The sequence below is a fragment of the Copadichromis virginalis genome, linkage group LG7, assembly GCF_057382275.1.
Source record: "Copadichromis virginalis isolate Kocher_CV1m ecotype Utaka linkage group LG7, C_Virginalis_male_GT1.1, whole genome shotgun sequence".
In the NCBI taxonomy this organism is placed as follows: Eukaryota; Metazoa; Chordata; class Actinopteri; order Cichliformes; family Cichlidae; genus Copadichromis; species Copadichromis virginalis.
The window spans coordinates 67,426,941-67,569,262 of NC_140624.1; the positions used below are offsets into that span (position 1 = coordinate 67,426,941).

General features: G+C 43.1%; 3 protein-coding genes across 8 annotated transcripts; 1 reads left to right on the top strand and 2 right to left on the bottom strand.

Annotated features, from left to right (window-relative positions):
- The first annotated feature begins 6,613 nt into the window (after positions 1–6,613).
- cmip (c-Maf inducing protein) lies at positions 6,614–52,199 on the top strand. Of its 3 annotated transcripts, XM_085464898.1 has the most exons (22): positions 6,614–7,100; positions 7,252–7,598; positions 29,129–29,254; positions 32,459–32,509; positions 33,680–33,841; positions 33,981–34,022; positions 34,392–34,454; positions 34,560–34,640; positions 35,196–35,299; positions 37,976–38,080; positions 39,088–39,543; positions 39,639–39,704; positions 43,069–43,095; positions 43,189–43,237; positions 43,421–43,528; positions 43,625–43,741; positions 44,770–44,910; positions 46,247–46,294; positions 46,386–46,532; positions 46,636–46,741; positions 46,833–46,903; positions 48,166–52,199. In XM_085464898.1, exons 2-22 carry the CDS (start codon positions 7,275–7,277, stop codon positions 48,217–48,219), a joined length of 2,448 nt encoding a protein of 815 aa, XP_085321024.1. In that variant the 5' UTR covers positions 6,614–7,100; positions 7,252–7,274; the 3' UTR covers positions 48,220–52,199. The 3 variants fall into 3 exon arrangements, with proteins under 3 accessions (XP_085321024.1, XP_085321023.1, XP_085321025.1); XM_085464897.1 differs by having other exon boundaries at positions 6,615–7,598; XM_085464899.1 differs by lacking the exons at positions 6,614–7,100; positions 7,252–7,598 and adding an exon at positions 15,223–15,267.
- An 884-nt stretch (positions 52,200–53,083) lies between these two features.
- plcg2 (phospholipase C, gamma 2) lies at positions 53,084–98,690 on the bottom strand. The gene is made up of 33 exons (XM_085464900.1): positions 98,517–98,690; positions 83,890–84,081; positions 82,566–82,715; positions 82,147–82,240; positions 81,210–81,257; positions 80,337–80,421; positions 80,137–80,217; positions 80,000–80,043; positions 79,827–79,899; positions 74,272–74,373; positions 73,881–73,999; positions 73,682–73,767; positions 72,584–72,701; positions 72,155–72,323; positions 71,971–72,066; positions 71,478–71,564; positions 70,871–71,040; positions 68,403–68,603; positions 67,533–67,655; positions 67,063–67,243; positions 66,360–66,428; positions 66,151–66,260; positions 63,711–63,807; positions 63,544–63,616; positions 63,132–63,304; positions 62,125–62,227; positions 59,456–59,659; positions 56,143–56,282; positions 55,895–56,003; positions 55,245–55,409; positions 54,409–54,497; positions 54,160–54,323; positions 53,084–53,752 (listed from the first exon to the last, which is right to left on the bottom strand). Exons 2-33 carry the CDS (start codon positions 84,071–84,073, stop codon positions 53,710–53,712), a joined length of 3,750 nt encoding a protein of 1,249 aa, XP_085321026.1. The 5' UTR covers positions 84,074–84,081; positions 98,517–98,690; the 3' UTR covers positions 53,084–53,709.
- Positions 98,691–108,828: 10,138 nt separating this feature from the next.
- Positions 108,829–122,880, bottom strand: meak7 (MTOR associated protein, eak-7 homolog). Of its 4 annotated transcripts, none has more exons than XM_085464903.1 (10): positions 122,816–122,873; positions 120,579–120,682; positions 120,314–120,466; positions 119,775–120,038; positions 119,553–119,697; positions 119,241–119,452; positions 115,312–115,498; positions 113,031–113,149; positions 112,007–112,186; positions 108,829–110,131 (listed from the first exon to the last, which is right to left on the bottom strand). In XM_085464903.1, the coding sequence occupies exons 3-10, from the start codon at positions 120,458–120,460 to the stop codon at positions 110,006–110,008; spliced, it is 1,380 nt and encodes a 459-aa protein (XP_085321029.1). In that variant the 5' UTR covers positions 120,461–120,466; positions 120,579–120,682; positions 122,816–122,873; the 3' UTR covers positions 108,829–110,005. The 4 variants fall into 4 exon arrangements, with proteins under 4 accessions (XP_085321029.1, XP_085321028.1, XP_085321027.1 ...); XM_085464902.1 differs by lacking the exon at positions 122,816–122,873 and adding an exon at positions 120,880–121,431; XM_085464901.1 differs by lacking the exon at positions 120,579–120,682 and having other exon boundaries at positions 122,816–122,880.
- Between the last annotated feature and the right edge of the window lie 19,442 nt (positions 122,881–142,322).

Here is a 142,322-nt window from a genome sequence, read left to right on the forward strand (position 1 = left end):
TTCGTGAGAGTTCTCAGTACAAACAAGCACCAAGGAGGACGGGAGGGTGAATCATGCCTGTAAATGTGCTGATTCAGCTGAGAAATGCTGGGAAATATTATTTGAAAGCAGCACAGAGAATCTGCAGAGCCTCGCTGCTTTGCTTACCAGCATTCTGTTCAGTTGCTACTCGGGGAAGCTCTCTGTCGGCAGCTTCGCTCAGAATCGCAGCCAAAGAGCGGAAGGTCTCATAATGTGGATGCTGCACCAAGAGCTGAGCATGAAAGCGAAGCTGTTGATTTACTGCTTGACCGATGGCCACGAGCTGTGATTAATGACCGAAGAAGATCGTGGGTAAAAGTGTTGGAAATGAGCTCAAAGTAGGCCCGCTACATCTGACCGCGATGCCTTCACGGGCACCTACAAGGTGAGCTGTTTCAGGCATGTCCACCTGGGAGGAGACCCCTGGGTAGACCAGGACACACTGGGGGGCTCGTGCCTCTTGGGGATGGCCTGGTGTCCCCCAAGAAGAGCTGGAGGAAGTGGCTGAGGAGAGGCAGGTTTGGTATCTCTGCTTAGACTGCTGCCTCCACAACTTACACCTGGATGCTAATGAAGGTAGAAGTTGATGCACAAAAATATGCAGGAAATGACATGTATGAGCTCAGAGCCTCTGTTTAATGTGCTTCAGCAAAACCTACACGCAACTGCATTTTATAGTAAACTCCCCAACTTTACATTGTTATTTATCTTCAGGCCACTGAATCTCAACTATTGGTACCTGCAGGGCTAGTTTAATTTAGGAGGGTAAAAATTACGTTTTCATTGTTTGGTTTTGTTTTTACTTTTTCACAATCTGTAATGACTGTGAATTTCCAGAGAAATGGGATAGTCTTACACGGCCAAGCGAGTAACCTGATCTCAGCCCAGTAAGAACATCTTTGTCAGGCATTGGGGAAAAAACGATCCTGAATGCAGTGAGAGCACAGAATGGCTGTAATTCCTGAAACAGTTCATGCGATTTCAGTGGAAACGGTCGTCAGATATTATTTCAAGATTATTTTCATTATTGCCGAGACAAACTCCATCCTTGATGGAACTTGCATCATTTCCTTTGTATTTTGTTTGAATTGATTTGATATACCTTTATTAGTCCCACAAGGGGAAATTATTTCCAATAAGACTACAGTAGACTCTGCCTGTTATAACTCGTCTCCTGAACAACACTCACCGGAGGGCCCGAGGTGTTGCAACAGGATGAGCTTTCCTTTTGAGGCACTGTTGGCAGTATGGTAGGGGTGGGGTCTCTACAAGAAAGGTGAGATGACCCAGGGGAAGCATGTGTAAACCTCAGAGGTGATACTGAGGTAGGCGTTGTGGTTTGGGACCTTTGGGAAGAGATTTTAAGCTCCTGCTCTCTCTTTTAACAGCCTTTCTCCTTCATAAGGACTCACTCGCTGCTTTGTTAGGTACACCATGCAATTATCTAATCAGCCAATCACATGGCAACAACTCGTATTTCAAGATTAAACCTCCTATCAGAATAGAGAAGTAATCTCAGTGACTCTTAACCTGACATGATTGTTGGTGCTAGATGGGCTGAGTGGTTCAGAAACTGCTGATCTAATTAATCATGTGTACCTGAGAATAATCTGAGAAATATACAGTAAGCGATAATTCTGGGTGAAAACCCTGCAAAATGCCCACTCGGGGTATGAACAGACCCCACTATGGCCCAGTACAGGTGTGAAATCTGTTTAGTGTGGACAGCCCACACTAAACAGAGAGAGGCTCACAGTGAGGGCCCGTGGCGTACCCACAGTATGCCCACATTATAGATGTGAGCTGCCCTACATTTTACACAGGTACGGAGGCCCAGACAAGATAACCCACACACAGCACAACTGTGGTTCAGATTAGTGGGGATATTTTTTTGGCATGCTTTGGGCACCTCAGAAATAAATGAGCATAATTTAAATGCAGCAGCATGCCTGAGTATTATTGCTCACCGTGTCAGTCCCTTTATGACCACACTGTACCCATCTTCTGATGGGTGCGTCCAGCACACAGCGTCTCAAAGCATCTCAAAACTGGTTTCTTGAACCAGTTCTCTGCACTCCAATGGCCTCCACAGTCACCAGATCTCAAACTAGCGCAGCGCCTTTGGGATGTGGTGGAACGTGAGATTCCTGTCGTGGATGTGCAGCCGACAAATCTACAGCAACTGTGTGATGTCAACACGGACCAGAATCTCTGAGGATTCACCACCTTGAATCTGTGCTGTGAAGAAGGGCGTCCAGCCCGGCACTAGCAATGTGTTCATAATAAAGTATCTGTGGAGTGCATGTTCCAATCCTAATAAGGTTTTCTCATGCCCAAACCTTTTTTTTGTTCCCTGTGTATATATGAAGATGTGATCCCCCTTTGAAGTGTTTGAGGGATGAAAAAATGGTTATTTCCCACATTTTTAGGACATCTAACATCTTTTTTTTCCAGGTACAGGCTTGCACAGCCTATAGCTTGTTCAGTAAAATCAAACTTATGTCGGCAGAGTTTAAACGCTCTCTGAACCTTTGCTCTCACTGACACTTACATGTTTGTAAAAACACAGAAGCGACTGGTGTCGCTTTGTCTGTAATAACTTTCTGTCTCTTTGTGGTTTTTTGTAGCTCCTTTTAGTATCTTTGTGTCTCTTTGTGGTCACATTGCATCTCTGTGGGGTCGTTTTCTCTTCTGTCTTTGTTGTTATTTTAACTTTATGTTTTTTACGTGTCTGTTTGCATCATATTGCATCTCGATAGGCTGATGTTTTCTCTTTAAATTCCATCTATTTGTATTTCTCAATGCTGAAACTGAGTTCTGTCACTGTCCAGTAACAAATGCGTAGTTACTCTTACTTTGGAGCCTCATGATGTCATTAAGTACACAGAACACAATCGGGCTTGGCACTCTCTATTTTTTATGCCTTTTTTCTCATCATTTTCATCAGTGATATGTTCAGGATGTTGAATGTAATACTTAAGAAAAACCACAGAGATCACACTTAATCAAAGGGAGATTACCCATGATGGATAAATATCGCCACCCCCTCATCACCTGTGCATTTGTCATTCAAATACATGTTTGTATTTCTGCTGATTTGTATGATGCACAGATAAACGGCCTCTGTGGGTAGAAGTTCTGCCATGAATGTGACTAAACAGGTAACAGAGCTGAAATGCACAGAGGGTTAGGAAAATCAGCCATTGCCTTAATGTAAAGCATCTACCTGGGAAGCATTTTTTATGACCCACCTGTGTATGTGAGTAAGTGGAAACATGAGTCACGTTGACTGTCAGCAGTGGCTGGGGAGGCATGACTCCGGGGCTCGTATTGTTCAACATCCGCTTGGATGAGACATCTATGACGGACATTAGCAAGTTGTGGCAAGTTGATCTTTGCGATCCAAAATAAACCTGTCGGGGTCCAAAGCTGCTCTGGTGGCTTTTTTGATGGACGAGAGTAAAACCAAAGATATACAATATCCTCTGACGGCTGCAGCATTCATTACATTCCTTCGGATGTGGACATAATCCTGTTGGTTAGTCATTCTGCTGGGGCAAAAATATATTTAGTATTTTCATGACTAAATACATTTTTGAATGATAAAAATCATTATTTACTAATTTTCAAATATTAATATATTAATGTAAACACAGTAAAATAGCAATAAAATGTTTGGGTTTTGTTCTTAAAAAATTATGTGGAAATTCCGAACACAAAGCTTCCGGGAAAGAAAATGCAGCTTTGGGAAGCTGAAATAGGCACAATGCTACTTAAACCCTATTGGCTGGCATTTGCAAAGTGTTTTTAGGATGATACCTTAAGGTATATCTTCTGTTTGACCTGTTAAAACAGGCAGTTTCTAGCATTTTTAGACAGGTCTCACGTGTTCACGGTTTTAGTCCCTAACCCCTGCGAATACCAGGGGTCAACTTTAATTTGAGAAAGTCTATTTATTCTAGGCTTCTCAAAAAAACTAAGGGAAAACTTGATAAACAACAATAACTGGAAGCTGTCTTTTTGCAAACAATCAAGATGGATGATTGGATGACTGAGAACCGACACAGACACATATGTGCACTGAAGAAGCAACAATAAAACAACATCCAACGAGTGATAGTTTTGCAAGTGCTCTCCACGTACCATTGCTCTCATCTTGTCCCACCTCACTCATGTTTCTCTAGTTTTACCTTTTTGTCTGTGTCTTTGTCATATCGTAGCCAGTAGACTTTTATAAGATCATGCAAAGTTTGCTATGTCTTGCAGAACAGCCTCATATGGAAATTTCAAGTTATTTTCCGCCATGTGATTCAGCTAATAACAGAAGGATTTCATCATTTGTGAAGCCATGCTGAAAATACTCAGCAATTTGTGCATTCATGACCTGGTAGGTTAGTTGTAACATTTGTAGCTGAGGGCTTTAGCTTCCAGGTAACAAGGAAATGACATAATTCACGTAGATTACTGATTGGCAGCGCTAAGTCAAAATTTCGAGTTATGGATACTTTTTTTTTAGTGGAGGCAACAGGCTTCCAAAGCCTCAAGAGTCTGGGAGAGATAATGGGAGATGGGCCGTAGAAGGCCATCAACCCAGCAGCAGGACTGGTATCTGCTCCTTTGGGAGAGGAGGAGCAGCGAGACCGCTGCCACAGCCCTATAAAATGACCTTGAGTGGGCTACTTGGATGCAGGTTTCTGACCAAATTGTCAGAATAAGACTCCACGAGCACAGGATGACGTCCAAACGTCCAAATGCCAGTCACACAGCACATGTGACAGATGTTATGGCACCTATGTAAATGTACATGCTTTTTGTAGCAGTTGGGTTTTTCAGTTCTCCTTTGTGGTGGCTTGTCACATTCTTGCTGATGAGACTCTTCGTCTGTCTTCGTCTGTCTTGCATGCTTTTGAGGCTATGCACAGATTTTAGATGAGGTTTCGGTTCAGGGACTCTTAGGGCCACAGGAAAGCCTTCAGCTTGCACCTGCTGACATATATAAATTCCCCTCTTGCCCCTGCAGGCAGTCTTTTATCCGTCAAGCTCGGGTCCTACCGGAGGCCTGGGAGCTTGAGGGTCCTGCGCAGTATCTTAGCTGTTCCTAGAACAGAGATCTCGGATGTTGTTCCCGCGCTCCGATTACCACTGGGACCACTGTTACTTTCACCCTCCACATCTTCTCCAGCTTCTCGTTTCCCTTCTTTCTGATGTTGCTGTCATCTGGTATCGCTACATCTATCACTACGGCCATCTTTCTCTGCTTGTCTACCACCACTATGTACGGTTGGTTAGCCATCACCAGTTTCTCCGCTCGATCACTCGAGAATGACTTCCATGTCATGGTGTTCCATGTATGCCCTGCCTGCTAGCATCTTGCACCCTGCTGTTATGTATACTTATTTTATGTTATGGAGCTTGTGCTCAGAGCTTGTTCCTGTGCTGCCATGATTAGTCCCTCTGTGCTGTCTTTCAGTTCAACTTTGTTCAGCCACTGGTAGGATTTCTCAATTATTAGCCACTTTAGTCACTTCTTCTATCAGATATGCTGTGCTCCCCTTTCTCAGGTTGCTGCTGCCTGAGGTATTCACTAAGCACACTATCAGTTGTGGCCATCTTCCAGATGTAGGCTACTCATGGATCTGTTGTTTCCTCCTGGACAGCGGCTCTGACACTCACTAGTCCTCAGCCACCTTTCTTCCACGTAGCACAGTTTCAGGGTGCTGGATCTGGGGAGAAAGCCCCCATGTCAGTCAGAGTCAGTGGCTCCTATCTCCTCCTTTGGTCAGCTTATTATCCCAGCAGGGTACCTGATCACCGGCAGGGCTTAGGTGTTCATTGCCCAGATCTTGTTCTTCCCATGCAGCTGACTCTTCAGGACTTATCTGACCCTCTGCAGGTGTTTGGTGGTTGCAGCTTTCATAGCAGCCTCTTCATGATACTGATTCATTTTTGCAAAAGATTCAGGTTCAACACATACTGGAATATAATGCAGTGAAGCTCTCAGGCTTTATGTTCTGCTTTCAAATAATCATTCCCAGCTGCTGTCATATTATCATAACTGCTGAGTCTATACACTTAAAGGGATCATTTACTTTTCTGTCCGATCTGGTTTCAGAATTTATAACAAATGATATCCAACATATAGGCCTGTAAATACAAATTTCTTCATTTTATGTACATAATGTATATTACTTAAAAAAAAATCAATCCCTTTCCTTTCTGTTCCCCATTTCTGTTCACAAAGTTGTCTCTGAGAGCCACAGAAAACGAACCTCTGCCTTTGCAAATGGCAGATGCATCTAATCTGGCTGTGGGGGCAGATTTCGATCAGCAGCTCGGAGCTGTGTAAACTGCCCGTCGCCTGCACGCATCAGCCCGCCAGCGATCGTCTTTTCCTTCCCTGGAAAGTGACGACGCTGCATCATTTCCTCAGAACTGGGAAAAGAAAATGAGGATTCGCCTGAAGTCGCTGCGCCCTCCTCCATTTTTCTGCGCGCACGGGGGAGGAGGGTGAGCGAAGCTCGAGCGTGCGCCCTCGGCAGACACTCAAGCGCAAAAGACACACGGCTCATCCGCTCACCTCCCCATTGACGTCAGTCCGGTGTCACATGAACGAGCGAGGACCAATCGGCTCGGCGCTGCCGGAGAGTGCTGGCTGCTTTACACCAAGATAGGGGGAAAAGACTGAATAAAAGGAAACCGTGCCAGTTAGCTTGTAATGACCACAAAATCCCACGGAGGAGCCCACGGTCGCCGCCATTGGATACTCGTCCCGTTTCCTCGTGAATCCCGCACGTTTCTCGCTGTGGATTATTGCGTTTGGAGCCAGGGCGGACGGAATGGATAAGGCCATGGCCCTAACATATTGAGTAGCTCGTTGGTGGCGGTGGTGGAGGGGGAGGCGAGACGCGCACCGTGGAGACAATTTATGGGGCATTGTGCGGGGAGGAAAATGGTGGATTATTTGCAGTGTGTCACGAAAATCTCCCCACATCTGGATCTCCTGCCTTGAGACACTGATCGGTGGCGTTTCTGCGCCTGTCTACAGTAACCGAGGTCGTGTTGTAGCAGTTGGTTGGTAGGTAGGTACCCCCCTCACCCCCCACCCCCAAGCTCGATCTGAACGACCTCATTTTTAAAAAAAAATTATTATTATTAATATTGGTTTTTTACATATTCATGTCGGATTGTCGTGTCGTGGCGACGCGCTCACTCTCCCCTCCTTGAGAGCAGAAACTGTTGGATTACAGACAACTATGGATTTCACCAGCGGCGGCGGCGTTGAAGGCAGCGAGCCGCACAACAATCAGTTCTACCAGTGCGAGGAGAACAAGCCTCTGCTGGCGGACATGTCGGAGAGCAATAACAACACGAAGCTGGGCGCGGGGCCGTGCAAGAGGTCCCTGCATCACTGCAGCAGCAGCGGGATGCGATACAAGCTGCTCCATGAGGGGGACATCCAGGTGTGCGTGGTCAAACACCCCCGCACCTTCCTCAGCAAGATCCTCACCTCCAAGTTCCTGCGGAGATGGGAGCCGCATCACCTCACGCTCGCGGACAGCAGCCTGACTTCGGCCACGGTAAGGAACCTTCCGGCTCTCACACACACACACACACACACACACACACACACACACACACACACACACACACACACACACACACACACACACACACACACACACTTTCCTCATAATATGCTGCGTTTCACATTCCAGTTTTGCTGTTTGCCTTTTCGTGTCTGAACGCGCACCCAGATTACGCACAGTCTGCTGTTGACGCAGTTGGAAGAAGGCAGCCTGTCACTGCTTTCCCTCCTGCTCCTAATCTGGAACCCCTCCCCGCCACGCCTCCATCACTTCTCCTCACCTTCCCGGGACCCTGCCGGCTTCCCAGGTGCCTCTCTCTCGCTTTGAGCTCGTCCTTTGACTCCGGGAGGGGTTGTTGCGTTTGGGTTTTAAATATTAACAGCTAAGATCTTCTTCCTTTAATGTGTTGGAATAAAAGCCATCTGTGGGGGAGGGGGGTTTAGGCTTTAGGTGTGTAACATGAAACCAGCTGAAGGTCTACTCCAGCAACCTGACCAAACAAAGCGCTGCTGCTTCCTGCCTGTCAGAGGGAGGCCAAGAGAAAGAGGATGCTCTGACGGGGTGACGTCTCTTTGGTCATGTGATCACATGGAGGCTCTTTCCTCTGCGGATGTGCAGGCCTATAGGTCCTGGTAATCAGCTGATTGAGCCAATGAAAACAGACCTGGATGGGATCTAATGGGATTGTTTAACCAGTAGACATAAAGGAGGAAATCCAGCAGCTTCCCCCTTTCAAAAGAAACAACATGGCCATTATTTTAGGAGCTGAAGAGCCTGGAGGAATCACACACTCTGTAATTACAGCATTAACTGCAACAGGACCCGCGTCAGTAGGGATCAGTTGTAATTGTTAGCAGAACAATTAAACCCTGTGATTTCCCCCTTCTGTTGTTATCATCTCGTGACATTTTCCTCAAAGCGTGTTTTATCAGCACACCTTGTTAAAGGCCCTTTGGACGTCTGCCTATCACACCCACGCTGGAGGAGTTTGCAGAACTGCTTGCTGCAGTGTGCAACACCTTGGCAGCTGTTATTATTTCAGAAAAGACTTTCCGATATAGTTGATGACTTTCTGAATTCATGCAAAATATCACATTCGAGAAATCGTAGAGCTTTCAGGGAAAATGGATATATATATATACGTCACGGCTCAACTTTTGCCTTACACTGATTGTTGGTCGCCTTTTTGCATTATCTCATGGGCGTAACACAGCAAGTCCGTGACACCCTGAGATATGTGCGAGGAATCAGGGGTTATATGCAAGTGTTTTCATTTACAGGATGAGGTATCATGAAACTAGCTGATTAATAGAAAAATAACGTGCAGCTCTTTTGATAACGACTCCGTAGTTATTTGTGTAACCAGCCTCTGCAGAAGCAATTATTGCGGTTAATTCAAAGTTACCACGTTACTGTTAACATCAGAGTTGCCCCTTTCCAGGGCACCAATATGAATATGTCCTTAACGGTGTGCCAGGTTAAATACCCAGTGCCATCTTGTGGTTCAAAGTGGGATTACACAAAAATACATCCCATATTTTTTTTGTAATTATCATTATTTATTCATTGTAGCCTCAAATACAAGATTTGTAAGAACGGTACTGATGTATGATGATGAAATGATATGTTGTCCTTTTCTTTTCTTTGCAAGACACAAATCGCGAACACATTTTCCCAACATTTGTTATGTGCAGATATTTACCAGTAATTAAGATATTTTGATCAATGCAGTTAAAAAAATAATTTTACTGTCACATAAACTTCCCTCTGTTCCTGACAGGGAAGTTGCAGAGTGCCCCCTGGTGGGCAAAAGATGTAACATCAACACTTACAACATGGCTGAAGGGTGTTTCTTTCATCTCTTCTTTACTTTTTACATTTTCATTTATCAGCTGTTATAAATGCAGATACTGATAGAGCGCTGCTATATTGGCCCCACTTGAATTATTTTAATTTAAATTGATATTTTGTTGGTATTTTGGATGTAAAGCCATAGCAGATGTTTCTTTAAAATCTGCTGATAACTTCAGAAAATGTTTGCAGTTTGAAGTAATTGTATAAACTATAATTTAGTAGCTGGGAGGTGTGTGGGGGGGATTTCTTCGGTTTTTGACTTTGCAAATTGTAAAGTTCCAACAACCCTGGGGTGCCTCTGTCAGTGCGCCCCAGGCTGGCTGTGGCTACAACGTGGCTGCCATCACCAGTGTGTGAATGTGTGTGTGGATGGGTGGATGACTGGATGTGTAAAGCGCTTTGGGGTGCTTAGGGACCAGTAAAGCGCTATATAAATACAGGCCATTTACCATATTATCCAATATCTTGTATATATTAATTTAAAGATAACAAAGACATTTAAACAACACTTGAAATCAAAAAATATTTGAAAATGAAAAACTAACGGTTTTTATAAATGTGTAGTACACTCTGTACTGGGCTCAGCCTTAGAGATGGGGTGAGGAGCTCGGCCTTTCAGGTGCTCCATAATGGGCTGGCTGTGGCTCAGCAGGTAGAGCAGGCCATCTACTAATCGCAGGATTGGTGAGCCAATTCCTTGGTTGCTCTAGTGTACGTGGCAAAGTATCCCTGGGCAAGAAACTGAACCCCGAGTTGCCCTTGATGCATTGATTGGAGTCTGAATGTTAGACAGTAAGCAGCTAGATGGAGAAAAGAAGTGCCTATATGAATGTGCGTAAATGGGTTCAGTCCATGTATCGTTATCATATCGAAGGGATCAAGCAGAGGCATCAGACTAAGATGCCTCCTGGAGGCCTCGTAGGTGAGGTGTTGTGGGCACCTGTAGCTGGGAGGAGACCCGGGACACGCTGGACAGGTGTCCCTCAACTGGCTTGGGAACACCTCAGTGTCCACCCCAGAGGAGCTGGAGGAGGTCTGGGCATCTCTGCTTGGGTGGGTCTGGATATGCGTCAGAATACTGATTAAAAATAACCACACTGAGGGGTCATTGTCATTGTCTGTGACCCTCGTGCTTTGTGAACACTAGTCGTGAAACTATTGCAGCTGAGAATGCAAAAACAACCTGCAGGTATCAGTTAAGCCTCCACCTTTTCATGCAATCTTTTTAGTTTTATTTTCAAAAGCATTAAAAAACAATAATTTTCTGATTGAATCTTTTAAAACTGCAAACTAGAAGTCAGTTCAGTTTGGACATTTCTGTCCTGCTCTGACAAACCTCCTGACTGCATGCTGTGTCGTCTGTTTTAATATGACATATTAGAAGCTTATTGGCTGATGTCTCATATGTTATCCTGTAAATCGCTCAGCAACAAACAGCCCTTCACTCAGCACCGCATATTTTCTTACCATACTGCAAATACCAAGTGGTGTCATTTATCACAAAATGTCTGTTAGCCTGCTTCGTTTCAGGAAATCTACCGTGTGACGTTAATGCTGCTTTGAATTATGTCACATGTGGCGTTTATTCAGAAATCCTCATGCAGCAGCGGTGCGCCTGCGAGCCGTCTCCTATTCTTTGCCCCCGTAGAGGCTGAAATCTGAGCAAACAGGGTTTTATTCAGGCCGGGAGCGTGAATGTGCACGTCCTCAGTGGAGTTTTTGTGCCCAGCGTCAAGCGGAGCCGGTATGTGGGCCGACGAACAATGCTGACCCATTTGCTCTGCGCTCTTCCAGCAGGGCTGCTTCCACAGAGCGTCGACTCTGCGTCTCCAACAACATCCCCACGCTCTGCAAATAACCGAGATGATTGTGAGGACAAAAAGCTCTGTGAAACTGAGCGCCGCTGCCAAGAGGGTTTCACCTGAATTAAATTAAAGTGGTTGCCATTTTTCTAAAATCCTTCTCATGCGTACACAAGTGTAGACAGTTGCAGTCGCTTAGGCTTTCACTCATCTGTTAAATGCTTTTTCTGTCTCTCGCTGAGTAGCAGGAGGGAGGGTTGTGACTCACTTTTCATTCCTTGCTTCGACAGACCTTCCTGCCACGGCTGTGCTCAGAAGCATAACCTACATCACATTTATGTAAGAAGGCTGCAAAGTGCAGGAAAGCACTTCCTATATCACGTCTCGCTCACAAAAGGCGAGAGATGAAAGGAACCTGATTATTTTGGGTTCATTTTAGATGGTGAGGTTGAACTTGGCATTTAAGAATCGCTATCTCGCATGTCCTTATAGGTGAAATATTTAGCAAGAAGCAACATCGCTGATCTATCTTGGTGTGCGTTGGTGTGACCCATGATGTCACTTTTAGAACAGATAAACTGGTTACATGGAACTTTATTTTTTCACAGCATTGTGCTGGACTGATTGAGTCGGAGCGTTGGAGACCATGTTTCCTTGATGGAACGAGAAAAAACAACAACAAAAGATGGAAAATGAACACAAATGCGCTCAAAATGACTGCACGAACACGCGACAAAAGAGCAAAAAGGACCGTAAAAGATGAAAAATGACCACAGCCTCAAAAAGACTGCAAAAGATGACCAAAAATGTTGTAAATGACATTTTTAGTCATTTTTAAGTGTCTGAAGAACAAACAAAAGGACAGAGGCAGACCTGAGGGACGTCCTGTTTCTCTAAGAGAAAACTAGTCTTGTAGGTGGTTTCAGGTGATTTGCTGTGTGGCGAATCCTAAAGTGTGAGCGGCTGAAGTCGCACAAACAGGTTTCACATTAATGAAAACACGTGCCTGTTATTCTCAGTCACTGTGTGGATGAGCCCGTGTGTTATTGTCACCTTGCTGAACGTGTTACACTTCGGATTAACTTTGAGTTGTAACACCTAACTCCTTCACGCCGAGGTGTCCAGCAGTGTCACGTGTGGGACGAGTGGGAGGCGTGGAAGTTTCACACTTGAGGGAGCACAGAAGAAACGGCGCAGAGCTGCATCTTTAAAGAAGACGTAGATCAAACTGATCCTCGACGACACAACTGCACTGCACGGAGCTGTGGGTGTGCAGCTCAGCAGCTGTTAGTGAGATGCTAACAGAGCTCTTAACACAGAGTCAGGCTCACAGTAAAGAAGTATTAGGACCTGCTGTAGCTTTACACTGACAATATAAATGATTCACCTCCATGAGTGAAGCAAGCCCAATTCCAAAACTCCTAAAGAGGACCTATTCTGCTGCACTCAGATCCATTTTACAGTGTAAAAGTTTAAAGGTAAACATGATTACATTTCACTAATTAGAAAACAGCAATTAGCTGCTGATTATACATTGAGAAAATATGCGTTCATAGTATTCTAGTTTTCATTTTCAGGACAGAAATTGTTTTTAAAAGTGTCACATCACTGATGCTTTTAGTTTCAGCCCAGCTGTTAGAACTCCCCTAGTTTCTTTAAAAAAAGGAAAGAAAAGTCAGCTAGACTTCCTGATGTGGTTGCTTAATGCGTCATTCAACTTCATAGAGCAGGCCTCAACGCCAAGCCACCTATCTCCACCATCTCTAAAGTAGGTCTAAGCAGCAGCTGATTGGTTATGATTTGTACAAAGACAGGAAACTCTGCTCTAGCCTCAAAAGTGATATCTTGAACCATTTTAAATGTGCCCCTGTTTTCAGAGATGCTTCTGCAGCGATAGATTTGATTACATCCAGACGCAGTCTTGAACTGCAGGACTGAAAATCCTGAACTTTTAATTGGATTTTTCCTTAAAAGTTTAAAAGTTTTGCACTCCTTTTCACGCAGCAACATATCGTACCATCTTTAAGCTCTACACCTGGCTTGCATCCACAGCTGTGTCCAATTTAGAATCGGCGATTAACCTAAGAAGTCCGTGTTTGGTCTGTGGCAGGAAGCTGGAGTACTTTTAGAGAAGCCACCGAGGCACTGGGACATGCTAACTCCACACAGCAAGGCCTCCAGCTGGCCGGCAGTTTTGGGCCCAGATCCTTTTTGCTGTGCGGTGACGCTGCTAACCACGTGACCGCTGCCAATCCTGAAGCTTTTACTCTGAAGGTGGTGAAGAAAGCTTGTGCAGGAGAGTAGAGGATAAAAGTATACATCCAGATCAGCTGGTCACATGTTTTGCTCCCAAAAGCAGAAGGATCTTGTTTTTGCAGTTCTGATAATACAAAATGGCAAGAGAGTCCCAAACAGGTCTGAGCAGACCTCCCTGACAGGCCACCATACGTGTTCATACTTTAAAAAACGGATCCTCCCAGTCTGTGTTTGAACAATGCAGCCATTAGGCAAAGATCTGACTTGGAGTCAGGAATGATGGTGCTCCCTGCCATATTGATTTATGATATTTAGAATGGATTGGAATTGGACTCGTTCCCCTTATTCTGCCTTGTTATGTGTGTCAGCGAGTGATGGATAAAGTGAAGGAAAACAGAGAAAACCAAACGACAGAGTTTGTCAGGAGGGAGAAAAAAGAATGTAGACTGCAGCCAAGCAGCAGTTATTCTCTATTGTTTTTAGTCGTGTCTTTCAGGAAAACTGTGGGCTGTTTTAAGGCAGCTGGGGAAGAAAAAAAAGAAGCTGTAGTCAGTTCGGGCAGTGGGAAGTTGCACACAGTGCTTTTCTGTAGCCAAACGCTGTGAAACTTGTTTTCCACCTCAACTGAAATTTACATCCCCCCCCGCCCGTTTGCATTTTAAGCTTTCTCTGATGTCACACAGCAGCGCATTGTCTAATCGTTTGCATGATTTAGTGGCTGATGCACAAATGTGTCACAAGATAACAAGCAAGAGCTAATGGATTGTTCATGTTATACTTTCCGTACTAGCATAGCTTTGTGTAGCAGCTGTCTTTAAGTTAACTCACTGAGCTGTCAAGTTTTCCTCAGCCTAAGTTTTTCATTAACACGTTTCCATCACACTTTTCACCGTAGCGCTGTTTGAGTAGTTTACCCAAGTTTACAACCAGACCATGAGTGCTGCTGGTGGCCAAAACCATTGTGAGGAGGTTCTCAGTGCAGCATCAGTTGCTAGCAATAAGGAAAATCACTATTGGCTGTCCTAAAAGTCGCTAGAAGTTGCTAAATGACCTCATCGCCTAATTTGCATAATTGGTGACCCGAAATAGGCACTGGCGGAGTTTCTTTTTTGAGTGCCACCTCACTGGCGCTCCTTACCATTGCCACTGGATGTGCGGAAGCGACGCAGGAGACGAGGTAACCGTGGAGGTCGCCTTTGTAATGTTCTTATTCCTCTGTGAATAAAACATCAAGAATTGCTCCTGGTGCTAGCTTCAGCTAGCTGTTTATTATTCCCTCTACCACGATCACTTCTTCTTCTATTCTGTATATCTTATTGATTCCAGAGCGCCCCCTGTGGGTAGCTTCAACAATAGCAACTATCATTACAGCCTTGTCAAACTGAGACTCAGGATCTCTTGTTTTCCTCATGAGCTTCGCTCAATTTGTCGATCCTGCCCGCTACTCTTGGTGCCGTTGCGTGCTTTGGACCCGGTGGACTCCTGCTTGGTTCCTGTTGTGGGATCTCTCGAGAAGGGTTCTGCAAAACCCTCTCCTCTCCGACATCTGCGTTGGCGTGGAGTGGACCAAACAAACCTCCGACCTGTGGATCTGGTTGTTGCTGCCTCGGAAGCTCCCGAGCCAATTCCTCTCAGGTTGGGATTAATTAACGCCAGATCGGTGGCAAATAAGCCATTCATTTTGAAGGAATTTTTTGCTTCCCATGCACTGGATTTTCTTTGCTTGACTGAAACTTGGATTCCACCCGGTGAGTTAAGTGCCTTTTTTTAGTGTTCCGAGAGTTTCTGGTCGCGGAGGAGGGCTAGCTGTTGTTTTTAAGGCACATCTTGACTTTAAGCAGCTATCCCCATCAACACGCCACACCAGTTTTGAACTCTGTTTGTGTGAACTGGGCCACTCGTCTTCGCTGTTGTGTGCGATTGTTTATCGGCCCCCAAAATATAACAAGAAGTTTTTATCCGAGTTCTCAGAGTTTCTTGCTGACTGTGCATCACGGTATGACCAGATCCTTTTACTTGGTGATTTTAATATACACGTCTGCTGCCCGGGGAAGCCCCTGGCTAAGGACTTTCTGGACTTAGTGAACTCTTTTAACTTTATTCAGTCTGTTAAAGGTACCACTCAAGAACGTGGTCACACACTGGACTTGGTTTTATCACATGGTTTATCTGTCCAAAACGTACTTGTCGAGGATGCGGTGTTCTCTGACCATATGCCTATTTTATGTGATATTGTTCTTTTTAATCCTGTTCTTAAGCGTGCTGTACCTGCTCGATGTTATCGTGCTTTTGGCTCAGATACTGCCGAGCGGTTTTCCATATTGTTTGACCAATTTATTTCTTATCCTCCTGAGTTGTCCATCTCAGATGGATTAGTTTCTTGTTTGGATTCTGCTTGTAAATCTGTCCTCGACGCTGTCGCTCCTTTTATATTCAGACAATGCAAGCCAAAGGCTAGTCCTTGGCTAACTGATTTTACCAGAGCCGCTAGAAAAGAATGTAGAAGATGTGAAAGATGGTGGAAAAAAGATAGGCTGTGCGTCTCTATGGAAGCTCTTAAGACTAGCTGGAAAGTCTATCAGAGAGCAGTAAAGGCTGCCAAGCACTCCTATTTTTCTCAACTTATTGCTGCCAGCTCGCAATACCTTCGTGTTCTATATAACACTATAAATTCTGTACTTAATCCGGAAGGCTATATTCTTTTGCACTCTTCTGCGGTTATGTGCAATAAGTTTCTTAATTATTTTGTGGAAAAGGTTGCTAGTTTGAGACCTCCGACTCTACCTATTGCTGACCCAGCCATGCATGGTTCTTGCTCAAGTCTGTTCTCTGCTTTTCTACCAATTGTTTTATCTGATTTAGAGAAACTTGTGTTGAATGCTAAACCGTGTGGCTCTCCAAATGACGTTGTTCCTCCCCGTTTTCTTAAAAAGGTATTTCCTATCATCGGACCACATATTCTGAACATTATTAATACTAGTCTTTTGTCTGGTCAAGTACCTAGGGAATTTAAGCATGCAGTCATACATCCTTTACTTAAGAAACCAGGCTTAGATAGTTCAGTCATATCAAATTTTAGACCGATCTCTAAGCTTCCCTTTCTTAGTAAGATTCTGGAAAGGATTGTTTATACTCAGTTGATGGACTACTTGAATGACTCTAAATTGTCAGAAATCTTTCAGTCCGGCTTTAAGCCATTCCACAGCACGGAGACAGCCCTCGTAAAAGTTATGAATGACATCCTGATAACGACAGACCGTGGTAAATATGCAGTGCTGGTCTTGTTGGACATGACAGCTGCATTTGACACTGTGGATCATGATTTGCTGATCTCCCGCTTACAGCACGGTGTGGGAATTACTGGTTCGGCACTTTTGTGGTTAAAGTCCTATCTTTTAAATAGGACATTTTGTGTTAAGTTGGGGTCGGCTTCATCCTCTGTGGCCCCTCTGCTTTGGGGTGTTCCACAGGGATCTATTCTTGGGCCGTTATTGTTTTCATTGTACCTCTTGCCCCTTGGCGCGATTTTCCGAAGGCATAAAGTGCCATTCCATCTATACGCAGATGACTGCCAGCTCTACTTACCTCTTAGTCATTCTGATAGTCTCCCAACTGGACCTCTGCTTGACTGCCTTACTGATGTCAAAGCATGGATGGCAAACAACTTTTTAAATTTTAATGATCGGAAGACAGAAGCAATTTTATTTGGCCCAAATCGTTCTTCTCATACTCTGGATGTTGATCTTGCAGCTTTGACTTCCCAACTAAAGAGTTCGATCACAAATCTCGGAGTTAAAATTGATTCTGCACTCACCTTTGATGACCATGTAAACGGGGTGGTAAAATCAGCATTTTATCACCTCAGACGTTTATCGAAGGTTAAGCCCTTTCTTTCCAAGCGTGACTTGGAAAGCGTTATTCATGCCTTTATTACCTCACGTTTAGATTATTGTAATTCTCTTTTAACAGGGGTTGGGCAGGGCACTTTGTCACGCTTGCAATTAGTGCAAAATGCTGCGGCACGATTTTTAACTGGTAGAAGAAAATTTGATCACATCACTCTGATTTTGGCCTCTTTACACTGGCTTCCAATTGAATTCAGGATCCGTTTTAAAGTCCTTTTATTGGCGTTTAAATCTCTAAATGGTCTGGCACCTGTTTATTTGTCTGACTTGTTGAAGCCCCACGTCCCCACTCGTTCCCTTCGGTCAGCTGAGCAGTTGCTGCTTTCGGTCCCAAAGACACGGCTGAAACTTAGAGGAGACCGAGCGTTCTCTGTTGCAGCGCCGATGCTTTGGAATAACCTTCCTCTCCATATTAGACAGGCTGCATCAGTGCCAGTTAAGTCTTTATTAAAAACCTATTTTTATTCCCTGGCTTTTAACTCTGTGGGTAACTGACATTTTTATTTTATTTTATTTATTTTTTTATTTTTTTATTTTTATTTTTATTTTTTTATTGTTTTTTAACTTTATTACTATGTCTATTACTATGTGCATATTAGTATTGTACAGCACTTTGGTCTACCAGGTGTGTTTTTAAAGTGCTATATAAATAAATAAATGATGATGATGATGATGAAGTAGTTTTAAAACTTTTGATCCACAAAAAGTAACAGTGAAAGAAGACTATTTTTAACCATAGCGTTGTTAACAAACTACATTAACAATCAAAATGGTCATAGCAAACCTCACCAGAACAGCGTTAGTTGAAATCGGATGTACAAGATGGAGTTGATTTATTTTAGACAAAGAAAACTGTACATTTACTGCTGCTCCCACCCTGCATTACAATCAGCGCGGGAGCAGCGGCTTCGCTAATGCACCGTTCATTAGCGGTTTGAACGTGTAGGGGTGAACTCTGATGGCAGCTGGGGGGGGACTGCTGCCTGAGGACTATCTGCTGCCTTTGGTAAGGGCGAGGTGCCCACGGCAGCACCCGTGCTTGTTGAGTGTGAGAGCGATACTTGCTTTCACGTCAGAAAGTCGTTATAAGTCTCCAGTAACACCAGCAAAAGTCGCCAGATTTGTCGCTAGTCGCTTTTTAGAAAATTTTTGCTAAGGGGGTCTGAAAACTCACTAAATGTAGTCGCTAAGTTGGCAACACTGGTTGCTAGCGACCTCTAGCAACCACTCCCCAACCGGATAGGGAATGTGCATTTTTCCAACAGGGGGCAGATCCCTGCGTGACTGAGGACTAATGTAACACTGAAGAGGCTAACACCAAAGAGTCAGCAGGTTGGAGCTGTTTCTGCTACCCCGGCAGTGTTTTTTCTTTTCATTTGCGGCAGTTTTTGACTGAACTGCCCAAAGTTTGAAAAAGAAAAGTTCAGATGACATTTTCATCGACTTCATCCTCTCTTAAACGGTCGTGTGATTTAATGCACGTGTTGTTTTTTAACTTTATTCATCCGTCTCCAGCTTCACGTGTGTGTGGAACATAGTAACAGCAGGCAAAAGTGGATTCAATGTGACGGTAAATGACAGGAGCATGCAGTAAAGACTCCCACACTGAGATGAAAGGAAGCGAGTGCAAATAAATCAGCCAACGTATCCGTGCATCGTGTGAAGGTGCTGATGCAGAGTTTGTGCTTTGTAGCCTGGATTCCTTGTGCTGTATCTAATAAAACAAGACAGTAAAACGGCTAAATGTATTGATACGGACCAATAGGCAGATTGATAGACTAACCAGAGACAAGCCAGTCATTTCTTTGATTAATAAACTGCCTCTGAGTTTACTCTCTGCATCTCTTTACCTCGCTCGTACAGTGTTCTCTGGCTAAATAAAAAAAAAAAAGAATAATGTAAAAATAAGCATGTGTTTTTAATGAGGGGGAAAAAAAACTCTGGAGTGCATTAAGATTGCAGTATTTTACCGTCAGCAGTGACCCTAGCTATTTGGAGCCAACATCAGATGAAATGACTGGTGAGAAGTCTGGTTAAAAGCCCAGGAAAAGGAAAAAAATCAGTTTTTCCATTCTAAACAGCTGTTGCTTCTTTGTGTTGTTTTTGGCTGCAGAAACCAGAACAGTAAGAAAAGCACGCATGCATACAGAATGACGACCAAACAAGCATTTGTTCGTCGAGTTGTAGGTCACGTGACCTCATGAACAAGTTTGTGTCAAACTCATAGAAGCGATGAGTGTCGTCTGCAGATGTGGAGGACGAGCTGGCAAAGAGGAGGCTGACGAAAACAATACTGGGGCTACGGTGCCGTGTGGGAAGCAGGAGTCACACGTGACGCCTTTAAAATGAACACACTGCCCTCCTCTCATTGGTGCCTTTTGACCTCATCTGCCATTACTTTACATTATGCTCCGCTGTGGACGTGAACAGCTGGAGTGACAAAAAGCTGCCCATCCAGAGCCTCACGCTCGCCGTCTAATGACAAAATTTGCAGACCTCGGTTCAAAGTTTCAACCGAGACGTGGAAACGTGACGCACATTTAGAAAACATTTAAAGTAGCGTTCAAGATTTATTTAACCTCCTTTTTATTTGTGAATGGCAGGAGGCAAGAAATCCCATTATTGTGCTGTCAACGCCAAATGCTTAGAATACGCAGGATCAAGTAGTTCACGTGGTGGTCTTGGAGCATCTTCAGCAGAAATAAATGAGTGACTAAGCAAAAGAAAACCTCGGTAGTGTTTGTTGCATTGATGGTGCTGTGTACTGTACGTATTTCTGAATTAATAATACATTAATTACAAAGCTTCAACCAAGCATGTTCCTGTTGTTGAATCATCTGCACTGATATGAAAGATTTTTATTCATATAAGAAAAAAATCAGCCCTGAAACCTGATGAGTCAGAAAAACAAATCACAGGCTACACTTTCACAATATATGGCAACTTGATTTGAAAAAGCATATATTTAAACAAAAAAGTGGAGGGACGAATGCGTTTCAACACTGCTTTTATTCAGGAAGTGACTGCAGCAGTTTGGTTTAGTGTTTGGGGGGGTCAGAACCGGTGCCCGATGCCCCTGATGTATTGTCTGGCCTTCTTGCTGGTGACGTCTTGAGCTCATTCATCACCAGACCACAATGAGCAGTGAAGCCATGGCCTCAACGTCAGGGGCAGTATCGCAATCTAATCTTAAAACACAAAAACACCACCAAGGGAACAAAACCTTGAAGGCTAAAGTGAATTTGAGTGTTGGTTCAGAACAGACTGTCAGGCAGTTAAATCGCTGCGTATTTATATACGAAATGACGTTACTCCTCAGTTTGTCTGCATGTCTTCAGATGCCATTAAAAGGTCATAAAAGAAGCTTCGAATCCTGTGTGTTAGGATATTTACAGATAAGTGTTAGGCTGGAATTCTAATGTGTTTGATCAGTGTTTAAGTTGTTGTCGTCATTAATGATATTACCTTACTTGCCATGTTAGATTAGAGCCATAAAAAGGGATTCGGTTACACTGCTGCTTTACCTGCAGAGACGGAGAAGTCATCAGAGGACTTCTGCGCTGCCAAAGATAAACAGCCCTCTGAGTTCGGCATCCACATGCTGGTTTTGTTCATAGGGTGTGTAGCCTGCTGCACATTTACCTCAGTGTATTGACTTTACAGAGATCACTGTAGCATCTCCTCCACAACGTAACCAGCAACAAACTCATTAGTCTCTCTGGGTGACGGTTGAAGCTGCTGCAGTTTCGGAGCTTTAGCACTGACATTCAGCCAGAAATCAAAGTCGCTACAGGACAGTTTCAGTGCCACGTGAAGCCCTGTGCATTCATACAGATGGCATTATGTGAAAAGCGGCCCTGTACAAGAGTGCACCCTGCCTCCTGCGCCACAGCGGCTGGGATAGGCTCCAGCTGACCATGACTTGAGTAGGCGGAAGAAAGTGGATGAAAAGTATTTAGACTCTTTAGTGTGAGGAATAGCTGCTACATCCAGCAGGTAACGAGGTGCAATGATAGAAAGTTTGCAGTTTGTCGCAGGGATGCTGTGTGTGCAGTTAAGCAGGTCTTACATGTTACCTGCTAAACAACTTGTCAGTGAACCGTGCTGCGATCATATCTGCATTCTGACGTATCGCTCGCTCTGCTGCTCCAGTATTTCCATTAAATACCTGAACAGGAGAAGGATATTCAGCCACGCTTTTCACACTGTCTGATGTAACTGCGTGTCTGCGCTCAGGTCTGTTGTGTGTCACAACACCGAGCGTCGACCTGCTGCGGCGGGGAATAACGACAGCTCACGGCAGGCCTGTTTTCCACAGCAACCTTCCTCCACAGTCACAGCAACGTGTGCGTGTGCATGTGAGCTTCTCGAGTGTGATTTACAGTTTTGTTTGGGTTAACGTTCCGTTTGGAGCCGGAGTCGAGCCGCTCACGGAACCGCTGCCAGGAACCGCTACACCCATTATTACTGTGCTGTTTGTTTAGTTGTTGCTGCTTTTTGGTCAGTATATCCTGATGTCTCGCTGGTGTTAAACACACTCCCTAATACCGCTTTAGTTTTCAAATTAAAGGCTAATCATATCATTTGTGTGCTGAGCACATTCCACATACTGTTAGCGCAGGAATGAGGGTGAGGAATAAATCAGAAACAGCTTTCCAGGATCTATTTTTATCTGCTTGTATTTGAAAATGTGGCAACAGATGATGTTCTGGTCGCTGTCCCGTCCTAAAATGAACGGCTTGTAAAACTTCTAAACATATGCTCCAAACTTAAAGTGACACTAACCCGTTCCTGTTCTTGTAAACTTAAATATTACTGAAGAAAAAGAAGAGAATGTGCTCGTTTTTCTCTCTTTTTCTAAGAAAACTTGTGGTTTGTGGAGAATGTTTACACCCATTTTGTGCTTTTAGCCGAGCCTCAGGGGCACAAATGTGGCAGTAAAAACCGGTGTAGTTGTTTTGGAAAACTGACATTCCTCCTTTGACTTTTTGGTCTTCGAAATTATTTAAACTAGCAATTTATTATTTTTGTATATTGTATACTGAGAGGATATCAAAGACCTGTAAGACTGCAAATATATATCTAATGTAATACCAGGATTTGTTGCTATATAAATAAAACAATTAACATAAATGATGAAGATTTATGACGACTTGAATCAGTCATGTTTGTTAAATGCGATTCGTCTTGATGCTGGAAGCAGGAAGTGGACGTCCCTCTGTCTCCGTCCTCAGTCCTGCACATGCAAAGCTCTGCTCTTCTTTCTGCTGCAACACTGCGAGTTGCATTAATCAAGTGCAGCGTTAAGCTACACGTGTAAATATTAACACCTTCAGTGAGTTTGGTGCTGCTGTGTGCACACACTGTTCCCCCACATGCACCGTCCCGCGTTAAGTCTTTGCTGGAGGGGTTCCTCATTTCCTGCTGTAGCGAGGCCGAAGCGCTCCTTGACTCTAAACGTTTCTTGGAACCGTGTCAAGCCGCAGCGCACCAAACGCTGGGGCGGCCCGGCCGGCCGGCTTGTTGACAGTGCGCCGCGGGTGTGTTTACGAGCTGCGGTTTGCTCGTTCCTTCGCAAATGGAGAAGTGCAGCGGCTTATCGTTGAGGGAAGTGACTCTAATGCTTTGAGTCGAGCAGCTTTGCACGAGTTCTGCTGTGTGACTAAGCCCTTAAACAGAACACGTGACATGTTTATGTTAGCGTGTGATCAACCTGCTGGTCACGCTGAGCGGGGGTCTCTCCGTTACCGTAGCCGCCCCTCAAATCTGGGTCGCCGCTGAACGTCCATCTGCTCGGGAAAGGCTGTTATTGGTAAATAAGAGCACGCAGGAACACAGGATGTGAAAGGGTAATGTTTGCACGATGACAGGAACAGGAAGAAATGTGCAGCCCTCCAAAGCCTGCTTTTCCTCTTGCTATCTGTCTCCAGCAGGAGGGCTGCGGTTGTCAGTGTGTGTAGTGCACCAAATGGTGTTGACTGCAAGACGCCAATAAAGTTTCTCCAACCAGACTTCTCTCAGTTTCCTCAGTGTTTCTAGATACGGTGACATATCTGACATCCTGCGTCATTATATCCTCTGTTTGTCCTCATCTGTTGTCAGTACGCTCAGTGATATGACTTACGTGGAACAGCAGAAACATGAAGTGAAAAGAGGAAGGTGTGAGGGAGAGGGAGGAGAAGGTAAAGGAGTCAAAAGGAGGTGGTGAAAGTAGGTGAAATGGTTCCAATCCAGTGAAGAGAAAAAGTAAGAGGAAGCAGAGGAAGGAAAAGGAAGAAGGATTAGAAAGTAAATGAATAACCGATGAGAATGAAATCTGGAAAAAATGTATTGTGTCGTAAATGAAGGCAGAGAGAAAGGAGCAGTGGAGGATGTTGAAGGAGAGTTGTAAAAGAAAAAGGTGGTCGAGGTAAAAGGAAGTGGACAAAAGTATTCAGTCAGGGAGGAGAAATTAAAGATGGATGAAGTTGGAAAGAAAAGAAAGCAAAGAGAAAGTAAAGAATGAGATGTTAAGTGAAGGAAGTGTAGGAAGAGGGCTTTGTGAAGGAACTAAGAGATGGGGAAGGCTTTAGGAAATGAAAACAAGGAAAGGGGAAACAAGTTGGGAAACAAGACACAAGAGAAGGAAGTAAATTGGGGAAATAGTGAGAGGATGGGGGCATGAATAGGAAATATGTCAAATGAAAAACATGAGGATTTGTGGACTAAAAGGGGAGGAAAATACCAAAAGGTGAGGAGAACTGAAAAAAGAGTTGAAGGACGGAAGCGAGAAATAAGCTTAAGGAAGTAGGAGAAGCATGAGAAGGAAGGGGGGAAAGGAAGGAAGGAAGTATCGCTGGATGAGGAAGTAAAAGGAGTAAAACAGGAAGTAGATGTGTGGAAAAATAATGTTAGTCGACGTTAAATTTGCATCTGAGGTTTTTATCTAGAATTTTTCCTTTGAGAAGAGCAAATAATTTCCATTTTTAAAATAAATGGTTACATATAAAGTTACGTATTAATATCCTGTTGAGTTGTGGATTTAATTTGCTCAGGCTGACGACTCACATTAGCTTTCATAGTTCTTCCAGGGGTGAATGTGCTACAGTGCTCTGGCCTTTGTCATTGGCCTGTGAAACACCTGCCAGGTGACTCATCACACCCGTTCAGTCAGCTGTTTGAGTCGCCCGCAACTTCCTCTGTCACCCTCCTCCGGTTTCTCTTTCTTTGTCTTTCTCTCTGGCTGCTGATGCGCTTCCTGCTTTGACTCATCATTCACGCCGTTTAAAAAAAACAGAAAACTCCTCCTTCATGCGGCGCTTTGCAAACTCTACTCAGTGTATCGACGAGCTGTCAGGGCTGTAGAGGACTGAGTCAGGGTTTACAAATGCTGACACAAGGTCACACCACACCTGAAAGGTAAAGGAGGAGGCACGCCCCACACCCTGTGCTTATGTATACTGTTGCATGCACAGAAAAGCCAACGCTTCCATGCTAACTCGAGCCTTTACTTGAGCTGGCACGGATACTTGCAGAGGAGAAACTGAGATCATGTGTTATTTAATGACGTCGTCATATAAGAGAGCAAAGCACCTCCTTACCTGGTACTCGCATGCATGTACCCACGCCTCGCTACTGAAATGTGGGAAAGAGATGTGGTTCTTCACATGAGCGAGCATCATTTCATATCCACAGCGTTACATTTTTAGGGATGTAAAAATGTGGCCGATAGCCAGCTGTTACAGCAGAGCTTGTACCTGACGTTGCCGCACTCCTGAACAGTGCCACATGGCAAAAGTGACGCCACATCCGCCGTCACAAGCCACACTTTGGTCTCCTTTGAGCCACGCAGTCGTGCACCGCCTTGGTTTTGTAACCTCGAGCGGGTGTCGTGGATTGAAATGCAAAAGTATGATCGTTCTGGTTTTCGATGATACATTGGCACAGAAGACTTTCTGGAAAAATCTTTGGAGAGAAAAACGATCTTTGTTCCCGGTTTTAACTTCTCCTCCACCTCCTTTCCCAGTGCTGATGGGGAGGTTTCGACTGTTGTCTTTTTGTCTTGTTTGGAGCGACACTTCAAACATCCCTTTCTGCTCGTTCTCGGCCCCAAACACCCGTTTGCTCCAGTTCCCGTTCAAATTGTTTTTCGTGATCAGGAGTCTTTTTAAATGAGGACAGATTCAACATCGCCAACTCAAGGAACTGGATGCCAAAACCGATGGGAGACAACAGATCAACATCGACCGCTGCCACGGTGATGTCATCTTGTTTACTTATTTGTTGATGGCTGTAAACAAGACAAAAGCAGATACCAATGGTCAGCCAATAAACGGGCGCATCGCTACAAATGGTGTTTAAAGTCTACTGATTTACATTTTGGTGGTTTTGAATGGAAATCTGTCCATAATCCTGCCAGTGATGCAGAGGTGATCAGCACAGATGAGCCGAACGTTTTACTGTAAAATATAGTTCATGCGTCACGGTCTCTTTCTTTGTGTCTTATTTCCTCCGTTCTCCTTCCATCACTGCTCGCTGTCTGCTTCTCCCTGGAAACAAAAAAACATAACATACATCTCCATCCTCTTGTTTCTATAGCAACGCAGCAGAGCGGAGAGGAGATGAGGAGCCGTAGCCTCCTCCAGCCCTTCTCCGTGATGAGAAGCACAACAGAAAGAGACAGAATAAGCCAAAAAAAAGAAAAGGAGAGGTTTGGGAATAAGATGTAAAAAAGAAAGAGGAGGACTGAAAGAGGAGGAGAGGGAGAGGAAAGGGTAGAGAGAGGCAATCAGTGCTCGCTCTTGTGCAGGAAGGAGTATCTATGGTAACCTCGGCCGGTTATCAGAAAATTGAAGTCTCCTCTGTTTGTCTCCGTTCTGCTCTCCCTCTGCCTATTCAGAAATGCATTTATCGTCTCCTTTAGCTCCCGGCTTCATATTCTCCTCTTAATGTTGCAGTTCATCTTGTTAGTGTGTCATGTGCGTGCAAAAAACCACCGCAAACACTATTTGGCAGCTTTGAGACATGCAGACGGAGAGGCGGAGGGATGGACAGAGGCAGGGGCTGAGGTTTACTCTTCCGAGGAAATGAGACATCTTGCCCAGAATCAATATTTGCCGTGGACGTCGTCTGTAATGAAAATCCCGCACGGGTGCAGGCGCACAACAGGTATCCTGTGTGTGGGGAGGCGGGGTTACACCGAGAAGCCAGCTCACCCATCGGTCGTGGAGGGAGGTGTAAATAAAGGAATAGCATGTACGTTCTTCACCGAGGGTGGGGTTGGCGGAGCTGTTTGTTTGCTCTATAGAGAGAGATGGACGAGAACCACCTGTCTGCCCGAGCGGGCTGCAGAGGGACGCCAGGCGTCTGCTGCTGCTGCTCTCGTGTAGCTGCTCAGATGTGTTTGTGTTTACTGGAGCTGCAGACGTGCTGTTTATCTGTGTGGAAGCACACGCAGGGAAGAAGATGCAGTGGAGTCATGGAAGGATGGGCCTTGTATACTTTTAAAGTCACTGTTAACAAATGTCTCTGGAACACTAAAAAAAGAGAGCGAGAGGCCCCACGTACAGAAAGAGTGAAAACACAGCTGCAAAGGCAAACGCCACAAAGCTACACATGTTCAGCTCATTCAGTCCGTTTTATTTAGACTGTGCCTGTTCACTGCAGCGCTCGTCCTTAGGTGCTTTAAAGACTTCAACTGGAGACAGAACCCAAATGAACAGGCGGGAAGATCCTGTACTGGAACCAAAGCAGGAAAGAGAACAGAGGAGCCAGACGACGGCACGCAGTAGTGCTTTGTAAAAGAACGAGGGGCAGATTGAAAGCGCTCAGAGCATCATGGGAGGTCTCACAGTGGCCTGGGCGTATGGTTCAAATTCACCTGAAAATCAAAGGATGACAAAAAAAGGCCTAAAGATGACTACAGGGAGGTTGATGACATCCAGAAAAGGCTTCTTTGTCACAAGTTGTTACGAGCACACTGATACCAAAGCATGTGTTATTGTAATCAGATAAGAGCAGATTTTCCTGGGATTTCATCAGAAACATTATCTGAGGGGCAGATGTGGCGCTCGCAGAGGCCTGAACTGAAACGTGTAGATTTACTCTTCCAGTGAGCGCTGAAATGAAATGAATAATGCTTCTGCTGCCCACCAACGATGTCTGTTTATGTGGCGTTTCTCAGTTATGGTTGAATAGTTTAACTGCTGCATTATTTGTGCTTTAAAAGAAGAAAAGGTGGCTCGAGTTAAGCTTCCTGTATCTGCCCGCCTGCACTTTTATGTTATTAATACAATAAACAGGCAAAAAAGGAGGGGGTGTCCTTAACTTTAGCCCGTCTCAGTCAGGTGGGCAGCTACATGTGTGCTACTATATTTACATTGTTACTACTGATACATAGACCTGGTTACTGCATTATTAAACCTACGTCTGACGGAGCAGATCAGCTGTGGTTCTTTCCCAGTTTCATTCTCAGTCAGCAACACGCCAAATAAAGCAGGTCAGCTACCACACTTTAGTCACTTCTCTCTTTAGATGCCAAACTTCATGACGTTTTTGCAAACCCGGTGTTTTGCAATCAAGTCACCGCGAGAAAGCCAAAATGGAAGTTGTAATGTGTTATCTGTGTTTAACCACTGGCATAAAAACTCAATCTGTACAGTTTCACAGATTACAGAAATGGCTTTCAGAGCGGGACGTCCTGTGTGTGTGACGAAGTTGCTCCCAGTGAAACTTTTCACACTCGCTCTGCCGCCCTGAGAGAAAATGTTGCCTCTCCACTCTGTGTTTTCCAAAGTTTCTGAAGGGAAATGGCCTCAGAAAAATGAAAAGCAAAATAAGGACGATAATTCCAGCAGAGCTATGCAGAGAAAGCCACTACAGATGACGTCCACTCGGGCCATTTGTGTGGATATACAGTTAATCTTGCCATCGACAATAATTGGTCGAAAATCACGCAGTGACGCCGGCGTCTGGGAAATCAGCTGATGATTCATTTGCTGCTGTTTCTGCAGCGCTGGCCGACACTCGTCTTATTTTAGAGTGGCATTAAACATTTCTCTTCAAGCTCCTCCTGCGGGTTAGAAGATATACAGGCTCGGTTTCCTTGTGGCTTTCTCTCAGCCTCGTTATTTTTATCTGCTTGGCTTCCCCCGCCTCCCTTTCTCTGAAGACTCTTCTGTTCCTGAGTCCGGAAACTTGTGGTCATTTGTCAGCATTTCTGTAATCATTTTGAGACTAGCAAACGGGTTGTGGCGTGTTACTCGTGTGCACTGCGATGAGACTGCGATCAGAGCTCTGCCATCGCACCAAAGGGCCTTTTCCTGCATGCGCGTTGAGTTAAAGCTCCGCCGTCGTGTCTTTCTGGCTGATGTTTGTGTATTTGCGTGATTAATGGCTTTTGCTAAATTGATTTTCCACTTTGCTCTTGCATTCGGTGAATGTTTACTTGGAACTAAATCAAATGTCACCACAGCTGATAAAGATTACTCTGTGTACTGTTTTCACAGCATTTACCACTCGGCTGTATTTGGAGGTTTTGTTTGGCCTCGTGTTTACCCAGGGCAGGTTAGCCTGGGATATGTTTCTTTTTGTCTTTCCAGCTGACTGCCAGTAAAAAATAAATGCCTTTTTCTCCTCCTGCTTTGTTTAAATATACAATATGTACTGTAAATGTTAGACAGTGGCAGACTAATATCCTCTTGCTCTTTCCCTCTCTCCTCCCCAGCCCACCGGTTACATGGAGACATCATTGCCCTACAGCTCCATAGAGGACCTGCAGCTCCTCTCTTGGGACAATGCCCCAAAGTACTGCGTGCAGCTCAGCTTCCCTGGTGGCACCGTCCTGCTGCAGGTAATTCATTATCATTATTACGACTATTTTCGCCTCCGCCAGGGAGGTTATGTTTTTGGTAGCATGTGTGAGCTGTGAGCAGGGTCGTGTTAACGATCCGTCACACCGAGGGCTTCGAGGTCGGCCGAACGATTTGTTGGTCAAAGAGTGAGAAAAAGACTTAACATTTGGAAACAAGGTTGATGTTGTCAGCATGTAGATATACACTTCATATTTCTAACTAAACATTTAACCAGACTTAACAACAAGTTACCGACCTGACATGTCTTAAAAACGTACAGAGTGTATATTTAAATAGGTTTCAAACAGCAAAAGCGCTGCAAACTTTATAAATACTTTAAAAACAAAGACAACAGAATGAAAATGTAGAAAACTGTTCTCACAAATGTTAATGCTGTCCAGAGAGGTTAGTGGATGTTTTCAGTGTTGCACTGATTGTTGCTCTAATAATTTTAACCTCTTGTGTTCAGCACAATTAGTAAATTACTAAGAGCAAAGTCCTCCGTGCAGCTGAAGTCTCATGAAAACGTAACTCTTTGTCTCCTTCGGAGCGTATCTGTAACTAGACAGTTTCTGAAACTAGATCAAAACATTGTGGTTGATTTGCACATTCCAGGAACTCACGGTCAAAACACACTTTCCACATCTGGTTGCGTCAGCTTGTCAAATCTGATCTGCCCTATCCTACTACAGATCCTTATTTAAAGGTTAAGTTTAAACTTGATCACAGTTGTACATCAATACAACGCTTACTTCACTAAATGACTACAAAGCGACACCGGTGACTCCAGACCAGCTACAGTGGAACAAACCTGGGAGCCGACACCTCTGTGGGCAGCAGCCACATTTAGAGGTGGCTTATGTGGCGTCCAGTGGATAATTGGATCAAGACTCTCTGCTCTGTGCTCTGGTCACTGTTGTTGTTACACAACAGAACGGTAAAAATTATCATCAGGTCATTGATCCTTCTTCTTATTAGGCGGCCATGTTTAAAGCTGGAATAGCATCACTCTGTTTGCGCCCGTCACATTGATTTTCATTTATTTAGTTTCATTATTAGCAAGTATTTCTATGAACAGCTGGAATGTGACAAAAGGTTAAATAATTGCAGATAATTGTGTAAATGCTGTTTTGTTTGTAGCATTGTTAAATGAGTATTTTTACGGTTTTACGCAGTCTGAATTTACCTCGATCTTTAACTTATTAAAGCTTGTCTGTCTGCTTTGGCTTGGGACAACACAAGGTCCTGTCTTTGGCCTGTTGCTCCATGTACCTGCTGAACTCTGAGAAAATTTCATTTCAGCATTAACCAGAGCCGCTCAGGGGGCACATTTAGTACCGTTACCCATTAGCCCAATTACCTTGGATACACAGCTCGGCCTATGATTGGTGCTGGGGGTCAACAGTGAATGTCAGCCTCTTCAGCTGTGTTTGCTTGTGCCTGCTGGCCTTCTTTGGACCACCGCCCGATGCTCCCACTTTGAAGCTTTGCTGGTCGTGGAACGCTGGCAAACCTGGAATAAATCTTCAGCTATGTAAAGAACACTGACGTGCATTTAGTGTTTAGTGGATGGATGGTAGATTTGAAGGTCAAGTTGATGACTAGAAACCCCAACCTGACGCTATATTGTAGGTTAAGCTGAAGCAGGCAGGTACTCATGAGCACCAAAGGCTGTAATTGTACTGTACTTTACTATATTTAAGTACTCTAATACTTGACTTGCCCCAACATCTGCTTTTAATACAAAATCAACAAACTGAAAGCCTAGCTGTTTCACTGCACAGAAACTGTTGTTTAGCATCTCTTTGTGGTCATGTTGCACTGCATGCAGTGTTTCTGTGCGTGATCTTTTTGATTTCTGGTTGTGTGTGCGGTTGTATGTTTGTCTAAACATACAACCGCACACACGGTTGTATGTGGTTGTGGTTGTTCCTGGTACGTACTGTACCAGGAACAACCACAAAGGCAGTTTGTGTAGCACACAGCATGATAGCGCTGCGCAAATTAACAAAGTAGTTTGAAGTAATAATGTCGTAACAGTCGCTCATGGGTTGGGTCGGCACATTGTGTAAGTCGAATACCTAAAAAAGGTTTGAACTCTTTCTGAATCCAACGCCGGAGCTCATCCGCGTTCACGTTAAGCTGCTGCAAGCACGGCGGCGTTTCAACGTTTCGTGATATCCTGAGTATTTATCACCTTTTTTTCCTTTGACTTTTTTGTCAATATCTATTTTATCCAATAAGATAAAGTTATCTCACTGCAGTTATGTATTTCCTGTTAAATGAGATTGTCAGGCTGTCAACACTGTTGCTAAAACCTGCCATAAGTGTTGCCATAAGACAGAGTCAATATATCAATCTGTGATATCGGACTGCGATGGAATAGGGTTGGAAATAACATGCAATCAGTTTCTGATAATACAGCAATTAATGACCATCAGGGATGACAGCTTAGGCGACGATTCTTTGTGTCGTATTTGTTGGAGGTTTGTCAGTTGAGCTGGTTTAATGTGAGTTTGTGCGATGTGTCACGATGGGGGTGCAGGAGATGAGAGTATTTTAATTTATTTAATAAAACATCCATATTTGGTGTCCTTCCACTGAGACGATATCACCAAGCAAAATATTTGCGATTTGAAGCCACGGCTCTGTTTCTAAAGACACGAGTGGAACGGTCTCACTGTGGACGCCATCAACTTTATCAGGAAGTCCGACATGTCCAGTTATTACATTTTTATTCTAGTTAAAAGACTTTAAATTAGACTAGATTACTAAGATTACAATTACTTTGATTACTTAGAGATTTCTTGGCAGATGCACAGAGTGGTTGTTATTATTAACTGTGCATCTGACAGTTGCAGCACTGCAAGTTTTTGATATTGTTTAGCAGCTCTCTGACCATCAGGTTTGCTTTCATGGGTGCATTAAATCTGTTTCTCTTCTTCACAGCGCAGGAGTCTTTAATAAAACTGTAGATCTGGTCATTTAATGCTGGCTAAAAGGTGAACTTGTGACTTTTTGCACAGCAGCAAAAGTTTGTCTCAGGATATACTCGAAATCATTTGACATTTGTGTGTGTGTGTGTGTGTGTGTGTGTGTGTGTGTGTGTGTGTGTGTGTGTGTGTGTGTGTGTGTGTGTGTGTGTGTGTGTGTGTGTGTGTGTGTGTGTGTGTGTGTGTGTGTGTGTGTGTGTGTTGCTGCAGGCTGCAAACAGCTACTTGAGGGACCAGTGGTTTCACTCCCTGCAGTGGAAGGTAAGGTCACTGTTTTTTCTTTCTTTAACTATGAATTCAATCATTTCTTCAGCCTCATTAAAGCTGCAGCCTTCACCCTGTCCTCCACTTTGTAAAGATTACCACACACGGTGACATTTACTGCAGAATTATCATCTCAAAACATCAGAAATGGATGTTTATTATTGCACACCTTTCCCCAACCCCACACAGCATTTTATAGCACTTCATGGACCTTTATGAGGACCAGACCTCTAAACCTGTCAGGTCTGAATCCATGCTGTGCTCACAGAGCTAAATAAAGCTGTACAAGGAAGTATGCCTTAGTACTTGCAATGACTTCTGCACTGTACAAATGTTTCAGGTTAGTGTGTGACACACACGTTTCCTGGGACACCTTTAAAATAAAAGTCCAACACAAACACGGAGGAAACTGTGACAAAGGAGGACCAACGAGACAAAAACCACTTTTATATTATTTCCTAATGATTTGTGTCTGCTTTGCTTATCATTGTCATACGTTTATTTGGCTTTTTTTTAGGTGTTTTGTACATTTTTTCCTTTTTTTCTTGGCTCCATCCAACTATGAGGAACTTTTTGTCTCTTTGTAGCTGTTCTGTCTCTCTTTGCGGTCTGTGTCTTTCCACAGTTGTTTTCTTTCTGTGTATTTTTTGTGTGTGAGCTTAGTTTTTTTTCTTTCTTTGCATATCTTTGCGGTTCCTTTTGTCTAAAGGTGGATTTACGGTCTTGGATTTGTATCCATTTGCATAAGTATTTGCCTGCGGACAGCCTCGCGCACCTTCGCCAACATGTAGTAGCTGTTTGTTGTCACCAACAGTGGCACAAACAACCATCTGTGGGTTGGTGTCGCTTGTGCTTTAGTGGGTCAATAAGTTGCAGAAGAGCGAAGTTCAAATGTAGAAAAAGCTGAAGTTAAACTGAACATTAAAAACGATAAAAAGCATTCGCTGCTCTGTTGTCTGTGCTAAACTCAGCTGTCACTCAGCTACATCATCGAGCTATGTGGCTGTTTTTTCTTTGTTGGAGCATTGTACACAAGCAGTTTTCCTGGGCCCTCCAAAGGCAAATACCTGTGCAAACAGACACAAACGCAGCACCCTGATGTGTCATGTGCAGTCCTGCGGCCTTTGGGCCGGTGCTCAGCTGTTCATCGCATCGTTTCTCCTGCAGAAAAAGATCTACAAGTATCGCAAGGTCCTAAACAACCCGAGTCGCTGGGACGTGGCGCTAAAGGAGATCAGAGCGCTGGTGGACATGGCTCTGACCTCACCGCTGCAGGATGAATCCATCCACCAAGCTCCACTGCACATCATCTCCACCCTGCTGGCTGAGGTAGCACACTCACTCGTGTTGCGTGACATTGCTGTGATGATGTCGTTTCCTTTAAGGTGGAGAGCTTCCATCGTTAGACGTATTGTTAACTCCGTACTCATAATTAGTTCTTCCTTATTTTTGATTTTTTCCTTTGCAGAACTCAAACCTCAGTCCTCAGGATCATGAAAACATCATCGTGGTAAGTTTGCTGTCACTGTGCACTAAACTGATATTTAACAAGTTTATTAATCGTTAACAAGCTTCAGTTGCTTTGCTCGTTAGACTGAAGAATATAGATTGTCCCCGTGTCTCTCTTTATGCTAGATTTTTTTTATTTGTGTGTTTTCGACCGTGGCGGTCGATACCCACGCGGTGGTAACTGGGCAGAGCAGGGGGAGCTTGATGCTTAGGGAAATTGCAATGTTTGTGTAGCTCACCTGTGGCCTGTTTTCACACAGCTCCTTCACCTGACAGCATGCTGGCTCTGGGCCTGTGTAAATAAGAGATATGATATGGAAATAGTCACCTGTATGTGTGCGTTTGTGTGTGTACATGTGTGTTTGTGCAGGCCATCGCTCCTCTTCTGGAAAACAACCACCCTCCACCTGATTTGTGCGAGTTCTTCTGTAAGGTGAGCTCTTGTGCATCGGATGCTGAACACGTTTCTTCTGTCGTAAATATTGCAAATAATTAAAAGCGCTTCCTTGTTGACGCCCGTCGATCTCGTGTGTTGCAGCACTGTCGGGAGCGACCGCGGTCGAGCGTTGTGATCGAAGTGTTCACTCCTGTGGTTCAGAGAATCCTCAAACACAACATGGTGAGATCGGCTGAGTCCAGTACCGCTTTTCTGCACCGTTTTTATCTTCTTCTTATTTTAGAATTCTTAAAGTAATTTTTTAGGAAGCAGAAGATTTTGCAAGACCAGTGATTCCCAGCAACGATAGATCTGCTGTAAAAATCTTTACTGGTTCCACGTAGCCCATGACGACGCGCATTTTGCTCAATGAGAGAGTTTAAATCCGTCTGCTGTCTTCAGTTCTGTGAGAATTTAAAAAGCATGAATGAATGAATTGCCATGTAAAGTTCCCACAAGTGTCCATAAAGTCCTGTACAAGCCCTTGGTTCATGAGCAGCAACTTAATAGATAGAAATGGTGATTAAGTAGAAAGAGCACGAGAGATGTAATCAGTGTGAGTCTCATCTGTCAGTGGCTCTCATAGAGAAACCTAAATTCTAGTTGTCTTTAATAAACGTGTATGCAGTAGCTAATGAGAATAAGAAAAGTTTTTATTTCTGCATATCCTTTATTCATCATTCAATTTTGTATTTTGGATGATATATTCCTAACTCTGCTTTTGGCTGTTGCTGACAGGATTTCGGGAAGTGCCCTCGTCTGCGTCTCTTCACTCAGGAGTACATCCTGGCTCTTAATGAGCTCAACGGTGGAATGGAGGTGGTCAAGAAGTTTATTCACAGGTGAGCATGTGCTGCTATAAATCTGTAATCCGTGACTCAATAACTTCAGACTACAGCCTCTATTTAAAGATGCAGTGAGGTGGGATTTAATTGCTCTGGAGGCCACAGCTGTAGCTCGCGGTTAGGATGGCAGGATGTTTAAAAAGGGGGAAAAACGTTTTTGGGGCATTGCCTTCAATACTGGGTAAACATGCTGCGCAGACCAAAGCCAGACCAGTCTACTGGAAACCAGAAATAAGGCTACGGCGAGCCTGAGAGAGGCCGTGTGTTCAGCTGAGCTTTATTGAGATGAAAGTTTTAAGAAAAAGAGAAAAATGTTGCCAAACCATCAGATTGTAATTTGCCTGAACACTTGGACAGTTATTTATTTATTATTATTTATTTTATCAATAATATAACATCGAGTTTGATGACACTGAGTGTGTGTGAGGTGTGTGTTTCTTGTCCACTTGTCCTCGTGGTAGGAACTGGGCACCAACTCTACAAGCTCTTTGAAATCTCATAATAGACAATATAATAACACATAAGTAGCACATTAGTTTTTTATTTGAATGATTCACAATCCAAGAGGAAGTGAATATAATTTGAAGCCAAAGGCTGTTGGATAAAATGCAGCACACTGCAGATATTTCCCGTACGCAAGGAGGAACTGAATCTGTGTGAAAACCAAAGAGCGGTAGGCCAGCAGTTCAAAGTAACAGGCCAGCATGACCTTTCTCCTCACTGCGTGAGACAAGCCACTCACTTTTACCAACCTCTACACTTCCTGGAACTGCCGACTAGTATTTTGAGCCAAATCGGTAGCATTTCTGAGCTAACACCGTCATTGTCTTGTCCTTATCATCTCCAGCGTGACAGGTGTAGCCCGCTACACTCATAGTAGAATCACTAGCATTCCTAGCTATCCTTTACAGGTCACTAGTGACTGGCATTCCTAAAGAATTCAAGTATACAGTGTTTTGTTTAAGTGCAGGTGAGGCTGTACCCCCAGAAAGCTCGTACACAGTTACCATGTACAGGGAGTGCAGAATTATTAGGCAAATGAGTATTTTGTCCACATCATCCTCTTCATGCATGTTGTCTTACTCCAAGCTGTATAGGCTCGAAAGCCTACTACCAATTAAGCATATTAGGTGATGTGCATCTCTGTAATGAGAAGGGGTGTGGTCTAATGACATCAACACCCTATATCAGGTGTGCATAATTATTAGGCAACGTCCTTTCCTTTGGCAAAATGGGTCAAAAGAAGGACTTGACAGGCTCAGAAAAGTCAGAAATAGTGAGATATCTTGCAGAGGGATGCAGCAGTCTCAAAATTGCAAAGCTTCTGAAGCGTGATCATCGAACAATCAAGCGTTTCATTCAAAATAGTCAACAGGGTCGCAAGAAGTGTGTGGAAAAACCAAGGCGCAAAATAACTGCCCATGAACTGAGAAACGTCAAGCGTGCAGCTGCCAAGATGCCACTTGCCACCAGTTTGGCCATATTTCAGAGCTGCAACATCACTGGAGTGCCCAAAAGCACAAGGTGTGCAATACTCAGAGACATGGCCAAGGTAAGAAAGGCTGAAAGACGACCACCACTGAACAAGACGCACAAGCTGAAACGTCAAGACTGGGCCAAGAAATATCTCAAGACTGGTTTTTCTAAGGTTTTATGGACTGATGAAATGAGAGTGAGTCTTGATGGGCCAGATGGATGGGCCCGTGGCTGGATTGGTAAAGGGCAGAGAGCTCCAGTCCCACTCAGACGCCAGCAAGGTGGAGGTGGAGTACTGGTTTGGGCTGGTATCATCAAAGATGAGCTTGTGGGGCCTTTTCGGGTTGAGGATGGAGTCAAGCTCAACTCCCAGTCCTACTGCCAGTTTCTGGAAGACACCTTCTTCAAGCAGTGGTACAGGAAGAAGTCTGCATCCTTCAAGAAAAACATGATTTTCATGCAGGACAATGCTCCATCACACGCGTCCAAGTACTCCACAGCGTGGCTGCAAGAAAGGGTATAAAAGAAGAAAACTAATGACATGGCCTCCTTGTTCACCTGATCTGAACCCCATTGAGAACCTGTGGTCCATCATCAAATGTGAGATTTACAAGGAGGGAAAACAGTACACCTCTCTGAACAGTGTCTGGGAGGCTGTGGTTGCTGCTGCACGCAATGTTGATGGTGAACAGATCAAAACACTGACAGGATCCATGGATGGCAGGCTTTTGAGTGTCCTTGCAAAGAAAGGTGGCTATATTGGTCGCTGATTTGTTTTTGTTTTGTTTTTGAATGTCAGAAATGTATATTTGTGAATGTGGAGATGTTATATTGGTTTCACTGGTAAAAAGAAATAATTGAAATGGGTATATATTTGTTTTTTGTTAAGTTGCCTAATAATTATGCACAGTAATAGTCACCTGCACACACAGATATCCCCCTAAAATAGCTCAAACTAAAAACAAACTAAAAACTACTTCCACAAACATTCAGCTTTGATATTAATGAGTTTTTTGGGTTCATTGAGAACATGGTTGTTGTTCAATAATAAAATTATTCCTTAAAAATACAACTTGCCTAATAATTCTGCACTCCCTGTAGTCCTCTAGCATCAGCTTAGAGGACGAGTATCGTTAGACTCACACTGGATTTAGATAAGTTGCAAGTCGTCCTCTGACCTGCACGTTTGCTTTGCAGCATGCACGGGCCCACAGGCCAGTGCCCTCACCCACGTGTCCTGCCAAACCTGGTGGCAGTGTGTCTGGCTGCCATTTATTCCTGTTATGAGGAGTTCATCAACAGGTCAGTCACGCCCATATCCACACGCAAACAGTATCTGCTTCTTCTTCTGCTTCTTGTCTTTTCCCTGAACTCATTTAATAAACGCTTACTCGTCTTACCACCTTCACATTCGTCCTTCTCTTCTTTCCAACTCTCACTCAGCCTGTACGCTTGTTGTTGCATCATCTCAGAGTTTTCATTTTGCACTTTTTATACTAGAGAAAGCTCACTGCACAGCATTCATCGAGAGTATTTACACCATTGCTTCTAAGGCTCCTTTTTGCTGCTGTTCCAGCAGACGGGTTATTCTGTTGTTTGCCTTCACGTTGTCATTGATTAGACAAACACATGACTGGTAATTTCCCACATCTTGTAGGACTAATATGAAGGAAACGATACAAACACCAATTTGCAGATGTTACCAGGAAAGCAGACGGTAACTGTTTCGATCATCAGACCACATTATGCCATTTATAGCCCTAAACTAATCTGCAATGTTCCAGAGTGCCACAGAAATACATGAGCAATTATATACAAAAGAATAAATGGAAAGTAATTAAATACATAAGCTGATTATGTTTATTAAGAAGAATAACCTGAGGTTTGTTGGGTTCTTGCAGGACTATTCACAGTTTCCAGTTTTGCTTCTTATTAAATGCAGCTCAGTGCTTGTGGATGCTGTGGCATCAGCCATTGGTGTGTGGATTTAACATTCAACATCAGCATTTTGGACTTGGTTTTTATTTATTTTAGAACAATTTTTTTGAAATGTGTCTTTCTGGTGTTTCCCATCTGGACTCTTTGGTGGTTTGACGGGCCCTCTCAGCTCATTATCACCATCCCTTTAGCGCTGTTCACCCCAGAGAGGAGCCACTTTTTCCAAAGCACTAACCCACGAAGGAGCTGTCACTCCAGGAAACATCGCTTCTGCCTCCAGCTGCACCTCACCTGCGTCTCTCATCTGCGCTTACGCTTTTTCATGCACGCTCTCCAGCATGACCGATGTTTTCCTCTCTTGCTCGTTGCAGTCGGGACAACTCCCCCAGCCTGAAGGAAATCCGAAACGGCTGTCAACAGCAGAACGACCGCAAACCCCCGATGCCGCTACGCCTGCTGCGGCCCGAACCCCCAACGCCACCTCCTGCCACCATCCTACCGCTCTCTACCACCCCCAGTCCTCCTCAGCCACCTCCCCCAGCCCCCACTAACCCCGTGGCTCCAACCATCCCCATCTCCTCTCCGACGTCCTCCCTGCCGCTCTCTCCTCCTCCCTCCGTCGTCAACTCCAGCGAGATCCTGGTGGAGCTAGAGCGGAACAACAATTCGGCAAACACCAAGCGGAAGGGCGGGCCGACGAGGGGCGACAGCGAACCCAACCTTATCGACTGTCTGCTGGTCAGCCCGGCCGTCAACACGCTCTCCATCCAGCTGCCGGCGCAGGCTGACCGAGTGCTGGGCTGCTTCGCTCTCATCCTCAAGATGCTGTGAGTTAATGCGTCAGTGCTGTAGCACGCCAAAACCATTTTTCTCCGGGTTGACAGGGTGACACTGACTCTGTGTTCTTGCTTTGTGACTGTAGGTCAGACTATGACGACTGGAGACCTGCTCTGGCCAGCCTGCTGCAGCCCATCCCCTTCCCTAAAGAGTGAGTGTTCATCATAGATAATGTAGCATATGTTGCACGCTGCAAATATAATAGGATATGCAAATTTAAAAAAACCAGATAAATCCACCATGATGTCACCCAATGGCTTGAGCAGGCTCCATTCATAAACACACAGACACATATTAGCTGAGTGGGGCTAAATGACAGACTAATAAAAAGGAATTTAACTTCTTTTATGTGTGGAATTAAGACAGCGTAGACAGTGAAGACTACACTTCCACATTTCAGCAGATTAAAGCAACTTTAGTATCCAGTTTGATGAAAACACCCACCATCACTTTGCCTTCAGACACCAAACCTTTTCGTACCAGAGCATTCATTTTTCCTCTGTTTTCACATATTCACATTTACTCACTCATTCATCTTAATCTGAATGACCAAGAAAAAAAGGACAGAACTCGGATTTGGAGAAAAATCTCCAAAAAACGTCTTTTTCTTATTAAAAATGTGTCGAACTATCAAAAAGTATTGTATGAGTTAGAATGCTGGATAATATCATTTATGTTATTAATGATGAAAGACCAAAAAGCACCTTGTGTTCATTGAGGCCACTGAACCTGCGGTCCCCAACCTTATTTGTGCCACGGATAAATACAACAAAATAAAACGATACGACCGAGACAAACTGTGGGATTTTGTAAATATAATAATAAAAGTGAATTCACTGTGTAATTGTGTAACTTTATTAGCAGCGTCCTCCTGAAAATGCGCCAACGACATTCAGAGTAACATCCTCCTCTCTGGTCGCTATGGTAACGCGTAAATATTTCTTTCAAAATAAGACGCGCAGCTACAACAGGGGAAAGAGCCAGGCAAAGCGAGTTAACGATAAAAACGCTGAAAACCATCAATTTCACACCGGAGCCTCAACTCTCGCGGCCCGGTACCAAACGACTCATAGACCGGCCCGGGCAGTGGCCCGGGGGTTGGGGACCGCTGCACTACACAGAGCACTGGGGACTGCTCCAAACAGCAGAGAATTTGGGGTTCCTGCTGTGGGAACGTCAATTAAAACCAAACGTGTGCCTCTGGGGCTGAACAGTGAAGCTGTGCGGAAGCCCAACAAAAACTGCAGTTCCTGTTGTGGCCACTTGAGCCTGGTTCCAAAAACAAGCCAGTCCCCACAGACGCGCTGTCGCTGTCTCTCAGGGTGTGCACATATTTCTGATGAGGACCCGTGGGGGTGTCACTGCTGACGTGGTGAGGTACATTACCGTGCTTCCCAAAGGATCGCAGACTAGGGTGGGGGGCGGATTCCTACCCCCAGCGAGCCCGCTGTTGTTAGGCATAAGTAGCCCAGAGCTGTCTTTGTAATTGGCTGCCTGATCCCGAGCTTCATTAATGGCAACTAGACAACAACTTGTTGTTTCGTTAACTGGGGAACCCACCTGCGCCACTGTTACCTGGCTGATGTCTTCAGGCGTCATTAGGAAAAGCAACAATATTCCCCAGAACCCTTTAGCTTTGGACAGAGTGAGTCATCTCGTACAAAGTGAGAAGCATATGCATGCAGAGGACTAATTAACACATGACAAGTTGTTATTCACACGTTAATGATTCCATAATTATCATCCCATACTACATGAATAATGCCACGAACAAAGAGGGTTTTTTAATAGCTATATGAAGTCTTTTTAAATAATACTTTTAAATGATATTTGAACTGCTTCACTGTGGGATCTTCTTGCTGTGTTTTCAGTCGTGCTCCCACCGTTTCAAAACGTCTGGAAACACCGCGGTCTGCCAGCCAAAGCTTCTGTGATAGACAAACGAAGCAACGGAAGCTGTTTGGTTAACCGGTGACGCTTCTTTCCACTCGACACTTTTCAGTGACCAGCATCGAAATTCTTTACTGCTAGCCAAAACATGTTTTGTGAGGTCACAGCAACCTTTATCTTTGACCGCCAAGATCTAATCGTTCATCCTTGAGCCAAGTGAATGTTTGTGGCAGTCTGGCAGTCACAGACATGACTTAGATGAGAACGAAACATTCTCTGTGAAATCTGTTGAATAAGGTGGAAACTGGATGTTTTATGCTGTAAAAACTAACAAATATGTAAACACGAGCTTTCGGTGCATTCCATGTTATTGTGCACCAGCTAATTATAGTCATGGCTATAAGAAAAGACTGTCAGTTGTAAGGATTTATGTATCAGGACATCAGATGCACTTGATTAAGGCTCCATTAAAGCAGAGGCATCGGCAGTTTGCAGTTCTGGAGCAGTCAGGTGTGTGTTAACGTAACGCCAAGGAAGAAAGACATCATCTTAGAGGAGCAACAGTTGCTGTGCATCAATCTCAGAAAGGTTATAAGGCCGTTTCCAAACAATCTGTAATCCATTGTTGTACAGTGAGAAAGATTCATGACAAAAAATCCAAGGCAATCTTCAAAGGCTTAGATAAAAGGTTAAAATACAGTTAATTGAATAAGTCGGGCTTCTTTGGAAGGCCTGCAGGAGAACGCCTCTTCTCTCTGAAGAACATGGCAGCATAGCTCAGGCTTGCAAAGCTACATTGCAGAAAATGATTACATTACTACATTACTAAAGCATTTGAATTAGATTTTGTTTAATACATGCTGGCACAGTGTAACATGTCAGGTTTTCTTGGATGTACTTTCCTAATTTTAAGACCCGTTAAGGATTAGATCATTTATTAAGTGTCGATATGTAAAAATCTTCCAATAGAAAGTTTGTGCTTTCTTTTTACTGTGCTTGTATATTTACAGTGACGCACTGATGAGCACCAACATGGTTTTTCCTAGAAAAATGGCCCTCCGTGTTATGACAACAGTGGGGGGGACGTTCAGTAGCATTGCTCCATCTTTTACAGATGGTCTCTGGTTGTCATTGGCTCCTCACAAGAATCTGATCCACTCTGCAGATCAGAACCTGTGGCATATTTTTATAGAGGAAACAAGTGCGAAGTACACACAGAGTCAAGTAATTCATTCATGACTTTCTGTGCAGTTGTGCATCGTAACAAAAATGCACAGTTGTCCCAGAATCCCTGAATTCATCTCCCAGCTCACCAGGGTGTCTCGGCACGCCATTTGGGAATCGCTGATAACAAACAGTTCATAGAAGTCATGCGTACAAGTGCAGGGAAAGTCCTAATGAGCTCTGCACTCCCTCTGCATGTGGACCGTATCCACCAACACAAAGTAACACCATGCCTCTGTGTCAGCAGCTTTACATCACCGTTAGAGAAAGCGCAGACGTGATGTCAGCTTCCAGAAAGGCACGGATGTGCCATAAAGATCAGCTCTGAGTCACGCTGCATGTAAAAATGCGTTCCTGTATTTAAGGCTGTAACACCTCACATATCTCTGTCTTCTCTGCAGGGCTCTTGCACATGCCAAATTCACAAAGTAAGTAACCGAGACGTGCTCCTGATAAATGAGGTGAACTCGAGCTTTCAAACAAACTGACCTTTGTGTCTTGATATTTCTGTCTCTAAACAGGGAGCTGAAATATGTCATTCAGAGGTTTGCAGAGGACCCTCGGCAGGAGGTGTGTGTGTGTGTGTGTGTGTGTGTGTGTGTGTGTGTGTGTGTGTGTGTGTGTGTGTGTGTGTGTGTGTGTGTGTGTGTGTGTGTGTGTGTGTGTGTGTGTGTGTGTGTGTGTGTGTGTGTTCAGGTTGATCTCTGCTTTAAGCCTAAGAAAGGAGAGTCACCTTGTATGTGTGCTTTCCAGGTCCACTCCTGCCTGCTCAGCGTGCGTTCAGGGAAAGATGGCTGGTTCCAGCTCTACAGTCCAGGAGGCGTGGCCTGTGATGACGACGGAGAGCTCTTTGCCAGTATGGTGAGTGTATGAACACACATGCACACACGTAAGCATCGACACAGTCATGCTGAACTGTAACGTGACCCACCTCCTGCTCTTCCTTCTATCCTCCAGGTTCATATCCTGATGGGCTCCTGCTATAAGACCAAGAAGTTCCTCCTCTCTCTGGCTGAAAATAAGCTGGGCCCCTGCATGCTGCTGGCCCTCCGTGGAAACCAAACCATGGTGGAGGTGGATGATCTTTCTACCTTATAACCATGAATTATGTCCTGCTCTCCTAAATATATACACATTTTGCAGTTGTGTGTCTTTTTGTGGATTCTTTGGGTCACTGTGGGGTGTTTCTACACTGCTCCGTGGTTGTTTTTATTCTAACCTTTTTGGTCTTATTGCATCACATCTCTGTAATTTATCACTTTCTGGTTGTACGTTTTCACATTTTGGTCATCCTGCTCATGTGGTGGACACTTTTGACCACATTTCTGAGGCCATTTTTTATCTCTTTGTTTTTGTTTGTGGTCATTTAGTGTCACCGCAGTAGTTTGTGTACAGATTTTATTTTAGTCTTTATCACTTTATAGATTTTCTGCATCACATTTGGTTTGTTGCTCCTCAGCCTCACTTTCCGGTCGTTTCCTCACTCTAGTAACTTTTTTTTGGCCACACTGTGGCCATATCTGTCTCACTTTTAAGTCACTTTACCTCTTTATGTGGATGTTTCCAGTCTCGTTTTAATCATTTCTTCTTTTAAAATTAGTATTTATTGCTATATTGTCTTGTTTTTGTTCATTTCTCCACATCTCGCTTTCTGATCATTTCATTATTTTGGACATTTTGACTCTTTGCGGTTGTTTTGCATGGCATTTTGGTCATTTTATTCTCACCTTAGTCTCTGTTTGGTCCACCCATGTGCAGTTTGGGAGTTTATTATTACTATCTGGCATGGCTGTAGCTCAGGAGGTAGTTTAGGTCATTGACTAATTGGTGGTTCGATCACTGGCTGCTCCAGTCCGCATGCCAAAGTATCCTTGGACAACATGCTGGATGCCAAGCTGCTCTAAAAGGATTAATTGGAGGGTGAATGTGAGTCTTAGACATAGAAAAAAGTACTTGTGTGAATTTGTGAATGAGTCAGGTTGAGGTGATTAAGAGTAGAAAATCCATTTACCAACACTGGGCTGCACTACGTGTTGGTTTCATCGCATGTTCTGGTGTTTCAGTATATCAGCAGCTTTAACTTGTGCATGACATGTTTCCAGATCCTGTGTCTGATGCTGGAGTACAACATCATTGAAAATAAAGACACCCAGCTGCAGATCATCTCCACCCTGGAGAGCACCCAGGTGGGGCTCCGCATGTACGAGCAGCTCTGCGACCGACAGAGAGAGCTCAAAGAGCTGGTGAGTTCCAACTCCACCTCTCACTCCCATTATTTAGTAGGAGCGTCGAGGCCTGCAGCCGCTGCTGCCGGCGCACTGCTGCGGCGCACGGAAAAATAAAGTCACCAGCTTCTCATTACTGCAAATTCATGTGTCGTCAGTAACGCATGTGACCTGGCTGTAGATAATTGTCAGTCTGCAATTCTAACACACTGGTGATGGTTGTTGACAGTCTGAGAGGTCATGCACACATTAGGGACAAAAGGAAGACATAAGGTGCATTTACACGCATCCACATGTTAAATATTATGTGTATGAACACGTTTGGATATAAAATCCTGCCGTTTACTCTAAAAATCTTTGGAGGTTGTAGTTTTTTCCTTCCTTCAGAGCAGCAGCAGAGACGGGTGATGGAGAACCTGATGATAATAATAATGATAGCTAGAATCTGCAGAAAATACATGCATGTGAAACTGCCAGTGTGCTTACAATGTATGGTTGTCACACACTTTTCAAATTCACAGTAAAGTTTAGACTCTTGTACTCTTCTCCAATTATAAAAGTTTGTGTTTTTTAGTATATATTTGATATGAATGTCACTACATTTCCTGAGACGATTTACACAACGCACATTTTATATTTAAAAATCTGAAAAAGACGGCATGTTATGGAAGCAAAGCAGTCTAAATCTGTAAAATTAACAACTTTATATTAAAAAAAGCGTCTGCTTGTTACTGCTGCCATAGTTGTTAAAATAAGCGATAAAACAACACATTTATCTAATATTTGCTTAACATACGTCATTTACGCCGATATGTAGACTCCATTTATTTGCAATTCAAATAAACATGTCTATATTCCAATACTTATCTCGCCTCCTATTTAAAAGGCCTTCCCAGTAACCAGCTGTTTTCTTTATCACCGTTATCTCTCAATAAACTCGAAATGCAGTGTTACATAATTGAATAAAATGGATGTAAGGAGAGTTTGTGAGTGAAGGAGAGAGAATAGAGCTAAAACAAAATGCCGTTTAAGATTAAAACGTAATAATCTGTCTCCCAATTGATGACGCAGAACTGAATTTCATCAGCAGGTCATTACTGTGCAGGCCAAAATCTTGCCCCAGAAACACCACGTTTATGTTTTGTAGGAGAATAAGTTTTTATCAGTGGTTCTAACTGAAGCAGGATGGGAAGCATTTTTAAAGCATCTTATTACTGAAATTAAACACGAGGTGATCATAGACGTGCCTCAGTGGGAAACGCCTGCAGCTGCTCACACGTGCCATCTACTGTTAGCAACGATTCCTGCAAGGCCTCAAGCTCAGACGCCATCTTTCTTTCTATTTTCTCCTCAGCAAAGAAAAGGAGGCCCTACCCGGCTGACTCTGCCCTCCAAGTCCACGGTGAGATCACACCGCTGACACAGACACCGTCTTAGAAAAGAAGCAAAACTCTTGATTTGACTCTTACAATAACCTGTCATCACCTCTCTAGGATGCGGACCTGGCCCGCCTGCTCAGTTCAGGTTCTTTTGGGAACTTGGAGAACCTGAGCCTGGCTTTCACCAATGTCACCAGTGCCTGTGCTGAGCAGCTCATCAAGCTGCCTTCACTCAAACAGCTCAACCTCTGGTCCACACAGGTAAACGGACCCAACACAAACAGCTGCACAAGGAAATCATGACTGTCTATGAGTCTACAGATGCCTAACAGCTGCCCTTTCCTTGCTTTGTTCCATGCTTCAGTTTGGGGATGCAGGACTGAGGTTGTTATCCGAGCATCTGGCCTGCCTTCAGGTTCTGAACCTGTGTGAGACTCCCGTCACTGATGCTGGTCTCCTGGCGCTCAGTTGTAAGACATCTTGCATAGGAAGCATTTTTATGACACGGTGAATGTCCTTGATAGTGTGTGTGTCAACTCTAAGTGCAAATGTCTGTTTCAGCCATGAAGAGTCTGTGCAGTCTGAACATGAACAGCACCAAGCTCACAGCAGACACATACGAGGACCTCAAGGTAATTCAGTCAGTGTTAAAGGTTCTTTAAAGGTTCCTGCTGTTCTGTTTCTGTGTGGCACCTAATGCTAAATGAATGGAAAAAAGCACGCCTCGGGACCTTTATCGCTTTGAAGAGAGGTCTTATATCTGATGTCTACACAGATAAATTTTGAATGGACTGATAGATGCATATATATATTTTTTGTATTAATACAGTGAAAATAAATGGTTTTGACAAAGCCACCAACACCTAACCCCATGATGGCTAAACTGTGCTTAACTGACAGCTAAAGTCAATTTGATCATTTAACATTAAGCTGCACAATCCCTCGAGGCGGTCGAGGCAGTATCGTCACATAATAAAACTGAATCTGAGGAATATTTTGATTTTGATTCTTGGCTGAGCTTTTTAACCAGCTGCTTAAAGCTCTGCTTTTCCACTATGTAACTGCACCAGAAATTTCCATCCACTGTTTATTCTTCCTCTCACATGGAGTGCAGCTAGCGAGCAATAACAATGCTCGGAGGGGTCATTTGTTTACTTTTGGGCAGCACATCAGCAGCTGCTAGCATCTCCTCCTTGTGTGCCTTCATATCCTGGCTGTACTCAGCAGTGTGTTTTTGTCACCAGTGGTGAAACGAGTTGTTTTCACCTTTTAGTAGGAACAGTTTTCTTGCCAGTGATTGTGATGCCGTGAAGGGTGTTTAGGTAGCTTAGTGTTTACGTGGCTCTCGCTCTTAGACATGTCTGGGCTTGCGTTGTTGTTGTGCATGCTAGGGAGCTTAAACACAGCTTTGTCGATGTTGCTGGCTCACCTTTATCACTGGGACTAATGCTAAAATATTGACAAACAGTAGTTGTTAAAATAGTTGGTGTACTACTTCCTGTTTCCGTGTTTCACAGCTCTCTGAGCTCAGCTGCACTTATCGCCATTAAAGACTGCTCTCTGCTGGTGTTTTTCATGCAACACATCAGTGCATCTGCATCAGTTGTTTGGTGCTTTAGTTAGTTATTGTATACCCTCCACTGAATCTTTAAGCACAGTTATGAATGAAATCCCTCCCTGAGCCTGGTTCTGCTGGAGGTTTCTTCCTGTTAAAAGGGAGTTTTTCCTTCCCACTGTTGTCAAGTGCTTGCTCATAGGAGGGTTGTTTGATTGTTGGGATTTTTTCTTTATTATTGGGCCTTTATCTTATAATTTAAAGCGCCTGTTTGAATTTGTTGCTGTTTAAATAAAACTGATCTCAACTGAAGTGTATATTGTTTGTGTTCCTCTCCAGGCCAAACTGCCTAACCTGAAGGATGTTGATGTTCGGTACACTGAAGCATGGTGATCGGCCAAGCTTTCAGCAGCCCCTTTACATGCCGAGACACACACAAGCACGATCACACACAAACTCACACATTACATCGACGCCATCATTACACCAGGAACCCTAACATCACCCGGCCTGAGGATCACCCCGTCTGATTAGACGCTTGCTATGAGGAGGAGCCGTCACCAGTTTCATCACCGATCCCACAAAGTGACACCGTCACCGGGAAGGAACTTTGTGAAACTCATCGCTCCTCTTACCTCGAAGGCCCTTGTTGTTTTTTTGTTTTTTTACAAACGACATCAGAGAACGAGAGGACCCGATGTACTGAAATACTGGAACCCTGCTCTCTCTGTCCTTACCCTTTGCCTCGTCCTTTCATACGTAGTCTCTCAGTTTTCATAATCACTCTTGTTTTTTTCCCTCTCTGCGTGTGCACCTCATAATGAAATCCAGAATCGAGGAAGGCTCCACCTCCCCGGAGCCTCTCGCTGGCGTTTGCCCCTCATGGAACGAAGGCCGGACGCAGCAGCTCGCCTTCCAGTTCGTCTTTGATCCGATCCACGATGTAGCTCTCCCGATGGACGCGGTCAACTGTTATCGAGTCCTCGCTCTCTCTTTGCTGTCAGTTTTCGGGATCAAATTCCGGCCTTTTCCAATCTTTCACTGGGAAAATGAGGTGCTACCTCAGAGAAAAGAAGACTGTGCCTACTCCTCATGTACAACTCGCGAAAAGGAGAAAAAGAAAACAAAAACGGTTTTTATCAACTTGAATTAACATATTTTTCCAGACATCTGTGCTTTCATATATTGTGTCTTTCTATAGAAAACATAAGGAGATGCCCACCTCCCTCCCCATCACCTCCCCAACGATGACATTTTGGGAGCTTTGCAGGAATGTCAAGGGTGATGGCAATATTTGGTCCTTTTTAAATTGCCTTCAGTGTGCGTGCTGAAGCTCTCCTGTTTCTATTTAATAGGACAGTTGTGTAGCAGTAGCTGGGTGGTCTGGGACTGACTGATATTTATAAGTTGTCTTTAAAACCTCTGACACATTGTCTTTCCTGGATTTCGTTGGGAGGTATCAAAGTACACAGCTTTTTGGGGTTTTTTGCATCGCATTATCCAAGAAGCCCTCGCAGGTCGCCGCCGCACATGGACGTCCATGTACCAAAGCCGCGGTGGCAAACTTCAGAGTGGACTTCTGAAATCGGACCTGTTTGAACCAGACCCATCACCAGCTGAGAGTTGTATATTTTCATATCCCCCTCTCGTTTTTGGTCCCCGCCGTGCAGGTGCTTTGGGATGCTTTTGAAGCAAAGAACTCGCCAAACGTCTTTCCTCTGCTTTGTTTTTTTTTGAGGCAAACCTGAGCGTGGTGTCGCCCCCCTGATGCCGTTTGCCTCTCCGACCCCCTGTCCTGAGCGGAGGAGTCGCAGTGCCTCTAGCGGATGAGTCACTTGTCTTTTTACCTGTCCCACGACCTGTTTTGAATCACTCTGCTGTATTTATATTACGCCATATCACGTGGATGACATTTTTAGGCTAATTCTTATCAGAGGATGGGACAAAATTCTTGTACATATTCGATCACAATAAGGGACGAGTAATCGGGGAGGGTGGGGCACCTTCTATTTGCCTGTGTACATTCCCTCAAAGTGTTGCCTGTTTGTTGTGGCAGCGTTTCATACGATGTGGTAACTGCCCTGACACACTGCAAGTCTGTCAGGATCTATTCTCCCCGTGTGCGCGTGGTTTGGGCGGATTTGTCTTGGAAACTCAAGGCAAGCGCAACTGCATCCATCCATTTTATTTATTCGTGTCGACCTGGGCAACGCTCCAGATGCTTGTTGAATCAGAGGACAGGACGCCGTCCGCTACGAAGCGCTTTGTTTCCTATTTATTGGGTGCCACGACAGGTTTCTGTTTGGCCTGTAGGTGCGGTTTGTGTACGGCCATCTTCGGGTCTAGCTTTAGGACATCGTGCTCTTTTTCATATCCTGTATGATGTACATATGAGTGTATATAGTCGTCTCCTTCCTTTCTCTCTTTGAACCATTTTTGAATCCTCGCCCTTCTTCATCTCCTCTCTGTTTTTCTCTCAGCCTCCTTTTCTTCGGCAGGCTGTTGTTGCCTTCATCTTAATGTGTGTGGTTGTTTTTGTTTTGTTTTTCTTCTTTTCACACAAAGTGCTCTGTAATCTAAAAAAACTGTTTTCAATGTGTGTTATATTTTATGTTTCTCTCATTCGATCACTTTAATCAAACATTTGTTTCCGGTGTTTTTGTTGTTTAAGGTTTTTTGCACGTAAATGTTGCCGCGTCATCGAATATGTTTTTTCGTTATTTTGTAATTTTTGTTTTGTAAAAATACCATAAAGGGTTTGATCACTATCTCACCAGGCTGAGGACTGAAATGGAGAGATCCCATCCGGCTGTTTTGTGATTGGTCGTAGCCAGGATCTACCCACGAGCCTGCTGTTTGAGGCAGTTAAAGCTTTATTCATGTTGATTTTCTAAAACAGCCAATGACACTTGGCGCCTTTGGACTGAAGCCGAGATTTAATCATTTAAACGATGGCCATTTTTTATATCACGAGTCGTATCGTATGAGGATCACGCTGACTGTGGTCATATTAAATAAAGTTGGAGATTCCACACATCAGCGACCCGATGATTCAGTCTGATTTTACTGCAGTTGTTTTTATCCCCGATGGTTTTGAAGGATGAACGGTTTGACTCTATTTTAAGAGTGACATGAAGAATCCTGATACCAATATCACGTTTATCTGGTTGACGTGAAGCCACAGCCATCGGCTGCTTAGCTCAGCGTATCAGGAGAAATGGTTACCTTGACTTTATCGAAAGGTAAAATAGTCCTTCCAGTACAGAGTTTCAGATAATGAGGTATGTGCGAGTAATCCACGAGTTTCTTTTTTCTGGTCTAGGGTCTTTATGATGTCATGCTGGAGGAGGGAGGAGCTAAAACAGACTAGAAGGGTTTTCTCGCACTGCTTCCAAGGCACACAAAGGACGGGGGAAGAAGTCTAAATGGATCAGAACTCCAGCTACGCTATTATTTTAAACATCCTTGTTGCTAGACCAGTGTGCTTGTGGCCTTTATGGGGGTTTTTACAGGGTGTATGACTAATGCCATTAAAATAAGAAAGCAGAAAAACAAACATCACCTGGTGGTCTCCAGGTTGTGATGCAGCTTTTAGGCTACAAGCAACCTGCAACACAACACTGAGCTTCAGTGCAGCGTAGCATCGTTTTCCTCCAGAGACTGTACTAGTAGGGAAACTGGCTGAGGTAACGAGCTTGGCTGTAGCTTCACCCTTAATCCCAGAGGTAATTCATCAAACTTGGCATGAAAGCAGATGAGCCCATTTCCCACAGTGGGCTGTTTTGGGCCACGCTGACTTGTCCAAACTGTGAGCCTGGGGTCCAGCATGTTGAGATGATTATGTTTCTCTCTCTCTCTTTTTTTTTTTTTAAGTGTTACTATAGAACGTGCTGGTTGAAAAGTACCGTCTCTCCTGTTCGGCCATGTCTCCTGTCTCCTGTGGAGCTCACTGAGCTTTCCTCCCCGTTCATCTGTCACCTTTTTTAAATAAGAAAAACATTTTTTTGTAAAGTTTCTACCACACCTGCGTCATGTACAGCTGTGCTCGAGTCTTAACCATTGTTATGGAAGGAACAGGGTCAGACAAACCTGACAGACTGAAAAAATGCAACTACTTCAACTTTATTTCCCATTCCTTGTAGTAAAATCATTTTGTTGGCAGCTGGAAAAGGGGCGCCCATCATGTTTCTCTCTCTTTTTCAGTCTTTCGGTCGCATTGATCTGCTTCTCCTGCCGAGTTATTATTATTATTGCTGCTGCTGCTGCTCTGTGGCTGTTGTAATAAAAATACAAAAGATCTTCAACAGGAAAATAACAACTATGATGTGAAATAATTTCAATCAAAAATAAATTGTCTGTGAATATGTTATCAACCGGGTGTGTTTTTTCTTTTCTTCATGTTATTATATCAGTGTAATGGGGGAAAAACATGAAGCTTTAGCTGTTAGTGAGAAAACAGAAGAAACACAAATGGTTTTGCAGGTGGACACGTTTCCCTCATCTTTTTGGACAGTTTCTTCTCATTTAGCTGGAGTCAGAGTCACTGCTGCTTGCATGAGATGATACCTGGACGCCACAGGTTTGCCAGAAGGCCATTTATTCTTCTCTGGTATATCTCTTCAGCCTTTTTCTCAGCGCTTGCAGCCTTTGTTTGGTAGCATCTAGAGCCTGTGTTATGGACAGCTTGCTGTACCTCATTTTGACACCCTTCTGCAACTCGCATCAACATCTTTCCAGCCTTTGTCTTCCTCTGCTTGCATCCTTGATCTTATACCCAAGTGGTTGTAGAGCAGTAGTGGTTTCAGTGATGCTGGTAGTGGAGATGGAGCACAGGGCAGTGTTGCAAACATCTCCTGTGTTGAGACGAGCTGGGGACTCGTTCTCCGTCTCGAGTCCAGCCACACGCTTCATGCTCAGTAGATGCATCTGTCATTGGTTTAGCTGCACTGCTCTTGTCTACCAGGGTTACAGGCTCATTACTTCCATATTTCTCCATGCTGTACTTCAGCCTATGAGTCTTCAGAGAAGCTGGAGATCCACAGGCTGAAGTATATTCCTTTATGGAATATGTTTTGTTAAAAATTGTAAGTGAGCAAACTTGCAGGTAATTATTTCCCCAGTGTTTGATGGAGGACTTGCTCTTTTGTTCGAGGCCTCTCTACGCTCCTCACTTCAAGCGTTTGGCCTACTGCTGTCCCTGCAGCCTACTTTAAAATGCGGTGGAGCAGAAAACAATGCAATAAATACAGATAAAGAATGTCGTTCACCAAGCATACTTTATTGACTCGATTCATGAGGAAGTCAGAGGAATTCTGGGACAGCTATAACCACAATCTGCCTTCATATTAAATAGAGGAAACACTCACTGCATGAGATTACAGATCGGATTTCCATATCAAACAAACATTGAAGAAAAACGTCACACTGGTGAAACTGCACAGCAAAAAAACACAAAAAAACCACATTCAAAATGACTAAAATGAATTAAACACAAGCTCCCTGGCAGCAGAACAGCCACTGCAGTGAAATCGTCATTATTTCAGACTCCGCTCTTTAATGAAAAATAAATACCATCAGTGTAACACGATGCAGTTTGATAACAGACTGAATGCAAACATATCAAGCACAACGCTGGCTACTTGGACCGTTGTAACGGCCTCTTACATTTCCTCCAGCAATTCCATATTTCAAAAACTCCAAAACGTTAGGAACAATTTTTTTCCAATCTTAAATAAATAGAAAACCATTCGGGATACTGGAATGTTGCCATCTTCGGTGGAAAGATGGCAAAAAAAAAAAAGCTCTTCCAGATCACAGCTCCCATAGCAAACATTGATACTAGATTTGAAGCCTGCTGCTCACACAGGTTAGACAAATGAGTCCTCAGGAGTAAAATTTACTGTTGTTTATCTTCTTTTCTTTTGACCTGGAGAGAAAGACGGACAGATTGAGAGCAGAGAGTAACAAGTATCACAAATTAGTTGTCATATATTACAGTATATGTACATATTGCAGTATGCACCATGAAATGCAAATTAGATAATCCACCAAAAAGCTGTTTTATGGATGGAATTTCCTAATCAGTTTATTCTGAGCTCGCCACTGAAATTTGGAAGCTGTGGCAGCCTAAGGACCTCAACTGAAGTGAAGCAGGCCATCCGCTGACGGCAATGAAATTAGTCTGATAGATAGGCGGGATGTTAGCGGCAGCAAAATCAACCAAACTATCACTAAGCTTGGCAAAAGACCCGAAGACGACAGCAGCGGACGAACGGGGTCCTTTCCGTGAATAGACTGTCGCTGCTAGAGTATTCCTGCACTTTTCAGACTTACCTTGGATTTTCACCAGTGCTGCCCTTCCTCATGAGGTTGTTGGTGGGCTGAGCCAGGGAGGATCGCTGAAGGTTGCTGTGTGTGTCGTACAGGAAGGGTTCGCCCAGCTCTGCCTGCTTCTTCTTCAGCTGGCTGGAAGACGAGTACAGCTCCTCCTCCGCTTTCTGAACGATACGTGCCGAGTCAGCAGATCACAGAAATCCCGCCACAGTGACATAAACGTCGATGCGCTCCTGGTGCGTTACTCACCCCGGCCTGCTGCACACTGATGTAGACCAGAAGAGAAGCTAGCTCCAAGTCTTCACTGTAGCCGTTCTTCAGAGGGACAGAGCGGTAACCTGTGGAAGCAAACCCAAAACAGTTCATTTCCTTCATTTATTCACATCACCTTGATTTGTGTTATAACCTGATTCATTCGTGTTCATTTCAACTTTTAAAAATTACATTTTTTTTAATCTTAAGCAGTAACGATGGACCTAGTTTAGTTTTTACAGAAATACAAAAAAACCGTTGTTTTCAACGTGACTGTGTGAGTTGTGTTCCCTCTAAACTTAAAAAGTCTTAAAATGAGTCACAACCTAATTTCACTTCCAAATGAGGTCACTTCAGTGTGTGGTGTCAGTCTTTTGTGGAATTTCAAAATACTAAAGCCTGCTAAAATTAGATATTAAAGCTGCGTCACACTCAGAGTGGAAACTCCCCGATTACCAAGAATCTAAAAGTTTACATTAAAGTTTGGCCAGGATACAAGAGACATGAGCTAGCCACTGTCTAACATTACTTAAATATCAAATGATTCAGGATTGTTTCACCTCTTTCATTATTTATAATTTGAGACGTGGAGTGTCTCTTCTTATTAAAATATGAGCCCCATACAAAAAGTTAATACAGCAAAAGCGAGCACACCTGTGAGAAAACTGGTGAACGAGGAAATTAACTTGAGCTCCACATGATATAGTTCTCAGGTGAAAGTATTCTCAGTGTGCATTAAATCTTGCTTCTAAGTAACATTCAGTTCATGCAATAATGATAACGAGCACTACCTGAGAGTGACGGTAACAGAAGCTGCGTGTATGAATTCCCACCTGAGCGAAGGCCTTTCACAGGAAACGTGGCCTGAGCTAGAAAGTTGGGGTCTGAGAACATGTCCTCCTCGTTGACGATGAAGCGCAGGAAGGTGAGTTCAGGCTCATACACACTCAAGATTATGCGCTCTGAGCCTTTCCACACTGGGTTCAGACCATTGTCACCTGCAGGGGGCAGAAACGTGCAAAGCTTTAACCTGTGAAGCCTCAAGTCCCCATTAAATTAAAAGTCCCCAGAACCTCAAGCTGAAAAGAATAAAAGTTCCCGCAGAATTGCAGCTAAGGCCGAAGCTGCTCGAGCTCTGACTATTTTAAGGTTTTTCATTATTATTATTATATTTTGTGATGGACGACTTCTCCCGGGTCGTCCCGCCTTTTGCCCTGTGAGAGGTGGGACAGGCTCCAGCCCCCCACGTCCCACAATTTTTCCACTGTGAGATCGAAAGCCCCACAAAGACGAGGCAAATCTCAGTGTTGATATAGATACACAACAAACACAACCTTATTACAATTTTACCATCGATCTTCTTTCAAATCTCTAATTCCTGCAGAAAGCGTTGAAACAACGAACACAAGCTACATTTTTAATAGTTAGAGAAAAACTAGATGAAACAGAGGAAAATAGAAAGGTTGCTGGAGAATCTCCTTACGATAGACGATGGTCTTGTACTTCTCCTCTGTGTGCCCGCACAGCTCGATCTCCACAAATGGACTGGCGATGCTGCGGCCTGGCTTCGGAAGGTGCCTGGCACCAATCACCTGCAAGGGACGAACACAACTGCTCTTATTCTCTGCACACAATCAGGCCCAAAGTGCATTTTTGTACATAAGTGGACCCTGAACGTGACTCATAATCATGACAGAGGCACAGAGAGTGTGTGTGCGTGTGGCGGCACACCTTGACCACAATTTTGTATTTGACTTCCTTCTTGTCCTGATGAGGGTCGTAGCTATCCATACGCATGAACTCCGGCTGCAGCACGTAGCCCGTTTGTCCGTTCAGACTGAAGAGGGCGTTGTTCAGCTGCATGTATTTATCTGGGTGGACACAAGAACCTGAATAACTTCACAGTGTCACTTCTCCTTCAGGCAAATCCTGATAATTTTCTAACAGGTAGACTCGATAGTGTAACCTGTGTTATTTTTTCAGCTGGAGTAGACAGATATCCCCCAAAGACATGACAGACAACATAAAGAGGGCAGTTTGAGTTTAGCTTTAGTGCAGAGTGATGCACTGGCAACCCATCAGCATATCTTTAAATATCAGGACATAATAAAATGACCTGGTCCTCAGTAGGCCTTAAAATGAGGTAAATGTAACTTTAAATGAATCCCAACACGTGACACGTTGCACTGTGCCATTATTTATTGAACAAAAACTAAGACAAGGTGCTGACGTAACGTGTGAAAAACGTTGAACTCCTTGAACGCCTTTCATGTATTCTGGAGTCAGATGTGAGCCCATCAGTCCCACAGCCCGACTGAGATGCTGTGGACAAACGAACTGAAGCAACACTGTAATGAAGAGCAGGCCAACATGTTTGTTAACCTCACACAGAGAACAGGTATTTGAAAGACTGCACAGGCTACAGAACCATGGGGTGGACGCACTGCTTCTGCATGTTGGTTTAGCCCTAGTTAACTAAATAATGACAGGTGTTGTTGTTCATCTCAGCTCATACGAACCCAAATGTACGACCTGCTAAAGACTAGATTTTTTTTTTACTTTGTCCTGACACTTAAATTCTTAGTAATGTACAGATAGTGTATTTTCTCTTTACCGTGACTGTAACTAAGCTCAAAAGACAAAGACATAGTGTCTCTAAACACATAATATATGGGTTTATAAAGCTATTCATAGCCAAAATACTACATATAAGTGGAGTAATATACTGAAATAAGCTTTCAGATACTACAAATAGAAGATTTCTTGTATTAATGGGATGTTAAAACCCGGGAGAGCAGCCAAATGGCTTTTAGCTAGGCTTTAGCTTCAGCCAAGTGGAAGCTAAATTGGCTAGTCATTCATATGTAAATTGGGTTGTTACCTGGGAATTCTGGAGGGAGGGGAGTGGGGGTGTGTGATTGAGGGCGTGGGGGAGCTGCTAAAAGCTGTGCACTTCCTTTTGTGTTTCATCTTGATGCATTCTCAATCATCCAGGGAAATAAATCTCCAAAAGTCACCAACTTGGAGTGTTTCAGTTTGCCATCTTAGGGAGAAATCAACACACATGGGTGTATGTCCTTTGTTGCTGACATTTATTGATGAAAACAGTACAAAAAACCAACCATTTGTACACATATTTACAAATAATAATAAAAAGTGAGTGAGTACATTTCAACATTATACCAGTGGTCTGATTGATGCCACAATGGAGCAAATCGAGCAAAGACTGATAAGTTCGCTGCAATTTCCAGTGTGTGGGGATCATTTGTCACCAACTGCATCACGTGCTACAACCCTGGTCTACATATCACCGTTGATGAACAGCTTTTCCCATCAAAGAATTTTCCCTGCAGAATATTGCAAGTAAACCTGACAAGTTTGGGATCAAGTTTTGGGTGGCCTGCGACCTAAAATCCAAGTACATTTGCAATGTCTTCCCATATCTTGGCAAGGACCCCAATCGTCCCACTGGGGAGAGACTTTCTGAAAATGTAGTAATGAGGCTGATGGAACTATTCCTAGACAAGGGCAGAAATGTTACCACGGACAATTTCTTCACATCGCTTTCACTTGCGCAAAAACTTCTTGGACGGAAAACCACCATCCTCGGCACAGTCAACAAGATTCGCAGGGAAATTCCTCAATCCACTAGACAGACAGATCGCAATGAATTCCCCACTCAGGTATGTTGCAGGTCTTTTGTGGTTCTATGTTTATGTGTTTCATTGTGTGTAAAAGGGCTATGAAAATAACAATTTATCTTATTTCTTAGGTGTTTTCAACCTCTGCTGCCACGCTGACGGCGTATGCGGCCAAACGGAAGAAGACAGTCTATATTCTTAGCAGCATGCACAGCGTGGTTCAGACTGATAACACCACCAAAAGGAAGCCAAACACTGTCTCCCTTTACAACAAAACAAAGTGTGGCGTGGATGTGATGGACCAGATGGTTCGGGAGTACACTGTCCGCAGAGGAACACGGCGCTGGCCAGTCGCTGTGTTTTATAACATGATTGACATGGCAGCACTGAATGCACATGTGCTGTATCAAGCATGCACCGGGACGAAGGAAAGACGGGTGGACTTCCTGGTGGCGCTTGCAACAGAGTTGGCTCACTCTCATGTAGCTGCGAAGAAGGCAAGAAAAGAACAGTTGCCTTTGACACAACCCTCCACACCTAACCCTGGAAAAAGAGCCACGTGTCAGGTCAAACACAACTGCAAGAACAATCAGGCCACTGTGCGATGTGTTCGCTGCAAAAGATACACATGTGGTAAATGCAGACTACAGATACCATGGCAGTGCCAGGATTGTGAGTGATTGCTGAAAATGTTGAAATGTACTCACTCACTTTTTATTATTATTTGTAAATATGTGTACAAATGGTTGGTTTTTTGTACTGTTTTCATCAATAAATCTCAGCAACAAAGAACATACACCCATGTGTGTTGATTTCTCCCTAAGACGGCAAACTGAAACACTCCAAGTTGGTGACTTTTGGAGATTTATTTCCCTGGATGATTGAGAATGCATCAAGATGAAACACAAAAGGAAGTGCACAGCTTTTAGCAGCTCCCCCACCCCCTCAATCACTCACCCCCACTCCCCTCCCTCCAGAATTCCCAGATAACGACCTAATTTACATATGAATGACTAGCCAATTTAGCTTCCACTTGGCTGAAGCTAAAGCCTAGCTAAAAGCCTACCAGCCATTTGGCTGCTCTCGGGTTTTATAGGTAGAAAGGTAGAAGCCTGGGGGATGCTAGTGTTAAATCCTCTATTATTTCCCATTTTCACACTTTTATTTCCTCAGACTTATTTATTTCTGCATTTTCATGTCCTTTCAATGTGCCGATCCTCGTGTTGCTCAACCTACAGGCGGAGGTTTATTCTAAATTTATAATTATATTCTGTCACAAATATTTTAGCGTGTTTTTGTACTTTGCTTCACTTGAATGTTTTCTTGTCATAAGAAGATAAATATAAAGCCCTCAAAACTGTCTCCTTTGTCCTCCGCTGTGTGATAAATGAGCACTGCTGTACCTGCTGTTTGGAAGTTGAGAGCCACCATGTGACAGCCGAGGGCCCACATCGGGTAAGGGTCGTAGTTTGAGGACTCGACGCGCTGGCCTTTCGGGTAGATACGACTCAGAGCTTTGCGGTTGTACTGCAGGAAGTCTTTGGTGCGGCTCTTCCCTGGAAGCTTGTTCTCCACGAAGGAGCGGACCTCCTTGTAGCTGTAACTGTCTGCAGAGCAGGAGAGAGGGGAGGAGTTCAGTGGTTCAGCCACCTCACCTTCGCTGCTTGCTAAGAGAGGGAGCTGACATTTAGTTAAAGTGAGCTAAACAAATTAACTGGATTTATTTCAGAGGGATGGTTGTTTGGGGACTAGACTGTGAAAGGATGCATGTCTAAACTGCATCTAAACCCCACCCTCTCACACATTTTCACTCAGACAGTCAGAAATATTATAATTCTGATCATTTATCAGCACAAATCCATATTTTTAGATCTTTGTATAAAAACAAAGCTGACAGTTGTGAGACTTTATCAGAGGTGGAAGCATCACAGCAGACGCTTTTCTGTGGAAGTAACTGAGAATAAAACAAAAACATGAAGCAGATTTTCCTGTTCTGGCTTTTTATAGCAGATAACCTTAAATATTCTGCAGTAGATCAAAAACAGAAGAAAACCATGAATCAACATATGAACATTACCTGATGCTGCTGAAGTGAAGCAGAGCAAAGTTACAGAGGTTTTATTAGAGACACGGCTGAGAGCAGTTTGGCATCATTTGTAAAAGTTTACATTTCTGGTCTTGAAGTACACAGAGACAGAAAGAGCTGCACAGGAAGTGTGATTTTATCGTGGTGGAAGCAAAAGTGCCAAAGTAAGAAGGACTAAATGATGTTGTTTATCAAACGAGAAGCATAGTTTTGATCTTCTTTTGCTGCTGGTTCAGTCAATTTTGATCAGAGAGTGACAAAAACCACAACTGCACACTTTGTGTTTGCACAGTCTCAAGAACATCGGGCGAGTTAGTCCGCTGCCATATAAAAACTGTAATGGCCCTCGATTACTTGTCGATGTGCAATGCTGCTGAATAAGAGGAGCCAGAGAGCTGTCTCAGGCTGCTGTGTTATAATTCACTGTTCGGTGACTTTATTGATCCATTAAAGGTTTTAACTTAACCCAAAACACAGCAGCAAACATTTTCTCTCACTATTGATGTTGATCGGCTCCATAGGAATAAAATTTAACTGAATTTATCTGAACTGGATGTCATGCTCAACAAAAATGAGCAACAAGCACAGAACATTGAAGCTGGTCCATCAGATACAAATCCTGCTCACAGCAGCACATCTTACTGTTTTCCTTTCAGTAACCACACTCCACATGATAAGTGGTGGTCATCAAACGAGATGAGTGATTGTGGGTTTTGGGGCTCTAACCATGAGTGGCCGTGGCGTTGTTTCATGTGACTGTGCCCACTTCAAATCGGTCTTTTCCTGTTTTTGAAAGTAACACATTTAAAAATGAACCTAAATAGTATCAAATAAATGCTACACACAAGCTTCTTGTAAAACGAGTTTCAGGTACAACGCGATTAAATAAAGGTTTATAGACGCTTTCAGATTTAACCGCGTTTTTTCCCTTCAGATGCTTATTTGGTTTAGAAGCTGATATTGCAGATCTGTTATTTGGAAATGTCACCGAGTCATTCTGAACCTACAGAAATCAATTGTGGTGCGAATGTAGTTTTAGCATCTATTTCCAGATTGAGACAGTGCATCACAGGAAACCGTCTGTCTTTAGATCTTTCCTCTTGGTCACATCCTGTTTGTACAACAACCTGTGGCTGAACACGACGAGTTTCCTCAGCTCAAATAATTCCTCGGCTAGAAGGACTCATTTAAATCAATATTAGAAACTGTGTAGTTACAGGAGTCACGGACGTGCATTTCAGGATGGGACCAGCTCTTGAGTAAAAGCATCTAAACGCTTTTGTGACTGCAATTATATTTTTAAAATTGTGTCATTGAAAGGAAGTTTAGACGCCAACTAACATAAAAAATAACATCTAAAAGTCAGAAATGAAGAAGAAGGTATCTGCTTATTCATTGAGACACCACAGAGACTGCACCTATAAAAGGTAAAAATGATACCTGATTGAAATTTGGCAGCTGGCCCCGTAAAGGTCACCTCCCTCTGTTTGCCGTGTGTGGCCTACATAACAGGCCCAGCACACCAAACACAGTAACCCCGATTAGCAGCGGTCAGGCACTTTTACAGTTATGAGCACCCTGTGGCACACCAAAGTCAATCAGTGACATTTACTAAACAGATGAGTTATCAATAAATCCACCGATCAGGACAATGTTGTTGCAAGCTAGACAGTTTGTCATTGCCGGCTTTAAACATGCTTTTTTAATCCTGCAAGGCTGGGTGTGAGTATTTGTGGTTTTATTTTACACTTTGTACAATAACTACGTTGCTTTTATAACTGGAGGTCTGGAGAAAAGCGATTCAAACACAAAGCTTGAATTCATCTTACTGTGACATGGAGTTACAAAGGTAACACCGCATTCACCAATGATTTCGATTCTTAACCTCAGATTAAATAAGTGAGGCAAGGTTTCATTTTAAAGCAGCGTGCAAAAGCTTCAAGCGCAGCCTGTCTGCATTAGACATGTGAGTTGACACGTATTTACCAAAGCGGTCCTTCTCTTTGCTGCGTGGCTGACAGTAGACCACCACCTCCGACATCTCCGTGGCGACCACTGCCTTCTTCTCCACTTCCACCTGTTGTTTCATCTGATATCGAACAGAAAAACAAGTCACTTCCTGTTTGCACTGTAATGTGGACAGACCACCTATGAATATAGACGCCGATGTGGTTTTGCATCTTGCACTTTGCTTCAGTCAATACACAACCTTCCCGTAAGCTCACACAGATGATGCTCTTTTACATCATTTCTTTGCAGTTATAGTTTCTTCAGTTATTAGTTTTTACATTAATTTTGTATATTTTTAAATGATTTCAAATTACAACAACATTTGTCTTAAATTGCCCTACATCGTATCTGTGGTATCAGATATGATACCACATGATCCTCTGTGAGCAAGCACTTTGTGACGGTGGGAAAGAAGAACTCTCTTTTAACAGGAAGAGAGCACCAGTAGAACCAGCCCCACTGACTGAACGGAGCATTTTGTGTCTCACTGTAGCAGTTTTTGTCGTTGTAGTTGTTAGTAAGTAACTTTGTATTCACTTGTAGTCACTTTGTATCTCGTTTAAAGTCACATTCACACAAGCCTAGAGAACATTGGTTGACACCCCAGTTGCTAGGGACGGGTTGGTTGCAAAGATGCATACACTGCTGCACCAAAGACCTGCTTGTGATTGCTTTGGTCGCGGGCAGATTCCTCCCATCACCAGTGAGATTTGCATTGGTTGGTTTCAGCATTAAAGGCAGAACTTTGGATGCAAACGTTCTGTTTTGTGCTGCAGTTTTTCCAGTTTCACTAACGCTTGGTGGTTAGTTTCCAACTGTTTGCATACAAGTTGATGTCTTCCATGCAATCTACAGGCAACCATGGCAATCAGCAGGTGACCAAAGTCTGTGGTTGCTGCTGGTTTTGCTGCAACCTCCAGCAATCGCATCCCAACAGGTTTTATGATGCGGGCTCTGCTTCCACAGAAGCATATCGCACTCACCTGTTGATCCTTGCTGTACTGCTGGTTCGCCGTTCTCTGAATAATGTCCCATGCCACCTTGTACCATTCAAACAGCTCTTCCAGAGAACCTGCAGTCAAGTCAAACTGCAGACTGTCTTCATCCTGGTCCTGCAAGGTCACTGCGTGGGGCTTCCCGTATTTACCATTCTTCACTACAAAAAGGAAGACAGAGAGGTTTGACTCCCAAACTTTGTGCAAACTTTGAGGAATCAGGATTTAGTCGACGTGTATACAAACCCTAACGCAGTAATGACACATTTAGTCCAAACTGAGTTAAAGCCACAGAAAAATGCTCAGGACTGAACTAAACTGGACGACGCTGCTGTGTAATGTATATTAACTGTGCTTTTCCATTGTGACTGTGTGACACACCAAGATAACGAGTACTCACAGTTTTGAATGTTGCATTTGGAGATGTCCACGACGCCCTGACATAGTTCACCTAGTGGGTTATCTTCCATTTCCTGTTTTAGCAGACATCACAAATAGAGGTCGTTTTCAGTCACTTTCCACACAGATACAGTACAGTTGAACTCTGACCTGACTTCTAATCTTTACCTGCACTCTGATGACAGGTTCGGTGTTGCTGGACACTGGCTCCACGTAGTTAGCAGGAAAGAATAACTGTAACTTGCCACCGTGGTCTCCTCTGCACCTGTAATGAGCAGAATGAGTCACTTCAGTTCAATTTAGTTTGATTTATATTGCACCAACTCACAACAACAGTCGCCTCAAGGTGCTTTATACTGTGAGGCAAAGAGCTTACAAAACCAGATGACCCCCCTATGAGCAAGCACTTTGGTGACCGTGGGAAGGGGAAAAAATCCCTTTTAACAGGAAGAAACCTCCAGCAGACTGAACAAGAAACACTCAGTGCATCACTCAGTGCTGTGCAGCGCAGCAAAGGGAGGATTGAGGGTCACCAGAGCCACAAGTAAGCCCGCAGTGTGAGAGGGAAGTGCTCTAATGGAGTGATACGGTACGACGAAGTCTTTAAGATAAGACGGGGCCTGAATATTCAAGACCTTGTATGTGATGAGAAGGATCTTACGTCACTCTGAGACAGGATGGTTCTAATTTTAGAGATACTGTGCAAGTGGAAGAAAGCAGTCCTACATATTTGTTTAATATGTGCAGTCTTAGAACATTGTGCTCTGTTAAGACAATAAGGTGCTAAGATCTTTAAAATATGATGGGCCCTGATCTTTCAAGCCTTTGTTTGTCAGGAGAAGAATTTTAAGTTCTGCATTCAACAGGGAACCAGTGAAGAAAAGCCAATATAGAAAATATATGGGCTCTATTTTTAGTCCCTGTCAGTATTTTGGAGCAACTAAAGGCTTTTCTGACAACCTTCAAAACAACATGAGAATAAAGGAATTACAGCAGTCCATGTAGCTCATGTCTGACACATAACTTCTGCGAGTGAGGAAGACTCATGAACGCATTGGAATCTGTCAGCTAAACACTATTCAAGCCAGCACAATACATTTTGATGATGTCTTCTACACTGTGTAATAATCAGTCAGCAGCATCAAATGCTGCACCGAGGACTCAGATCTAACAATAGAAGCACACAGACAAGTCCACTGTCAGAGGCCAGCAGAAGGAGATCGTTACTTAAAGATTGGTCTCTAATTACGAGACAGCTGCACCAAGAAATGGCTTTCTAATTATTTTATTACATCCACCCTGAAAGTCCGTTTGTATGTAGTCTGTTAATAAAGTCAAACTAATCAAATTTAAAAGCACTAACGGTAAGACGTGGAGTCTAACAGACTCAGAGTTCATTATTAAAGTTAGTTTAGAGCTCAGTAGGAGAGAAAGAGTCTAAATAATAAAGTTGCTGTCCTTAATGATACTTCTGTGTAAGTTGATGTGAAAAGTCCCGTGTTTGCAATTAGCCATGTTTATGTAAGGGTTACTGAGGGTTTGAAGTAACTGTTAGAATCATTTCATTGGTAAATTCAATCAAAAAAAACAACCCCCCACCCCCCCACACACACACACACACTATGAGATAAAGGAGAACAACAGCCTGATACCTGCAGGCCTGACAACAGGAGATGTGTCACTGCTGTAACACCTGTAACATTCAGCAGTTTCCTCATTGCTCTGACACACACAACAAAACTATTGACCACACTACACACTAACTACACACTAACTACACAAGATTTGCGCTAAACGTCGCAAATCTCTCACGTCTCAAACACGCCGTCACTCCTAAAACTTCCCCCTCCCTAAACATCTAAATGCCATGTTGCCATATCATTTTTTGATTGGTCGACATGGTACATTTTTCCACCAATAGGAAAGGGCAGGGGGAGGGGTTTGGTGTTGTTTTTGCTCTCACGCTTTCGAGCGTTTTCCTTATAAAACGCCGTTTTTACCGTTTCTTCCCGCAGTAAATATAACCAACGACAGTATTCAGGAAGAAAACCAAACATATACGAATGTGAATCGCATCATTGGCTGTGGGATAAGGCGGCATCGTTCTAATCCCATACGGGAGCAGCCAGTCACTCACTGACTAACACTGCAAAACAGAATTGTTAAAGTTTAAATTTTAATTTCAATTCAGGTCAGATTATTTTTGTGCGCAACACAGATTTTGTGTGCAGAGACCGTGCCAGCAGTGCACAATTGTGCACGCGCGCAGCTTAGGGGGAACATTGGTAAATACCACAAATAGACCAAATGCGCTACAATGAGACACAAAACATCTAAAACAGACACAACAAGAAAAAAAGCACAAAAAGACAGAAATAAGAAGACACCAAGATGCCCAAAGAAATACACAAACTAGCTAAAAATCAACACAAAGTTGTTACATTAAGATACATCAGCAAAGACAAAAAGCCACTTCATGTCACTTCTAATTGGAGTCCGATCTCTACTGTTGAGGGCGGAGGGCCTTCTCCACATCTGTGTCACTAAATCAGTCCGTGGCCATGCCAACCACGTACATGCAAAGACACAAACTTGCGTGTGGACTCACCATCCATCAGCCTCTTTGGACACGTTGTGTATCAAAGCTCCTTGTTGAAAGCTCAGCTCATCTGGCCTCCTCGCCTGGTAGCTGTATAATGCCTTGACAGTATTTTTAGGCTAAAGGAGACAAACACATAGAATTGAGAACGTTAAAGGAACGATAATCAAAGAATACTCGACAACACACCACATGACCAAATCTGACTGCATACACACCAGCGAGGGCTCGATCTCATTGGGCTCCACATACGTCTTCACATCATATAAAGAGGCACAGTTCTTCTCCTGTGAAACACAGCGCACTGTTAGGAGGATATCATGACCTGACGCTGACCTGAAATGTTCTGTAGTAAACTGTACAGTAAATGTTCTGAGTTTAAAATGATAAACCTTCCTCAGACTGATCACCATGTATTTTGACACTGAGGAATTTACTGGCTTTGCCACAAACTTTCCTAATTTACAGTCAGAGACGAGCAGGAACTCTACAACTAACATGGCAGTAAATACAATAAGTGATCAAATACTGATTTTTGTTTCTCCTTTTATTTGTGTGTGTTTTGTTTTTTTTAGAAAATTCTATGGTAGCTCAGAGAGGACAAGCACAGTCTCCGGAGTCGCACGCAGTGAGGATGTAACACTGCAGACAAAGATGCAAGGTAATGAGTGTTTTAATCACACGATTCATAAAATACTGCAGAGACATGTTTGCTAACAGCCATTTACTCTTAGCTTGTCACGTCCGCAGCTGTTCCGTTGCATTATTGCAAAAACCAAAAACAGTGAGTTTCCTTGAGTTTTCTAGCTGTTAGTGTGTTTGAACTCTTGGGGCTACCATAATTACCTGTTTCTCAAGCGCAAATGATTCACTAGTTTCCACAAACTTATTGCAACAGTGGCAGAATCTCTTGAAACTCACTGTGCTGAAGCGGTCGACCAGCTCGGGCGTGACCGGGTAACGTAGCTTAATCTTGCGATACAGCGGTTTCTTCCTAAAGTAGTTGACCAGCTCCACGAGGCTCTCGAACTCCGTAGTGGTGCCCAGCAGATACATGTTGCCCTCCTTCTGGATGCGGCAGTGTTTCACCTTACCGTCACCTCTGAATGACAGAAGTTGATAACAAATAGTTATGTTTGCAGTACTAAACCCGTTATGCAGATGCTCACGGTGGCAGTGTGTTCTGGCTCTGTCACCCCGATCATCAGATTTAGGTTGGAAAACACACATTTTAGCCCAACTTTGTCACTAATGGATCAGTGTCTGAATTAATGGAAAGTTTTTATGGAGATTACAGTTACATAATGAGGGGTCATCAACTTTATTTCACCCTTTATGAAATGACACATTTCAGTGGAGACACATTTGTTGAATTTCCTTTGGCACGGTACCTGAATGTGATGGCAAAGGAGTCTGGTTCTCCTTCTCTCTGCCGGATGAGAAAGGCTCCATCTCTGGGAATCCTCATTAGGTAATCCTCTGCCTGACCTCTGCTCAGGTTACTGTAGAACCACCTGCTCCACACAAACACAAGGAGGGTTACACCCTTACACATTCACAACCACTAGCACTTTATATAGCCTCTGTAGAAATTATCCACATATCTCACTTATCTTAACTGCACTACTGTAAATGCTGTATAAATAATCATTCTGTACAATACGATCATTTTAATTCTACAACTGTTTATAACTTGCATAGTTCATATTTCTGTATAGTTTCATATTTAGATCCTGTTCATAGCCTGTACATACTTATAGTGATAGGAAATTGTTAATGTATCTATCTCATGGCTAAAGCACTTCTGGATGGATGCAAACTGCATTTCGTTGCCTGGACTTGTGACATGTGCAATGACAATAAAGTTGAATTCTATTCTATTTATGCGGCATGTCTGTTTATCAGATGATGGCTTGGCTTTGACAGAAACAGGAGTTTTCTTTCTTCCATGCTCTTAAAAAAAAGGCTGAAAGAAGTGAGAGGGCAGTGACTACCCGTCCGTGGGTGTGCATGTGTGAAAGTGTGAAAGTGAGAAACAGAAGCTATGCATATGTGTGTGGGACTGAATGTGAGATGTAAGCTTAGCTACAGTAACACAACTAAAACTGAACATCGATGTGGAGCCCTGCATCAAACAAGGGTTTGGTTTTTTATTATAAGCTGAGAAGTTGAGAAATAACGAGTTAATCATTCACACCACACTGCAAAATGATTCAGCACCCTGTGATGTCTGTGATGCATTTTAGCACTGTGGAACAAACCCTTCTTGCAGATGTGAGTCGGGTTTTGGTACGGCATCGGTGAGGCGCAGCTCAAAGTCCTGGCAGCGCAGTGGGTTGTCTCTGTAGTGCTGGATCAGGGCGTACACGCTGGGAAAGTGCAGGTTTGCCGTCATGTAGAAGGAGGTGTGTCCGCCCTCTGTGACGGAGCGAATGCGACAGTGCTGCACCCTCCCGCTTCGCCTGAAACACGTGCAAACAAATGACCGAAATGATGACATCGACATCAAGCTTTCTTCTCCAGTGTAGCAGAAACGTGAAGCTACCAAAGTGTTTACAGCTGACCTATTCAGCTTCTAACCCTAACTGAATTCAAATTGAATATATTCTAGTCCGAGTTTCCATTTGAGTTTAAACGTGTTTTCGGCCTTATTTTGATAGATGCAGTGAAGCCTGACAGGAGAGACATCCAACAAAGGGCTGAGGGTCGTATTGGAGCCCAGACCGGCTGCTTATCCCACCGAGCTGAACCGGCGCCCTCAGTTTGTATTTTCTGTTCAAAAGTGTAACGTTTGGATTACAGTTTTTATTTCGTTATTGTTCTACTGACCTTATTTCCTTATTAAATTACTGAGTCTGGTTTGTGTCTGGTTTCTGTTTACGTCGTGATTTTCTAGGAATGACTTCAGTCCGTTGTGTTTTTTGGTTCTTGTATTTGTAGTTATCTCCTACGCGCTCCCTTTTCCATGTTCCTCCTCTAGAAGTTCATTCATGTTTCAGCGTTTCCTTGTTTCAGTTATGGCTATTGTTGGTTTCCTGTTGTCTTGTTGTCCTTAACAGTTTCATTTGTGTCTCCAAACTCCTGTGTTCAATCCCCACTACAGAGTGTGTGTGGGACGATCGTGGCTCAAGAGTTGGCAGTTCGTCTTGTAACCGGAAGGTTGCCGGTTCGAGCCCTGGCTCGGACAGTCTCAGTCGTTGTGTCCTTGGGCAAGACACTTCACCTAACGCCTACTGGTGATGGCCAGAGGGGCCGATGGCGCGATATGGCAGCCTCGCTTCTGTCAGGGCAGCTGTGGCTACAACTGTAGCTGCCTCCACCAGTGTGTGAATGAATAGTGGAATTGTACAGCGCTTTGAGGGTCTCGAAAAGCGCTATATAAATGCAATCCATTATTATTGTGTGTTTCCAGTCTTCCCCGTGGTCTCTGTTGGATGGTCTGTTTTCACTGCTGTGAGTTTTCCCTCATTATCCTCAAGCTGAGGAATTTTGTTGGAATTTCATTCCCTGGATGTTTCACCCTTTTGTTGGGTTTTTATAGACATTACCACCAGCTTTTCAACTACGCTCTCATTTTGTTCTTTCCTTTCCTCTCTGGTTTAAATTTAGGTGCAGCTTTAATGCAAACTGTGACACACCAGGAAGTAGACACTTTATTTTTACTCTTGGTTATGTATGATAGAGAGGATCTCTCCAGCATCATCTATCTAAGGCACACAGCTCTGGCTGTGAGCACAGAAGCCCCGCCCATTTGCTGTTCAAACCTTCCATTTGTGAAGCGCAGCCAATCAGCTAAAACTGCTTCTTTCACACAGAGGATGATTTCAGTGCCTTACATTAATGTCACATTACATTAAACTTTAAATTGAGGAAAGGTAGATTAAGTACAAGAATAAAAATAATAATAGATCCTTGTTGAACCACACAAATTGAACACAGCGTGAAGCTAAGCTCAGTTAGCTATCCTGGCAGCTGATATAGAGTGTGCCAGTTAAACTGCTTTAGCCTGCTAACAACTGCTGTTGCCTCTGCAAGCCGCTTTGAAACCCACCTCTGTGAAAGCGCATGGAAGGACAGGGATGTGTGATCTCACTGCTGGCAAACAAATTACTGCAGATAATCAACAATCCTATTTTAACTAAAGTGGGAAAATTTGAATTTTCTGTTTTTCATATTCCTTCATGTAAATGATGATTTTATTAGTGGAAATCATTTAGTGGGTAAGGTCATTAGTTATGTTGTATAAAGTCAATATTCCTATTCATCATTAATGAGCACAGAAACCTCGAGGAAGGTTGTTTAAGTGCAAAAACTACTGAACACAGATGCCTCCTATGAGCCCTAAACAGGAAGAAATTCTTCAGGCTTATCTTTATTGTGTATTTCAGTGTTTAGTTATTGTTGATTTACTGACTGTTTTATATAGTGCACATTTTTATATAATTTCTTAATATTTCTTAAAAATCCCACACAGCATCTGTGCTTTCCACCATGGAGTAGGAGATGTGATGGTCAGATAGTAGTATAGCACACACTACAAGACACATTCTCACAGCAGAGCAAACTTTACATTTTTCTGAGCCCCATTCTCAAATCTCTCGCCCTTCTCGTTTCCTATACTACATGACGCCAAGGTCCCACCCTTAGAAAGCGAACACAGAGGGGGAAGGACAAACAGAAATTAGTGCTGGTGTGTAAATCTGATGAAAAAAAACATGGGACACTGTACCAGAAGGAGAGCGTATAGTCTGTAACGAAGGTATCGCTCTGTCGGACCAAGAAGGTGCCGTCTCGTCCGCTGGTCTCTTTGCAGTAATCTTGGATCAGCCGCTCGGCCATCTGCCTGCCTTCCTTCATGCGACCGTGGAACCACGGCTCCGAGCAGTGAAGGTCCTGATACTGAAACGTCACAAAAACAAAAGTTCTATCAACACTTTTCTAAATTATTGTAAAAGTTCTGTTAATAACTTGGAGCTGAAGGAGTCAGGGTTAGGGCTCCAGCATTTCTCGCTAATGACGAGTGAAATTATCACAAGATGAATATTACAATAAACTCGAGCTTAGTCATCTATAATCATAAAATGCTATTTTTTATTACAAGAGTAACAAGAATCAAATGAATCAGGAGGAGCTATTTTTCTGTTTTAAAACCATATACTTAGTACTTTCACTTTAGTATCGTTGTACTTTGGAAATAATAACTAATCTATTGAAATTTTAATATAAGACATCATTCAACATCCCCTTTTCGCTTCTTTACAGCTCATTGCACCACATGTCCAAAAAAGATGCATAAACCTGATATTTGAAGTTTGCTACTAAACTTTGGTTTTTACCTTCCTGGGATCCTCTTCCTCATCCTCGTACTCTTCTGCATAGTACAGCTTGTCGTCAGAGATCACACAGTAGTGCTTGTTCCAGCGCTGACAAAGAGAAATGAACATTTACATTTCCACCTTCCCATGCAAAACATGCCACTTGTTCAGGAAGCTTTTCAAAGAGCAACAGGGACACAAAGCGTCGGGCGCTGCTTTCGCTCAGTGAGGTCAATGAATTACAGAGAGATGACAAAAAATTGCAGACGCACATGAGCACCCAGCATAGCGCAGACACGAGTCCGTTTGTTACGCTACAGTACTAACGCAGCTGTTTAACACTATATTATCATAATAGAGGCAAAAAGTGGCAAGAACCGTCAGCCCTGAATCCAGAGAAATTCATTGGATTTGACTGGATTTAGCTACATTTAAATGACATAACTGAACACATTTAATCTCAGAACCTCAAACCTCTCTCATCAATGGCACACACTGATATGTGGGGTAATACCTGATCCACAGGGTCCCAGATCTCCAGGTCTCCTTCTTTCTGTCCCTTTCTAACATCCTTGACGGTGAATCCTCCCTCCATGTTGATCTTCTTGTGCTGCTCAAAGAAAACAAGGAGAGCACCGTTTTCAGGAATTATGACAAATCGTTTCCACTGACGCGCGGATGCGCTCAGACCACATTACCTTGAGTATGATCTTGCCCTTCAGCTGCGTGGGTGAAGGCAGCTGCTCGGCCAGGTGCTCCACGGGTTCGATCAGCAGTTTGTCTCCAAATACTTCTCTGAAAGTACGAGCCATCTGACGCTGCTGATCTACAGGGCAGTGCTCCTCTATGGACAGAATCACCGGGAACCTGAGACAACGAGACGTGGTTACCGAGATGTTCTGAATGGTCCAATGAAAAAACAGAATCCTTCCCAATGAATTAAGAGGCTGACAAAAAGTTCTTAAATCATCACATTGAATCGCTGCTTCTGCAGTTTAGCTCAGATCTTTGAATTCACAGAACTGCAATGTTGATTTATCTGGATCCATCATCAGCTTATATTCAGATCTAACAGCAGTCAAAGGCAGCATTTTTTGAGTAACACGTCTGGTTGTTTTGATTCTTACTCTGAGGTGACAAAAGCGTGCTCGTTTATCGCTCTGACCACATCCTCAAACTTGATCTTCGTCGTCCTGCTCCAGCCATGGTAAATGATTGGCTCCCCGGGGCCCTCCCAGCAGTCCACTGTTTGCATTCAGTAACACACAAAGAGACACTGTGAACACACTGAGTGAGCAAAAAAAACTCTTATTAAAAACTCTTGTTTTACATGTAATGGTATGAGTCATGTCCAAAGTTAAAGCAATCAACTGTGGTTCTGTGACATTTACGTCAAACGTTACTAAGCATTAAATAAGAGTTTGGCCAAATTAAGCTGAAAAGCCCCAAAACATCGAGTGGACGGGGTGGTTAATTTATATGTTAGAAACCATATAAGACAGACAAGAGTTCAAATAAATCTTATTTCAGTCACTGATTTTTGTTCTGCCTACATTAACATGTGTCTTGAGGGAGCCAATCAAAAGTGGACAGCTCAAAATCAAAGTTCTGCTCTCACATCTCGACGAGGGCCTGCGATCACTTCTTGCTCACTTTGATACAAACTAGCATGCACAGAGTTTCCATTTTCAAAGATCAAATGTGTAATCAGCAGCCGTGCACTTAGAGAGAACCGACAACTTAGAGACTGTGACGTTAACCGCGAGTTTTTGGGCAAACACGTGGAGACCCCAGCAGTCGATCTGACCTGCACCAGCCAACTTTCTTTCGTTTTTTTTTTTGGAAGCATATTTGATGAATGAGATATTGGGGCAGGAGCATTACTGAGTGTTAGAGCTGGCTCGCTGGTCTGTAAGGCGTACAAAAGACTTTATCGACTATTCAATACTTGTTAGTGTCTTTTACACTTGGACATTGTATTAAAATCGGCAGCCTTGCTCAGGACACATCTACACACGCTGGTAAAAGCATGCGGCCGTAGCCCAGTCAGCCCAGATTACGCTGAGACGTTGGTTTGAATGATCAGACGTCACTGCTTGCTTCCTTCCTTCGTCACCGTCTTTGAGCTGTCCACTTGCAACAGAATCACTCAGGATGCATGCTAATGCCGGGCCCGAACAGTGGCGTCATTCGGGTGCAGCACACGCCGGGAGTTTGATACTAACATTCGACGCAGCGGCATCCCAGACGCAGACAGCGGACATAAGCCTCTGTGGACGACTCGCTGCGAATCTGATCACCTGTCAGGTAGCTGTTGAAGAGCAACAGGAGACATTTTATCTTTCACACATAGAGACATTTAAACCAACAGTATGTGGAAATATTACTGAGCATCATTAGTATGTGTGACGGAGTCAAACTGACGTGTTGTGTGAGGAGTTGACCCAGTAATGCGACAAAGGGTTGTTCATGTCCACGTTGCTGATGTCTGAGAACTTCTCATCCCAAATACAATTCTCCTTGGAAAACAGGAAGCCGAGGAACTGGAAGAGGAGAAACGCTTCAGATTTCAGAGTAATCTAACCCGTTCCCCCAGCCCCGCCCCTGCAGACTCCACAACGCTGTAGAACTGCTACGGGATGATTGTGTATTCACTTAAACACTCCAAAAACTTAAAGACTGCTTTCTGTTGATCAGAATTTCGAGCAAGTTTTTTAACACAACTGCATTCCTGCCAAAACTCAGTTTTAGCATCGATTGTCAAACTTGGTGCAGAAGAAGGAAGATGGTGTCCACTCATGTTGGTGCTGAATACCTCGCTCACGGTGAACTCCGGGTCATTGGTTTTTCTCATGGTGTCATCAATAAAGGTTGTCATCAGCTCTCTGACTTGGTTCAGATCATTGGCCCAAGTTTCCTGATGGATGAAAGGGCCAAAATAAATAAATAAATAAATAACTAAAAATCACACATCAGACTGCGACGGTTCATTTCAAACACTTTTTTTCTAGTCCCAGAGCTGTGTGATGTCAGCGAAAGAGGAAATCCATAAACATGCTGCTCTCTGTATATGAGGAAATCAGATGAAAGCCTTAGCAGACTTTAGAGAGAGGAGGGGAACTACATGGCTTGCTTTAGATAGAGTGTAAATTAAGTAACCGCACCACAGTCAGTGGCGACTAACGGAATAAATGTACCGCCCTTACGTATTTAAAATGCAAAATATGAGTAACTGTATTCTGTTAGAGTTACTGTTTGAAAAGGTGGTATTCAGTTACTTTGTTGAAATAAATAATTTCCCCCAGGGATCAATAAAGTATTCTGATTCTGATAAATGGATTGCACGGCGGTCTTTTCCTGTTTCATATGTTCAGCTTTGCTCTCTCTAGTTTTGGTAATTCCATGCACAAAACACGCATTAAGAGGCTCTAATGTCTGTGTCTCAGTCTCGCGGCCCATGTCACCCCTAGTTGCACGCCGCATAATGACTTGAAGAAATATTTTAAAAAATTATTCACAAAATGATTTAATATGAAGGCAATAGGCAGAGTGTTACAGGCATCGGCCCAAAGAATGTAGCCTGATGGGCAGTGTAGTCCGTGCTGCAGGGAGAATGGACCCGTGATGTTTCTGTGAGCGAGGAGGGAGAAAAAGGAAAAGTACGAGCTGTCACCGAGCAGAACTAGGAGCTGGAAGCATGTAAATATAATAATAACCACTGCAGCCAAGAAGAGTGCCTGACGAGCCCAGTTGTAAGTAAGCTGTTAAGACTCGACTGTACACTGTGTTCGTGTTTGTAAGCAGCCTTTCAACGCCTCTCTCTGTCTCTCGCTAGCAAACTTGACCCAGACAACAAAGTAAAGCTAGTTTTCAGCTACGAGCCCGACACGAACCGGACGTATTAGCCAGAGGTCCCTTTACTACAGTTCGGAGCCACGGACCTGTTTTATATACGAGATCGCTGCAAAAAGTGCAGCCTTACCTAATGTCCACCTACTGTTACTCATTTATATTAAGATTTAAACATCTAGTTGGTGTTGGTGTGGAGAGTAACCGTCAGCAATAGTAATAAATCACACAGCAATAGTTCATTCATGTAGTTGCAAAAAGCATGATAATATATTAAGTAATCCAAAGTATTCAGAATACATTGCTCTCATTGAGTAACGTAACAGAATATGTTACAAAATACATTTTGGGGCATGTAATCTGTAATCTGTAGTGGAATACATTTTAAAAGTAACCTTCACAACACTGGCCACAGTACAGTTAATTTAGGTCCTTTTAAGTGTGAAGGGGAGTGTTTTTAATCTGCATATCGGTCCAGCGAGCACACTGAACTCTTCTGCTGTAAGAGCACGATAAATGAAAAGGAAGAAAAGGAAAAACAGTAAATTCTATAACTGGTCCCAGCTGTTGATGACTGCACTGTGGTGAATCTGGGAACCACCTAGTCAGCAATCTACAAACTGTCTTTGGGCCAAAGCTGACCAGGGGGGCCAAGCAGGCTCCATCTGAGACATTCAGCCCTGTGCTGACATTCAAAGAGACCAGCGGCAGACAGCGAGACACTTCGGTCATCACTCTGTGGCCTTCAGGTGGCTGCTGTTACAGCCAGATTACAAAACAAATTGATGCACAGTTATAAAATCTACCAAATCAAACACACACCGATTCTGAACCATTTTAGTACAGCCCAAAATAGCTTCATCAGCCACATATATTTCTGTAATATACAACTGTCGACACAAGAGTTACATTTCAGTGTGCGTTCTGTTAGCAATAAGCTAATATTGCTAACATATAGATTTAAGTACTGCAGCTCATTTAAAAATCAAACCAGAGGCGAGTTCAGTGCACAGCTGCAGGGCTAAAACAGGGCAACAAAACCAAGATAAACTTCTCTGCACAGCGAGGAAGTCAATAATGAATGATATCATATGAACATTTTCTAGTTTCTGAAAATGTGCCCGTTTAGAAACCCCAACCTTACCCCTACACCTGGACGAGTCGCTGGTGACCTGATATCATAGTCAGGGCTGCACATAAGTGTCCCGTAGGTGCGCATTCGCTGTCAAAATAAAAGATGCGCACCAGATAAGAAGTTGCAATGTGCGTTTGCGTCCATATAAAAGGCACTGTTTTCGTCCGCTAGAGTGGGATTTTCACAGCATATTCCGCACCACATCTTTGTGTGTTCATCATTTGTTTGAAGCCAGCTCACCTCCTGCAACCACTTTTCCGAGAATACGTGCTTCTTTTGCGGTTCGGACTCCTGACATTTCTTTGGAGGTGGAGGAACACCACAGTAATTGCTTAAAGGAGCTTCTTCGACATCTTGAGGAGTTCTAAACAAATGTCTGTCCTCCTCCAGAAAATCTTATGTACGCAAACGTGCGTTGCAACTTCTTATCTGGCGCGCATCTTTTATTTTGACAGCGAATGTGCACCTGCAGACCACTTATGTGCACCCCTGATCATAGTACCACCCTATTAGAGCACTTCGCTCTCGCTCTGCAGGCCTACTTGTTGTTCCTAGAGTATTTAAAAGTAGAATGGGAGGCAGAGCCTTCAGTTTTCAGGCCCCTCTTCTGTGGAACCACCTTCCAGTTTGGATTCAGGAGAAAGACACTATCTCTACTTTCAAGATTCAAACTTTCCTTTTTGCTAAAGCATATAGTTAGGGCTGGACCAGGTGACCCTGAGTCCTCCCTTAGTTATGTTGCAATAGGTCAAGGCTGAAATCAGGAAACAAAATCCAGGAGCAACAAGAGGTGATGAGACAAGTGGAAACAGGTGGGGAACACAGCAGGAAGTAATGAGAGGACAAGACAAGGGAAGCAAAACTGAAAGCAAAGCACAAGGAATGGCTAACTATCAAAATAAAACAGGAAGTGAGAGAACACAGACAAGAATGAACTTAATACAGGAGGACTGACACAAGAGGACAGAACAGCGGGGAGAACTCAAGTCTGAATGAACTCGGAAACTAGTATCCGGCATAAATAAAGGAGGAAATACATGAAACAATATTGAAAAAGAAAAATATTTCAATAATCCAAACTCTGGGTAAGATGACCCAGGACCATGACAAATGATGACATATATGTCCTTTAAGTGGGTGTAACTGTAAGCAAAGACCTCAGCAGGCATGTTAGGATGAATCCAGGCAATTATTTTACAGCCTCACGTGGAGTCATGAGTCTGATTCATAATATGACTTAAAGCTGCATGCATAGAATCACCAGAAAATTCTAAAAGCTTCAGAAGTTTTGTTGACTTTGCCTCCAAATAACGTTTAAACGTTTTTATCCCTGCAAACTGTCGTTCTCACACACATGTGCACTGCGTAAACACATTACAGCTTCACTTAAGTACCCATCAAGACATGTACAGTATCCCTGTTCATCACACCAGATGAACCAACGCCACACTAGTTACAATTATAATAAATAGAAGTACATTTACCCATATCTTTGCTATGACAGTGAAAAGAAAGATGAATTCCACCACTCAGCTGGTCCTGGATGTGTGCTGGCTGCAGTATGATTGGCAGTGTTGGGACTAAGGCGTTATTAAGTAACGCGTTACAGTAACTACGTTATTATTGTGGTAACGAGCACGGTAACTAGTTATTATGCCAAAATCAGGAACGCGTTAGTCGTTACTGGGATTTAGATAGGGTCGTTACTCGTTACTTCGTGTGGTGGCATCGCAGAGCTTCCACAGATTCAGTAACATTAGCAAGTGGTGGAGGCAGCAGGTGGATGAAGGAAAGGGGAGGCAGGAGGAGGAGAGACCCGAGGCGGCCGCCGGTCCGAGTGTGAACTGAACTTCAGGTAAGAAGTTATGACCTGCAGTCTCTCTGGGTCAGATATAAACCAAGTTTAGGTGGAGTTTATTTTTGTTATTCTGACTTTTTCCGTACTGCGTGCTAGCTAGCATGACGGAGTTTCTACACAGCTGGGTGGGTGCTATGAAGTTAATGTTGTTGAACTTTATTTTGTTCATAAGTTATTAGAGTTGCCAACCGTCCCGTCTGGTATTCAGAGAAAATATTACGCGTTTCTTATTGAGGTGAAAAGGAACAGTTTGTCCCGTAATTCAGCTACAATGAAAAAGGCACAAAGCTGGAGTTATTCTGTGTTTACGCTGCACAGCTGCCTCTTCTTCTCTCATCCTCTCACCCTCTCTCTCTCCTGTTTCTACTTCAATCATGAAACTGATCAATGATCAGCTGATCGGCTCTCTTGTTTGTTTATTGCCCACTTTGCGCCGAAAGAGGAAACCAGTCGCGCTAAACAACAGCAGCACGTTTAAGCTTGATCAGCTATTGAGAAACAGGTTTACCTTTTAGGTCACATGAATGAGTTGAAGGAAAGTTATGAACTGTTTCTGAGAGACAAATAACACCAGGATCCTTTTTTAGGTAGCTGACAGCTGGTAACTGTGCAGGGGCGGATCTAGCAAAGTGTTGCCAGGGGTCCATGTAGGGCATTAACAGGGAAAGGGGGGCACAAAGAAATACTTTTCTTTCTTATTCTCATTTAAAATGCCTAGCTTTTAAAAATAATTATCTGAATCTTACAACAAACGATTGATAGATTGATGCATATATACCATCAAAACAGTGAACATCACTGTCACAACAGTGTTTATTATCATTCAAAGGCTTTATGATTTTTACTATAATGGTGGGCCGGTCTCTAGTAAAAATGCCCGGGCCAATTTTCTGTCCCAGTCCAGCCCTGTAAGCAGCTCATCTGCAGTCTGGTGTTACCTACATCTTCCTATTCAGAAGGCAGAATTTCTGAGTTCTGAGTACAATCGAAAACACCACGACTGCAGTTTTTGTGTTGGATGTAAAAGGCGCACATGACGCTGTGACGTAGGCTAGAATCATGGCAGCAGTCAATGACGGTCCAGGCGTGGGATTTCTCTCGTGGAAATGTGCACATTATTTTTTCCTTTCTATTGGTAGGTGGCACAGTGCACTGTGGCAAGTAAGCAAGCTAGAAGACTGCAAAGTTATGGAAGCAACACATTAACAAGAGAATTCTGAGTAAAACCAAAGTTACTTTGCCTAGTAACTAGTTACTTTGAAAGTAACGAGTAACTTGAAGTAACTGAGTTACTTTTGAGAGAAGTAACTAGTAATGTAACTAAGTTACTATTTTAAAGTAACTTACCCAACACTGATGATTGGTTATATTTAATCTGTTTGGCTCTTTTCCACCTTCAAAGTTTCCAAATTCTACTCAGGATTCCTCGAGTGCCAGGTTTGCTCCGTGTCTGCTTCCTGCATAATCCTCACCCTAAATATAGTCACGGCTTGTCCGACATGCTCGTTATTCCTTGTAGCTTGTTTACCTGTTGCTGATAGATGAGAAATCGTTGGAAATCGTGCAGGAGAACGGCCGAAGCATCCGGTTTGTCTGTGTTACTGCAGGACGGAGGAGAGAGGGAACACACATTCACACGATGCCGTCAGAGCATCCTTCATCAGATCGCTATTATTTACACGAGAGGAAACGGGATCTCACCCCAGAATGAAGGCGCAGGATTCTTTCTTGAACTCGTCAAGAATCTGAGAAAAAACAAACCCAGCATGAATGAAAGGGCTACAAAAACAAGAACCTGTGTCTGGTGATATTATGTGATGTCATTCATTCATACAAACCTCATTCTGCTCAAACATGAGAAGGTTGTAAAATTTATGAAACTGCTCAAAGTCCAGGCGATCCTTCTTCGAGCCCACTTCCTGCGAAAGCAGAGCATGAAAACTGTGATCAAGCTGACGGGAGCAGCTGCAGACGACTGTTTTGTGTTCTGAGGGGGTTTAACTATGTTTTTAAAAATGCATCCGCAAAGTGGAAATACCTGGAACTTTTCTTTCAAAGTGCGAGAGCTCGGCGCCTTGTAGTTCATCAAAGGAAGCAGTGCCTTCAGTTCCTTCAAGGAGATGCTGGATATGAGACAAAAAACCCAGTGTGATCAGACTGGAAACCATTTATTATTACTGGTTATAGCATGTTCAGACACTGTCCTGTGTGCAGAAAAAAGCCCACTTAACATCAGGTATAGAACAGATTTTTTTACAAGTGTACGCAATGTGAAATTATTCTGAGATCCAGATTACATCCACAAGAAATTTTAAAGTTTCCAGGGTTGAAAGGCGCAGCATCAGTAACACAGGGTAGTACTATCTGTGACGCATTGCAGAGTAACAGAAGCTTGCATCGCTAAGTGCATTATGGGTAAACTTTAAAGGGTCGGATCAGCATGAACAGGTTTACCAGACTTATGTCCTGCCGTGATTTCAACTTTGTTCCAATTAATTTCTCATCCTGTTACATGATGAACACAGTCAAGTGCTGTTTATGTGTTCCATACAACAGTTTGGACATTCAGTCATTTCACGCTCTGAGCATGCAGGAGGGCGTGGACCACAGAGTCGCAGCAACTGAGCATGCTCTCTCCACAGTTTGTTGCTTCACTAACTCTTCAGCTCGAGACATCTAGCTACATGTTAAATATAGCCAGCTGGAATATTTAGCTTCTGTTCATTTTTAAAGAATCCATATTAAACACAGCAGGTGGCTGAAGGCAAACAGGCGCTAGTGCTGGTGGGACCAGAGATCGGGGCTGCAGCACACTGGTAAAACCACTGGATTTATTTTGTAAAAAAAAAAAGAAATATTAGTAAGTATCATAAACTAAACAGTTAGTAGGTAATCTTTATATTCAGCATACCTGTTTGTCTTGGTCTGATTAACAGAATACATCTGCTTCCTCAGCCAGCTGGAGGGGCAATAACACAGAGAGAGCAATGATCAGAGCAGCACAGCCACAAATAACTATGGAAGTGTGTGTGTGTGTGTGTGTGTGTGTGTGTGTGTGTGTGTGTGTGTGTGTGTGTCCTGTTAAGTCATGGAAACACAGCTGGGTGTCTGTGTGTGTCTGTAGGTGTTTGCATGACTCATATTGTTAGGTGCATCCTAACAGTATGTATAATGTAACATTTGAAAGCAAAGACTTGATAAAAGTGTAGTTTATGTTTAGATCATGGAAAAACAAAGACCTCAAACAGTTCACATTTTTACTTTTAAAGCCCGCTTTGTTAAGTTAAGTGGGCCGAACATGTGAAACTTCACATTCTGTCGCTCTAAAGATGCTTGACTGCACATTTAAACCCTGAAATATCTTAATATAAGATAAAGAAGTGGAGCACCTCTCAGTTGTTCTACGTGATAAGGTTTCTGGTAGCTCACTGCCACAATGTGCTGTATTTGCAAAAAATTTTTTCTTTTTTTTTTAAAACCACAATTTATATAGTAGACAGTGAAAAACAGGAACTTTCCTGTCATTTAAATGTTTATCTGTCACTTAAATACTTCGGTGTCAGATGAAATGGCTCGGGGGAGGTGTTTATCAGCAGGAAAAGCTGCAAAACATATAAAAATACAGTTAAAAGTCCAAAACTTTCTGCCATCTTTTACATTTTCCAAAGCTGTCTGGCAGGCTGGTCTTTTCCAGGCCAGTTCTGGCCCCCAGGCCACATGTTTGACACCGCTACCTTAGGGTAATGTTTTGCTTTAAATTCGAGGCAGCTATGGTTGGAGGACATCTTCACAGAATGAATAAATGTCAGTGTCTGAGGTGATGTAAACACTGCAGCGTGCACGGCTACCTCTCTATGAGCACCGGGGTTGGTGATGCCCGAGTCTCCTCCCTCAGCATTTCAAGTCCCACCAGCCATTTCTGCGCCTCATCCACAGAATCAGCTGCACAGTGAGAAAAAAAGACTCATTACTCAAAGATGTGTTCGTGAAAACACCAGTGGATTTGGTTATATTACATAGGTAACACCAAAACTACCGTTTACCCCTAAAACAAATTAGCCTGCACTGGGCACTTCCTGGAGCAACAGGTGCACTTATGCACTGAAAAGCTTCAAAAGAACTTAACAGCAAGCATGGGAAATGAAAAGATGCAAATACATCACGCAAATCCACTTGGCAACTACGAGTTTGTTGTGCAGCAGATACATATTTCTGATGCTACTAAATTCTGTTATAAACACTGCATGGAACATCCATAAAGCTTCACCTCCCAGACTGAGGGTGCTGAGAACAAACTGGGAGCCGTAAAAGATGGTGAAGCAGGTGCTCTCATCGCGCTTGTCCTTCCCATCTTTGAAGCGTTCAAAGTCCTTGGAGTTCCTTCCCGGACGGATCTCCCGGATCTCAGACAGGTCCACTGAAACGCAGCACACGTGTTTCTTTAAAGCAGCTACAGTTTTTAAAGGATGTGATTTAACTATACAACCATCATCATTCCCGAAGGAGACCTTTAATGCATATTTCCAAACTTAGACTTTATTCATAGACTTTACTAAAGTAGAAATGTTTGATTTGGACTAACACTGGGCCCCTCAGTTCATCCTCCCCTTTATCAAACCTACTACAAACAGGGGGTGGAGCTTATGTGCACATAGTATCTTGCTCAAGGATATTTGGCATGCAGACTGGGTTCGAACCACTAACTTTGCACTTAGTAGCTGACCACCTCAGTTACAGCCACCCCATTTACCAATTATATCGCACAAACAGGATAATTAACTCATCTTTTCCCCAGAGCCATGTGATGAGATATCAGGCCTCTGTGCACAGATATGATAAACTCGTTTTTTATTTCCTTTTTAAAGTGGAGTCACCCTGTGTTCAGCAGGTGACCCATATGCCATAAGGATTCGAGGCTATGTTCTGTGTCTTTCTCCACTGTCCCATCAAATAAAGGTTAAAATACCCCAAATGCATATACAAGAATAAAGTGAAATCACACAATCAAGGAGAAATTTAGACAAAACATGCACATTGTTTTATAAACTGGAGTATATGATGTATGGTTAACTTCCTTTTTTAGCCACAGTCATCTCTGAAGCTTCATGAAGCTGATATTCAAAACTACACAATGAGCAGTGAAGTGCAGGAGATAACAGGTACTGTTCTATGTGCTGTGGTACCTCTTATACACTAATGTGCCTCCTGGCTTTTTGAGGTGTGGTTTGATATTTGTTTTTATAGGGATGTTGTGATTAGTCATAGGGTCACAGAAAAGAAACAGAAATGAGGCAGTGACCAAAATGGTAACACTGTGGCTTTAAAATGCCCAAAACACTGGCGGACGTTACCGTGGTTACATACATCCGCTATATAGATACTAGGAAACGGGAAATAAGGTCACAGAGAAAGGAGTGTGGATGGTGTGGTTTAAAACATGTCACATCCTGCTTCAGATGAACCCATTTTTGAAAGTTGTGAACCAAACCTGACAGATTCTGAGCTGGAGCATCACGGTGTATGACAACAAGCCTTACAGAGGAAACAACAGTGGGACCCTCAGGTCGTACAACTGAGACTCAAATACTTACAGACGCCATCGGTCTTGTCCGCGGTACGTGTCCACGCCACCTGACGGGTCTCCATGATGACCTGCACAGTGAGGCGCTCTGCCTTCTGCCGAAACACCGTCATGACCACGCCCATCTCCAGGTCCCGCTTGATCACGATCTTCCTGTACTCAGTCATCTCGCCCTGCTGCCCCAAACGAGCCATCTCTGCAGCTGACACAGGGTGGGAGAAAGCCGAAGCGTGACTTTTGAATAATTAGGAAAACGTGGAAACATGAGTTTTTGCTGGCTGAGACTATTTTAAACAACAACTAACCCATCAGTCATCACAGGCACCTTGCAGCTGGTGCATACTAGAGTAAAATCCTCCCTGTTGTGACACATTTATGAATCCTGCAATAGCCTTTAAAGCAGAGCGTATGTTTTTCCCACAAACTCACCGAGAAACAAACCTCTCCTCCTGCTCCATAAATCATCCTTTACTCCAGAAGGCATCACTCAATCAATCCTGCCTTTATTTAAGTTACGAAATACGATGATGAGTGGGTTCCCTCCGGGTACTCCGGCTTCCTCCCACCGTCCAATACCTCCACTTTTTAAAGTTAATTGCATAATACAGTAAGCATAAGCTAAACAGAGATATTCACTGAATTTCAGCATTTTTCTTTCTTTATAACTCTTTTTAAACTGCTTTATGTTTGGACGTTGCCTCAACTCCACACTCGGACTGGTCCACAGCTTCACTGCACGCACAGAAACACAAAGACTGTTCCCGGTATCACACAGTCACAGCTTGAAGTTACAAAAACACCTTAAGTTATAACTTCCTTCTCTCAAAAAGAACAGTGAGAAAGTAGTGAGTGTGTATATAACCTGTAACCTGCAGTGTGGATGATTTGAACTGTAAAAAGAGTAAACAGTGAATGCAATGTTGTTTTTTAGTTATTGCCCCAGACCTCTGCACAATAGCTTACGTAAGGTGAAACCAGTGAACAGTGGAAAATATGAAGTCCAGTCTAATACTAGCAGCATTGGACTGGATTAGTATTGCAATGCTAGTAATGCAACTAGCATTGCAATAGTATTACTAGTACTGCAATGCTTCTTGATACTTTGGAATGATTATATGTTATATATCATATCTTATTCTCTCCAGTTAAGTTTTTCATCTATTATTACCTCAAGAAATGTATTTTCACTCAGTATCAACTTCATTCATTTGAATGTTAACATTTGTACTTAAACTGCTATTACCAAATAACACAGTTTAGTTTTATTCAAATTTAATGACAATGTGTTTTTGTAAAGAACTTCATTTATTTGGTTAGTTGTCCCAGATCATCACCAGAGCAGGAAATGTTTGTATCATCAGCAAAGAGTGACATTTGTAATACTTTGAACACTTTAAAGGTGTCATTGATGTATAAGTTAAAGAATTATGGGCCCAAAACTGAGCCCTGGGGTACACCACAAGCAATGCCCATACATAAAGAGCAATAACCCTTTCATTTCACAAACTGCTTCCTGTCTCTTATATAATTCAGAACACAGTTTAAAACGACGCCTCTGGCACCATAAAGTTCCAGTTTTCTTATTAATATATCCTAATCTATAGGGTCAAATGTTTTTCTCAAGATTATGAACAACCCGGCCACATATTGATTTTTGTCTGTGGAATTTGTGATGTATTCTGTTGGATCTAATAGTGCCGATGATGTTGATCTTCTTCATCTGAAGCCGTACCCACTCTCGGTGAGTAGTTTATCTATACATTTTCCAGTCGGTTGTTAAACAGTTTTTCAAGTATTTTTGAGAACTGAGGTAAAGAGGCAGGCCTGTAGTTTGTGAATCGGTGTTTGTTGCCCGAGCTATAACTTTTTATTTTCATTCGTTCTGAAAATCGACTAGTTTGAAATGTAAGTAAATGGTTTTAAAATACCCTCAAAGAATATCAGTATCATTACAATCCAAGGATTTCTGATTTTCACATTTTTTGACAATTTAAAAAACTTTATTTTCATCGGCAGCTGTGAGAAATATTGAATAAGGATTTCTGTCTATCCTCTGCTGTCCCAGGATCAGTGATCGTTCTTGCTAAATTTGCTTCAGCAGTTACAAAGAAATGATTAAAGCTGTTTGCTACAACATCCATATTATATTCTTCATATTCATTGAAACACTGAAATACGTGGGATGGTTGTTTAGTCCAGCCCCATGTTTTATAACACTGTTCAGTATTTCCCATGATCTTTTAATATTATTTCTATTATTACCCAATTCCTTCTTACTATATTTAAGTATATTCATTAACTTATTTTTATATCTTTCATATCTAATTTCAGTATCTTTGGTTCTCTTTCTTAAGAAATCTCTGTATAGTGCATTTTTCCTTCTTTTGCAGACCTTTTGTTATCCGTGGACAGTCCGTATATTCATGTTTTCTACTATATTGCTTTATTGGACAGTTTGTATTATACAATAATGTAAATATTCTAAGCAATTCATCATAAGCACCATTCGCATCCTGTTTCTGAACACTTCATCCCAGTTCTGTTTCATTAAATCGTTTTTAAAGACATTTATTGTTTCCTTTGTTTTTACTCTTCTGTATTCCTTTAACAGGTTCATACAGTACAATTTTGTGTGAGCCATTTCTGTAAATGAACTTATTGTAAGTAAGTGTTTTTCAAAGTGATAATAAATGCAATTAAAAGATTAGTCTTTAGCAGGTATCATTTAATGTAAAGACAATAATAATGGACCCAGGATTGAACTCTGTGGAACCCCTCGGTTTAGGAGTGGCATGAAGGGGGTGCAAGGAAAACACAGCAGATCTGCAGGTAATGAGAATACTTGATAGGAAATAAAGACCCTCAATGACACAACACAAGAGCCTAAAAATAGTTTTGAACTACACAACGGTTTCACAAGGAGGCGAAACAGATATTTAGAGTCTATTCAGAATCCCTACTGATGTGTCCCTTCTTCAGACAAGAAATGTATGATGCTTTTTACTAACACATACGATTAAGAAAAAATAATAAATGCACATACTTGATCTGAAAACAGTGAATAAATGCACGTGTGGATTACTGCCCAGGACAACGAGCCATATAGTGTGAACTTTTACTTCTTATTCAGGTTGGGAGATGCAAAATGACCACAAAGATAGGAAGAGATGCAAATTGGCCATAAACAGATATAACACAACCAGTGAGAGTCACAAAACAACTACTAGGAGATGCAAAATATCTGCATGATACATAGCCGGTGAAGCAAAACGACTATAGCAACATGACCGTGTGGTTTGTGGTAGTTCTGCGTGTCTTACAGTCATCTGGCTGCTTTGGGAGACTTGCGATAGCCACATGTCGCTTCAGACCCTTCTGGCTGACACGGTGCTGACGACAAACAACAGAAATCACTCATTTACATCTCATCCCAGTTTTCAGACTTTATGGTTTCACTTGAATCCAGGTCACTGCACAGAAATGTCCATGTTCTGAGCCGTGTGACGACACGTTAATTCTTTCACTATATCTGGATTCTACTTTAGCCTGAAATGGGAAGCTGACCTCACCCACGTCTTTTCTGACGAGTGGGTCCACGTCCAAACTCCACATCTGGCACCATTTCTATTTTTGCTTTTTCATATCTTCATCTCATTTGCGGGGTGTGCTAACAGAAAGGCAGCAGAATACAAAAGGAAGTGGAAGTTGAGATCACACATGCTGCAACTCCGGTCAGTGTGTTGACATTTCAACCCATGTACATTATTACATAAGCACTCATGTCGCAAAGTGCAAAAAGCTGCAGTTTCTCTAGCTGCCTCTTGAGGCTGACTCCAAAGTGAGTCGGCCACAGATCCCCACAGTTAAATGCTTGGACTTGCAGCACAAATATGCATGTTTGCAGACTAGTATAAAAAACTGACCTCTGCCGAACATTTCCCCCTTCCTAACAACTGTGTTAAGTTAGGGAGAAGCTGCTTTGAGTGGCATGTGTGCTGGTCCAGGCAGCTGTAGCAGCTAGCGCGCCGCTAATTCCACTCCTGAAACTCGACTAGCAGGCATATGTGTACCTGTGTGTTGCACCTGTACGCCATTACACTCATCTAGTGTCTACTTCTAACTCAAAAAAAAGAAGGTCAAAGTGTAAACCCCAAGCCTCCAGAAATCACTGTGTGAAGATGCTGTGCCATCTTAAAAATACAGTCTATAAACTGTCCAAAATCTGTTAGCTTTCAATTTGATTCAATTTTTAATCACAATTATCTCAGTCCTGCATACCAAGGTTACGTCTTTCAGTTTTAACTCAAGACGCCTGCAGACGGACAGACAACATCTACGTACCATTACCCTCAAAAGCTTTAAAATGACATTTCCATTTAAGAAGCAAACTACAATTAGAGTTTGCATGCCTGGGCTGCAGGCAGCATCACTGACACATCAGAGAAATCACCAAACTGGGAGGGTGTGGTCAGTATGAGAAGCATGAGGTTTGTTGGTGTGCATGACACAGTGCAAACTTAGACAAGCTTGAAAGCTTTTGTTTGTTATTCTTTTTTGTTGTTGTTATTGTCAGGCCAAACAATGTCTCCAAGCAACCTAATTTCACAGGAAAGCACGTAACAGACACGCCGGTCCAAGCAGCCCACCTGCAGGGGGAGATGATACATTTAAAGCCAAGAAATCGCTAGTGAACAAGGAAGGTATGAAATACATGCCAGGAACGATTAAGCTAGGTGGCTAATATGCATTTACATGTGTTAGTAAAGTCTGTTTAAACTCATTATTTTCATATCGGCTTAAAATAAAATATCTCCCTCTGCTGGTACTGCAGCTAACTGCAACCTATAGGTAACACTGGCTGTTACACAGATGTTACAAAGATCCAGCAAACACCTACCAGGATGGTGCAGTAACATCTCCACTGTTGCCACAACTTTCACTGATGATGCTGACAAATGCCAAGTGAATGATGTTAGTTAATGATGTTAATCACCTAAAAGAAATAATTCCTCTAAAAATATCACAAAGTTTTTCTCTTATTTTTGTTTTCACGAAGGAAATAAAGCAAATTTATGACACGGGGGGATTTTCTGTCTTACTCTCACTGCAGAGGATGGGACATGCAGCTGTACGCTACTGAAACGGTTGGAGACACACAGGTGGAGACAGTTATGGTGGTGAGGCCTTTCGAGGATATTGTTGCTGGTGTAACAAAACTCAAAGTTGCAACAGCTAACTCTGAGCTAAAGAAGTCACTCTGAGGGAACGTAACAAGCTTGTTATTATGTAGCGGAGAAGCTATCAACTCACTATGCAATGAGGTGAAGTCAGTACACTGTGAGGTAAATGTGCACTAGGACCAAGTACCCAAATGAAGGTGATGCAACAGTGCTCTAACAAGTTTCTCTCGGGAGCTAAAACTGCACCGTAAAAGAAAGGTTTTTAAGGCAGCAACCTTGTAATATGCAGCCCTGTGAAAAACTAATTACACCTCATGATTCAGCAAGAAGTAATTGTTTTCTGTATGACTTCATCAGTCTCACAGCTCTCTGAAGCTTTCAGTCAGGCTGAGGTCAGGACTCCACCACTGCAGCATTGCTGCATCCTGCTTTATTTGTCCAAAGGACATATTTCCAGAAGTCTTCTGGTTTGTTCAGATGCAGCTTTGCAAACCTGACTGTCGTTTTTTCTTTAGAGTGTAGAGGCTTCCTCCTCCTGGCAACCCTTCTGAGAAAGCCGTACTTCAGTCCTTTTCTAATGGTCCTTTCATGAACTTTAACACTTAGCCTGCCAGCTGAGGCCTGTAGAGTCTCAGATGATTCAGTTTTTCACAGCACTGCACAGAGACTGTGAAAACCTTTCCACAAAAACGTAACACTTTGAAAGTTCCTTACACTGTGACTATCATGCACTTCAGCATAACATTGTTAATGTGTCTAATATTTTTGAGCTCTTTGAGTAGAAGTAGTTGTAACAATTGTTTGTCAGGGGTTGGGTGAAGAGAAGGAGAAAAAAAACAGAACAAATAAACCGCTTGGAGACTGAACATGCCTCCAACATGAAAGATTTCACTTTGAGCTGCGTAAATTTTGAGTTACCTCTTGTGAAGTGTGTCACAACACTGAATACAGTACATTAAGAAATGTTAGTGAAGAGTTACAGTCAAAACAGAGCATAGATGAAGAAGAAATGCCATTTTTATCTTTACATATGATTAAAAGTACGTCTGTATGTGTAAAAATCCAGGATGTGCTTTCCTGTGAATACGGCTGAAACATTAAACACTGAGCATTCTTCAGTGTTCTGAGGAAAGGTGAATAATTAACTGACATAATTACAGCACTATGCCCCTGCTTTTCCTACTGAAGTCCAGTGAGGGACAGTCCCTATTAAGGATCTTATTTACATTAACAAATTTCCTCATACTTATTAAGCACAAACTGAGGCCTTAGTCAGGTGAACATCCTGCACGACTGTATGGAAAACATTTCAGGAAGACTTGTGTTTTATGAGGATGTGATGTTTCTTTCAGCCAAACCACCTTTGGTGCCAAAGGAATGCATTCATAGAAACACAAAGCTGCTATTTACAGGGATACTTTGCATGTTTTTATATTTGGGTTGTATGACATGCTTCCATAGCCAGTGTATTGGCTAAAGAGGATGGTAGGCAGCTAAGCATTGTACTGCTGTGAATGGGGTCAGCAGGTCATGGGTGGGGTTTGGGATTGGTTAACCCAGCGGTCCCCAACCTTTTTTGTGCCACAGACCAGTTTATGTCCGACAATATTTTCAAAGAGAAATAAAACCAGTACTGGTACCAAAAAAACCAAGATTTATTAATAACACACGGGAAAAGACTCAGGGAAACCAGGTTAATGATAAAAATGGTAAAATAAAGAAATAAATGAATAAATAAATGAATAAATAAATGAATAAATAAATGAATAAATAACGCTAAAAAAACCCTGAAAACCATTCATTTCACACCCGAGCCTCAACTCTCGCGGCCCGGTACCGGTCCATGGCCTGGAGGTTGGGAACCGCTGGGTTAAGGTCCCCACCTTTTTATAGAATTTATACCTGTTTCAGAAATCTCTATAGAAAAGATTTAAATTTAAAAAAGCTATAATGCAACAATAGAGTCAGACTTTCTCTTCTTTATCGCATTTAACTGTAATTTTGAGCTGAAAACAATATAAGTACATGTGAGGGAGGCCATCAGGCTGAAATACCAAAAATAAACCGGTTAGAAAGATATCAGAAACTGACCATATAAACAATCGGATTCATTCATAAACAGAAGGAATGCACCGACAGACTGAAAGACCAAAGACTAAACTAAAGTGGATGACAGGATTATTTCCATGGTTAAGGAAAAACTATTTCACAACATCTAACCAAGTCAGGAACACTCATGAGGAGGAAGGAGTATCGCTGTCATCAAGAGATGCCCAGGCTTTAAAAGAAGCAGATTAAACATCCAAACAAGCCTCTTTGAACTAACTAAACCGAGGTTAACCTGTTTTTACCGACATAACGACATGACAAAAGTATGAAGTAGGTAACGAACAGGTCATGGAGGCCGTGTTACTGGTGTTTACTGATGATGTGACTGCTCATGATGAACTGTGGACAGGACTGCACTCTGCTCAGATTCACACAAATGCTGCAAAACCGTGTGGACAGACTTCAAAGTTCAGATGGACAATGAGCCGAAAGCAACCTGTGCAACAGATGAAGCAAGAGAAGTCAGCCACAGCAAAAGCCTGGCAGAGCATCTCGGGGGGGAAACGGCATGTAGGGATGTCCACGGGCTCAGTTATGAACTGCTAATGATTTTCATCCATTTTTAAATTGAAAATGATGTTAGTAATTTACTTTTAAGCCTCTGAAAATGAGTGGCCAGTTAATGAGCCCTTGTATTTAAGACTTAAAGCTGAGCGTCTACACTTTCATCACATATCGATTGTTTGATTTAAAATCCACTGCGGTGGCGCGAAGAGGCAAAACTACAAAAACAACAAATCATGTATGTGTCCTTCGTGCAGTTTACGAGTGCAGCTTCTGGCTCCAAAAAGTAACAGAGCAGCAGCCAGAACAGCAACCGCCATGTCCCAAAACCTATATGTGGCTTTGTGTCGCTGTGCCCATCTTTTATATACAGTCTGTGGTTGTCTGTAAACTAGGCCACTGTGGCCTCAGCAACTCAGCAAGTTGCTGAGTTCAGCACGTGCACTGAAGAGGCTGAAGGATCCAGCTCATCCTCAGCAAAGACGTGTTGGTTAATATCAATATTTGCAGTGAGGTACCAGCTAAAGTCTAAAGCAACTTGTTTAAGATGCTGTGGAACAAAAGAATCATTTACGGGTGATTAACAGCAGATATACAGAGATGCATGTTACAGAAAGAGCATGAAGATTTGCACCTTGAAGATGACACATCAGCCTGAGGTGCTGGGTGAGGTGCAACACGCGCTACAGCTCTTTAAATCATACAGACGTCAAACTTCCTTTATGCTTTTTTCTTGTACTCCACAAAAGGATTGTTGTCTCTGTAACAGTTTCATTTTTGCCTGTGCAACGTTTCGCTTCAGAAGTGTCATTTAGAATCTAAAAAAGCTTCAGTCTATTTTCTTATTTGGTGTTTTTCTGCTCGTAGTTAGAGTGCAGTTTTGTTCTGACCGAGCTAACGCTGAGCCGTATGTATGTATGTATATAGAACAGCTGGTTGCTTAATGTGCCACACTCTCAAATCTAGCAGTTTTTTTTTAACTTGGCTGCAGGCTGAGAAATGCCTCCTCTCACTTTCTAGCAGCAACACCTGCAGGCAGTGAATGCGCCGCAGCAGCAGAGGAAGGAGGACAGATGTCCGTGTCCGTCGGTCTTTCTAAGCTCTACACTCGGCGTTTTTACTGGATTGAATTATCCCCAACGTGAACTGTATGGCTATTGTCTTAATATTTGGGTATTTATCACAAGTCAAATCATTTCTGCAGTATAGAACAACGTTATCTCACATCTTCCTCAAAACCCCACAGGCCTACGCAGAGGTGATGCATTCATAATTTGGCTGCATTACTGAGTCTGTGGCTCACTTTAATCCACTCACTTGTGCCATAAAAGAAAGTTAGAATAATGAGTCTGTTTACATGCAACCCAAATATGAATGAAAAGCACCAGAGAAACAAAAACCCCATTTAAACAGTAATGAAAACAACTTTAGCTACGCATCTTTTTAAGAAAAGAGTAGAACAAACTGACATCTTCAGCTTGTTTAGTCTGAGGACTAACAGTGCAGATCTAATGGCATTCGCTTCACTGCAGCAATATATATGAAACCTGATTTTAAAGAGCTGAAGCGGCAAAAACAAAAAAACTTAATTTCGACTCATTTATTCAAATAAGTTTAACTGTTGAAGCTTTACGATAAACACATGAAAGAGATTTGATATTATTATTATTTATCTCCTCACACAGTTGCTAAATTGTTTAGGGCTGTCGAACTCCAGGCCTCGAGGGCCGGTGTCCTGCAGGCTTTAGATCTCACCCTGTTTCAACACACCTGAATCAAATGATCAGTTCATTAGCAGACTTCTGGAGAACTTCAGGACATGTTGAGGAGGCAATTTAACCATTTAAATCAGCTGTGATGGATCAAGGACACATCTAAAACCCTCGAGGCCTGGAGTTGGACACCTGTGGTTTAGCCTCTTTTAGCTCATTGCTTCTTTAACAATTACACATATATGAACTTTGGATCAAACAGTTTTAAAATGCATTTAAAAAAGAAAAGAAAAAAAACCCACCAAATATGCAGAATGTTACTTTGCTCTTTTCTTTTTGCAAACATCTGCATAAATGATAATAAATATGTGACATCACGCTACCAGCTGATACGAGATTTAACAAATTATTTACAGTTTGTTCATTTTGGGGGCTTTTTTCTACATTAACGTCCTTAACGAGTTTGTAGTGCAGTTTGAACAGTTATTTACCTTATTGAATTACATTTTAATATTAAAAATTAAAAAGTGTATTTTTCTTTTCTAAAACTAAAAAAAAGGAACTTTTTCAGTAATATTTCACATGTATTTAAATTGTTATATATTTGAACAGTAATAACCTGTTACTGTAAGGTGGATAACAAAGTCACAATAATAAATTAATCAGCTGTACTCAGTAAGTATCCCATGCTAACACGTATGTCGATCTGAAAACGTATCTCCATATTAAAGAGCTCCAAACAGCATTATTATCACTTTTAGATCATTCTTTTAACCTTGAAGAAGAGGTCAAAGGTCAAATATGACATGCTATGTTAAATCTTTTTATGGTGCTTCCTACATGTTGCTCTGTCCACGCAGTTTTGATCTTGTAAGGATCATAGTTTCTAATTTAAAAGGCTTTTTGTAAATTTTCCACCAATAAATCGTTGAGCGGGCCGTGAAGATCTCCATGGATGGAAGCCAAATTTTATCAGAAGTCATTCAAAACATTTCATGGACTTGCACGCACACGTGCGAACACTTTCAAGGACAGGACGTCGTCGGCGTGGGTAATCGGGGCAGACCGGGGGACTGAAGCCTGGCCTCTCTGCTCACGCAGAGAACAAATGGTAAGCGTTAAAAATTCTATTTTTCTTGCAGAAATCTTTTGCAGAGCCATTTCCTACGGCTGCCACACAGATTTGAACTTTTCAAACAGCAAAAAGTTTACTTTTTGACAAATTTAGCTACAACACTGAGATTAGTCAGTCTGCTTAAACTTTCCAGTTAACCTGATGAAACACTTTACATTATGTTGTAAGTACTGACTCAAGGCGGCTGTTTTACTGCTCATCACATATTTGGGAAATTATTTGGAATATCAAAAAAACTAAATATTCCAGTTAATTACTTGCTGCAGTATTTACAAACCGATTGCACACACTTACACGCACACAGTTCACAGGACGGTGTCAGTGAATAATAAGGATCAATATTAACCATTTAAGCAAACACTGCCATAGTGAAGTAAAATGATTATTAGCAGCTGGAGCAGCGTGTTTCTGTGAACATCAACAGTGAGTTTAGATCCACGAGGTGGACGCGAACATTACTGTTGGTGTTTGTTTGCATTTCGCCATCTCCCTCCTGCCAGCCAACAATGTATTCATTCAACTTCAACAGACATCTACGGCCAAAGGCTGTGAGAAAAAAGGAACAAGAGAACAGGCTAGACCCGTTAGCCCCATCAATACGATCAAGAGGACGTGCATGAAAATGTTCTCCGCATATCTGCCCTTAAAAGAAGCAGCGATACAGATACGGTGACTCTGGGGTCTGTCGTTTAGTTTTAACGTCTCTGCAGGTGCTTTACTTTCACAGACGGCTGTGTTAGCGCTCCACAGAGCTACAGCTACGTCGTTGCATTGGTTTTTCAGTGAAATGAAAAGGACAAGGAAGGTTATGAGACTACGAGCTGTAGGACACACGTCTGCTGAATGAAGGCAACGTGCAGCTATTTATGGTCCATTTGAGTCTTTTTCTGGTAATTTGGTGTCTCATTGTTTCTCATGGCAACCCAAACAGAAATCTTATTTTCAGTCCTTGAATTTCTTTAGAATTTGTTCATGTCTTGTTGAAGTCATTTGCCTCTCATAGAAGATGATTTGTGTCTCCATCTGGATATTTATACTATATTTATACAAAAATAGGCGCGCTATGAGCAAGAAGAATGAAAGACAAAAGACTCAAAAATGACCACAACGCATGCACAATGAACAAATAGCATAAAATACATAGCAACTCTGCACATAAGGACCCAAAAGAGAGACACGAAATGAGGAAGAAATAGACTAATATGACAAAAAAGACAAAAGAAGCAAAACTGCAGAGACACAGGACAGACAAAATCATTAGGAGGCAAAAAGACCCAAACGAAATACAAAAAGGGCAAAAGGTGACACAGTGTGGCAAAAAGGACTTCAAACCACAAAAGCAAGAGACACAAAATGACAAATGATACACAAAAAGAAACAGATGCAAAATGACCCTCAAAGAGCCAAAGAATGACCGTAGATGGACACAATAATTAAAGCAATACACAACAACCAAAAACAAAACAGACACAGTGTGAACTCAAACTGATCAAAAGCAATGCAAAGAGGAAGAAAAGGAACCAGGAAATTGAGAAACAATTTGAGACACAAGATGATGATCAAGATGCAAACTGAAGAGAAAATTATGTTTAGAGATTCCTGAATAAATGTGACAAATTTGTCTGTGATATACTTCACCTCTGCAGTCAACAGAATGGAAGAAAACTTCAGTTGCTCAGAAAATCCTTAAATTACAACTCCTCATACAAACGTTGGTGATCATAAAGGGGAATCTAGATGTCGCTGCTCATCTGGCTCACGATCCGTGTGTGAAGCACAAACAGAGAGTGATGCGTTCTTTAGGTTTGGTGAGAGAGAATGACAGAGACAAACCGGTGACCTCGTGTTAGACCCATTACATGAACACTGAATGCAAACTTGATTCAATTCTGACCCATATTGTAGGACAAATAACGATTCTTGTGAGTTTTGGACAGGTGGACGGCATCTGTGATGAGCTGAAAATGTGCAGTAGAACTCACATTCTGGGGTTTATTGTGTTTGTTTTTTATCTTTTCCCATGCAGGAAAGCCTTTATTCACATAACTCTGGACAAGATGGACATTTGAGTGCAACACCATCAGGGGTAAAATGGTCCCAGCACAACTGGGATTTACAGAAATACGTCTACATCTTGTCGCTGTGGACAAAGGGGCAGAGATACAGATCTGAGGGACAGCTACTAACGTGAGAAACTCGTGTTCGTGCTGTGCACTTGTTGGTCCTTCAGCTTCATCCCTGCCACAGAGAAGATAAATGTCACGACATACAGAGACCTTGGTGGTGTTGTGAAACTGAAAACAGTGGAAACTGTCCACCGTCTCTGCTTCTAACCATGCCTCTTTGATCTTTGTTGTTTTTTGTGCTTTTTTATCATTGTGGTAAAGTCTTCTATGGTCGTTCCCTTTCCTGTTTAACCTTTACAGCCAATCAGCGTTTAACGAAGGCAATGCTGCGCTGGCTTTTTGGAAGAGTGTGTGCAAGTATTTCCCGCAGCTTGCGTGCTGGTTGAATTCCTGTAATCCTTCACTCCACGTAGCCAAAGATCTCCAAAACAGTCTTTGTAAGGAGCTCCCTCTGCATCTACAGACCCCACAGGTTTGCCAGTAAAAGTCTGAGCACTGATTCTGAACAGTTCTCTGGTTTGAATTTGCACCGCCTCAGTGATGCTCTTAGCAAGTTCAGTCGCCCATGCCTGTGATCAGCCAACCACACCAAGCAGGGGCCATGTTGTCTGACACGAGTGCCTTGCACAGCTGGAAATTCAACATTTTTTTTTTCCATTTAAAATCAGAAATCGGCCCTAAATAGAATAAAACTTGTTTAGCAGCAGTGAACGTGCTGCTGAGGAAACATCTAATGCAGAAAACACAATCCTGTGCCAAAGACCTTTTCAGAAAAGAAAAAGCACACTGCTCCTGGTGTGGTGATGCCAGTATTGCCACACAGGCATGAAAAGACCTGAATTGTGAATTAGTTGTTTGAATGGTGAAGATGTAAAGCTTTGTGCCTTTCCACTGAGATCCAAAGACAGCAGAGTCACTGAATGTGGGAAACATAGACGCTATTACTCCTGTTTTAAAGATGGATTGCTAACTTGAGGAGGAAAAAAAACCAAAACAATATTTTAGTTATTTGACAGTTTTTTAAGGACGTATTGTTCTCATAATGTGCTTTACTTAAAGATACTGACATTACGGGTTATGGTGCTGTGATTTTAATGGTCTGGCACACTTGAGAAAGAGGCATGAACTAAAATAACGTGCACACCCTGATTTAAATCAGGTCTTCTGCACAGATCACTTAAAATTGCCTAAAAATACAACCACATTATGAGATCATCTCATTACAGTTATTCATGCAAGACATTTTTAGCAGAGCAACTAATCTGCGACCTCTTAATATTCAATAACTAACCTTCCAGCAGTGAAACTGACGTAAAACGACCAACAAAGACAAAAAGCACACAAATAACCCCAAACAAGGCAGGAGAAGAAGCAACAACAAGGAAATGCAATATCACACAAAAACGACTTTTATGGAATAGAACAAGTCTCACAAAAGTGGCGCAAAACTACAATAAAATGGCACAACAGCTACACAAAGCCCCACACTAAAGCCGCAGAGGGCCCCGTGTCTATTATCCTGACCAACACAGTGAAGTTTGAAGTATTGGAATTAAATATGGGTGAAACTCTTCCACGTGGACCCAACGGTTCACCTCAAAACTAGTTCCCCATAGAAGAAATGTAAAGTGCGCCGTGCGTGAAGGCTTTCGGAGGTACCGGTCCCGCTCTGACACGGAGTTGCCTCCACGCTGAGCCGCCTGGTCAGACACATCCTCTGCAGCCCCGCACACACTGCTGCAGCTGCCGCCAGCAAAAAGCGGATTTCCCCTCAGCCAGCTGAACTGTGTCACACCGCGGTCGCTAGAAAACTGACACCAAAAACAGAAAAGAAGGAAAAAAAATAAAGAAAAGTAAAGTGTCCGGCTTACCTTGTGAGTGAAATCGATTCCTTACAGCTCCCAAAGTCGCCGCTCGTTTGTTTTCTATCTAATCATGATTTGAGAGTTTTGAAGTGAAACAGGAGAGGATGTAGAGCGCTGACAAAAAGGCCACCCGCAAAACGGCCAGTTCCTCTATCCGCGTGTGTGTACAAGGAAGTAAAAGTTAACTTGCATTATAGCCCGCAAGTTATAAAAAAGTCCGGAAGCAAGGACGGTATCTATGCAAAGTACGAGAGGGCAGTGAGCTGCAGGATGAGCGCTTCTGATGCTCAGGCTTGTGTTTTCACATAAAAGTCGTAAAAGGTCGTTTATAACACGTTTCTCTGTGTGTTGGAGTCTTCTCACAGTCTCACGCGCTCATGTAAACACGCACACAGCTGTTTGACCTACGAGTGTCAACTAACAGGGGCGTTTCCAGGTTTTTTATTAACGGGTGGCACAACAGGGGGATGCGCGGGGGGGGGGGGGGATTAATTATATCAGAATAAATACAAAAACAAACAAAGTGGAAACTGTTTAAAAATTCACAGATTTATGGGAATAATAATGGGAAGAAAATTACTGCGCTGGGATTACCAGGGCGTAACGGCAGGAAGGCACCTAGCAAGCCTTTGTTTTAAAAAATTAGCATCAGATTTCAATTGTCTGGATACACTTATTGGGGATTGAACTTTAATTCCAGACAAAATGATTTTGTCTACTCTGTACTACGGGCAGTAGTGGTTTTTAGGCGACACGGGCGGTTGCCCAGGGTGGCATCGTGGTGGGGGTCGGCATCACGGGCATCAGCAAAAAAAAAAAATGCTCGTACTTGTGCTGCCCCGACGTCAGCCAGTGCATATTGGGAATGGCATTGGCACCGATCAGTTTTTGTCAGGTTAGGGCTGTGTGCAGACAGGAGTGGTGGTAAGGAGGACCCAAAGCGCAGACGCTCAGAGGCAAGAGTGTACTTCAAAACAGCTTTAATGCTAAACTCAAACAGTAACAAAAACCGAGACGCCAAAATAAACTTACACAGCAAGATGACGGTAGATCACCAACCAGACACAAAGAAACACAGGGCTTAAATACACAGAGGGAGCAATCAGGGAATGGGTAACAGGAGGGAAACACAGCTGGGGCAAATCAGGCCTAACGAGACAAGGGGAGCAAAACCAGACGCATTTACATGAGACACAGACTTTCAAAGTAAAACAGGAAACATAACACAGACTGAGCTAAAGACACAGACTCTCATGCAGGCACTGCAACAGAGGGAACAGAGGCATGGGACCAGGGCAGACAGACACTGACTGGACACGGGGTTATAGCAACTAAGGATACACAGAGACGCCAACTAGACAAGGGGATACAGCTGACAGGGGAGACAGAGCAACTAGAGAAGACAGAGACATAAACCATAAGACAGAACTCAAAGAAACCAAAGACTAGAAATGATAAATAATATAATAAACTCAAAAACCCTGGGTCAACGACCCAGGCATCCTAACAGTTTTCTATCGCCCTTTTGCTGGGAGTAAGGGCGCCCTCCCGTTTGCGAGGTGCGCCTGCTGCTTGCAGCGCAGAGAGGAGAGGGCGGGGCGGCGGGGGATTCTCTGACCGGCTGGAGCAGCATCTAATAACCAACTCGCAAAATAAAACAAAATAAAAACAAACCAACAAACACGAAAACACCAGACATCATGATACAGACTTATAATTTGCACCAATGTTTTTTTGAAACTCTATACACAAAAAGTGAGCGTGAGAGCCCTCAGTGCGCCTGCTTGCTGCTGAAGTCAAAGTAAACTTTATTGTCATCTCCGCTACAGTCCAGTATATAGAGAGACGAGACGACGAGGCTCCAGTTACAGCAGTGCAAGTAAACAAAAAATAAATATAAAATGAGTAAGAAAATAAATATACACTTTAGGACTCGGGGTAAAGGGATCAATAACAATTTAAAATTCATAATTTACAGTTTGATGATTTAAAGTCTCACACACAACCTGTCGAAAGGGGAGGGGGGCCGGCTGCTTCCAAATAGAGCACATTTCATTCATAATGATGTAAATCTAAGCCCATCATGTATTCATGATTTGAATCCTGGGTTGTGTGAAATCTCAGAAATGCACCCTAGACAAAGTGAATCTGTGAACTAAGGTGTAGGTGTGTTAGATCATGTTGTGGTGATGCTTGGGTTGGGGGATCTGTGTTCATACTGGAGTGCAAAATTAAAACCAATGGAAGATGGACAAGAAAAGTTCAAAGCCATCAGGTGCTCAGTTTAGAAAAAAGGCTGTGGACCATTAACCAATGTTCGCCCTTGATGGCAGAGTGCGGCACCTGGAGCCAGGAACAAGCTTGCAAAGAGCATGCACATTTTTTGCCGCCTGGGCACACACAAATTAATTGGGAGACGCAGACTGATGAAACAAAAACCAGTAAGCAGGGTGTACACTATAGTCTATATAACACAGGAGTGTTAGGCTATTATGTACACGTTGGCAAGTTGTCTGAAACAAATGAGCGTGCTGTGTGTGCAACAGTGCGGCAAACATTACTCGTCCTTTTATTTAATGCACAAGTAGTGCTGGTCATTATCTGGTAGCTAACTGGGTAAGGGTGCCATGGCTCTGTAGCTCTGTCTACTGTTATTGGGAACATATTTAGTTTCAAAGGAAGTTACGGGGCTTTCCCTCCTTTGTAGAGGGCTTATATTTCACCAAAACTATCTAATATGCATATTCACACACATTATTATAATTATCATATTCTTTTTTTTCTTTAAAAGAGTGTTTTAAAGAAAATACATTAAGAAACTGATTATTTTTGATATATATATATATATATATATATATATATATATATATATATAAAACACCCAGCACGCCCCTGCGGGCGGTTTGTCCTTGAAGCTCGGGTCCTCTACCAGAGGCCTGGGAGCTTGAGGGTCCTGCGCAGTATCTTAGCTGTTCCCAGGACTGCGCTCTTCTGGACAGAGATCTCCGATGTTGTTCCCGGGATCTGCTGGAGCCACTCGCCTAGCTTGGGAGTCACCGCACCTAGTGCTCCGATTACCACGGGGACCACCGTTACCTTCACCCTCCACATCCTCTCGAGCTCTTCTCTGAGCCCTTGGTATTTCTCCAGCTTCTCGTGTTCCTTCTTCCTGATATTGCTGTCATTGGGAACCGCTACATCGATCACTACGGCCGTCTGCTTCTGTTTGTCTACCACCACTATGTCCGGTTGGTTAGCCACCACCATTTTGTCCGTCTGTATCTGGAAGTCCCACAGGATCTTAGCTCGGTCATTCTCCACCACCCTTGGGGGCATCTCCCATTTTGACCTCGGGACTTCCAGGTTATACTCGGCACAGATGTTTCTGTACACTATGCCGGCCACTTGGTTATGGCGTTCCATGTATGCCTTGCCTGCTAGCATCTTGCACCCTGCTGTTATGTGCTGGATTGTCTCTGGGGCATCTTTACACAGCCTGCACCTGGGGTCTTGCCTGGTGTGATAGACCCCAGCCTCAATGGATCTTGTGCTCAGAGCTTGTTCTTGTGCTGCCATGATTAGTGCCTCTGTGCTGTCTTTCAGTCCAGCTTTGTCCAGCCACTGGTAGGATTTCTGGATGTCAGCCACCTCCTCTATCTGCCGGTGGTACATACCGTGCAGGGGCCTGTCCTTCCATGATGGTTCCTCGTCTCCCTCCTCATATATATAAGGACGTATTGTTCTCATAATGTGCTTTACTTAAAGATACTGACATTAGATTAGATTAGATAGAACTTTATTACGGGTTATGGTGCTGTGATTTTAATGGTCTGGCACACTTGAGAAAGAGGCATGAACTAAAATAACGTGCACACCCTGATTTAAATCAGGTCTTCTGCACAGATCACTTAAAATTGCCTAAAAATACAACCACATTATCAGGTTATGGCGTTTTGTCATCAGCATTTTGTCATATAAAAAAAAAAACACCCAGCACGCCCCTGCGGGCGGTTTATCCTTCAAGCTCGGGTCCTCTACCAGAGGCCTGGGAGCTTGAGGGTCCTGCGCAGTATCTTAGCTGTTCCCAGGACTGCGCTCTTCTGGACAGAGATCTCCGATGTTATTCCCGGGATCTGCTGGAGCCACTCGCCTAGCTTGGGAGTCACCGCACCTAGTGCTCCGATTACCACGGGGACCACCGTTACCTTCACCCTCCACATCCTCTCAAGCTCTTCTCTGAGCCCTTGGTATTTCTCCAGCTTCTCGTGTTCCTTCTTCCTGATATTGCTGTCATTCGGAACCGCTACATCGATCACTACGGCCGTCTTCTTCTGTTTGTCTACCACCACTATGTCCGGTTGGTTAGCCACCACCATTTTGTCCGTCTGTATCTGGAAGTCCCACAGGATCTTAGCTCGGTCATTCTCCACCACCCTTGGGGGCATCTCCCATTTTGACCCCAGGACTTCCAGGTTATACTCAGCACAGATGTTCCTGTACACTATGCCGGCCACTTGGTTATGGCGTTCCATGTATGCCTTGCCTGCTAGCATCTTGCACCCTGCTGTTATGTGCTGGATTGTCTCTGGGGCATCTTTACACAGCCTGCACCTGGGGTCTTGCCTGGTGTGATAGACCCCAGCCTCTATGGATCTTGTGCTCAGAGCTTGTTCTTGTGCTGCCATGATTAGTGCCTCTGTGCTGTCTTTCAGTCCAGCTTTGTCCAGCCACTGGTAGGATTTCTGGATATCAGCCACCTCCTCTATCTGCCGGTGGTACATACCGTGCAGGGGCCTGTCCTTCCATGATGGTTCCTCGTCTCCCTCCTCTTTCTTGGGTTTCTGCTGCCTGAGGTATTCACTGAGCACTCGGTCAGTTGGGGCCATCTTCCCAATGTATTCTTGGATGTTCGTTGTCTCATCCTGGACTGTGGTGCTGACACTCACCAGTCCCCGGCCTCCTTCCTTCCGCTTAGCGTACAGCCTCAGGGTGCTGGACTTGGGGTGAAACCCTCCATGCATGGTAAGGAGCTTTCTTGTCTTTATGTCAGTGGCTTCTATCTCCTCCTTTGGCCAGCCTATTACCCCAGCAGGGTACCTGATCACGGGCAGGGCGTACGTGTTGATGGCCCGGATCTTGTTCTTACCATTCAGCTGACTCCTCAGGACTTGCCTGACCCTCTGCAGGTACTTGGTGGTTGCAGCTTTTCTAGCGGCCTCTTCATGGTTCCCATTCGCCTGTGGGATCCCCAAGTACTTGTAACTGTCCTCTATGTCTGCAATGTTGCCTTCTGGTAGTTCAATCCCCTCAGTTCTGACTACCTTCCCTCTCTTTGTTACCATCCGACTACACTTCTCCAGTCCGAACGACATTCCAATGTCATTGCTGTATAGCCTGGTAGTGTGGATCAGTGAATCGATGTCTCGTTCACTCTTGGCATACAGCTTGATGTCATCCATGTACAGGAGGTGGCTGACAACTGCTCCGTTCTGTAGTCGGTATCCGTAGCCAGTCTTGTTAATGATCTCACTGAGGGGGTTCAGGCCTATGCAGAACAGCAGTGGGGACAGAGCATCTCCTTGGTAGATCCCGCACTTGATGGTAACTTGTGCTATGGGCTTGGAGTTGGCCTCTAGTGTTGTACGCCACATCCCCATTGAGTTCCTGATGAAGGCTCTTAGGGTCCCATTGATCTTGTACAATTCTAGGCATTCCAGTATCCAGCTGTGGGGCATTGAGTCATAGGCCTTCTTGTAATCAATCCAGGCAGTGCACAGGTTGGTCAGTCTGGTCTTGCAGTCTCGGCTGATTGTTCTGTCTACCAGTAGCTGGTGTTTTGCGCCTCTGGTATTCTTGCCAATTCCTTTCTGTGTCCCGCTCATGTATTGACCCATGTGCCTGTTCATCTTAGCCGATATGATGCCTGACAGGAGCTTCCATGTAGTACTGAGGCAGGTTATTGGTCGGTAGTTGGAGGGGACCGGTCCCTTCTTGGGGTCCTTGGGGATCAGGACCGTCCGGCCTTCAGTTAGCCATTACTTTGTTTTTCAACTCGGCCCATCACAAAAGGTAATGCAGCAAATTTATTTTGAATTGAATGATTTATATAATTCAGAATTAACATTATATCAATATATCAAATAATACTGCTGAAATATAATAGTGCAAAAGTAACACGACAAAACTCTGCTCAGACTGTGAATCTTATATAGTGATTTCCTACTCTCCCAGAGCACTCTATAGAACATGCCCTAGTCACTTTCTCTAAACTGAGTGCTTCCTAACTCCATTCACACTCCAACGGATGCACCAGAGAGCAACTGGGGTTAGTATCTTGCAGGCATGCAGACTGGAGCAGCCAGGGATCGAACCACTAACCTTCCAATCAGTAGGTGACCTGCTCTACCTCCTGAGCTACAGCCACCAAGTGGTAAACATGAGTAAACCGTCACTAGGTTTTGGATAAAGTGTACACTCACAAACCTGTCAAAACTGCATTTGAAACGTTGGCTACCACAGCAGTATAGTATTGCAACATGGCATTTGGGTCTTCTAACTAAAATAGGAACATAAATAGTGGAGCATTGCCAGACCTGGCCCACATCTGGTTGACATACATCCTGCCATGACACCAGTCAGTCAGAAGTGCCAGCTTGATGCCGGACCCGAACCAGACCTGTTTTCTATGAGCCTGGGCCACATAAACCAAACCACAGTCAGGCCAGATGTGGCATGCTATCACATAAACAGTGCCATCTACACCAGGCCTGGCCCATATCTGGATGACATATCACTTACCATGCCACCAGTCAGCCAGCAGTGCTGGCTTGACACCAGATCCGGGCCAGGCCTGTCTGCTATGTGGGATATAGTGCTGCAGAACTGTGCACCTCCTCATTCTTTTCCCACATGTTTGCACTGAGTAGGAGATGCTCTGTATCCCATTGTACACGTGTACAGTGACAATATTATTCTAGCATACATTTTTAAAATAAAAGTGGAATCTAGCCACAACAGTCTGATTGTGAAATGCAAAGCAGGCATTTTTTTTATCATCATGAAAAATCGTTTTTGACTGTTTCTGCAGCTACAGACCACAAATCTTACTCTTTATCTAAACCCCTGTAACTCAGATCCTACTAAAGTGAAAGTACATTCGTTTTTTCATTTCTTGCTTTAAACATCTTATATACACGCTGGCCACACGTTGGGCTGGTGTTGGAAACACAGATTTGGGTCCATGTTGCCATGTTAGCATCACACAGTTGCTGCAGATTTGTCAGCTGGACACCCATAATGCAAATCTCCTATTTCAAAACATCCCAGGTTTTCTGCTGGACTGATCTGAGTTCAGTGAACCCAATGTTGTGTTTGAGGTAGCTGAGCGCTGTGACACGGTATGTCATCCTGCTGGAAGCAGTCATCAGAGGACACGGTCGTAGTAAAGAGATGGACATGATCGACAATTCTCAGGCAGGCAGTGGTGTTTGAACGATGCTCAGTTGGTACTAATATTTTACTGAAAATGTGCAAACTGTAGTCTCGGTTTCTCAGTTTGGTCTTCTGCTGCTGTGTCTTGTGCATTCAGAGATGCTCTTCTGCACATCTTGGTTGTAAAGAATCTTTATTGGTGTTATTTTTGCCTTCCAGTCAGCTCAAAGCGTTCTCCTCATACATCTGACATCAAGGTGTTTACACCCGCTCACTGGATGCTTTTACCTTCTTCAGGTGATACTCTGTGAACCTCCTCTATAAAAGAAGGATGTGAGGAAAAATCTGGCACCAACACTCATGTCACATTTTGGTCACCTTGACCATGTCAGCACACCTGAGTTGCTGCGATGTGATTGGTTGATTGGTTGTCTTAAAAAGCAGTTGAACAGGTGTATCTGACGAAGTGGCTGCTCACCGGATGTGAGTGAAAAATTATTAATAACCCGGGATGTCGTAGGCATTTGTTTCACCTGCGTTAGTCATAGTTCCAAACTCCAAAGAAGGATCATGAGTATTTTCACTCGCTGAAACGTCCTGGAAGCATTTGTTCATCAAATGTTTTATAAATATCTTTTAAAAAAGGGCAGCACAGCCTCATTTCCTTTACTCTGCATTTATAGTCGGCCTATTTTCAGAGAGGAAATTTCCCGCTGCTTCTTCTGAGCAAAGAATGATTATTTACAGCTGAATTTCCTTTTAAGTGAATAAAACAGTAAATGTAATATGTCCTTTGATAGCAAGTTAAGTTTGAGGTTTACTAGGTGACATCAGAACTATAGAAAAGTCAGCATGTGTGCGGATCAGGATGAAGAGAATAAAAACCCTGCTCTGCCAGACAAAGAAGAAAAAGCTACAAAGATGAATATTTTAGAAAATATGACGACACAGTCAAATATTTTACAAAGCCTACAGGGACATTTTAATCGCCCAAGTTGGAGAAAATATTCCAAAGAGTGTAAAATATGAAATGATCCCAGATTACGTTCATTTCTGGGAATATAATATTTAAATCTTTTCCTTACACAAATACAATAAACATAAATGTTTATGGGCCCAGAGCCGTCATGCTGCTGTTTGAAGTGCTGTCAGATTATCTGATAGATTTGCATGTGTAACTTGTCTCAGTAATTTGCATGATAGCGAGAGAGGAGCGGGCGAGATGGGAGGAGGTGAACACAGAGCCACTGATCAGCTGTTTGTATTAGCAGTTATTCGTCTGTGCGTCGTGCCGGCGGACATAAAGTCACATTCGAGCAAAAGTGAGAAGTGGGTCAAAGTAGCTACAATAAAGTGTACATACAGAAAATAACCAATAAATAATGAATACACCAGATTTCAGAGCTCATGTTGCTAACACTTGCTATGCTAACTCACACAGTCTAATTTGTTCCAGCTGAGTGAACAAAATCTGCACCGTGCACTTTTTTAACAGCTGACTGAACTCTGTGGTCACTAATAAAGAAATAACATTAAGCTGCTTTTCTGTGTCTTCACATCCATCAACCGTATTAATGCAACATTACCGATTTCCTGTTTGTGCAGCTGAACACATGAACACATTATATTAACACATATACACAGCATATCGACTGGTGTGTAACAGAAGTGGATTTCCTAAAGCTGCTCGTGGATCAAGTGGCTCTACAGCGACGGAAAGACAGGTTGTGTTTGTCCTGAGCTGAAAATAAAAGGTTGAGGGCTGTTTCCCATAAACTGTTCAGTGAAGTGAGATTTACAGAGTGCTGGGACAGAGGAAGGCTATCAGCTGCACCTCTGTACAACACGTCTGTTAGTTCTTCAGTTACTGATCCCTAAAGGTTATATTGGGGGATGTTTTTAGGGGAAGCATTTGCCTACATTTACATGTAAGACTGAGCTGTGACACACTAGACTGTGGTTACAATTGTGGGGTGTGGCAAAAATAAGAGAGGCCTAAAAGAGGCCTGTGTCTACAACTGAGCCAGATGTCTGGCTGCTGATGGTAAGACCCAGCCATTTTTTGGGAATGTCAATTCAGTTAAGCGGGTGTGAATTAACTGGCTCGCTTAACAAACAGCTGAGCTCAGTCAGTGGCTCATTTGTCTTGTGGGCCTGATGTAGAGATCCCAATAGTCTCTCAGTTTACACCACCTCAGCTCAATGAGCTGGCGGCGACGTGAAGAAAAGGTTTCCTGGACTCTGCAATCCTGATCTTTACCAGCGTAACCACAGAACGAGTCAGTGCCAGAGCTGCTCAATCAAAGGTCTGCAGCACTGCCTAAATATGGATGATGGAAGATGGATGATATGTCACCACTTCCTTGCACTGTGCCAAAGAGAAGCTAGCGCGTCTTGTAAACGGGCGACTTCAGGTGATATCGGCTCAAACCTGCAATCATTTTGGTTGCAGCTGACATCACAAGCATGACATTGCAGGACACGTGTCACTTCTAGTTTTGCTCCATCTTTAGACAACCTGAACATTTACAACGCTCGCCTTATTCTGCAGCACATGAATGAAGTCTGTGAGCAGAACTAACAAGCTCCGCCCACAGGACTGATAAAAGAAGCCAGAATGGAAACGCCGAAAACTCTCTGCTGATCCTCTCGTGGCCCCTCGAAGATGGCTCCAATGGTGAGTCTGAACTTTGAAGCCTCAAAGCCTTTGTCTGCTGCCAACTGTGGGTGGAAAGATAAGCTATCAGCTAATTCTTGGATAGCAAGCTGCACCCATAAACCTACTTGTGGTGTGGTCGCAATAACTGACTATCCCGACAGTCCTGGGACTAAAATTTATAGATGTCTGCCAAGTGGCAACCTCTGAAGAAGCATCTTAGTCACATGGTAGAGTGCACCGTACTTTATTATTCCTTGCGAGCTTATTGGGAACCATGACTGTGCTTTATTTATTAGGGGCTCAAACTAGTGACTGAGACAATAAATACACATCGGAAGTGTTTAGTAAGGACACAGATCCAGGGAGCTGGAGGATGTTTTCCCTCTACAGTCTGCAGACGTCATTCTGAGACTTTACCCTGCCCGGCCATCAGACAGAATGCAAGGTTAACACACTTCAGCTACATCTATCTTTTAAATACAGTCGAAGAATCAACCATGGAAGCATTTAAAGTAGCGAGCAGCACCCATCTTCACACACTGCTTCACCTTTCACACCGGAGCAGAGCAGCTGCTGCTGTAAACTGCTGCAAAAACAGCCTTTTAAATGAATAACAGCCAGTTAGTGCAACAAGTAAAGTGCTGCAGCTTCTCTGGATCAGCTCACTCTGCTGTTCATATGAGGAAGAAGGAAAATAACACCAAAAAAATCAAAAGTAAAGCATAAAAAAAGGCTTGAAATATTTCACTTTATAAGTAATATAATACAGATTAAATAGAGATTTATTGATCCTCTTGCTGATCAACCACAGACCTGCTCATCTGTCTAAAACACTGAAGCATAAAATCACACGCGACTTAAAAGATGAAATTCACAGTATCACATCTGCACAGACGCTACAGGCCTGCTGTGATGCAGCATTCCACAGTCTTTGTTTAAGCTGTTAATTACTCAGCTTATCTGCCCAGAATCCAAGTCAGGATTTGGACTTTGTGCTAACTGGTAAGGAATAGTAAATCCAGGAATGTGTCCAGTTTGTAAGACAGGTAATCAAAGTTTCTGTTTCTTGTCTTCATGAACTTTACTGGAAGGAAAAAGGAAGGAAAAAGAAGCTGTGATCGCCAGTGTTGTAAATTCCCTGAATTATTCCTCCAAGCTACGTCTCTTCAGTCTGATTCTTCACTCTGTGTTTTTTAATAGTGATGAAATGAATTCACTCCAGTGCAGCTCAAATGTGAACACGTCCATCGTGCTCTCACTGATGTAAAGCAGGCCTGAAACCTGCACACTGGTGACAAACCACACTGTGCAGACCACCTTTAAGCTTAATCCACATGAATTAGTAACTGGGTAGACTGGGGGGGGGGCATGAATGGAAGCGATATATAGCTGGGTGTGTTTACAGTCACTCCTGGTCATCCTCTGGTTCTCTGAGGCCCTGACTGTGCATGGTCTTCCCTGTGATCTCCATCAGGGCCTGGGCCTCTGGATCCACATCCAGGATGCTCTTCTTAGCTCCGCCCTCCTCACCCTGTAAAGCAAAATAATAGGTACAGAAAATAAAAACACAGTTTTTAAAGGAAACAGCAGGTTCATGCAGAAGAACTGCAGCTCTCGTGGTGCAGTGCATGCTCTGTGCATGCACTGATCAGCATTAGAGTGCAACAAAATCTCCTCAGTGTGAGTTTGCCATTAGACAAATTCTGCTGTGTGAAATGTTGTACTTTCATATATTATTAATGCAATATACAACTGCACAAAAAGTTAGTGCTCTGTGCATATTAATTACCTTGAAAAATAATTTAGGAAAGTAACATAAAGTGAGATTTGTGGAGTACTAGCACACTGGGCGATAAACTGGTCTGTCTGCTAAACCTGCAGAGTTACTGATCCCTAAAGGTTATTTAGGGGGATGTTTTGATGGGAGGTTTTTGCATACATTTACATGTAAGGCTGAGCTGTGTTGTGACACAGAGACTGTTGGTTACAGTGGTGGGCGTGGCAGAAATAAGAATAAGAGAAACCTAAAAGAGGCCCGTGTTTATGACAAAGCCACCTGACTAACAGCTGTTTGGGTATCACCTTGTTGCTGCACAATATTATTTTATTTCTGTCAAACTGTGCTATCTTTGGTATTACTTGTAGATTCAACAGAAGTAATGGGAACAAATGATGTGTTTTATGACAGGCTGCTAGTGGCAAAGTGTCTAAAAATGTAATTTAAGCATTTAATTTGAAAGAAATCTAAAGAATAACTGTGAAAATGATCAGGTACAGGGAGTGGACAGAAAAAGCCGCCAATGTTCAAAGAAAACATTTGAAAGAGCTTCAAAAAGCCTGGAGAACGATTGCTCGGGAGTCCTTTGAATTTAAAAGGAATTGCTCCTTGGAAATAAAATATGAAGAAATGAGGGGTGGCTCAAGACTTTTGCACAATATTGTATGCAGGGATACTAAAGAGGAGATTCTGTCTGTTAGTCAGGAACTTTGAAGGAATAATGCATGTTTCCTCTTTGTCCTCTCTGGAGCATCCGAGTGTGTGTGTCTCTGTCGACTAGAAAGTCAACAGAGCCCCTTATAATCCCGTGCGCCTTATGTATGAACTCTGGTTGTGTTTACTGACCTGGAAACGATTTTATGTGCACGGCGCTCGAAAATCTGTCAGATGTTTCAGTACGACTTTGCTAAGCTACGAAGCCGCACCGCTTGATGGATTGTCGGAGCATTACGGCTATTGTAGGCGGAGCCTCGCGGAGTGATACGTACTGTGCTTCAACATAATGTTACCGTATTGTGTGTGTATAACCTCTTTTTAAGTTTTGTGGATATTATACATGGTTATGCTGAGGATGTGTCGGCCAGTTCCCACTGGAAATGCCTTTTGGTTAAACTGTCAGCAAGGAATTTGCATTGTTACATTTTTATATAACTTTAATGCACATAAAAAACAGCTGCTTGTTTAAGTGAAAATACATTGATTTTTTTTTTTTGCACTAATAAAGTTGAGGAGTTGTAAAGTATTTTGTCTCGTGTCAATTATATCGTCAGTTATGTCGTTATCGCAAATTTTCAAATGTATATCATGATAGATATTTTTGTTCATGTCGCCCTGCTCGACTATCCCAGCAATTTTCTTTTGATTAGACATAAAAGCTGCAAACACTAAAAATGGGCTCTAAAGAGAAACTTTAGTTAAGGCCCAAATCACACAAAATGCAAACATGTATTTCTTTGGTTTTAAACTCAACGTTTGACGGAGATGTTGTTTGGCTGTTTGTGTTCAGACAGCCACACATTGTTGGCTCCAGGTACACCGACTAACACCCAGTGTAAACCTTCTGACTCTAGGTCAGCACGGGTCTTTATTTTGCCGAGTTTATAGAAGAATTTGAACAAGTACTCTGACCTCCTCGGGCTCTGGGGGTTTTCCCACAGCCCACACTTCCATGGAGTCCAGGGTGAAGTCTTCGTCTCCAGAGAGCTGAGGGCTGCCATACGTGGTGCACTTGGGTCGTGCCCGGCTATGACCGCGGCCAAAGTCACTATCCAGCCACAGGCCGAAATAGCCGTGCTGACCGCCCATCCCCTGATGAACACCAGACAACACATCTTTATGTCAGTTAACACAAGCAGGTCACACAAAACAAATCATTTTCGGGGGCCACTCAGGGGCAAATAAATAAATATCGTCTCTTTAGCCGCTGTGTTCAGGAAACCAACCGAGTACTTTTCTATGCTGAAATCTAACCAGCAGGTGAAAGTATGAAATGTTCAAATGATTTCTAAATGATCAGAAGATGTGCTTAGTTTGTCAGGTCAGGCTGAACATAGCTGCTGTATGAGGTACAGAGCCACATGCTCCTGAGTATTACAGCCTGCTTACTGCACCGCTGAGATGATGATGAGATATTCCTGCACTTCTGTGGGACTTTCTGTTGAAACTCTTCTGATTCTGGACAAAATCGAAACTTTTACTCTTTTTAATTCTGCTGTCCAATTATTCGAGTCATAATTGGCAGATTTCTGTTTACTATCATCTGTAGACCCTCAAATGTCAAAGACAGCGCAGCTCTACATTACACCTGAAGCACAGATACTACACCATCATTGCACTGTGACAACAACAGGTGACACTGATATCACTGAGTGTAGCTGTTGGATCAGTGAGCCAACACTGCTACCATCAGGTCAGAGATAACCAACATGCTCAGCACACACCTCAGGAGAATTCTTAGATAAAAGGGTAAAAAACAAAGCTTTTTAAGATTCACTTTCACACAGTCTGCTATGTTCCCTAAATCACATACAGCTTCTCTAAAGATATTAAGGCTCTGGTAAAAGTAAGAGGTCATGTGTGAGGATATCTGTGATGAGCACAGGCCCTGAGGAACATTAATAAGTTCTCTCCAGCTGAACGAGTGTGGTCTCACCAGTCCGTTGGGCATGGTCTGCTGGTTCTGATTGAGGTACATGAAGTGTTGGTTGTATCCTGTTGCTGTATAAACTCTCAGTTTGGGGCTCACAGTGAACAGGAAGCATCTGGAGTCACCTGCGCGCACGCACACACATACACACACACACACACACACACACACACACACACACACACACACACACACACACACACACACAAATATACAAATTATGAAGATGTGAGAGGAAAGTCAAGGGACAGCCCACAGTATTCAAAGCAGTGGTGTTACTTCCTCAGTGTTTCATTTCATCCGTGTTTTCAGATGAGTCTCTACCTGCTGCCTGACATATTTGTATCTATTAGAGCCGACACACTTTCTTTCTTGTGGTTAATCTTTTACTGAGCTGTAAATCTCATCCGATTACGTACTGCTGCGGAGCGCCTTAGAGAAAAACCAAATGATGCTTCAGTGATTTGACATTTACAGATGTCTCAAGATATGCACAGAAAAAAAGTTCTGCAAAGGATGAATAGCAAAGAGGTTTGCGTTTAAAACGCAGCCACGGCTCAGAAGCATAAACAGTAACGCAGCGATTTATTAAGAGCTCTTTGCTCCAAACGAGCAGCAGCTTCTGGGTCAGAAAAATGAAGCCAATGCAGAAGAACTGCAGCTCCTCTCGTTAATGCAGACTTCAAAATGAGTCGAGGCCCACATACTGCCCAAATCCACAACATTTAAAATGCAGACTAAAGAAATAATTTCTGTAATGTTGGTGCCTTCTGGAGCTGTTTTACTGATGACAAGTAATACGGCTCGTTGTTTGATACAGCACCAATGGTTTTACCAGAGAGAAAGTTATGCATCCATTTAATCCACATTGTCATTTTGATGCTAAAATCCACACGCCAGCAGAGATGTGTTTGATATATTTACATATAAAATATTAAAGGAATATAACAAAATATGTATAAATATTTGTAAAAATTATCTTAGGTGCTTTTTTTTAACGTTTTATAATTTTTAGATTTGCTGTGTTTTTTTCAAATATTGTATCAGTCCAGTTAAGATGAGATGAGATAAGCTTCACCACACATGAGAAATTTGTTTTGTTACAGCAGTAAGTGAACAGTGCAAAGTTACATAGCAAAAATAGAAAAACCCACTGGAATAGGATGAGATGATATGAATAAGAATAAGAATAAGATACTGTACACAATAGAATAAAATAAAATACTATATACAACTGAGTAAAATACAACGTTGTTAAAAAAGAATTGCACCTAGTGTTATTGCACATACGGCAATAACACTGTTGTGTGTGTTTGGTCAGCTGTGAAGTCTTTGTTGTGGAGTGTGACAGCAGTGGGGAGCAAAGACCTGCAAAATCAGGTGAGTCAGTGCACTGAAACGTAATTCTAATGAATGAAATATACTTGACAGAGAAATCGACATCATGCCTTCTGGCTGGATGGTGTGGAAAGTTGTGGTGTGGGCTAAGAGGGGTTACATCTTATTAAGTCACGATGTAGATCTTCCACAGATATCTAAATCACGCTTAATATGCACTAACTGGTGTATGCTCTGAATGACAATAAAGTATCGATTCTAATATATTCTATTCTATTCTAGACTAGAGAACAGGGGCTTCAGAAAGATGAAGAAATTCAGCTAGAAACAAAGTTTTTATGTGTGGCTTGTTTCATGTGAATCGTGTCTAAACCACAGCATTAAAGAACTTTTAGTTTTCTTTAAAAAAAAGTAACTTCCTGTTCGGCCACTCAAGCCTGTGCAACAGACTCGAACCCGCGAAGTTAAACACTCACTGATTTTTCTTTTAAATCTGGATGTATTACTTGGTTTTACGACAGTGCCAGCAGCTCTCAAAAACAGGTCACTGTGATTTGTGCGGTCCCTTCTTGTAGGACCACAATCAGAATGATTTATTTCACTTGGCTAAATGTTAGAATAAAATATTAAAATATTCACTTTGTGGCCTTTTTTTACATTTTAGAGGAAACAGGAAAGCTTGGAGAAAAAAATGACATTAATGAAGTAACATCGTGGTAAACCATATATGCATCTGTCCTTTTATATGATTCTGATTACAGAAACTCCCAAATCACCACACTGTTAAATTCTCCCTGAGCGGCTGCATCAGACAATACTACTTAAAGAAGGATCATTTCGAGCTGTGAATCATGCAAAGCTACCCAAATACAGTGCAAGAATAAAAATGAGCACAACAGGTGGACTTCAGCTCTTTTGCAGTGGGAGCACTAGTCTGTGGCATACTTACCCTGAAACTGAGGTTTGACCTCCCAGGTGTGGGAGGCGAAGCCCCCAAAGACCTGCCCCTTGGTGTCTCTGATAAGCAGCAGGGTGGGCCCCTGCTTCATCAGGCCGGCCACCATCCTGGTAAAGCTCTCCCCGTGCAGCCGAGTGGAAAACACAAGCCTCCAGGGGGCGCTGTAGCCATCTGGCAGCTGGTGAGATTAAAGTGACGTGTGGAAGAATATGTGTGACATCTGATGAATGATTTGCTGTTATAATAAAAATCACACTACAACAGAGGAGGTGGATCGGGAGTCTGAAAGGTGACGGAGAACCTGTTCCCCTCTTGTTACTCAGATCACTGAATGTCTTGTTTCGCCACTTTGCATGACTCAGTGCTTTTAGTTCTTGTTATCCCACTAACACTCCCCCTATTCTTCGCAGCTCTCACCGCACTCTGCATATGCGCTGCTGGAAAATACGAGTAAATGCTGTGCCAAACCCACTGACCAACCCCACTCAAAGACAGCAACTACTGCCCGCTCCACTCTGTTTGTAGTAGAGTATATAAATACAAAAGCATGGTTGCTTGGCACATTCATTTAAATTAATGCACTCCCAGCCTCTCCCTAACCTAAAATTAACTCTACCTAGAAGTTAAAACCAAGTCTTAGCCCTCAAACAGGCCCTTCAGAAGGCGTGCGAACATGAGAGTTGATCGAATTTCTTTTACAACATTTCATATCTTTGATTGTCTGAAGCTCAAACAAGTTCTCAGAGACACAGGTTCACACACTTGCTTTTGTCTTTGGTTTCCTGTGACAAACTACTTCAATCGCTCACTCGTGAGCAGGCGAGCAGTTCTTGAGAAAGCTGCAAGCCACAATCTCTCCATTCTGCACGGCCAGAACAACACACATTCAGCGAGTACATCTTTTATTGTAAACATCTGGACAGTGATGCACCTTTTGTGATTTTGCCTCTGCACACAGGCCTCTTTCACCTGCATCGATCTCTGTTTGAACCCCCCATATGGAAAAGACTCAGATGTGGCCTACTTCATATAGTGAATCATATAAGGCTTCTATGATTTACTCATGAAAGCGTTCATATATTGTTTTAGTAAGTATCCAAAACATACAAGTTTCATTTATATAATTTTTCAAGGGATCTTATATCTGTTTTCACTCTTGTATGCTTTTCATACAAGTTTCATACAAGACAGATACAAACTTCATAAGATTTATATATATCTTTTCCATATGGGTCGTAAGTGTTAAAGCTACATGTTTACCTCTGATCAATATCAGTAAAAGCAGTAAAACAATACAAGACATCTGAGCAAATTCTGATAGGCTGGTGGTGATAAATGTGTTGCAATAGTTAGTCGATTCATTGATTCTGATTACAGATTCTGGTTAATTACAAGGAACACTATGTAGGCAGCTACTTTCTGTTTTAATGGTTTAAAGAAGGCTTTTCCTTGTTTGAACATGAAAGCACCCTGAGCTTTCATAAATATACCAGAGACTCATATTAGAGTTGCAATATTTAATCAAGTAATTCCTTCTCCGATCAACAGAAAAACAGCTTGTAAAAGACTTAAGAGAATAAAAAGGAAGAAGCCAAATGTCAGAGCTATTTGCTTGTCTTGGTCTCTAAACTTACTACTTGAATGTTTTTCCCGTTTTACTAACATGAAGAACAACATTACAGCAAAATATGGAAGATGCCAGCATGTCTGCAAACACTCGCTCCTGGTCGGTGGCTCGGTCTCAAGCCCTGCGTGACTTGACCTTACAGCGTCTTAGATGCAAACAGGCAAGTTAACGTTACATGATTAGCGGTCATGTGACTGCAAAACCTTAATGGAAGTCTATGGCAAAAACAGCAATCCGATTCGATCTCTAAAAGCTGTCATGACACACTAACAATAACATTTTGTAACTTTTTTTATCAGTCTCGTCTAAGAGGAGACTGATAAAGAAATCGACCCAAATGGCAGATGGCCCCGCCCCTCCCTGAGCCTGGTTCTGCTGGAGGTTTCTTCCTGTTAAAAGGGAGTTTTTCCTTCCCACTGTCGCCAAAGTGCTTGCTCATAGGGGCTCATATGATTGTTGGGTTTTCTCTGTATTATTGTAGCGTCTACTTTACAATATAAAGCACCTTGAGGTGACTGTTGTTGTGATTTGGTGCTGTGTAAATAAAATTGAATTGAACTGAATTAAGACGAGAGGATTAACCAGGTAAAGATTGGCCATTAAAGAGTGTTTAGTTTCACAGTTCGCTCGAGCCTTTGCTCTGTTTTTTTGGTTGCAGACCTGTGTTATTCAAGTCAGCAAAGTTTCAAGAGTTAATTATCCAACTGACAAAAGCAACTTGAGAAAAATGAAAGTTTGGAGAAACATCTTTGGATAGTTGGAGCCTTGTGAACGTTAATTTGACTTGGCTACATTTGATATGAGTTTGCTGATTTAGGATGACAAAAATCCTAAAATGAGAGAATAATGTCTTGGTGTTGCTCTTACTTGGCACCAGAGATGGGCAGTAACGCGTTACTATAATCTGATTACTTTTTTCAAGTAATGAGTAAAGTAAGGGATTACACTGCGTTACTGCGTTACTAAAACCGTGATTTCGTTTGCGAGAGTGTCTCCTCACAATGATGTAAGCGAGCGCGACGTTCGTGACAACAGCTGTGTGCAGATCAACAATGGATCATATATGGAGTGCGGCAGAGCGTGCAGCGTTTAAGGCGTGGAAGTACTGACCTTACTTTGGGTTTGATTCCGTAAAAAGTGACAAAAACATTAGTGTCCGCTGTTCACTGCGTGGGAAGAAAACTTCTTTTTACAGCGAAAAAAAAACCCTAAACGTCCGAGCAAGCACCGAGTAGCTACGACGTAATGGGAAACTCACAGAGAAACTCGCGGATCCTCCCACTGACATGACGGCTGCGGCACACCTGCACCAGGGCAAACCTCCGCCTGCCCCACTCCTGCTAAACAGGTGAAAATAGAGCAACAGGACCGCTGAGTCTTTGATTTTATTTATTTTCTGCTGTGAGTGTAAACACAAAAAACTATTTTATTTTATGTGCTGGAATGTGCAGAAAATAGGTTTAAATGTTAAACAAATTTCTTCCAGTCAGAGAATGTTGCATATGATTAAATGTTTGCTTGATGCATAAAGTTAAGAGATTAAAACCAATAAAACAAGTTTTATAAAGTGACTTTTCCATCTGATTACATTTTGTATGATGGATTATGCAGAAAAAGTAGAATTGGGCTGAAAGATCTATCGCTTTATCACCTCTTCAGGTTGTAAATCGTGTTTTTAAAAAGTAACTAAGTAACTAATTTCTTTCTAAAACAAGTAATCAGTAAAGTAACAGGATTACTTTTGGGGGAAGTAATCAGTAATTAGTTACTGATTACTTTTTTCAAGTAACTTGGCCAACACTGCTTGGCACCCACCTGTACAGACCACATCAGGTGCAGCCAGTAAAAAGACCTACTTACTGAACATACATACATAGACTGCAAGTGTAGCTACAGCATTACACTTCGTTGTACATGTACTGTGTACATACATGTGCAATAAAAGGCTATTCTATTCTATTCTATTCAAATAAAGGAAAGATTTGTCGTCTTCACACCGAGAAACAGCTTATTAATGTCACACAGGTATGAGACATCTGAAGCAGCACCAGATAACTGATGTCAAGGTGTAGGTCTCATGTTGGAACTAGAATCGGCTGGATCGCTGCGTTTCTAAAAACTAGAGCACCTGAATACAGTTTATATGTTTGCTGTTCGCACTGCAGTAACACAACTAAGTTCTCATTAAGCAGGCAAAAACAGAAGTGTAACACCAAAATGTTTCAGGGTGTCTGAAAGTTTTTTGGTTTTTTTGACTCCATAAAAAAGCAAAAATATGCTGGTATATACTGACCTGTGGAGCCAGAAACATGAGGGTGGGGATGTCCAGTAGACACTTCAGTTCATTCCAAGGCGTCTCCCTGCAGGGGGGCAGCAGCGTCGGGGCTGGCCGGTTGCTCAAAGACACACTCAGTCCCTCAGCTACCAGCAGCTCCAGGTACTGTGATACCTGCTGTACCCTGAAGATCCAGTCTTCCAGACAGGAAACATCACAATCCCCCTCATCTAATGAGAAAAGGGGAAGTAGTAGATTTAAAGTAGATTAAGTCAGAGAAGTAGAAGTCAGAGTTTCTAAAATATTCAAGAACTTCCAAATCAGCTCTACCTGATGGTTTGAGCTCAGAGCACATCTGCTCTGCCAGGAGTTTTACACCCAGGGAGATGTCACCCATCCTCTCTGGCTTCCAGCCCTGCAGGCGTCCTCTGTGGACCAAAATCTGAACTACAGCAGAGACCAGGTCCTGGAGGAACTTTAGTGAAAGAGCAGGAGTGCTGTAAGAAGCACAGACAACAAATGCTGCAGAAACCAACACTACACTCTACTCACCTCCAGCACCTGCTCACATGTGACAACCGCTGCCGCCCCTGCCGCATGCTGGGACATGGCCATGACGAGGGGGACACGTTCTTCTGCAGTTCCCCGCAGAGTGTCTGCAAGGAAGACGATCAACTGCTCTCGGCTGACTCCAGAGGGGCCGGCGTATCCGGCCTTCCCCGTGGCTGCTGGAGCTGCCAGTCCAGGGTCGATGCTGGACATGCACCGGTAGACCCTCCTCACCATCGAGCCTGGTGCCACGCTGCCCACTGATGACTGGGAGAAACAAAATGTTTAAAGAAACCCGGTGACAGAAAGCACCTCTACACCAAGTAGTCAAAGCATCATAGTCACAAAAACAAATCCTGCCTGATAGGAAAAGTTTAAAGATGTACAAATGGAAAACTGGACTTCTTAAAACATGTGAAACCTGATGTAATGAAGTCGTGATGTTACATAGAAACTATTATTCAGGCTTTTACCTGTTCCATCTGCTGACACACTTTTAAGTCTTATTTTGAAAACATTTAGTACTGCTTCCACAGTCACACCTGCAGCATCTCCAGCGTTATGGTCTTCCCTGCGGCGCCCCCAGCACCACCCTGGAGCTTGTCAAAAACCCCCTCAACCACGGGTCGCTCCTCGGGACGGAAACGGGCCAGCCGCTTCTGCACCACCACACTCTCAGCGTTACCCATGATGTTCTGCAGTCACACACAAAGTACAGCAGAATGGAAATCATCATTGTGTGTACGTACTGCCAGGCAATCGAATCCAATTCAAAGAAAAGCAAAGCAATATTACATTTGAACCAACCTAAAGATAAATCGATATCAATGAAAAGAGGAGCAACGGCTATTTTTTTAACCACTGGGCGAGAGGCGGGGTACACCCTGACAGGTCGCCAGGCAGTCACAGGGCTAAAAGTCGAAGAAGCGAAACCAGGTGATGAGTTTATGGGCTCGCTTAAAGAAGCTAAAATGAAAAGAATTCGATGATAAATTTTTTAAACCTCCTGTGAGCTGAGCAAATTAATCAAGTTTAGAAATTAAGAAGAATACATACTGTACCAAAGACAAAAATGTAGCTAAGCCTAAATAGTGAAGCAAATGTGCACCTGCAAAGGCGGCAGGGGCGACTCCCATGGTTGCAAAAAGACTTCTGGTTGCATAGAAGTCTAAGGGAAAATCATACTCTGCTCCCTTATGAAGCCACCTGATTAAACACTTTCTGAAGAATTTATGGGCTCAGTCTTCAGAGGCATCATAAAAGGGGGCAGACTACCAAGTTAGGTGGGAGGGGACTGGGCAAGTTCCTAGTTCTTTCTAAGGTATGGACATCCAAGGTATGGACATTGAGGCTGTGGACAGCTACAGGTACCTTGGTGTTCATCTGAACAATAGACTGGACTGGACTCATAACTCAGACGCCCTCTACAGGAAAGGGCAGAGCAGGCTGTACCTGCTGCGGAGACTCAGGTCGTTTGGAGTGGAGGGCCCACTCCTGAAGACCTTCTATGACTCTGTGGTGGCTTCTGCTATCTTTTATGGCGTGGTCTGCTGGGGCGGCAGCATCTCTGCTGGGGACAGGAAGAGACTGAACAGGGTGATCCGAAGGGCCAGCTCTGTTCTAGGATGCCCTCTGGACCCAGTGGAGGTGGTGAGTGACAGGAGAAGCTGTCATCCCTGATGGACAACATCTCCCACCCCATGCAGCAGACTGTGACAGCACTGAGCAGCTCCTTCAGTGGGAGACTGCGGCACCCACGGTGTGGGACGGTGAGATTTCGCAGGTCTTTCCTCCCCACTGCTGTCAGACTCCATAATAAAGACTTTAACTGAACAAACACACACATCCACACATATGCAATAATACTAAGTGCAATAATCCTTTCTGTCATCGTTGTATTTTTACTCAGTTGTATATAGCATTCGTATTCTATTTTTATCTTATTGTATATTTATTTTATTTTATTCTACTGTATATAGTATTTTATTTTATTCTATTCTGTACAGTTGTGTACTGTATTTATTCTTATTGTATTCTAATTTTTGCCTCATAACTTTTGCACTGTCCACTTCCTGCTGTGACAAAACAAATTTCCCACGTGTGGGACTAATAAAGGTTATCTTATCTTAACCAGGATGACCTCTGAACGGTGAACATCGACACATGTGACAGGCATGTCTGGACCCGGTTTGCAGGGCTTTGGGACACAATGAGCAGCAGCATTTAGATGCTTTATGATGAACTTAATTGTCTGATTAATAAAACATTAGGTTCAGCTGCTTCACTACAGCAGCGTCTCCTGAGATCTCTCCTGGTTAGGCAGATGTGAAAGCGCCACTGTGGGCTCACTAACTGGCTCAGTGAATACGTTGCACTCCCAGTGCTGATTAAGCTTTATCATTTAGTGGTGACTCCATAGTGGCCTGTATATTATGCCCCTCCGATTAATATGAATGGAAAGGACACAACAGCAGAAACGCTAGTTTTTATAATGTAGTCCAGCACACATGGACGGATGGCCCTACATGTGTTTTCTTTCTGTCTTAATCAGCTGCTGATGCCTGAAAACACGTTTAAAATCTTTGTCTTTCTGAAGGCGTTTCTAGATTCCCGAAAAACTCATCCAACCATCCGAGAATAAAAAACAGCAGCTTCACCGAGTAACCTGCGACAGTTTTAACTTCTTTCTGTGGACGCGGCCATCTTTGTTTGGACTCAGGAATCGCAGGTGCACCCGGGAAGGAGGACAAAATTACTCTTTATCATTGCATTGACAGGAAAGTTTTTCCACCCGATGATTAGAGGCGTCCTTGGCTATTCTAAAGATACACACAGAGGTGATTTAGCGTTTAAAACGAAGCTAGCCAGGCTACTTTTCATCAGCGGTTAGCTGACACCTGGATGAATGCTGGGGTTAAAGTAACAGAGCCCAGCACTGCTTCATGATTATCCTTCGCCGAAAACGTCGTGTTTGATTAGCGAAGACAGATTTTATGCACCGCGGTCTCCGACAATAACAGTAAATGTGTCCGTGAGGCGCAAACCTTTGAATGAAAAAGCTGCTAAAAGCTTTCCATCCTGTGACAGCAACACTTCCGGGTCTTGCAGGAGCAACAGCCAATGAAAGAACGAAATGTCCACGCGCTCCAGGGAGGGGGCGGAAACAATGCGCGTGAGCAGCCTGGGCGCGTTCAAAGCGTCTCAGGTACAATACTGAAATACCGGAATACCAGTTGTATTCATACAATATTTCTGAACATGATTATCAGATAGATAATACTATATACTCAAAAATAAATGGTATACTATAAATACTATTCGAGCAATTTGTACGACGTACATCATTTTTTAATATTTACATAAAGTGACATGGTATAATAATATTGAAACATTTATTTTTAGCAGGCATTTGTCATATGTGCATATGAAGTGATAAAGCGTAAAATTTGTATGAAAAACCATGTGTGGAGTTTTAAAAAAAATATCCAATGAAGGCCATATTTATCCTTGAAAAAACGTCATAATTTCATAGGCAGGAGATTACTGTGAATGTGACTTTATCAAATGAAAGGAAAGACTTTGTAATACCACATAAATCGGCTTGCATCATATCTCATTTCTTTCAGCACACTCAGATCCTGGGGCCCGTCACATTAGAGGGCTCCTGGTTTTTAGAATATACATGAAGTAACACAGCTCGATGACAAGACACAAAACAACTATTAAAATTGATAATCAATCCCATAAAGACAAAAAAGAACCACAGGAAGAAGAAAAACAACTACAAAGAGACTCTAAACTCTCAAAATACCCACAAAGAAAATGATACAAAGGTCTCAAGGATATATTTAAAAAAAAAAGAAAACTCATTCTGCAGTTTCTGTAGTTTCCCTCTTCCTGAAAAACTGAAACAAATAGTAATTTATTGTCCAGTTTTCGTACTTTTGTTTCAAACCTGAATGTGTGACTCATACACAGTACAGCCCTCATAAAGAGCTTGTATTGTTTTCATGCTCCCGTCCCCTCTTTCGCCAGTAGAGGGGCCACGAGAGTAACTAAAGACAGACGGGAAGGTCCTCTGCAGAAACAGCAGGCAGTTGGAAAAATGCCTTTTAAGGGCATAAGATTTGCTGTGTGAGTGCTCGGAGTTGGATGTGTCGCATTGTAATGAGGGCTTTTGAATATGAAGGTGACGCATTGCCATCTGCTTGCGTCACATAAACAGGATATGGTGGCAAAGCAGAGAGTGCAGTATAAGAAGAACCTGAGAGTTAGAAGACCAACCCCGGAGTGCATCCACTGCAATAAAGCCACAGATAACTGGGTCATAAACCTGAATGACTCAGTGAAGTTTTGGTAGCACGAATACTAAATGGAGTTATCATCACTCTTCTGAAGCTCAGCAAAATGAATTAAAGTGCTTCTTAGGCACATTTTCTGGTGGACCTCCACCTGCCTCCATCTGAATTTGAACCTCACTGCCTCTAGGCTTTTGCTTAGTCCTAGAACCACACCTTCCAGATTTTTAGTCTTTCTGCAAGTTTGCTCTCATGTCTGCTTGATTCTGCATTGCTCTACTTCATAGTAAAGACCTACCCACACACATTCACAGTGTGAACTTCTGTTGACTGTAGTGGAACTTAACGGCACCTGCCATAAAGTGTTTAAAGTTGCAAAAACACATTTGGGAAAACTCAGCAGCGAGTCTTTCTCCAGAAACTGTGTCTGGGTTTCTCAAGAACAGGAAAAAAAATCCAAAACCCTTGGTGTGAGCAGTTTCAAGTAGGAAGTATTTGCTTTCTAGTCTCTACATCGACCAATCAAAGGAAGCATGTAACAAGCTCACATTACAGCTCAGCCGAGGGAGACGCCTACTTGTGTAATGTCTATGAGGGCGAGCTTCTTTCTAGGCGGGCGCAGTTCAGCAGAAAGAAAACAGTTTGTACTTCAAAGTTAACGGGGTCTGTGGATCTTTTTACAGTCATGATGTTTGGAAAGAGAAGTTTGATTTTGAGGTGAACTTCAGTCAGGAAGACTCTTACAAATAAACATATAAGTATTAATTATAAATTCAAATAATCTTTGGACGACATGATCCATGTTTCTACAGGGGAAACCAAAAACTGTATTATACCCCCTGTAGCTGCAGCTGATTGATCAAGTAGGGCTTACAACATGTGTATTGCGTCATTCTTTATTGTGTTTCAACACAACAGTGCAGACAGAGTTCTCTAAATAATCCTCTAATAAAGGGAACAGTGGCAAAGTCCAAGTCTTGTTTAGAATTTATACAGCAGCTATTTAAGGCAGCAATCTGCAAAGAGAAATACTACCTTAAACTGTGCAAAGGCCGTAAAGATTGTGTACTCTTATATGCATGCTCATGTACGCATATATGTACTCTTATATGCATAACAGAAGCACAAACACAGACAGAAAAGCTGCAGGAATAACTGTCTTTTGGAAAGTTTTCAGAAATATCTTCTTGGACCTAAAAGTGTTTTTGTGATTGATTCTTATAGAAATATATGAAATATAATATACAGACATTTAATGTGATGCAGGATCAGGAGACATTGTAGGCCTGGGTCATGAAAGGATAATACAAACAATGACGCATTTAATAAAAAAAAAAGAAAAAGAAAAAGTGATTTGCTTAAGCAAAATCACTTCATGTACTCATTTGTTTCAGTACGACCTGTTTAAGTCAGGAAGTCTCAGTCTGCGTCAGACTTTACAGAGCATTCTTATTCCCAACGCTCAACCATTTATCACATGCGAGGGGATGTTACGCCGTGGGATGAGAATGTGTTGTAGTTTAAGGAAACAAGCTGAACATAAAGTCGCAGTTTATGGCTCGCACTTCTCATTTCTCCTGAACTGAGTATCAAACAAGTCTGTACACTTTCTCTGTAAACTCGTGGCTGTTAGTGGTTCGTACCAAATCAATCCTGCCAAAGAGGGACACTAGACAGAGCAGGCCTCACTGGGCTGAAGGGGATGGGTGTGATAGCAGTGGCCTTTTATTTTTTAACAGTTTCATTTTCATATGTTGACAGAAGTTTTCATTTTCCCCAAAATGACTGTTGTTGTCCCCCACAAGCTGCTGTTGGGTCTAAAAGTAGACTAGGAGGCCGGCCCTCTCCTTTGGAACCAGCTCCCAGTTTCTGTACTTTGAAGATTGGATCTAAGGAGCTGGACTTCTTTAAGTTTCTTGAAGAAATGTTTCACTTTTCACCCGAGAAGCTTCTTCGGTTCTTAGACCAAATGGTGGAGAGTCCCTGGTATTTAAACCCTAGTGGGAGTTGTCCCTTAAGAGGGTCGTTGATCCACTGACTCATTACAATTTGAAGATTAAAACTTTCCTTTTTAATAAAGCCAATAGTTACAGCTGGATCAGGTCACTCTGAGCTCGGAGTTAAAACATGAAGAGCGATTTCAGTGAACTCTGAGCTGTAGGGCCTGCAGGTACAACCACACCAATTACAATTTATAATCTTGGCTCTTTTTATTTTCTGTTTTGTTTCCTCATTTGTCATACTTCATCCGCCTCATACCTCAAGCAGGTACGAACAGAACCAGCGAAACACACAGTTCATATATTTGCACACATTCCGATAAAAAAAAGAAAAACATGGCTTGATCGCTATCTCTGGCAGCCTGCGTGTTCACTCATCTGTACTGATTCAGCTGTCAGCAAGCTCAGACTTGAGAAGTGAGCCTCATTAGTTCTTCTTTTCTTTTCCCTTTACCCTCTACCCCATCCTCTGAGCTCAGTCCCTATATGGTAAAAGCGTCACTGTCGAGTGACTGCACGGAAAATCTATCATTTGACTACCAAGTTAGAAAAAAAGAAACCACACACTGTACACTCGCAAAGACTGAAATTCTCAACTTTATCTGCTGTTCTGCGCTTGTTGGATTCGCTTGTACTTTGTGCAGAAGTTACAGCGCTCCCATGAAGTTTTCATTCATACAAGCAGGAAACAGTCGTCACCTGAAGAGGTTTTCTGTTGAGGTTTAAACACAAAAGGGAACTGTGTGTTTGCCGTGCAAACAGTCTTCTTGATTGCTTTGCATCCAAAGCATTTGAATGAGATTTTGGTTTGTTTCTGACAGCTTCCTGTGCGTGTGTGCACGGACCACAATGTGCCAGCTCAGAGCTGTGAGAGAAATGACACCTTGGCAAAAATGTCACTTATGTGAGTATTTGCGTTAACACCAGGCTAATATACCTACACATTTATGAAGAATCGTATCTCATTGCAATTACAATCAGCTTCCTCATTTCGGTACATTCTGGTCTCTGCTGCAGCTCTCGATTCATTCTGAGAGAATCAGGATGCTGCTGAGTCTTTTATGTGGCGACTTCTGCGTGCCGGTTTCACTGTAAAATTTAACCTTGTGAAAAAGCAGAAGAAGAAGAAGAAGAACACCGGTTCCACGAGGCAGCAGACCTTTCAAGGGGACAAAAAAAAATCGCATGCTTGACTTTTGCATGTTGAACTTGTTTCCCTTTACTCTCTACCCCGTCCTCTGAGCTCAGTCCCTATATGGTAAAAGTGTCACTGTCGAGTGACTGCACGGGAAATCTATCATTTGACTACCAAGTTAGAAAAAAAAGAAGCCACACACCATACACTCGCAAAGACTGAATTTCTCAAATTTATCCGCTCTTCTGCGCTTGCTCGTGTAGATGAACTGACCTTGTCAAACACAGGTGTAACTAGGTCCAGTACTCTACTATGTTACATAAGCAGTGTGCAAATTGGCTGTAATTTTTCATCCTACAAGACTAGCTATGAGCCCAGAGTCACCAAACGGCCTTCAACTTCTTTACTCTGGAAAGCGAGGGGGATTCACACGATTCCAGTAGTTTCTAAAACTAAAGACAAAAAAAGCTAAAAGAGAAGAAGAATTATTTTCATGAAGTAGCAAAACAACTACAGAGAAATGTGGATACATGAGTGTAATTAACCACATACAGACAGGACGACGGTATCAGCGATGTGATGGACAAAAACCGCAGATTATCAACAAGATCCGGCAACTCAAACAGCAACAGGCGAATGCAAAGCAGGTTAAACTAGTCTCAGCTTTCAGGTGAGTAACTGAAGCAACTACCTACCCATGCTGACTAACACATGACCAGGGTGATCAGATGTCCCTCTTTATGTGGGACTGCACAAGATTTTTATGCCTTTGTCCCCCTGCCCCCATATATCAAGACAGTGTCCCACATTTCACCAGCTCTGCAGGATGTGCACTTTTCTGGCTTTTACCCGGTGCATGTAAAGGAAGCAATACAGTCGGTCTAATGGGAAAGTCACCAAAAGTCACAGGTTTGCAGTTTTTAATAAATAAGATGGAAACAATCACAAAGAAATGATTCAGCAGTTTACACTGGCAAATGCAGTTTTTGTCTCTACGGTTTCACACAAGGCAAAAAATGGCATGGAGTAGCAGAGCACATCATAGCTGGCTGAAAAAATGCTGAAATTGTCAGATATGGCTTATAAAATATACAACAATGTATGGATTCATCCATATTGAAATCCAGCGATGATTACCAGACAGAAACGCAGCTGGAAGAACTGAAATAAAAGAGAATACAGGAGCGTATAAAGACCATACTTTAGTTTATCTTTATGTTAGCATAGCATGCTAGCATTGCTGACATGTCCGATGTTGTCCCACATAAACATCGTGTTTGCACCCATTTCTTTTTTCTTTTCTTTTTTGGGGGAATCTGATCAGCCTACGCACAACAGATTGGGAAATATACAAGAAAGTTACCTGCACAACGTATTTAAACAGTGCATTGAAACGCCAACATTTTCCACACAGGTAAGCATTTTAATGCACCTGAAAATGGTGAGCATTCATGTACACTACACTCATGTGTCAAGCGACAACTCTGTCCCTGTCTGCACGATCCGACCAGGCCGACATTAGGCAGCATGGACATTGTTTTCCCAGCTGCGTGATGCATCCTAAAAGATGTAGCATTATCTATTCAGTATTGAAAAATTATCCATCCATCCACATTGCATATACTCATTCCAACTGCCTGCTTCTCATCAATACATCTTACTTACTCAAAAACTGACACAGACCTTTTTAATCCCGGCAGCGTCCAAACCGGTATGCTTCATCCTAAAGACTCTTATTAGATGTGTGCCCTGGTCAGGATTTGAACCCCAAACTCTTGTGCCAAAGATACTTTCCAGATACACTACTCATGCACCCAAGCAGAGATGGGCAGTAATGCGTAACTGTAATCTGATTACTTCTTTCAAGTAACGAGTAATGTAAGGGATTACTATTGCAAAAAAGTAATTAGATTACTGTTACACTCCAGTACATTTCCGTAAGCATGCTGCGTTACTGCGTTACTAAACCGTCGTGATTTTGTTTGTGAGAGTGTCTCATGACAGTGACGTACGAGCGTGCAACGTCCATGGTAACAGACGTGTGCAGAACACCAGTGGATAATATGGAGTGCAGGAGAGAATACGACCATGCAGCGTTTACAGCGTGGAAGTACTGACATTACTTTGAGTTTGATTCCGTAAAAAGTGACAAAAACATTAGCGTCTGCTGTTCACTGCGTGGGAAGAAAACGTCTTTCTACAGAGAAAAATTAAACTTCAAATCTGAGCAAACACGGGAATGTGACATTCACAGAGAAACCCCCGGATCCCCCCACTGACATGACGGCTGCTGCACCGGGCAAACCTCCACCCGTCCCACTCCTGCTAAACAGGTGACAATAGATTTAAGAGCGACAGGACTCAGTGCTGCTGAGTCTTTGATTTTATTTATTTTACTCATATCTATTTGAAAGACTGAGTGTAAACACAAACCATTGTTTTATTTTATGTGCTGGAATCTGCAGGAAATAGGTTTAAATGTTAAACAAATTCTTCCAGTCAAAGACTGGTGCATATAATTTAATTTTTGCTTGATGCATAAAGTTAAAAGATTAAAACTAATAAAACAAGTTTTAAAAAGACAATTTTTCATTTGATTCAATTTTAAATGATGGATTATGGAGAAAAAATAGAATTGGGCTGAAAGGTCTGTTGCTTTATTACGTATTCACCCCGTGCCTTCTGAGGGGTAGATCTTAGCTATGCAGGGGTTACCACCACCCACACAGTGCACAAGGGCTATACATTACTGCGCCGTGCTGTATAGAGTCACATTTACTGTCCATTTACTGTCCAGGAACATTGCAGTGGTCAAAATGATAACTGGGGGCATCAGAATACAGTCAGTGAGCACAATAACAAGGGCTGTAGCCATCTTTTGTATACAGTTTGTGTTCAAGCCCGAGAGACTTTACAGCAGAAACTATGTTTACAGCCTGATTTCAGCAGCAGGTGTAAGATCTGCAGAGTGAGAGAGCAGCAGAGCTGCAGGATATAAAGAACATATTCGACTCGGCTGGTTATGCAAGAAATGATCAAATGCTCCTTTTTAGAGGCTGAGATAAAAGAGGTCTCTACAACAGATCACTGTGTGAAGCTATGAATGATTTTAACATTAAAAAAAAACGAAAGACAAAAAAATTTATCTTGTAATCGATGTGGTTTAAAGAGCAGAGCCACTCCCATCCGTCTCATAAAGAGCACAGAGGCAGTTGACCTTTCGCTGTGACCTCTGTGGCCTTCACAAATGAATAACTGCTTTAGCAGATGTCACTGATCCACGAAGAGGCGAGAGTTATGGTTTAATTAAAAGGAAATAGACGTGGACGCCACATGAGCGACTGGAGCGATAGGAAGAGGCAGAACCGAGGGAGACGGCAGAACGCGGGTCAGCAGCAGCATTATGTAAGATGATGCTGTGGTTCGACACACTGGAGGGGGAGAGATACGTGTTGCCTAAATACAACTTGACTCGTTCACCCATTCACACAGATTCACACATGCACAAGCGTTTTTCTATCTGACGTTGCCCAAATGCTTAGCCGTGCACACTGGAGCAGCCAGGGATCGAAGCACCAACCTCCTCTACCTCCTGAGCTACAGCCACACCTACACATACTCTAATTGTTATTGGCACAGAGACCCAAGTAAGTGGATCTTGTTCTTCATGTGAATGACAACAAAGAGTCCCCGATATCCTCGATGTCCTCGGAGCCTCTTTTTGTCCCGACACATTTGAACCCAACGACAGATGAGCTTCATAACAATTATTTTGAAATCATTTGAATAGCTTTTAATCTCCCGCCAGAGGCACAGGCATCCACAACCTTTTCTGATGAAGGCCCCGATGAAGACTTTCATATCTTTGCATGCTGACTCCACAGTCAGCAGCAAATACAACAGAAGAGCCAATTTGTTAAAGGCTTAAATAAGACACGCTGTACCTGCCACTCCCTCAGGAGGTTCAAATCACTGCCACAATTCTTAATGTATGAGTTCACAAAGCTACTTTTCTAATGTGTTTTATTTAATCAAATTATAAAACATAAATACTTCATTTCTTTAGGAACTGTTTGTTGAAATCTGAAGAAAAGTTAACACTTTTTCACATAAATGTTTCAGAGATGGGTTTGTTTAATTGTCTTTTATGAGCGCTGTGAGCTTTCATTTTCATAACGGTACAGTTTGTTTTCAGTCTCTTTGAATCTGTGTTGGGCCTTTAGACTGGAGATCTGACTGAATGGTAGCACTTGTATACAGTAAACAGTGACTTCAGCATTTGAAGTTCTGGAGAAGAATTCCCCTTATTTGTTTTGGATGCAAATTGTTTATATAGGGTGGCTTAGAAAGCTCGACACTCTGAAATGAACACATGCAAATAGACAAAACACAAGCAAGTCAGGAAAACAGCTTTACTAGTTTGGGAATCCAGCTGAATACAGGGAAGAGCAACATGCCGATGCTTCCTGTTTGTTTTAATCTACATTCCACAGCATCCTCTAGGATTCCCGGGAGATTAATATTTCGTGACTTTTCTTAAACTATTTGAAGACTTTGTAAAGTTTAACCATTTTAACCTCATCAGATTTGGGCTTTTGCATCTTTGCATCTCTTCCTCTGCTCGGTGTAGATCGGTCAGCCTTCTTTGAAATAGCGTCTCCAGCAGGAAGCCAGCTACATATTTCAACTTCCTCACACACAGGCACAGATAAGGACTTCTGCTCAGTTTCAATTCATGTTCAGCTGTTAACAGGGGCTTCCTAGAAATGCAGCAGTGGAAAGAAAAACTGAAATGACTCTCTTTATCATAATCTTTGCCATATCTCTTGTTTATTGCTGGCTGTAAGTCTTAATAGTTGTTTTGTATTGTCCCCGTGTTTCTGAGCCTCTTCAGCTTCTACATATCTGCTCTTCAGTTTGCTTCCTGTTTTGTTTTGGAGATTAGTTCCTCATGAGGCTTTCTGTGTTTATACTTCCTACTTTGTTCATTTCCTGCCCTTATTAGAGTCTGGTTAGGTTTACCTGTCCATTATTAGTTATATCCTCTGTCTTTCTTGGGCTCTTATCTCTATTCTTGTTGTTGGACTCGCCTGCTTCATCATGCAGGGCTGTTTAGGTAATATTTAACTGAGTATTAAGAAAAACATTCTGTATAGCCACCCCGCATTTCTTTATGTTTTCCTAGGAAAATGGGGAATAGGTGCAATAAATGAGAAAAGATACACTGAAAAACAGTTTGTAAGGCAAACACAGAGTTCAGTATTTGGTATGACTGCCTGGGGAGGCTGGAGCCTGTCCCAGCTGTCTTGGAGTGAGAGGCAGGGGACACCCTGGACAGGTCGCCAGTCTGTCGCAGGGCTAACACACAGAGACAGACAACCATTCGCACTCACATTCACATCTATGGGCAATTTAGAGTTTCCAATTAACCTGTCCCCACTAACTGCATGTCTTTGGACTGTGGGAGGAAGCCGGAGTATCCAGAGAGAACCCACAAACATGCAGACTCCACACAGAAAGATCCCAGCCTGATGGTGGAATTGAACTCAGGACCTTCTTGCTGTGAGGCAACCATGCCGCCGTGCTGCCCTGATTTTAACCAAACATGTCAAATTTAAATTCATCGCTCTGTCAGACCTGCTGACACTGATTTTAAGTCCAGTTCTTGTGTAGTGAGGCATACCTCAGCATTTTCTCCCTGTTTCCTTCTTTACGAAGGGTCAGTGTGTCTTTGTCCCGTTTCCCTCCCCTCAACTCCAGCTGGTCGTGCAGGCGGCCGTCCCCCCTGAGCTTGGTTCTTTGGGAGGTTTCTTCCAGTTAAAAACAGTTTTTCCTTCCAACTATTGCCAAGTGTTTGCTCAGAGGGGATTGGTTGCTTGTTGGGGTTTTCTCTGTATTATTGTCTTTACCTCACAGTATAAAGCACCTTAGGACAATTGTTATAAATAAATAAATAAAATAAAATTGAACTGAACTGAACTGAATCAGCTGAGAGTCCAGATGTATCTACTGTAGATCGTTTTTACACCAGCTGCTTCTTCTTTTGTCCTTCCCTTGTTCAGTTTTCTGCTAACAGCTCTTTGGGAATCACCTCGTTGGTGCAAAAATACTATTTTATTTCTGTGACAGTGTGCTGTGTTAGGTGTTTTCTGTAGAATCATCTCAAAATGGGAACAAATGATGTGTTTTTCAATTTAAAATTGATTTCTTGTAGGTTTTCACATTTTCATCCTTTGTTAGGTGCTTTTCTTTCTGTTTTTACTTGAATGATTCGTAGGTCAGTAGATGGCTTAACAAACAAAAGAAGACATTCCTCTGCAAACGAGGAACGAGGTCTGGGCTGAAAATCAGTAAAAAAGCAGCTGATGTCCAAAGAACATTTTTGAAAGACCTTCAGAAAACTGGAGAACTGTTGCTCGAGGCCGCTTTTTAAAAACATTACAAGAAAGTCTGGCTCCTTGGAAGTGAAATACAAAGAAATGAGGGGGTACCTAAGGAGATTTGGACAGTGCTGTTCGTTTCTGTTTTTCACCCACCAGCCTTTCCTCGGACCTGTTCCAGAAAGCAGAAGCAGTTTACTGAAAGAAGTAGCGCTAACTTAAATCCCAGGTCAGTTGCCAGGGTGACAGACTTTGTGAAGCTAACCTGTTTGCTGGCAAACTCAACAAGATCTCAGCTTCTTTCACACTCCTGCCTTCCTGCGGAGCCTGGTGGAGTCGTCTGACACATACACTTGCTATTAAAGCACATACAGGAATGCATGAAGCTGAAGAAGCTTCATTACTCGTGCACTCGTAAATTTTTAACTCAGATTCAAAACGTTTTCCTTCAGTATATTTTTTAGCCTGATTAAATGTTCATACAAAAGGTCTTTTGGAGGCTGATCAGTGATCCAAAATTTGCATCCAGACTTTGTTTATAGCGAGGAGCAGCGCTAATCCACACATCTCCTTACGTGGAACGCCTGACTCCAAGCAGCTTTGGTGACAATGACAACAGACATTTGCTTACTTTGCCCAGCTGTCTACTGTGGCTGTCTTTAACTGTGACTGAGATGAAAAGCAAACTAAATTTTATAAGAAACAAGTGTAACAAATCTGCACCTTTTTCTTTAGTTTTCTGTAAATCAGACTGGATTTTGCTCACATTTTGCTAGTGAGGGAGGATTCAGGGTCACCTGGTCCAGCCCTAACTATATGCTTTAGCAAAAAGGAAAGTTTGAAGCCTAATCTCGAAAGTAGAGATAGTGTCTGTCTCCTGAATCCAAACTGGAAGCTGGTTCCACAGAAGAGGGGCCTGAAAACTGAAGGCTCTGCCTCCCATTCTGCTTTAAGTTCATAAAGATGAAATGAATATTGACTATCTCCATCGATAACAACAATCTGTTTAAATTTTTCCTTTCATATATTTTGGTTTCACCACCTTGTCTTTGTGTCATGACTTGTGCTTTAAGCTCTATTTGTGTAAAGCAGAGTTGTTATATCATTTTTTTTTTTTTTTTTTTTTACAACAAGTCATTATTTATTTAAAAAAAAAAATAAAAACAAAATCTTTTTTTTTTTTTTTTTTTTTTTTTTTGGCCTGTCCCGTTTGGCTCTTTTGCATCAGAATTGTTGTCTAAAGGCAAAGAAAGATGCCCAACGGATTTACTTTACCAAACTGACCATCCCAGCCTTGCCGTAATGGTCCATTTGATTCACCTTTTATTGTTTATTTTATTTTCACTTACTGAATACGGGACAGACTTGACTGGGGGAAAGAAGGGGAGAAAGAAAGAGGGAAAGAGAAACAGCTGAGAAGAGGGACGGGGGAGAAGGGCAAAAGACAAAAACCAACAGAACGGGCAGAGAAAAAAAATGCATATATCAATCACCTGGATCACCTGCTGAGAAAGAAAAAAGAAAGCAAGCAGAAGAGAACAAGAGTAATAGAATAAACAACATCACGATGATATATGGGAATATGACAGTAAATACTAAATGTTAAACATTATTGTGCAGCACATAAGATCAACAGAACACAGTGTGCTTTGAGGTAGGAGCCAAAAAGGGTGTAGTTTGTGGGTGTGATCACCCGTGTGTACACCTGTGAGCATGGACGCGCTTGTTTTTTTAAAGGTTCCTTCATGTAATAATCTGCTAGAGGGTGTGGGGGGGCCACAGCCCCGTCCTCCAGGGTATGAAGCAGGTATGGAGGAGATCAAAACTCCAGACATCCAGAGGCCCCCAGAACACAAGAGACCAAGGAAGACCAACAGAGGGGCAGCTGCGCCACTGTCCCGGAAAGAGCTGAGGAGAGTCCCAGATGAGGGCTCACTCAGCAGCCGCGGAGCAGAAGCCAGGGGGAGTTGCAGTGACGCGCCCGTGAGCTCCGCCGGCAGCCAGCTGCGCCTGAGTGACCGAGCCCCAGGCCGAGAGGCCGGGGGCACCCCACCTCCGAAGTGGCCCGAGCGAGCCCCAGGCTCCAGGCCCCGATAAGCGGCCACCAAGGAGTGAGCCGGTGTGTACCTGGACGCCCATCCCCGGACACAAAGAACCACCAACGCACCGATGTCTGAGGGAGTCCGCCACTGGCAGGGGAAGTGGTGGTAGGGGGAGATAGGCCTCCAAACCTTGGAGGGCCTGAGATGTCCCCAGAGAGGTGGCGCCTGACACCCAACCTGACATATAGACACAGACATACAGGCACACACATATACAAACATCCATTCCCACCCTCATGCTCTCATATGCACTTACTCCACACTCAACCAACGTGGAGACAGACATAAAGAGACGTTGTACACACGATCACACTCCCCAAGCGTACTCTACAAACCGGGTCTAGGTGCCCCCGCCCCTGGAGGGGGGAACTGCACCCAGACCCAGGTGGTGTTTCCCTTTTCCCTGCGGTGGGGGGAGGCAGACCACCCCGACTCCGTAGCAGCAGGGAGGCCCCACACTCCAGACCGCAGTCAGACGGCCAACTCCTCCTCCTAGTCCTAGCCCCCCTGCTCCAGCAGGTCGCAGAGAATGGGGGTGAGAGAAGACTCCAAACCTCCCTCCACCCGCTCATTGTAGTGTTGATGCATGTGTGTTCTAAGGTGCAATTAAAACCCAGGAGGGCATGGAGCTACCTGCCAGAGAGCAGCAGGTAAGCGCATGGTCCCTCCTGCTAGCCCTCAATGTCTAAGTGTATTTAAAATTGAGAGGTGGGCAACGATGCCAGGGGTGAGGTGTACACCCTGATGGTACTTTGGACTCCGTGTATCGTGCCCACCCCCAAGATCCTATATGTATGTGTAATGAGAGTGTGAATAATGTGAATGTCTAAGTTGTGGGATAAAATTGAGGCAGAGGCAGCCAGGGGGGGGGGGGGGTAGCCTCCTCTGCACCCTGGTGACATACCCCTACTCCAAGGCCCTGCATGTGTGGGTGGTTGTGGTGGAGCGGGAAGAGGGAGGCAGCTGGAGATGGGGAGGGAAGGAAGGGAGGGGCAAGTGACCCCTCCCTGGGGCCAGCTCCCCCGCTGACCTTTCATATATTTTGGTTTCACCACCTTGTCTTTGTGTCATGACTTGTGCTTTAAGCTCTATTTGTGTAAAGCAGAGTTGTTATATCATAATAATTACTGGAACTGTATTTTTGCCTGTCATGTGACAGGTGATGAACTGATGATCGGTGGTGATAGAGAAGCAACAACAGACTGACATCACAGCAAACAGACGCCTGACTGTCGGCCTGTGTTCAGTGTAAAGGCCCTCTGTAAACAGATGCTCATTTGAGGTGGGAGAATGAAGCGGCCCTCAGCTCGTTAGTCTCTGACAAAGATGTCTCTGTGCCAACGCCGCGCAGCGCTGGCACACAGTAGGTCTGAGGACAGACTCATTCACGCTCGCATTCCCCCCTCTGTCTCCCTGTCTTTGCTTTTCACATGGCCTGGAAGAATCTGAAAAGAGAACCGCCCCACCTCCCACCCCCGTTTGCTTTGCTCACTCGTGTAAATTTCGATCTCCATGCTCCCCTCGCCCCCCTTCTTCGGCCTCCCACCAACCATTATCTCTCTTCCCTCTTTTCGTCTCAGTATGATGAGGTTTCCAACATCTTCCTGGTCTATATTTCATTTACGCTTCCAGAAAGGCCGTTCTTGGGTGACAAGAAACCAAAAAGAAAAAGAAAAGCTCAGAGGTTGGAATGTCTCATGTTTGTAATCTGAAATTCAAATAATAGTCTCGGACATGCAAAAGTGATCACTGGGTATAAGTAAAGGGCTGCACCACCTGATCCAAGACCAAAGATTGTCTGTAGACCGCAAGCAGGCATTCGTCAGCTGTTAGATGTGGTCGGCTGGAATTACTTACATTGGCCCAAATGTAGCCCAGCCACATCTAACACCACAGTTACTTTGACTGAGGATCACTCATCAGAGTTCTGCAGAGACGCAGACTTATGACCCTCAGGGGGCTGAGAAAGTCTCCGAATCCTGAGCCACATATCCAGTTTCTGACTCATCCCTGCAGTGGAACATCTCATATTTATCATTTTTGGCACTGTCCTTAAAAAAGCTTTTCAAATGATGATTACATTTTTAAAATCTGTTAATTAACTGGTATTCCAGCTATGGAACGCTGGTTGGTTTCCGGTGTTCCTGGGAAATACTTGCTGGCTTCTACAATGGGAACATGAAAGTGACAGAGCTGTGAGGATCCTGCTGCTAATAAGAGTTATCACTACACTTATTACTGATTGAGGCTACATTTGGAAACACTGACACCACTTTAAAACGATGGAAAGCATAAAACATGTGGTGTGGCAGAAGATGAGTTGAGATGAGGATTTGTGTAGAGCAGATGAGTTCATCGGGAGTAACACGAGCTCCCTCTCTCTCCCAGGGTCCCTGCCTGCCTCTTTCTCTCAGATGTTATCACACAGGCATCTGAGTCTGTTTGGATTTAGGCCTCCGAGCTGTGACGAACCAAATGTTCAATCAGTCCAGCAGCACTTACAACAAACTGGGACAAAAGGAGCCAAACGTTAAAAGCTTTAATGGAAAACTTCAAACTAAATGTCTCGCAGAGTTTCTCTGAGTCTGAGATCCGCACTGATGCAAACCGTCTGAGCCTTTCAGTGTTCAGAGACGCTTGTGGTGTGTTTAAATTTAAAGCTGGGTTGTTTTTAAGAGCAGCCCTTTAAAATAACCAGCAACCACAGCTACCTGGGAATAAGCAGGAAACAAATGAGAAACTTCTAGTTAATTATTAGTTAATCAGTAACTGCTGATAAAAATGTATCCAGATGTAAAGTAGCTAATCATTAGTTAAGGGGGACCTGTTTAGCTCTGTACCTTTGTTCTTAGTGGTTTCACATGATACACTGTAACTTTCATATGCAGGGTCTTGGTGCCTCAGTCCATGTCTGAACACACTGCTTTAGCTTCCTTCACCCTCACGTTAAAACAACTTTATTCTGAAGGGCTCCCACTCCACACTGCAGTTCCCCACATAACCACATCATGGATATCTCCCGTCCCGTCCAAAAGGAGAAAAACCTGTCTGAACAGAAAAAGAGGCCGAGGGATTACCCGCACAAACGGTGACCTGATTCCTTATTAAAATATGAGCGTGACAGAAAACAAGGAAACACGCAGTGAGTTCCCTTTTATGATTACGTAGTTGTTAAACAACTTCAGAACAAACTGGGAGCTAGTTTGATTCCTAATGGATAACTACACAGCAGATAATGATGATTTACTACATGAGACGAATTGACAGGCACTATTAACTTATGACTCATTCAAAAGAAACTTTATACGCACATTATGTGTTAGAGACAGATCTCAGTTGTTCTCACTTTCCTGTTTAACGTGCAGTCATGTTAAAAATAAAAGTTTCGATTCTAAAGTTTTACATATAAGGACAGAAATAACAATCGTGTGCTGCAGGTTTGTCACATGGTTGTGGAGGATTTTTGGCCCACTCTTCTTTACATTGTTGGCTCAGTTCACTGAAGGTTGCAGCACACAGCATCTCAGTCAGGTTGAGGTCTGGACTCTGGCTCCACCATCTTTTCTTTTTCAGCCGTCCTGTTGGAGATCTGCTGCTGAGCTTGGATCACTGTCCCGTTGATGACCCGGTTTGGTCTGAGCTTTAGCTGCGGGACACGCGGCCTCACATCTGACACTTTGGTATACTGTGACTGCAAGGAGGCCAACTCATCATCCCTCCACCGCCGTGCTGACAGCTGGTATGAGGTGTTTACTTTTCTCCAAAGGGACAAAGGACATTCCGAAGGACATCTTCCTGGTAACCCTTCCAAACAAGCCATGTTTGTACAGCCTTTGTCTAATTGTACTCTCATGAACTTTAACCTTTAACATGCTAACTGAGGCCTGAGATGGAGCTCCTTGCACAGGCCGACCTTGGGGTGAATTTGCTGGGACGTCCACTTCTGGAAAGTTTGCCAAGTGTCTTGAATGCTTGGACATGGCCTGCTTCTGCAATTTGATTTAGTTTTTGTGAAATACATAAATAAATATGTAATGTGTTGTAACTCGTCTGAGGTTGTTTTTATTTATTATGTTCCAAAACATAAAAGTATGAAGTGTTATGACACTGGAATAGTCCGAATCATTACTTGAGCTGTTAAAAGGCAGGAACTGATGTTTAAGAGGTGAATAATTAAAGAATAATTAATTTTCAAAGAGACAACAGCATCATGACATAAACATTTAGATATGTGGGGTGAGTGGAGGACAATTCCTGCCTCTCTCTCTCTCAGAGCACATGACTTGTGTGGGCTGCTGTGTTGAGGAGGTCTGAAGAATGCAGGAAGGACTGGAGTGCCAGCTCTGCAGGGACTGATCTGACGGTCCTTGTTCAGACTCCTACAGTCCTGCATGCTGGTACAGTGGCTCAGTGCTTAGCAGTTTGCTCACAGTAAGAGAGAGCTGCGTTCAAGCTCGACCCGTCTGTGTGGAGTTTGCAGCTTCTCCTGTGTTTGTGCAGCTTTTCTCGCAGAGCCCCGGCTTTTCCTGTTATCAAAAATATCCTCAGTTAACGCTGCTTGTCTTGGCCAGGCACACTCCAGAAAAGGAGTTGTACTTCCTGGTTACAGGAACATTTACACACACGCACAAAAAAAAAATCCCTCTCTGAAAGAAAGCGATAGATGCTTGTGCATGCTTTTACCTTTGGCCCCCTCCGCTTGGAGCTGTCAGAACATGCGAGACACAAAAGTGAAAGGAAGAAGAGGCCAACAATCGCAACACCACTGTGGAAGTCACTGTGCACAAACCTGAACCAGTGCAATTCTAACAAACTGTTTTTCTTTTTTCATTTGAGCGTTGTTAATTAGTCGGACTGAAGATTTTAATTAAAAGGGAATGGGTCATGGTTCTCGTGCACTGTGGGGGAAAAGTAGGAGCTCTCCGGAGGAGTAAAGTCCATAAACGCTCCGGTCCATGATCCGGTATTTGTGCATAAAGCTGTGCTGTGGGTCTCTAACAAAAGCTCCGAATGAGAAATGTTTGACTCATTTCAGGCTTGTTTTATTTATTGCTGTGTTGGTGTGAATGTTCCTGTGGAGGGGTCATCTGCAGCCGAGACTCTTTTACCTACATGTCTGGAAATCTCTTGGGGGTGTGGGGATAAACATAATCCAGCAGCCGAGGATCAGAGGGGGAAATCCCCCAGCAAATCAGCAAATACCAAAATCACCTTCTTTAAACCGCCAAACCAAACCAAAACCTTTAAACCAACCAAACACACAGATCCAAACTGGTTTTTTTACTCTTGGATCTGTATGGTGTCACTAAGAGGTGATTTCCTGTCTGTGGCACAGAAGCCCCACCCACCCTCTTCTATTTAAGGGCCCTTTAAAGAGGGAGGAGCTCGAATCGCTTATGTCAGACACATGAAGAACTGTGGGGCTGCACCCAGCACCAGCATAAGATTAAACTAAACTATGAATTTACAAAACTAGAAGAATCCCTGTATGGAGTTAGCGCTGAGCAGAGCGGGTCCTCTTTAAAGCAGCGCCACAGCCTCTGTGTTGGGTCTATTTTAAGCAGCATTCACACAGAGACGTGGGGAAAACGCTGACAACCGTTTAAAACCTTGTGGGCAAGAGAACTGAAAATAAAGGAAGAAACTTTATTGCACTACACAACAGACACATGTGGTTCCTCCTTGTATGACTTCATTGACCTGCTGTAACAAGTCTGCTGTGATAAAGGCCCATCCACTCATTTTTAAGGCAAATTAATCTACATCTTAAGAGCATCAGCTTCAACACTGTGGTCCCAGCATGCCTGTCTCAACTCGCCCAAACTCCCACACACACTGATGGTGAAACATCTCAAATTGCATCCACTACTCACTTCCTTACAGCTCTGTCATTACGAAACCTGCCATTAGTCTTTACACACTGCTGCAACCACCCAGCAGGCAGGCACCAGCCTACTGTATGCACAATCACTCAGTGTTTGATCAGCAGCAAACAAACAGTCATCCACTCAACAGGGAGCTGTAACAGGACAAACAACACACACACACACACACACACACACACACACACACGCAGACAGTGTTTGGGCTGGAACAGCCGGGAGCCATCGACTGACCTATTACACACCAGCAGCTGTCACTCTGGCTGCAAACCTGCTTTTGAAAGTGATAATGTGCGAATGTGCATCGATATTCTCCGTTAACATGCTGACTTACTAGATGTGACCAAGTCATGACTGCAGACTGCGAGGATTGAATCAATACGAAGCAATGTTCGATAAAGAGCAACCAATACAAGCGGAGGGGGGAGGTGTGTAAAACTTATATAAACATGATGATTTTTAAATCATTTAAACATCAAAAGTTCAAACTGGGAAAGCTCATTTTGATTGAGGCAGGAGCATCTTTGGACCGTGTTGCGTTACCTCAAAGAGTCTTTGGGAACTGGGCAGACTCATTACAGCATTTTTGAAAGAATAATATTTTCCCATTCTTGCATCATATTATATTTTTGCTGTTCAGTTGCCTTTGCTCTGTTTTGTCTTTTTAATTTCATAATGTGCCGGATGCAGACTGGTATGGACTGCAGGCACGCCGGGTTAGCCTACGTAGGCTAACGGTTCACGTGCACGGAGC

Bases quoted from the DNA above. Each gene is read 5' to 3' on its own strand.
- plcg2 (XM_085464900.1), bottom strand. From the start codon at position 84,073: ATGGCTCGTTTGGGGCAGCAGGGCGAGATGACTGAGTACAGGAAGATC. The intron at 66,261-66,359 runs GTGTGTATGCAG...TGTCTCCTTTAG, and splicing joins ATGAGATCGAGCCCTCGCTG to CCTAAAAATACTGTCAAGGC. The intron at 63,617-63,710 runs GTAAAGATTAGA...CTGCTAAAACAG, and splicing joins AACCTGTCATCAGAGTGCAG to GAAATGGAAGATAACCCACT.
- cmip (XM_085464898.1), top strand. From the start codon at position 7,275: ATGGATTTCACCAGCGGCGGCGGCGTTGAAGGCAGCGAGCCGCACAAC. The intron at 34,023-34,391 runs GTAAGTTTGCTG...GTGTTTGTGCAG, and splicing joins ATCATGAAAACATCATCGTG to GCCATCGCTCCTCTTCTGGA. The intron at 44,911-46,246 runs GTGAGTTCCAAC...TTTTCTCCTCAG, and splicing joins AGAGAGAGCTCAAAGAGCTG to CAAAGAAAAGGAGGCCCTAC.
- meak7 (XM_085464901.1), bottom strand. From the start codon at position 120,460: ATGGGTAACGCTGAGAGTGTGGTGGTGCAGAAGCGGCTGGCCCGTTTC. The intron at 119,698-119,774 runs GTGAGTAGAGTG...CTTTCACTAAAG, and splicing joins CATGTGAGCAGGTGCTGGAG to TTCCTCCAGGACCTGGTCTC. The intron at 113,150-115,311 runs GTAAGTATGCCA...GCGTGCGCGCAG, and splicing joins GGTCAAACCTCAGTTTCAGG to GTGACTCCAGATGCTTCCTG.